Source organism: Canis aureus, chromosome X (assembly GCF_053574225.1).
Source record: "Canis aureus isolate CA01 chromosome X, VMU_Caureus_v.1.0, whole genome shotgun sequence".
NCBI lineage: Eukaryota > Metazoa > Chordata > Mammalia > Carnivora > Canidae > Canis > Canis aureus.
In genome coordinates, this window is record NC_135649.1 from 83364826 (window position 1) to 83509004 (window position 144179).

The window sequence follows — 144179 nt, forward strand, 5'->3', positions numbered from 1 at the left end:
AAACACTAATGGAAATCAATCAAAACCTGGATCTCTGGAACTTTAGCCTTAATGCTTTTAGAAGGAAACCAGGAAGGCGGACTACTGGATTTTTTAAAAATTGGGTGAAGTGCCCCTCCACTGACATCACAGGCCCCCCAACGAGTCGCTCCACAGATACTTGGTCCCTGGCGCTAAATCACCTCAGCGCCCCGCGCCCCGAGTGGTTAAACTCTCGCTGCGGGCGACTTCCGCTTCCTGGCCTAAATCTGACACGTACTATTTCCCCCCCCCCGCCCCCCCCGCCCCGCGGCAACCACCCAGGGCCAGTGACAGTCGAGGAGCCCGGCGATGCCCTCGGCAGACACGGGGACAGAGGCGCCGGCAGGTGGGCACGTCGCGGCGCCCCGAGCCCCGCCGCCGCCGCGAGCCACCCGCGCCTGTCAGAAGCCGTTCCCTTTCCCCTAGAAGGAGGCCGGGGAGGGAGCGGGGCGGGCCGGTCTCCGGGCCCGCCGCTTGCAGGAGGCTTCCCAGCGGGGACCGGAGCGGCGGGACTCGGAGGGGGAGCCTAGCGGCGCGCGAGAAAGCCGCGGCCCCCTGGGGATGCGGCCCGAGGGCGGGGCCCCTGAGCGCCGGGAAGGGCGGGCGCCGCGGAGAATGAGCCCCGCGCGGGAGAAGTGCCGGCGGCACAGCCCGCGCTCCTGCCGGCTCGGCTCCCGGGAAATGCCGCAGGGGCAGCGTGCGCGGGTCCCGGCCGAAATGCCCACCCTTCCAAGATGGCGGCTCCCGTAGAGACACTCCCGAGGGGACAGCCATGTTAGTTGCCTGACAAAGTCACCAAAGAACATTTGAAAGCCCGCCTCTCCTCCGCCACGCACACGCGCCAACCCCGCGCGAATGCACCCTGTGGGACTGCGGGCGGCCGGCAGACACTGAGCATGTGCGCGGTGAGGTCCAGACACGGAAGAGTCCCTCCCACGTAGTTTCAACACTTAGGGTTCCTGGACTGAGTTTAACAGGCGGCATAGTTGGGCCAGTAAAGCACTGATATGATTCTAGGGGTGTGATGACATGGATTTCGCACTCAATGATGGTACCTTGTAGGGTGAGTGATGAGGCTTCTCAGAGATCCCCAAGTAGGAGGAGCGTGCAGTGAGTGGCAGAGTTGTGGGGTGAGTGATGGGGCGGGGGGGGAATAAAATGGGTAGTCTGTGCGATGAGTGAGGTTCTAGGGGTTCTCTAGGGTGAGCAATGAAGAGTCTATGGGGAGAGCGGTGAGGATTCTCAGAGGTCGTTGATGGGGTCTGCGCGGTAAGTGATTGGACCTGTGGGATAAATGATGACGGTCTGTGAGCTGAATCATAGAGGGTTAGTGGGGTAAGTGATAGGGGGCCTGCAAGATAAATGATTGGAGTTCAGCGAGTGAACTGGTGAGGGTGTTTAGGGAGTAATGGGTGGGCTGTGGAGTGAATGGTGGAGAGTTTGTGGGGTGAGTATTGAAGAATCAATGAACGAACCGTGGGGTGAGTATTGCACGGTCTATGACGCGTGTCATGGGGTTTATTGAGTGGATAGTCAAGATTTCTGTGGTGTCAGTTTTGCATTTATTGGAGACTAGCGATGGAGGGGCCAGTGGAATCAGACAGGCGGCCTCACAGAGTCAGTGATGGGTGGTCTTAAACTGAGATGGGATTGTTTCAAAACCCTACTTTGACTTTGTTGGGCTTCCCGTATCTTTGTTTTCTGCGTCATTCATTTCTCCCCTTGATTTCATTATTTCTCTTCTTTGGGTTATTCTTATTTTAAAATTGCTAAGTTGAATACTTTTCTCATTAATATTCAATCATTTTTCTTTTATAAGCATTAAGTTTCTGAATGTTTCTCTGAGAACACTTTAGCTCCATGTAACAAATTTTGATGTGTAACATGTTTTCTAATTTCTGCTGTGGCTTTCTCTCTGACTCCATAGTTGTTTAGATATGAGATTCTGATTTCCCAAAAAGTTGACATTTTTATTACTGATTGCTAAACTACACTCAGAGACTGTCATCTGAGTGATTATTAGGTGCAGAAATGGATGTTCCTTGAAGTGGATGGTATGTATTTGAACTTTAAATTATTTTCCAAAACTTTTGTGAAATTGGTATTCCCCACCAGCACCATATAAAGGGGCTCACTCTGGGGTGCCTGGGTGGCTCAGTGGGTTCAGCATTTGACTTGGGCTGGGGTGGTGATCTCCGGGTCCTGGGGTCAAATCCCCCACTTGGGCTCCACACTGGTGGGGGAATCTGCTTCTCCCGCTTTCTCCCTCTGCTCCTCTCCCCCGCTTGTGCTCTCACTCTATCTCAAACAAATAAATACAATCTTTAAAGAATAGAAAAAAATGAAAGACTTTAATATCCCCTCCCACACTGAATATTGCTGCTTTTTAAATTTTCGCCATTCTGAGGAACAAACAGAATGATATCTGTTTTTACTTTGGTATATAGTATCTTGTTTTACTTTGATGTGCATTTTCCTGGCAACTAGTGGTTGAATATCTTCTCATATGTTTTAAAAATTTTTCATATCCTTTGCTCTTTTTTTCCTTTAGGTGGTTTGTGTTTCTAATTTGTGAATATTAACCTTCTGTCATTTATTGTGATTTTTTCCCTTTATCTCTCTTTATAACTTAAGTTTTGAAAGATGTCTTCACATATAATTAGAGAAAATAATCATCTGATTAGAGATATCTGTCTTTTTCCTTTTAAGGTTCTGAGTATCTTATCTTGCCTAGTGAGTTCTCCCCACTTAGTGCTTAAAGCAATATATACCTTAAATTTAACATTTTTAATGTTTTAATTTTTAAGATTAAATTTCAGTCCACCTGGAATTTACTCTGGTGTGTGGTGTGAGATGAGACTGAAGTGTGTATTTTCCATTTGAATAGAAAATTTGCAAGCATCAATCATTAAATGAACCCACTTTTCTAACTCAACCTAATGCCACTTTTATCATATAGATTTCCAAATGTAAGTTGCTCTATTTCTGAGCTCTATTTTTCCTTCTAATATATGTATATATTGCGTTTCAAAAAAGTGTATTGACTTTTAGAAATACTTTTAATATCAAATAGTGCTAGCCCCTTCACTGTTCTTTTTCTATCTTTCTTTTTTGGTTGTTTTCTTTAGTATTCTTTAGCATTAATTATTTCATATGAATGTTAAAACCATCTTGTTTCAAAACAACCATTAAAATAATATATTTTATAGTTTTCTCCTTTTTAAAAAGATTTATTTATTTGAGAGAGAGTGTGTGTGTGTGCAAGTCGGGGGTGGAGCAGAGGGAGAGAATGTCAAGCAGATTCCCCCCTATTGAACATGGAGCCTGACACAGGGCTCCATCTCACGACTCATGGGATCATGACTTGAGCTGAAACCAAGAGTCAGAGGCTTAATGGACTGAGCCACCCAGGTGCCCCTATAGTTTTCTTTTTATAGACCCAGCACCTTCTTTTTATAAATTTTTTTAAATTTTTATTTATTTATGATAGAGAGAGAGAGAGAAAGAGAGAGAGAGAGAGGCAGAGACATAGGCAGAGGGAGAAGCAGGCTCCATGCACTGGGAGCCTGATGTGGGATTCGATCCCGGGTCTCCAGAATCACGCCCTGGGCCAAAGGCAGGCGCCAAACCACTGTGCCACCCAGGGATCCCCAGCACCTTCTTTTTTTTAAAAAAAATGCATACTTCAATATTTTACATTTGTTTTTGTCACCATGGTGAAAAGCATATTTTTTCTATTTTCAAAGGAAAAAAAAATCTGTCAATTTTTGTATTTTATTTCTTATCCAATGCAATGATTAGATTCTCATGTGAGTTCTAGTTGCTTTTTATGGTCTCTTCATTTTCCTAGATAGAATATCATATTGCAGCCAGTTAACAATGATACTCTCTCTTCCTTCCAAATATTTATTCTGATTACCTCATCTCCTCTTGCATTAACTAGCACTTTTGGAACAATGTTGAATGATACTTGATACAGGGTATCCCTATTTTGTTGCTAATTTGAAAGTGAAAGATATTCATTCATTCATTCATTCATTCATTCATTCAACAAACATCTACTGAATACCTTCCTCTTGCCAAGATACTGGGTTTGAAATGCTGCATGGCCACTTACTAGCTACATGATCTTTTTTTAAAAAAAATAGATTTATTGATATAATTCATCTACCATAAACTACACATTTTTAAAAAAGATTTTATTTATTCATTCATGAGAGGCAAACACACACACACACACAGAGAGAGAGAGAGAGAGAGGCAGAGACACAGGCAGAGGGTGAAGCAGGCTCCATGCAGGGAGCCTGATGCAGGACTCGATCCTGGGACTCCAGGACCACACCCTGGGCTGAAGGCAGGCACTAAACCCCTGAGCCACCCTCAGGTATCCCCAAACTACACATTTAAAGCTTGCAATTCAATGGTTTTTAGTATATTCATAGAGTTGTGCAGTTACCACCACAGTCTAATTTTAGAACATTCAGAAAGAAATATGGTACTCATTCTTCATTCCCATTCTGTATCCTGCTGCTGCAGGCAACCACTTTGTGTCTCTGTAGATTTAACTATTCTGAGCTTTTCAGATAAATGGAATCATACTATATGTGGTCTTTTGTAACTCTCTTCTCTCACTTACCATAATTTTTTCGAGATTCATCCATGCTATGGCATGTATCAGTACTTCCTTCCTTTTTTATTACTGAATAATATTCCTTTGTAAGGATATACCACATTTTGTTTTCCCATTCATCAGTTGATGGACATTCGGATTGTTTCCACTTTTAAATACTATGAATAATGCTATGAACATTTGTGTCCACATTTTTGTGTGGACATAAATTTTCATTTCTCTTGGGAGTGGAATTGCTAGATCATATGGTACCCCTATGTTTAACACTTTGAAGAACTGCCACACTGTTTTTCGAAATGGCTGTGCCATTTTATATCCCACCAGGAATGTATGAATGTTCCAATTAGTCACATCCCCACCAACACTTGTTGTCTTTTTTTTTTATTCTAGTCATCCTAGTGGGTATGAAGTGGTATCTCATTGTAGTTTTGATTTCTGTTTCTCTAATGATTACTGATATTGAATATCTTTTAATGTGTGCAATGGACTGAATGTAGTCTTTTCCAAATTCATATGTTTACATAACTCCCAATGTGATGGTATTAGGGGTGAGGTCTTTGGGAGATGATTAGGTCACAAGGGTGGAGGTCTCATGCAGGGGGTTAGTACCCTTATAAAAGAGACCTTAGAGAGCCCCCTTCCCCTTTATGCCATGTGAGAACACAGTAAGAAGATGGCTGTCTATGAAACAAGAAGAAGGTTGTCACCAGACACCAAATCTGCTGGTGCTTTGATCTTGGACTTCCCAGCCTCAAGCACTGTGAGAAAAAAAATGTTTGTTATTTAAGCCACCCAGTATGTGGTTGTTTGTTGTTATAGCAGCCTGAGGTCACTGACAATGTCCTTATTAGCCATTTGTGTATCTTCTTTGGAGGAATATCAATTCAAATCCTTTGCTTATTGTTCATTGAGTGATTTGATTTTTTTATTATTGAGTTGTAAGTGCTCTTTATATGTTCTGGATACAAGTCCCTTTTCAGATATGTGATTTGCATTTATTTTCTCCCATTTTGTGGTTATCTTTTCACTTTCTTGGTGGTTGACTTTGTGGCACAAAAGTTTTTAATTTTGATGAGGTTGAATTTATCCATTTTTTTCTTTTTTGCTTGTGCTTTTGATATCATTGACTTTTTTCCCCCCAAGGAATTATATTGGAATGCTTATCTAAAACCAATTGACTGTAGGGCTGCCTGGGTGGCTCAGTCAGTTAAGCATCAGACTCTTCATCTCAGCACTCAGCTGGGAGTCTGCTTCTTTCCCTCTCCCTTGGCCCCTCCCCTGCTTGTGCTCTCTTTCATATATATAAAATAAATCTTTAAAAAATAATAAAATAAAATAAATTTACTGTAAATGTACAAGTTTATTTCTGAACTCTCAATTCTATTTTATTCATCTGTATGTGTACCCTTCTGCCAGTACCACACTGTATTGATTTGTGTAGCTTTGTAGTAAGTTTTGAAATAGGGAAATGTGTCCTCCAACATGTTCTTACTCAATGTTTTGGAAATTCAGAGTCCTTTGCATTTCCATATATTTTTAAGATCAGCTTGTTACCCTCTGTAAAAATGCCAGCTTAGATTTTGATAGGGGTTGTGTTGTGTCTGAACATCATTTTGGGGATTATTACTACCCTAATGGTATTAAGTTTTCTGATCTGGACATGTTTTTAGCATAATGTTCTCTGGTAGGTTTTTTGGTAGTCATTGTAATATTTTTATATTGCTCTTTTAATTTGTGTTTTTATTAGGAATGGCTCCTGAATTGTGTCAGATGCTTTTTGATATTAATGGTCTTATGGTGTTGTACTCTTTAATTGGTTGCTGTAATGAATTATATATAATGTGGCCCCAACTTTGCTTTCCTTGGATAATTTAGTTTGGTCAAGGGGAATTTTTCTTATGAGACATGGTTCAATTTGAGTTAGTAATATTTTATTTAAAAGTTTTGCCAGGGGGCATCTGTGTGTCTCAGTTGATTAAGTGTCTGACTCATGATCTCAGCTCATGTCTTGATCTCAGGGTTGTGAGTTCAAGCCCCACATTGAGCTCCATGCTGGGTGTGGAGCCTACTTAAAAAAATTAGAAGTTTTACCATTATAAGAAAACTGTTTAGGGGCGCCTGGGTGGCTCAGTCAGTTAAGCATCAGTCTTCGGCTCAGGATATGATCTTGGGGTCCTGGAATCGAGCCCCACATTGGGTTCCCCACTTGGTGGGGAGTCTACTTCTCCCTCTGCCCCTCCCCTCCCTGCTCATGCTCTCTCTCAAATAAATAAATAAAATCTTTTTTAAAAAGTACTTGTAGTTTTCTTGTTTTTATACTATATTTAACATGTTGCTATTAAAACTATGCCAGTTTTTAACAGGAATTCAGGCGATTTCTATCTTTTTATATGTTAAAATGGCATGGAGATTATTTTCTTTAAAGTTCAGCCATTTTATTTGTCCATTCATGCATGTGTGAACACTTGGGTTGCTTCCATCTCTTGGCTAGTATAAATAATGCTGTAGTAAACATAGGGGTGCATATATCTTTTCTAATTAGTGTTTTCATTTTATCTGGGTCAACAACTAGTAATGGAATTACCAGATCATATGGTATTTCTATTTTTTCATTTTTGGAGTAATATCCATACTGTTTCCACAGTGGCTATACCAATTTACATTCAGAACTGGTCTTTTAAAATAGTAAATTGCAGGGGTGCCTGAGTGGCTCAGTGGGATGAGCATCTGACTTCAGTTTTCAGGTCATGATCTCAGGGTCCTGGGATCAAGCCCCACATTGGGCTTCCTGCTCAGCAGGGAGTCTGCTTCTCTCTACCCCTCTACCCCCCACCCACTTATGTGCTTACTCTCTCACTCTCTCTCTCAAATAAATAAATAAATAAATAAATAAATAAATAAATAAATAAATAAAATCTTTAAAATGGTAAATTGTAATTACTTTCTTTGATTACTGGTCTTAACAGATATCTACTTTGGGAGATTAATTTTGGTTTATGTTTTCTGGGGATTTTATATTCTGCATGTAATGCTTAGTTAAATTATTTTGTTTACTCCCACTTTACTCTTCTTTGTTAAGACTGCTTTAGTTATTCTACGGGCTGTGCATTTCCATGTAAATTCTAAAATATGCTTGTCTGTGGGTGTTGAACATATTCTTATGTACTTTTTTGCCCTCTGTATATCCTCTTTGATGAAATGTCTCTTCATGTCCTTTGCCCATTTTCTAATTGGATTGTTTGTTTCTTGGATGTTGATTTTTGAGAGTTCTTTATATGTTATCATTATGAGCCTTTGTCAGATACTTTCTCACAGCCTGTAGCTTTTCATTTCATTCTCCTAACAGCATCTTTTGCAGAGCTACAGTTTTTACTCTGTTGAAGTCAAATATCTGTATATTTTTCCTTTATTGCTCATGTTTTTGGTGTCCTATCTCAGAACTTTTACTAAGCCCTAGGTCCTGATGATTTTCTCCTGTTGTAGTCTTCTAACAGTTTTATAGTTTTACATTTGAATCTGTGATCCATTTTGGTTAATTTTTTAAAGATTTTATTTATTTATTAGAGAAAGCACAAGCAGAGGGAGCAGCAGAGGGAGAGGGAGAAGCAGGCTTCCTGTTGAGTGGGGAGCCCAATGTGGGGCTCGATCCCAGGACCCTGGGATCATGACCTGAGCTGAAGGCAGACCCTTAACTGACTGAGCCACCCAGGCGCCCCTCCGGTTAATTTTTTGTGAAGTGTGACATTTAGATTGAAATTTATTTTGTTTTTTTCCTTATGAATGATCCAATTACTCTAGCACCATTTGTTGAAAAGACTCCTTCATCCATTAAATTGTTTTTGCACCTTTGTAAAAAAATTAGTTGGCTGTATTTGTGTGGGGCTATTTCTCGGCCCTCTCTTCTGTTTCATTGATCTATGTTTCTGTCCTTTCATTGGTACCACATTGTCTTGATTCCTGTAATTAAATAAAAAGCCTTGAAGTCAGGTAAATTGATTTCTCCCACTTTATTCTTTGTCAGAATTGTTTTAGCTATTGTAGATCCTTTGTCCTTCCATATAAATTTAATTTTGCCTGTATTTACAAAAAAATTCTCACTGAGATTTTAATAGGAATTTATTAAGCCTATATATTGACTTGTGAAGAATTGATATTTTTACTGCAGTGAGGCTACCCAACCATAAATACAGTATTTCCATTTATTTAGATATTTAGATGTTTTTTACTTCTTTTATCAACATTCTCTAGTTTTCCACATGTAACCCCTATACATGTTCTGTTACATTTACACCTAAATATTTTACTTTCTGAGTGATGTAAAGTATTGTGCATTTGTTTCATCATGTTCATTTGTAGTAAATAAAAATACTGATTTTTACATGTTGTTCTTGTGTCCCATAACCTTGCTGAAGTCACTTATTACTTCTAGAGGTTTTTGTGTAGGGTCCTAGGGATTTTCTATCTGGGCCATCATGTTATCTGCAAATAGGATCCGTTTTTATTTCTTCCTTTTCAATCAATCTCTATGCCTTTTGTTCTTTTTTCTTGCCTTATTGCACTGGCTAAAATTTTCATTACTATATTGAATAAGAGTAGTGGTAGTTGACATTCTTGTATAGTTCCTGATATTAAGAGGCAAACATTCAGTCTCTCATTATTAAGTATGATGTTAGTTATAGTTTTGTAGGTTTTTTAGATTTTATTTATTTATTTATTTGAGAGAAAGAGAGAAAGAGATAGCGAGGGAGAGCACAAGCAGGGGGAAGAAGGAAAAGCAGGCTCCCCACTGAGCAGGGAGCCGACATGGGGCTCAACTCCAGGACCCTGGGACCTTGACCTACTTAGCCACCCAGGCACCCCAATGCTAGTTATAGGTTTTTTTTTTTTTGTAGATCTTATTTTTATCAAGTTGACAAATTTAACCTTTATTTCAGGTTTTCTAAGAGTTTTTTTTTTAAATCATGAATGGCTGTTGGATTTTGTGAAAACATGTTTCTGCCTCAATTAATATGATCATGTGATTTTTTTTTTCTTCTGTGGCTTGTTAATATGGTAGATTGCATTGACTGATTTTCAAATATTGAACTAGTCTTGCATTCCTGGAATAAGCCCCACTTGGTTATGGTATATAATTCCCTTTGTGGACCACCTGGGTGGCTCAGTGGTTGAGTGTCTGCCTTTGGCTCAGGTGGTGATCCTGGGGTCCTGGGATCAAGTGTCGCATTGGGCTCCCTGCGGGGAGCCTGCTTCTCCCCCTGCCTATGTCTCTGCCTCTCTCTCTGTGTCTGTCATGAATAAATAAATAAAACCTTTTTAAAAAATTTCCTTTGTATATTGCTAAATTATATTTGTAATAATTTGTTAAGAATTTTTGCATCTATGCTCATGAAGAATATTGGTCTGTAGGGTTTTTTATACTTTTTTGGTTAAGAAATGGAATAGTTCATCAAGAAACATCCTTTTTAAAAATATTTTATTTATTCTGAGAGACAGAGAGAGGGAGGCAGAGGGAGAAGCAGGCTCCCAGGGAGAAGCAGGCTCCTTGCTCTGCAGGGAGCCTGATGCAGGACTCACAGGACCCTTGGCATCATGATCTGAGCCAAAGGCAGACAACCAACTGAGCCACTTAGGCATCCCCAACAAGAAACACCCTATTTTCAAATGCAGGTGATGACAAAATGTGCAAAATTTACTATGCAAACCATGTATAATTCAGTGGGAAAACATTAGCACATCAAGAATGTGACTTTTGTACTCTACTTTTGGTATCAGGCTTTAGGAAATGAGTTAGCACGAATTCCCTCTTCTATTTTCTGGAAGAGATAGTGCGGGATTGGTGTTAATTCTTCTTGAAAATTTGGTGGAAGTCTCCAGTGAAACCATTTGGCTTAGAGATTTATATTTCAAGAGTTGTTCTTTAGGGGCACCTGGGTGGCTCAGGTGGTTAAGCATCTGCCTTTGGGTTGGGTCATGATCTTGGGGTCCGGGGATCGAGCCCCACATTGAGTTCCCTGCTCAACAAGGAGTCTGCTTCTCCATCTCCCTCTGCCCTCCCCCTCTGCTCGTGCTCTCTCTGGCTCTCTCTCTCAAATAAATAAAATCTTTTTTTAAAAAAAGAGTTATTTTTCAAATTGCAAATTTGATTTCCATAATAGTTGTGAGGCCATTCAGATGAACTATTTGATATTAGAAGAGTTGTGATAGTTTGTACTTTTTGAGGAATTGGTCCATTTCATCAAAGTTGTCAAATTTATTATTGTATTCCATTATTATTCTTTTGATATCTGCAGAGTCTGTAGTGATAGCCCCTGTTTCATTCCCAATATTAATCATTTGTATCTCTAATTTTTTTCTTTGTCAATATTACTAGAGGCTTGTTTATTTATTTATTTATTTATTTTTTTGGAAAACCAGCCCTTTGGTTTATTGTATTTTTCTGTTGTTTTCAATTCCATTGATTTTTGCTCCTACTCTTCTTATGTCCTTTTTTCCACAGGTTTTGGGTTTATTATATTCTTCTAATTTCTTTTTTTTAAGATTTTATTTTATTTTTTTTTAAGATTTTATTTATTTATGAGAGAGAGAGAGAGAGAGAGAGAGAGAGAGAGGCAGAGGGAGAAGCAAGCTCCACACAGGGAGCCCAACATGGGACTTGATCCCGGGTCTCCAGGATCAGGCCTTGGACTGAAGGCAGCGCTAAACCACTGAGCACCCGGGCTGCCCAAAATTTTATTTTTAAGTAATCTCTACACCCAACATGGGGCTCAAACTTAAAACCCCAAGATCAAGAATTGCATGCTCCATCAATTGAGCCAGCCAGACCCCCCCACCTTCTTTTCTAATTTCTTGAGAGTTTAGATTATTGACTTAAGGCTTTTTCTCTTTTCACATGTAAACATTTAGTGCCATAAATTTTCCTTATAGGACTGCTTTAGTTTATGGAGCAGAGTATTGTGCACTGGTTATCAAATTCCAGGGGAGGACTCCAAACACTTCTGCCCACTGCATCTTGGTATCAAAGTCACCAAGGAAAACACAACACAGTGAAACACTGAATGGAACAATGCTTTACTTGAATAGAGAAGAGACAGAGCAAGATCAGCATCCATAGTGCATCCTTTCCTTATAGCTAGCCAAATGGCAAGTAAGCATAGGAAAAGATCCTTCACTCCATTAGTTAGCAAGGAAATATAAATTAAACTGAACTAAGATACTAATCACAACCCTCTCATTGCAGTGGAAGGACTCCCCCACCCCCCACTATGGAGACTGAAATACTGAAAGCTAGGGGCATGCCTAAGGGCCATTGATGTACAAACTTTGGCAGAAAAAAAAATGGCACACATTGAGTCTGCAGTAAGGAAAAAATATTCCCACACAAGGCAATAGCCCAACATAGGCTGTGTGGGTTCTTGGTCTCTTGGTAAGTAAGTGTTCCAGGCCCAAAGACCATTCTTATATGGTCAAGGGGTGAGGGTATATATACCCCTTATTCAGTTTAGTGTATTTTTTAAATTTCCCTTGAGACTTCTTTGACCCATGGGTTTTTTAGAAGTATATTGTTTAGTTTCTAAGTGTTTGGGGATTTTCCTGTTACCTTTTTATTTTGATTACTAGTTTCATCCATTGTGGTCAGAGAACATACTGTGTCTGATTTCAATTCTTTTACATTTGTTGAGGTTTGTTATATGGTCTAGGATATGGCCAAATGATGTATTTTCTGTGGGCACTTTATTTTTTTTCCTGTGGGCACTTTAAAAGAATGTGTATTCTACTACTGTTGGGTGGAATGTTCTGTAAATGTCACTTAGATCCTATTGGTGGAAGGTGTTCATGAATTCTTTTACAACTTTGCTGATTTTCTGTCTAGTTGTTTTATCAGTTGTTGAAGGAAGGGTATTGAAGTCTCCAACTGTAATTGTGATTTTGCCTATTTCTCCTTTCAGTTTTATCAAAATTTTCTTCATATATTTTGCAATTCTATTGCATGATGCATACACATTTAAGATTGCTATGTCTTTTTGGTGGACTGACCCTTTTATCATTATGTTATGTCCCTGTCAGTACCAGAGTAATTTTCTTTACTCTGAAGTCTACTCTATCCAATATTAATAAATCCACTCCTGCTTCCTTTTAATCAACATTTGCATGATATATTTTTTTCATCCTTTTACTTTTGACCTGCATATATCATTATATTTGAAGCATGTTTCCTGTAGACAGTGTATAATTGGGTCATGATTTTTGAGATCAAATCTGCTAATTTCTGTCTACAAGTGGTACATTTATACCATTTATACTTTATGTAATTATTTGTATGTTAATATCTAGATCTGTCATATTTTGTGTTTTCTATTTGTTCTCTCTGTTTTTGTTTCTCTCTCTTTTTTTGCCCTTCTTTGGGGTATTTGGACATTTTAAAGAATTCCATTTTGATTATCTAGTGTTTTCAGGGGAATCTTACTTTATATAGCTTTTTTTTGGATATTCTGTGTATCATGTAATATATACACAACTTATCAGAGTTCACTGGTATCATTTTACCACTTCCAAGGAAGTGTGGAAACCTTACCTCATGTCCCTTTATCCTCCCCTATTTATAAATAATTGTCTTAAATACTTCCTTTACATACACTGAGCACCACATTAGGTGGTGTTATAATTTTCACTTCAATGGTCAAACATAATTTAGAAAACTTAGGAGAAGGAGAGCATATTATATTTACCTATATTTTCCCTCTTTCCATGTTCTTCCTTCCTTACTGATATTTTAAGATTTCTTCTTTTATCATTTCCTTTCTGGTTAGAGAACTTCCTATAGCCATTCTTTTATGGTACGTCTGCTGGTAACAAATTCTTAGTTTTCTTTCATCTGAAAATATCTTGACAGCTCTATCCTTCCTAAAGGATATTTTCTATGGGTATAGGATTCTAGGCTAACAGTTTTCTTCTCGCCACCCACCCCCCAACTCCCCCTAACAATTCTTTTCTTTCTGCACTTGAAAAATGTGCCATTTCCTTCTGGTCCTAGATGGCATCTTCTCCCAATAGAAGGCTGTTTCATTTATGTTGAAAATCTGTGGTTTAGTGTAGCCACATTCATTAATTATCTTAACTAGATCTTCTAGATAATTTACTGCAGCTTCCATACCAGCATTTGCGATTTCACCTTATGTTATGGAAACAGCTTCTTTCCTTAAAATTCATGAACCAACCTCCGCTAGCTTCAAACTTTTCTTTTGCAACTTCCTCACCTCTCTCAGCCTTCAGAGGACTGAAGAGAATTAGGGCCTTGATCTGGATTAGGCTTTGGCTTAAGGGAATGTTGTGTCTGGTTATATAGATATGGTTTATGGTGCCAAAACAATTATAATAGTAACATCAAAGATCGCTGACCACAGGTCACCATAATAAGTATAATAATAATGAAAAGGTTTGGAATATTACAAGAATTACCAAATTGTGGCACAGAGACATGAAGTGAGCAGATGTTATTGGAAAAATGGTGCTGGTAGACTTACTTGACAGTTGCCATAAACCTTCAATTTGTAAGAACTTCAATATCTGGCAAGCACAATAAAATTAGGTATGCCTGTATTTCTTTGCTGAGATTTTCTATTGTCTCATTTGTGTTAAAAATTTTTCATAATTGGCCAATGAAGCATGTTTATGATGGCTGCTTTAAAATCCTTGTCAGATGGGGTGCCTGAGTGACTCAGTCAGTTGGGTGTCAGACTCTTGATTTTGGCTGGGATCATGATCTCAGGGTCATGTGACTGAGTGCTGCATCAGGCTCTTCGCTTGATGGGGAGTCTGCTTGGGATTGCCTTTCCCTCTCCCTCTACCCCTCCCCCCTCAAATAAATAAATCTTTTAAAAAGTAATAAAATTATATTTAAAAAGCTAAAATCCTTGTCAGATAATTCCAACATCTGTGTTATTTCAGTGTTGGGATCTCCTTCGTGTCTTTTCCCGTTCAAGTTGAGATTTTCCTGGTTCTTGGTATGGCATCTAATTTTTCATTATGTTCAGGACATTTGAGTATTACATTAAGAGGCTCTGTAATTTATTTAACTCTTGTGTTTTAATAGGCCTCCCTTGACAGAGCTCCATTTGGTAAAGGGAGATGTCACCTCATTCATTACTGCTAGGTGGAGATGGAAGTCCAAGTTCTTCTGTTTGGGGGGGTGTCTTTTTTTTTAATGGTGAGGGGAGGACCTGAGGGAGAAGGAGAGGGAATCTTAAGCAAGCGCCAAACCCATCTTGGAACCTGTCACGGGGCTTGATCTCACAATCCTGAGATCATGACTTGAGCCGAAATCAAGAGTCAGACGCTTAACCAACTGAGCTACCCAGGTGCCCCAGGATGGGCTCCTTTTTATTGCCTAGTGGGAGTAGGAGTTCATGCTTCCCACTAAGCCTCTATTGATATCACCCTGACTGGGAGGGAGAGGGGTACCTTGTCACTGCTTCCCATTTGATGTCCATTGACACTATTGGCAGAAGTGCCCTTGTTACTGCTGTGCCCTGGTGAATGCTCCCATAGGCCTCCCCTGACATCAGTCAGTGGGGAGGGGGAAAGACACTGTCATTTCTGGGTGAGGGTGGAAGCCCACACTCCCCACATCATCTCCACTGTCCCCAAAGGGTGAGGGGAAGGAGGCAGCAAGGAAGAAAGCTCCAGCACCCTAATGGGCTTTCTCCGATACCACCTGGGCAGGGGGTAGAGGGGCTGGGGATACCTTCTTATAGTTTGTCAAGGGTGGAAGTCTAAGCTCTCCACTTGGCCTTTGCTATTAGTAATGGTGGTGGGCCTCCAGTGGTTTTTGTGGTATTTGGCCTGAGTAGAGCCATCATTGTCTAAAAGTTTTCTGTCTTGGTAGGCTGCCTCTTTCCTGGTCCTTTGACTAGAGAGAGCAGGCTTTTCTTGGGGCAGTTTTTGTCTGTACCCTTTGGCCTTTCTAGGTTGCTGGCTTCTCCAGCACCAAGTCTAGGATATATGAGGCTAAAAGAAAACCCAGAGAACTCACTGCCACATCATTTTGGAGGTCTCAGGATCACCAGCCAATCTGTCCTCTTCACTCCACCTTTCAGAATCTTCCTATGTTTTATATATAATGTCTACATTTTTAGTTGTATTTAGCAGAAAGAATAGGTTAACTAATACCTACTCCCATCTCCAGAAGAGGGAGTCCCTATAATTATGATTTTTAAAAATATCTTATTTATTTATAAGAGACACAGAGAGAGAGAGGCAGAGACACAGGCAGAGGGAGAAGCAGGCTCCCTGTGGGGAAACTGATGCAGAACTTGATCCCAGGACCCCGGGATCACACCACTGAACCACCCAGGCATCCCTGATTTTTAAGACCTTATGCGGTTTTGTACATTTGTGCTGGTTTTATTTGTATATATTGAATGGCCCTATGGATTTATGCAGAGGCTTCTGTAATTCTTTGTTATATATTTTATTATTAAAAAAGGACCCCTTGGGGCAGCCCGGGTGGCTCAGCGGTTTACCACCGCCTTCAGCCCAGGGCCTGATCCCGGAGACCCGGGATCAAATCCCACGTCAGGCTCCCTGCATGGAGCCTGCTTCTTCCTCTGCCTGTGTCTCTGCCTCTCTTTCTCTCTGTGTCTCTCATGAATAAATAAACAAAATCTTTAAAAAATAAAAATAAATAAAAAATAAAATAAAAAGGATCCCTTTGATAATCTATTGAGTGCTTTGGACTTAATTTCCACCTCAATAATTATATTTCTAGATGTGCTGTCATTTTCTTACATTTGTCCAGTGTATTGTATAAAGTCTTTATTTAATTATGACATAATACAGAAAACTGCACAGATTATGCATTTAGCTTGATGTCTTTTTTTAACTGACTGAGCGAACATGCATAACCACCACCTAGATTTAGAAATAGGACATCACTAGCACCCAAGAAACACCCCCTTGTGTTCCTTTCCAATCACTAACTTCCTCCCAAGGGGTACCAACAGTCTGACTTCTAACAGCGTAGATTAGTTTTACATGTCTTTTATATTTTTTAATTTTTACATAATTTTATATAGTTTTAATATAAATTATATAAAATCATATAAATTAGGGATCCCTGGGTGGCGCAGCGGTTTGGCGCCTGCCTTTGGCCTAGGGCGCGATCCTGGAGACCCAGGATCGAATCCCACATCGGGCTCCCGGTGCATGGAGCCTGCTTCTCCCTCTGCCTATGTCTCTGCCTCTCTCTCTCTCTCTCTCTCTGACTATCATAAATAAAAAAAAAATTTTAAATCATATAAATTATATAAAAATAAGTTTATATAAACATAATCATATTGTATTGATTCATTGCTCTTTGGGTCTGGCTTCTTTGGGCAACATAATATTCATGAGATGAAATTCATGCCTGTCGTGTGTGGCAATTTGCTCATTCTTGTTACTGTATGGTACTTCCTTGTATGAATATAGGACAACTTGTTTATCCATTCTGATGTTGATGATCATTTGCATAATTTTCAGTTTTGAATAAAGCCACTCTCAACATCATCATACTTGTCTTTCAGTCAGTATATGTTCGTATTTCTCCTGAGTATATTCTTAGGAGTGGAAGGGCTAGCTCACAGGCTATTGCATGTGTTCAGCTTTTGTGGATAACATCAAACAGTTTTATAAAGTTTTGTACTGTTTGATGCTCCTCAAAAACAATATATTGAGTTTCTATTGCTCATATCCTCACTAGCTCTCTTGGTTATTTTCCATCATTTTCATTTGAACCATTTCTGGTAGATAAGAAAGATGATCTGATTGTAGTTTATACTTCCTTGCTAACTAATGAAGTTGAGCATCTTTTCCTATGCTTATTTGCTGCTTGCATATCTTTGGGAAATGTCTCTTTCCTAATAAGAAGTTTACTCTTCTTATTGTTTCTATTGATTTCTAGGAATTCTTGATGTATTTGAGATATGAATTGTTTGTCAGATACTAGTATTACAGTCATCTCCCACTGTGGGATTTGCCTTTTCACTCTTAATTTTGTCTTCTGGTGAACCAAAGTCTTTAATTTTAGTGTAGTCTAATTTAATAACCTTTTATTCTACTAGATATCAAAACTTTAAGATTTTATTTATTTATTCATAAGAAACACAGAGAGAGAGACAGAGACATAGGCAGGGGGGGAAGCAGTCTCCCTGCAAGGAGACCAATGTGGGACTCGATCCCAGGACCCCAGGATCACAACCTGAGCTGAAGGCAGACAATCAACTACTGAGCCAGTCAGGCTCAAGATATCAAACCTTGATATGAAGCACATTAATTAAGACACTGTAGTATTGGTCCAAGAATAGACAAACAGACCAATGGAAACAGAGTCCAGGAATGAACCTCCACATAATCACAAACCAACACTGCAGAGTAGTGGAGAAAAGATACTCTTTTCAATAAGCTATGCTGGATCACCTTGATATACATATGGAAGAAATGAATCTTGACCGTAACACATACATATACCAAAATCCTTCCCAAGAAGGCTATAAATAAATGTGAAAGATAGAACAATACAAATTTGGAAGAAAACATTAAACATCTTTATGACCCTGAGGTAGGCAAGGTTTTCATAACTAAGACATAATGAGTGCCAGCCATAACACAAAGAATGGTAAATGGCATGGCATGTTTCTTTCCAGTGCTTCATTTCACATCTTTGTCTTTGTGTTTTAAATGTGTGGCACCTGTATTTTTTTGTTGTTGTTAACCAATCCCAAAGCCGTTATCTTTTATGGCAGGATTCAGCTCATTCAATTTAGTTGAATTGTAGCATAGTAAATTTTGTGCCTTCTATTATTTTATGTTTACTATTTATTTTACTTGATTTATATTTCCACTCTTTCCTTTTCCTATTTTTGCTGGTGTGGTCACATTTCTTTTAATTCCCCTCTAGGTTCTCATTATCTTGGAATTCTGATAGTTTGGAATTTTGATTATTTTTATCAATTTCTGCTAGTGGTTGCCTTCACCTTCCTTACAAATATAATTATCTATATTTCTCTATTCTTAGGTCCAATAATGTTGTAATAGTCTTTGGATCTAGTAATAGAGGTAGGTGATTTGCCTTCACTACTCTATCACTCAGTAGATTTTTCCAGGGTGTTTTAAAATTTCCACTTAGTAATAATTTTATTTATTCCATATGCCCAAATACATTATTTTTCTGTTTTCATATGTAACTATATATTACAAGAATCATTTCTCAAGACTGCTATCCTCTGATTTTGAGGTTTCTGTAACTATTCAATTTATAATTGCTTATACTAGTCTCTTGAGTATTCTTTTGAGATAGGAATTGTGGCACTTAATGTTTAGACTTAATATAATGTCTAAAGTTGTCTTTTACTCTGACAGAAGATTAGTATTTAGCTAGGATGAGTTTAAAATTCTCAGCCCTAAGCCCCTTTCTCTCAGTAATTTGTAGGTATTTTCTTCTAATATGATTCCTATCACTGCAAACAAAAAGTCCAGTGCCATTGTGAGCCCTTTCCATGTTGTTTTCCTGGAAGTGTTTCAGGTTTTCCTTTATTCTTTAAAGTCAGTGCTAAATCAGATTTGGGGTTGATTTGGTTCCTCTGGAGTCAAGGATTGGGGGATTTCTGTAGGGAAGGATCAATGAGGTAGGGTCCAATAGGATTAGATAATCTAAAGCCTATTGATGTGATTCATACTGGGGCAGTGAGTGACAGTCTTGGGAAATTCTTGAGGCTTTCTGAGAGTTGGAGATGCAAGTATTAGCATTGAAGTCATTGATTTAGCCTATGAGAGTTATTGATTGGAACACTGAGGTAGCGAATGATTGCTTGCAAGCCTGGGATTACAAGTTTTGGGGAGTCAATTTTGGTGGCCCTATCCAAATCATTGACTGGGACCTGTGAATATCGGTAAATGCAGGACTATGTGAGTTAGTATGTGACAGACTACTATGGGAGGTTTTACGGGAGTCACTAATTCTATATATAGGCTGTGAGTTATGGGATCCCCAAAGGGCACTGAATAGATCATTGGTTGGTTTTCTATTGAGGGTGTATTGCCTGTGTTGGTGATTATTTGAGGAGCCTATGGAAACCAGTTGCTGGTACCATCTGGGACACAGTTTTGTCAAGCAGTGTGGGTTACTGATTTAGGAGCCCATACAGACATGCTGGTTTTCAGGACCCAGATGGGAGTTGAGCAAGGGAGGCATTTAGTTTATGTTTTCGTCTATGGCAGAAGAGGGTGGGCTCTCTAAATTGCCCAGAACATACACTGAATTATACGAAAGTTCAGTTTATGCACATATGACATGATCACTCCTAGCTAGAGCACTTTAAGGGCAGCAGGAAATAGAAATCATGTTTTCTGTGACTCTGCCATGCACAGAGTACCATATGGCATAGTAGTTAAGAAAATGTAGCTTGGAACCAGGCATTCCTGCATTGGAGTCCCTGTCTTTTCCCCTAATCTGAGTGATCTTGGGGAAAATTTCTTAATATGTCTGAACATCTCTACTGATAGTAAATGGAAATAATAATAATAGAATATCTAGTTCACAGGATGAGTTTGAAAGTTAAATGAGGTACCTGCCTTGCACCTTGTAATAATAACAGCATTTAATATCAATGGAGTATGTTCCAGGTACCAAGTAGGAGTGAGTACTTTAAGAGGCATCGTATCATTTAATTCTAACAACCCTATGAGACAGGTGTTTTCATCCTCAGTTTTAAGATGAAGAAACTCAGACTAAAGTGACTTCCCCAGATGCTAGCTAGAACGTAGTAGATCTGGAATTCAAACCCTCATTCATTTTCTACCAAGCCTTATGAGTATCTGTTTAATATTATACACTAATACTTGGTGTTGGTTTTACCGAACTTCTCTCTTTCACAGTATCCAGCACAGAGAGCTGCCCCCTTGATGCCCCCAGGAAGGATTTGTGGGGGTGAGTGCTGAATGACTGACCACATGGACACTGGCTTTCCAGGGTTTCTTGGAGTCTCTGCGGAGTGCCTGGGCCAGACCCCATAGTAGAGGCTATAGGACCTACCTTGCAGCCCCAGCAGCTGATTTGAGTCCACAGGTGCACCCTTGACTTCAGGCTCCCAGAGAGAGCAGAGTCATCATCAAGAGAGCCTGGGAGTTGAGGCCCAGCAGGAACATGTCAGCTAACCGGAGTGCTCCCCAGTGGTCCTCGGTCCTGGCTGCAGAGGGACATGGCAGCTCGTGTGAGGTGAGGAGGGAGAGGACTCCAGGGACAGGAATTCATTCTGAGGAGACAACCCTGACCTGTCACCAGGGCCTCAGGGAAGGGGAAGATGGGTCACAGAAGTGGCAGATTCCAGGCTACCAGGTCACCATCTTTCTGCTGTGTGAGTACCACATCCAGAGCCCTGTGTGTTTCAATGGACATGTGATGTGGCTGATGGAGGACATGTGGGATGGGAGTGTCACCCCACATCTGGAGTCGTACCCAAGGAGATGCTACCCCTGACCCCCAGCACAGCCCCTGCACTTTCCATTGGCTCTTTGCAGATGCTCAGCTGATCCCATCCCCCACTCCAGCCTCCTTTCCCCCTTCTCTCTGGGGATTTGCTGATTTCTCCTCTATCCTGATCTAGGGCAGAAAAATCCCTTTCCTCTGGAACTGAGAGAATGGCAGGATAATAGGACAATAGTCTCAAGGTCCTTCTAGTTCTTCCTCCTCCTTTCAAAGGTGATAAAATGGCCTGAGAAGGGGCATGACTTGCCCAGGCCTCTTAGATTGTGAATAACAGCATTGGACTGGAACCAGGCCTCCTGAATATGTATTCCATCCTTACCATACCACTGCCAAGACCAAGTTGCCCACCAAAAGTTCCTCTCAAGTGGGGCGCCTGGATGGTTCAGTCTGTTGGGTGTCTGCCTTCGGCTCAAGTCATGATCCTGGGATCAAGTCCTAGAATTGAGGCGCCCCCCCCCATGTCTGGCTCCCTTTTCAACAGGGAGTCTCCTCCTCCCTCTGCTTATCCTTCTTCCTCTGTCCCTTCCTGCCCCACTTGTGCTTTCTCCCTCTCTCTCAAATAAATAAATAAAATGTTTTAAAATATAAAAATAAGTAAAAGTTCCCCCTGAGAATCTGTAAACAAGGGAAGACAATGAGAGAGCCAGATCTTGCCTGACAGCTCCCTTCTTCAGACCTTCCTATGGATACTGTCACCTCTGGGATGGGCTCCTTGTCACAGGGACTCAGGGTCATGTGGTCATTAGGATAATATTAAACTTTAAAAATTATTTTGATTTTTCTTATTTCATCCTTTCATTAAAAAGTTAGAAAATGCAGGTAAACAAGTAGAAGAGAATAAAACATTATTTGTAATACCAGCATTACCCCAAATTAACCATTGTTAATTTAGTTATTTTTTCCTTTCAGTTGATTTTTCCTTTGTATGTGCATGCGTGCACGTATGTGGGCATAAGTGTGGGGCTGTGGGTGTGCATACGTACCATATACATAAACATTCTATAGGTCAAGTTTATTTTTTTAATCTTTTTTTAAAGATTTTTTGAATTTATTTATTCATGAGAGAGAGAGAGAGAGAGGCAGAAACATGGGCAGAGGGAGAACAGGCTCCATGCAGGGAGCCCGGCATGGGACTCGATCCCGGGTCTCCAGGATCACACCCTAGGCTGAAGGCAGTGCTAAACCGCTGAGCCACCCGGGCTGCCCTATAAGTCAAGCTTAAAAATGGAATTCACAGTATTTGGTTGCCTCCTTTTTAATTTGACAGTTTATAACGATTTTCTAGGCATTAAATATTTTTTTCTTCATATACACATAGCACACACCATTACATCCTTTGGATAAACTTTAATTAATTTAACCAATCCACTGTATGTGCATTTAGGGTGTTTCTGTTGTGATTAACACTGCTTTGGTAAAATTCCTGCGCTGAAATCTTTTTGCCTAAGTCACTGAGATTATATTTGTGTCAAAGGTATAAGGGGATTGAATGGTAAACGAATGGCTGCCTAGCCACTTCCATAGTGCACTTCCACCTATGGAAGTGTTGAGGCTCTGCTGCATCATATCAATCACAGACCCACAGTTTGGGGCCACAACAACGTGGTTCTCCCCATTCTTTCTGCAGGTGGCCTCCTGCCCAGCCAGTGTGTGGGAAATTCTAGATTCTGGCCTCTACAAGGCATATTTCTCCATTCATCTTTTCCTTCCCAGCCACAGACCTCTACACCTTTGCAAGAAGAAATGGAAATGGTCCTGTTGAATGTTATTTATTCGCTTATTTGTTTGTTAGGTTTTTGGTTTTTTCATTAGATGTCAGGGAGCAAGGAATGGACAGAGATACCAAGGAACAAATAAAAATGTCCCGAGGGGTAGGGAATAGCCAGCAGGACCAGGAAATAGTAGCTGAAGCTGGAAAATAGGCAGAAGGGTCAGTAAGAGAAAGAGGGCTGAGGAACAGCTGAAGGGACCATGGTGCACTTACTGGAGATGGAGGATAGCCAAGGGGCCCAGGGGACAGATGAGAGTGCAATGGAACTGATGTAACGGGAGACAGAAGCCCAGAAGCCAAGGGCATCAGAGAGACCAGGAAATAGTCATCAGGGGCTGGGGAAGTGGAAAATAGGGAAAAGCCAGCAGATCCAAGAACAACAGAGGGATCTCAAAATAGAAGGAGGGACCAGAAGGCAGAGGGACCAGGTAATATCCAGAGAGATGAGAAAACAGAAGATTTGGCTAAAATGGGAACAGCAGATAGGTTTGGTGTTCTGGGCAGGAGCCTTGGGACAAGCAACTTCACAAGGCACCAGGATTTAGGGAAGAATCTGAGGGGATAGGGAAAGGTAGAGGTAATGGGGGACCAAAAAATAGGAACGAATGGGAAGGGGATGGATAGCAGCCAGAGGAAGCAAGGACCAGCTGCTGAGGCTGTAGAACAGGTGGAGGGGTGAGGAGGAGACAGACCCATGGGACAGTTGGAAAGACAGAGAAAGGCCTCTCAGGTTGAGGAGTAGCTGAGGACATCAGGAGCCATATGGAACAAGGAATAGTCTCTGAGGTCAGAGAACAGCCAGAGGGAACTGCAAAGTTGTACTTGGCACTGAGCGTCTACTAGACATCCCAGGAGCTAACCAAAGGGCTAGGGGAAAATAAAAAGAGCATTAAAAGTTTTTCTGGTGTTGGAGAGCAGCCTGACTGACCAGAGAACAGCTAGAGGGACCAGAGAACAGCTGGAAGGCATAATATCCATTCCTGAAGCTAGTTAGCAGCCAGAGGCCCCATGTAACAGGCACTGGGGGTAAGTTGCAGAAGCTGAGGAGAGGTTGAGGAACAACTGGAGTGCCCTGGACTGGGGTGACAGGGGTTTCTTGGGATGTGGGACTTCAGTGCAAAAATAGGAAATGTCCTGGGCAAACGAGATAATTGGTCACCCTACCCAGGAAACAACCAGAGGATCCAGCAAATAGACATGATGTAAGTGATGGAGAAGGTGAGAGTGCATAATCAAGCACAGTGGAGTGTACAGAACTAGCAGACTGGTGGTCAAGAGCGTAGGCTAGGAGCCAGGTCGGCCGGGTTGACCAGCTCTCTGCAAAGCATGGATTTCCCTGAAACCAAATGCAGGAGTATTAAGTGAGGGTGTCTTAGAAATGCACAGGGAAGAATTGGGATGGGACAGCAGTCAGGGGACTCAAAGGACAGTCAGTCTGTGTCAACTGGAAGGAATAAGGAAAGCTTGTCAGGACCAGGGAACAGCCAGATGGACTAGAGCACAATCAGAACGGTGCCACAGATTAAGGATCAGCTAGAGGGAAAACTGTCAAAGGAAACACAGGACACTCAGAGACACCAGAGAGCAGTCAAAGGGAAGGAGAAATAGGTGTGGAACAGTTAGAGGAACCCAGGGACACTCAGGAAAGAGACCAGGGGGCACTCAGAAGGAGCAAGCAACATTTAGATGGAACAGTAAACAGACCAAGGAAGAGTACTATGGGGACTATACACAAGAAATAAGGACCAGCAGAGGGAGCAACAAGGAGAAGTAAGGGACAGGAGTGGCCTGGGTAAACAGAGGAAAGCAAGAAGGAGGAGCATAGGGGTACGGAGAACAGTCAGAGGGAGCAGGAAAGATCAGGGCAACCAGCCAAGGGCAAACATACAAAGAAGCTGGGTATCTGACCTCTGGCGGGGGGTTGGGAGGGCACAGTGAGCCAAGAACTCATTGCACACTTTCAGCCATCCTAGTAAGCACCATGGAAGCCCTTCAAGGCTAGGACAGGGTGTAAAAGGGCAGGATCATATCACAGGGGGTGATGTAGAAGTGTTCCTGGGCAGGAGTAAGGGCAGCCCAGAAGTGGGAATACTGAGCCCTAAGCCGACTGCAGGATGGGACAGAGCAGATGGCCAGGGACACAATGGATAGTGTGTGGTCAATCCTAGTATCCCAGCACACCTCGGGGACAAAAGCACATAGTGTGCTGGCTCAGATGACCCTGAAGGGAGACAGTGCTGTGTGAGTCACTGGAGAGCCGTGAGGAGCTAGAATGGGGATCCTCACCTAGAATGAGGCAGTCCTTGTAAGGATCCTGGTGGTGGTAGGCACACATGCCATCTTCCAATGGTAGAAATGGGCCAGAAAATCCAACCTTCTCATATGTGGCAGGTGAGGCTGGAATCTGGGTGAGTGTGTATTAGCAACTTTCTACCCAGATTTCTAGTGCCAAAATCCCCCTCCCAAAGCTTCTATTTTTTTTTTTTTTTGTGGGAAAAGGGATCAAAGAGGGGCATCTGTGGGCAGTAACCTTGTATATATTCATCTTGTATCTGTTAATGCTGATAATGCCTGTCACGGTCTTTGTGTACTTTCCCTGAGAACATGGCTTTAGTGACTCCTAGGGAGAGAGAGACAGATGAGAATGGTCTTTTGTCCACCAGCTTGGGCCACTGGAGGTGATAAAATGTTTAATGATGTCAAATGATGGAATATTTTCATTCTTTCATCCTGGATGGTAAATAGCCACTCCGGTCCTGCCCCCCACCCCCTGTGGTTCGTCCCCACTGGGTGACCCACACACCTGCTGGTCTATCCTGGGGTAACTGGCAAGCTGGTCAGGAGGACAGACAGTCAGAATGAGAGCTTCCCTCAAGCCTGACCTCCTGGTTGACTGGGTGATGAAGGGGGCATAGGTCAGGTGTGTTGCTAGGGGCTCAAGTGGAGGTGCTCCTCTCAGCAGCCCTCAGGGCTATGCTCAGGAGAGCTGGTGGTTGGAGATGTGCTGGGCATGGGCCAGTGCTTGTGGAGCTGCCTCCAGGAGTTGCTGGTGGTGGAGAAGGTACTATGAGTTCCCTTCATGCTTGGTGCCCCTGAACATTCACTAACAAGGGGAAGGAGGCCTCATTTCCTCGAAGTCAAATCATTAGATCTTTTCTTTGATACTCAGTACCTTTTCCCACTCGTTTTCCCACTTGTTTAGGAAATCCTCACCCACCCCAAGGCCTAATAAACAAATATTCACCTAAATGTTCTACCAAGAATTCCAACGCTTTTTTTTTTTACTTTTGATTGTTTTGAAATAATTTTAAAATTAGAGAGAAGTTACAAAAACATCACAAAGAACTATGTATGCCCTTCATCCAAAAATCACCTGTTGAGCAGCCCCGGTGGCTCAGCAGTTTAGCACCGCCTTCGGCCCAGGGCGTGATCCTAGAGACCCGGAATCGGGTCCCACATCGGGTTCCTGCATGGAGCCTGCTTCTCTCTCTGCCAGTGTCAGTGTCTCTGCCTCTCTCTCTCTCTCTCTCTCTCTCTGTTTTTCATGAATGGATAAATAAAATCTTTTTTAAAAAAAATCACCTGTTAACATTTTGCCACATTTGCTTTCATTCTGTTCTTGATTTATGCATGTGTTTGTATGTGTATATGTGTATAAACACAGCTACATTTAAAACTATTTTCTGAACCATTTGAGAGCAATTTGCAGACACTGTTCCCGTTTACTCCTAAATACTTCAATGTGTCTCTCTTAAGAACGAGGACATGCTCTTCTGTTACCACAGTACAGTTTTCAGAATCCAGAAACTTCACATTGTTATAATACTAACATACCACGTGTTATGTAATTATCTAATATACAATGTGTAATATACAGTTTCCCTAATTGTCACAAGAAGGTCATTTATAGCATTTTCCCCTGATCCAGGATGCAATCCAGGTTCATGTATTGCATTTACTTATCATTTCCCTTTAGTCTTTAATCTGGAACAGTGCCTCAGCCTTCTCTTGACTTTCATTACATGGACCCTTTGGAAGAATGTCCCTCAAATTGGATTTGTCTCTTGCTTCCTCATAATTCAACTTAGGTTATTCCTTTTTTTCTCAGGAATATCACAGAAACAATGCTGTGTTGTTCTCACTGCTTCATGTCAGTAGTCACTCAGTATCAATTTATCCTTTATTGATATTAACTTTGATCACCATGACTAAGATGGCATCTGTCAACTACTGCAACATGACTGTCTTTCCCTATGTAATTAATAACTATTTTGTGGGGAGATACTTTGAGGCTATGTAAATATCCTATTTCTCATGCTTTTGTTCACTGCTTTTAGCATCCAGTGATGATTCTTGCCTGTAACAATTAATTACAGCACTGTCTCCCTAATGACATTTTTCTAATCCCATCATTTCTTCCACATTGATTAGCTGGGCATTCTATGGTAAGGAAAAACATCCCTCGCTCTGACTGCTGAAAGTACAATTACATGCCAGGCACAATGAGTGCACCTTGATTTGTCATTAGTCACTAATAGGAACTAGAGCTTCTTGGGGAAATGACCAACTCCAGGGGTAGAGCAGAGAGTACAAAATGATCCTGGAAGAATTCATTGTGCTGGAAAGTAAAAAAGTGCTCAAAAGATGGGGGCATGAGGAAAGAACACAGGAGCCACCTTGAAGGAACTCTCTCTGGCCAAATTTGGGACAATTTGGGAAAATAAATAATGATAGCCATAGAGGATAACCCATTGAATAAAGCAGTGAGTCCCCAGTACATGTGATAGGTTGATAGGTTTGTAGGTAGGCAGGCTGATAGGGAAGAAATGAATGCCTCTTTTTGATACCACTCTGATCATTTCTGGTGTGCCCATTACTCCAGTCCTTCTGAGGATAAAACTGGTAGCTTGCTAAAACTTTTTATTTTGGGGGGCGCCTGGGTGGTTAAGCATCTGCCTTCAGCTGGGGTCGTGATCCCGGGGTTCTGGAATTTTAGATTTACTGGAAGTTGCAAAGATGGTATAGAGAGGTCTCATGTTAACCCTTTACCCAGTTTCTGCCAGTGGTTACATACTGCATGGCTAGAGTACATTATCACAAACAGGAAACTGACATTGCTACAGTGTGTGTACAGTGTGTGTGTACTTCTCTGCCATTCATGTATCGATTTCCTTTGCATTTCTCCTTTCTTAATAACAGCTTTACTGAGATATAATTTACATATCATACAATTTACCCATTTAAAGTGTACAGTTCAGTGTTTTTTATATTTATGGATATGAGCAACCACCACCACAATCAATTTGACAACATTTTCATCACCTCAAAAAGAAGCCCCATTTCCTTTAGCCATCACTCCTCCCCACCCTCCGCCTGTTCCCTGCCTCCTCCTAACCCTAAGCAACCACTAATATACTTTCTGTCTCTATAGATTTCACTATTCTGGATGGAATCATATAACCTGTGATCTTTGTGTCTGGCTTCTTTCACTCAGCATCATGTTTCAAGCAACTCCCTCTGGCCAAATCTGGGACAATCTGAGTAGCAAAATAAATAATGATAGTAATAGATTATAACCTGATGAATAAGTATGGAGTTGCCAGTCCATATGCCTGGGTATATTTGTATGTAGATACAGACAGGGAAGAGGTGTATCATGTTGTATGTATACATGTTATACCATGTGTAACACGGGGATGAGCCACACAGGCATCCCTACTTCATTACTTTTTATGGCTCAGTAATATTCCATTGTATAGATGTGTCACATTTTATTTACCCATTTGTCAGCTGATGTACACTGGGGTGGTTTCCACCTTTTAGCTATTATGAGTAATGCTGCTGTCAACATATGTGTACATGTTTTTATATAGCCATATGTTTCCATTTCTCTTGAGGAGATCTATATATATATATTTTTTTTTTTTTTTTGTCTTTTGTTTTCTTAAGTTTGATTATAACATGTCTTGGTGTAGATTTCTTTGATTTATCCTTTTGGGGTTTGCTCAGCTTCTTAAAACTCTATGTTGATATTTTTGCCAAATTCGAGAAAATTTCAGTCAGTGTCTCCAAATACTTTTTCAGCCCATACTCTTTCTCCTCTCCTTCTGGGACTCTGATGACACAAATGCCAGATCTTCTGTTATAGTCTCATAGGTCCCTGAGGCTCGGCTCTTTTTTTTCCCCAGCCAGTTTTCTTTCTGTTCATATTGGATCATTTCCATTGTTCCATTGTCAAGTTCTCGGATTCTTTCCTCTGTTCTCTCTATTCTGCTCTTGAGCCCACAGTGGACTTTTAAATGTTCAGTCATTGTATTCTTCAGTTCTAAAGTTTCCATTCAATTCACCTTCATATCTTTTCTCTCTTTGCTAAAACTTTCTACTTTCAAATTTCTTTGGAGTATGGGGCACCTGGATGGGTCAGTGGTTGAGTGTCTGCCTTTGGCTCAGGTCATGATCCCAGGGTCCTAGGATAGAATTCTGCATCAGAATCCCCACAGGGAGCCTGCTTCTCCCTCCGCCTATGTCTCTGCCTCTCTCGGTGTGTCTCTAATGTATAAATAAATAAAATATTTAAAACATTTGAGTAGATTGAAATATTTTTATGATAGTTGCTTTAAAATTCTTTAAAATTCTTGTCAGATAACTCTAACATCTGTGTTATCTCAATGTTGGTGTCTCTTGATTGTCTTTTCTCATTCCAGTTGAGATTTTTCTGCTTCTTCACATGATGCCTGATTCTCAGTTATGTCCTGGATATTTTGGGAACTCTAAGACTCTGAATATTGTTTCAATCTTGTGTTTAACAGGCCTCCTCTGACACTGTTCTGCTAGAAATGGAGAATCCCCACACAGGCTAAACTGACACTGTGGGAGAGAGGTCTCATTACTCCCAGACTGGTATGAAAATCTAGGCTCCCCATTCAGCCATTGCTGATGGGAATGGGAGTAAGAGCACAGTTTTTTTCTATGATGCTTGGCTGGAACAGGGCAGTATCATCTAAGTTTTTCTCTCTTGCTATGTTGCCTTCTTCCTGGTACTTAAACTAATGAAAGTAGGCTTTCTGGGGCTGTTTCTGTCTGTGCCAGTTGGCATTTTAGGTTGCCAATTTCTTGAGCACCTAGTTCAAGATATGTGTGGCAAAAAAGAAAACTCCAGGAAGGGCAGTCCGGGTGGCTCAGCGGTTTAGCGCCGCCTTCAGCCCAGGGCTTGATCCTGGAGACCTGGGATCAAGTCCCACGTCGGGCTCCCTGCATGGAGCCTGCTTCTCCCTCTGCCTGTGTCTCTGCCTCTCTCTCTCTCTCTCTCTCTCTTTCTCTTTGTGTGTGTGTGTGTGTGTGTGTGTCATGAATAAATAAATAAAATCTTTAAAAAATTACCAGCTGAGGTGCCTGGGTGGCTCAGTCAGTTAAGCATCTGCCTTCAGCTCAGGTCATGATCCCAGGGTCCTGGAATTGAGCCCTGCATTCAGGTCTCTGCTCATGGGGAGTCTACTTCTCCCTCCCCTGCTCTTGTGTTCTTTCTCTTTCTCTCTCTTCCTCTCAAATAAATAAATACAATTTAAAAAAAAGAAAAAAGAAACTCCGGGAAATCACCACTGTGTCATTCCTCAGGTTCTGAGGATCATGGGTTTACCTCCCTCTCTCCAGCTGACAGAATGTTCTTAGCTTTGTTTCATATATAATGTGCAGGGGTTTTAGCTGTACGTAGCAGCAGAAATAGAGAGAATCATGTCTTTTCTACTTGGTCTCCTTTCTTCTCATTGATTTGTAAGAGTTCTTTACAACCTTTAGATATGAACCCTTCAACAGTAATATCTGTTACAAATGTCTTCTATCCTGTGGCTTTCATTTTCTTCTCTTATAATGCTGTCTTTTTTAAGGTTGTATTTATTTATTAGAGAGAGAGAGAGAGAGAGAGAGAGAAGCAGGCTCTATGCAGGGAGCCTGACGTGGTACTCGATCCTGGGTCTCCAGGATCACGCCCTGGGCTGAAGGCGGCGCTAAACCTCTGGGCCACCTGGGCTGCCCATATAATGCTGTCTTTTAAATAAATAGAATTTTTAAAATTTACTGTAGCCAGACATCAATCTTTTTCTTTATGGTTAATGTTTTTTGCATCTTGTTTGAGAATTATTTTCCTAATCTGAGATCATGAAGGTGTTTGTCTATATTATCTTTGGTCTGTGTTTTTTGGGGGTGCCAAAGCCCAGGAACGAATTTTCTGTATTGTTTTTAAAGGCTCTATTGTTTTGCCATTTCCCTATATGTTTCTTTTTATTCAATTCTATTTTATTCAATACTATATTGCCATAGCCTGGCACATAATCAACCAGTTAATATATGTAGTTCCTACATTAACTAGAGAACTTAAAGAGAGACTATTTTAATCCTCATTTTTGCAAAAGAATGATTGAACAAATAAGTGATTGAATGTATTACAAACACAATGAATGTCAAGATACTTCAATAAGTTTTTTTCTCTCACAAGATGAAATACAAAACCAGGTACTGAGTGAAAACCCTATGTACTACATTATGGCAAACGTCAAAAACAGCTTCCTATTTATCTTTCTTCCAACCCCCCAGTGCTGACCATGTCACCTTGAACAGGATTGTGTTGTTACAGATCTCCATGTCATTCGAGGATGTGACCGTGGACTTCAGCAGGGAGGAGTGGCAGCACCTGGACTCTGCTCAGAGACGACTGTACCGGGATGTGACACTGGAGAATTACAGCCATTTGTGCTCAGTGGGTAAGCACAGCTGCCCTGTGTGTCTGCCAGAGGCCTCAGTGTGGCTATTTCCATTCTCAGCTGCTGGGTGTCCTGGAACATCTTAAGTGTGTGATGGTGTCATCCTTTATTTGTCCAAGATTCTTCAGTCCCTTTTCAGCACAATTATTATTACTCTGTTCCCAGTGAAATGTGATTACTTTTCTGAAGAGCAAATGGAAATGCCATTGAAAGTCCCCTGAAGGGCAGCCCGGGTGGCTCAGTGGTTTAGCGCCACCTTCGGCCCAGGGCGTGATCCTGGAGACTGGGGATCGAGTTCCGCATCGGGCTCCCTGCATGGAGCCTGCTTCTCCCTCTGTCTGTGTCTGCCTCTCTCTCTCTGTGTCTCTCATGAATAAATGAATAAAATCTTTAAAAAAAAAAAAAAAAGAAAAAGAAAAGAAAGTCCCCTGAAATCCAAGTAGCTCAACCCAATCCTGTATCATCTCCTGTTAACAGGGTACCAGGTTCCCAAACCAGAGGTCATCTTCAAGTTGGAACAAGGAGAGGAGCCATGGATTTTGGAGACAAAAACCCCACATCAGAGCTGTTTGGGTGAGTGAGTGTGACTCAGGCAGATGGGGGACATGGAAGTAAATCTCACTTTTTCTAGAAGAGGCTGATACCTTTGAAAGGCTATGAAGATAACCTGCCCTTGAAAGTTCTAAACTTCTGTAGTTTATTGGAGATAGTTGACAGAAGCTCCTTTGATACCTAAATGATCTCTCCGAGTATGACTTTTTTTTAAAGATTTTATTTATTTATTCATGAGAGACACAGAGAGAGAGAGAGGCAGAGACACAGGCAGAGGGAGAAGCAGGCTCCATGCAGGGAGCCTGATATGGGACTCGATCCTGGGTCTCTAGGATCATGCCCTGGGCTGAAGGCTGGCACTAAACCGCTGAGCCACCCAGGCTGCCCCCGAGTATGACTTTTGCAATTGTCTTCATTGTTTGGCTTTTTGACAGAAGAGCTGCCTCTAGTCTCTGTACTCTGGATCACATATATACCACCCTATCTTATCTAAGACCTTTTTATTCTTCCTACTCCACTCTCACCCCCTTTATCTTAGATTCTTTCCTTGTACATTCAGTTATTTTAAAATTTCTTCCCTTTCATTCCTTATACCTCCTCCCAGGGGCAGCTGAGCTACTGTGTTTGATCTGTGAATTTGTGTAGTATTCCTTTAAAGCCTGAAGTATTGGTTTATGAGTAGGTATCTTTATTATATATAAGTTATACGGTGCCACATGTCTAATTCTATTCCTTTTTTCCCTCATTCGTAAGGTCTGTCTGAATTACAGCGTGTACATCTGGCTTCATTCCTTCAAATTGCTGCATACTATTCCACAGTGTGTCAGCACCACATCTTACTTAACCATTCACCCAGGGGTGGAACCTAAGGTTGTTGCTAATACAAAATCCCAGCTAATACGAACAATTCTATGATAGATTTCTACAGAAATGTTCCCTTTGGGAACATTTGGGAGGGTGAGAATTTCTTAGGAATGTTTATAGAAGAGGGGATTTGCCTAACCATTGCATATTTTTATCCTGAATTTGAGCACCACCATATTATTCTCAGATTTGCATGAATCTATACTAACCATAATGCACAAAGGTTCTTGCTTTCCTAGAGTTTCTGCCAACAATTAATAGAACCAAAGTTTCTCATTTTTTTTTCTCATTTTTTAGCCAATAATCAGTATGAAGTGGTATGATATTTTTTCTTCTTTTTTGCATTTCTCCTATACCTAGTTTCAGCCTTTCATTACGGACCTGTTGTGGTCTCTTTGAGTTTTCTTCTATGAGTGACTTTGTTCGTGTTCCCCTTGTTTCACTTGAGTTTCCTGTCTGTTTCGTACTGCTTTGTATACAATTTATTACTTGTCCTTCTTTCCAGCCTTCTCCTCCTCCTTGTCCCCCTACAATGAGTCTGCCCTAGGGACCCTGTCTACTGTTCACCAATCTTTTCTTTGTATACATGCAAAGATTCATCCATACTGAATTCTTTTTTTTTTAAGATTTTATTTATTCATTCATGAGAGACACACAGAGAGAGAGAGAGAGAAAGAGAGGCAGAGACACAGGCAGAGGGAGAAGCAGGCTTCATGCAGGGAGCCCGATGTGGGACTCGATCCTGGGTCTCCAGGATCAGGCCCTGGACCAAAGGTGTCGCTAAACCACTGAGCCACCCAGCTGCCCCATCCATACTGAATTCTGATGACTCTGCTGTTGACATCTCCAGTCTGGTTTTCACTTTAGTGCTAGATTTAACTACCCAGAAAGTTCCCATGAGATGTTTCTCTTGACCCTCAGTACGTTGGAAATTGGAATCATCATCTCACACTTAGCCTTCCCACCTTCCAAATTCTGTCACAATCTGTCAGTGCTTCTTAAATCTTTCAGCCTTTTTTTAAAATTAGTCACCCTCTAGTTCCTAGTGCTTTTCCATTTTTGTAAATATCGTTTTCAGTTCTCAGTTCATCTTCTTAGTTCCCAGTAATATCACCTAAAACCAGCTCCATATTTTCTTATGCCTGGACTATGATGATTTTATTCCTGATTGAACTTGCTGATTCCATTTTTTTTTCATTCTTTTTATTAGTTCACTTTCAGTAACCATTTGCATGTATTCTTTGGAAAACTATTTATCCAATTCCTCTACCCACTTTTTAATTGGTTTGCTTATTTTGTGCTATTGAGTTGTATGGGTTCTTTAGATAATTTGGATTTTAACTCCTTATCAGATACATGGTGTGCAAATATCTTCTCCCCTTACGTAGATTGCTTTTTCATTTTGTTGATTGTTGCTTTGGCTGTGCATTTTTAACATTTTCTTGATGTCTACCACATTTAGTAGTGTTCACCATGAATCTGACTCTTTAATATTCTGTGCTCTGTCTATTCAGATGATACATTTTCACCTGGTAATCAGATTTTGGTGTTCCATGAAATGGCTCACTTACTCCAGCATATGTGGTTCTTTCCTTTTTCTTGCCTTTCTTTCCACAGGAACTCAGAAAAAAAAACCCACAGATTTTAGACTATGTGGTAACTGAGGCTTTTACCTCATTCTCTTTAGAAGGTTCCCAGAATTCAGAGCCCATTTCTTGTTATAGAAATCAGGGACTGAGGGATCCCTGGGTGGCGCAGCGGTTTGGCGCCTGCCTTCGACCCAGGGCGCGATCCTGGAGACCCGGGATCGAATCCCACGTCGGGCTCCCGGTGCATGGAGCTTGCTTCTCCCTCTGCCTATGTCTCTGCCTCTCTCTCTCTCTCTCTCTCTCTCTCTCTCTGTCTGTCTCTGACTATCATAAATAAATAAAAATTTAAAAAAAAAGAAATCAGGGGCTGATCAAGAGAGAGAAACTACATACAAATTTGAACAGGGAAAGCATAACATAAAACATTATTAGCTATGATGAGATTGAAGTGACAAGAGATTAGCTAGTAAAAATAAAGAGAAATCTAAAGAATAAAGGAATAGCGGATAAAAGAAACAGTCAGTACCTCTAGGACTTTGATGGAGCACCCAAGGAAAAGCCTCCCCTGTTCCCAGGGATGAATCCAGATCTTATTGAAGGACCCAGCCACAGCTCAGAGCATGGAAGAAGAGTTACTGTGGTCCTCTGCTGGCAGAACCTGCTGGAAATCTGCCCTCTGGGGTTCCAGAGAAAGCTGATCATGGTGAAGCTTCTCACTAGAGGTAGTCTACACATCATCTGAGAGGGGTGCCAGGGTAAGCTGCTGAGTGCTGCTGGCTGCAATACAGTGCAGAAGCCTGGAGCTGGAGAAGCTACTAGGACTGTAGGAGCTGGGTGCTTGGAAAGCTGTATGAGCTGCAGGAGTTGGGTGCTAGAAAAGTCATCCACACTGTAGGAGCTGAGGTCTAGAGAAGTCATCCACACTGCAAGACCTGGGTGCCTGGGAAGCTGCGTGTACATCAGAAGCCCAGTGTTGGCGAAGCCACCTGCACTGCAGGAGCCTGGTACCAGACAAGCTGCCCTTGCTGGAGGAACCTGCTAAGTGAGTCCACCAGAACCAAGAAGCAAAACCCCGTCCTCCTGCAGTTTCTCCATCACCTGTGCTGAAAAGCCTCAACATCATGACAGATGGCAAAGGGAAAAAAAACATATTTAAAGAGACTCAGATCCATTTTTGTAGAGCAGACAAAGAGGAGTGAATTTAGAGTTGAGAGGCAATATGTTGATACCTGGCACATTTATTCTTCAGTTTTCTGAAGCAAAGCATGGAAAATATTTGGTAGACTTAAATTTCTTGAATTTGAGGAGTTAGGCAGAGAGGATATTTTGAGGCAGAGAGGATATTTTGCTCTCTTTCAGAAGTATTTTTCAAATGTCTGCTCAGGGGAATTCAAAGGACCATAGATTATATTTGGAAAGGGAAGACAGCTGCATGAAACGTTAACAATTTCAGCCTTTGTGTTACAAAAGAAAACTGTGCCAAATTAAGTATCGATATGAGTAGTACCATCTCTGCTTTATAAATTCATAGCAGGTATAACCTCCCTAGAAGTATACTGAAGTTAGAGCTAATATCAAGGATAATACATTCCAAATATGCAGAGGATCAAAATAACAGGCCTAGTATAAATGTATATTCTCTCTTATATCAGAATTCTGAGGTAAATGGATTCATTCAACAAGTCAACTCTGATCACGATGGGTCATTCAGGGACCATGTTCCAAGTCATTGTTTTGCCATCTCCTAGGGCATTGCTCTTAGCTGCATGGTTAATGTTGGGTCATTGTTGAGTCCAGTGGGAAAGAGAGAGGGGAAGAATTTTGCCCACTGTCTTAAGGGCCAACCTGGCAGCTGCACATATCACTTCTACTCATAGTTCACTGGCGAAAACAAAGTGAGGCTGGTAAATGTAAGCCCAGCTACATTCTAGTAGTATAAAAGAAGAGGCAAATGCAAATAGTTTTCAGTGGATGGCTTGCAGTTTCTGCATAGATGGCTTTCCCTCTCCTATTTGACACTTGTTGAAAACATATATCCCTGGGACCAGGGAAAACTTGCAGCTGGCTATAGAGTTGGAGCACAGATACCTATTTACTATTTGGATGGCTAATGTTGCCACGGTGCTTCCCATAGCTATAGAGGAATGGGTCTTTGGGCCACATAAATTTAATGTTGGTGCTCATATGGTTCAGATGGAAAAGCAAGAGAAAGCAAAGAGATTAGAAAGGTTTAGAGCTAATAAGTGACAAAGACATATAACCTGAAATATTTCTTCCATGCTAGGATTCCCTTTAACAGACTTCAGTTTCTCCTTCTGGTTAGACTCACTCTCCAGACCTCCTACATAGTGGATATGAGTCCCCAGGATTCAAATTCTGTCTCCCTCACTTATTTAGCAATTTGGGTTTTTTTTTTTAAGATTTTATTTATTTATTCATGAGAAACACACAGGGAGAGAGAGAGGCAAAGTACACAGGCAGAGGGAGAAGCAGGCTCCATGCAGGGAGCCCGACAATGGACTCGATCCCGGGTCTCCAGGATCACACCCTGGGCCGAAGGTGGCGCTAAACTGCTGAGCCACCCGGGCTGCCCTTATTTAGCAATTTGATCTTCAGCAAGTTACATAACCTCTGTGCTTCCATTTTCTCATCTGTGAAATGTGATTGGTAATGATGGCTACCTCTTAGGGTTCAGTGGGGATTAAATGAGCTGTAAAGCACTTGGAATGGTACCTGGTGCATCATAAATGGTATGTAATTATTTTGTATATAGTAAGTGCTTTAGATGAATTTTGTATTACTACATTATTACTATTTTCATTATTGTCATATGAACTCTTCCACTTCTATGTTCTTATCTGAACTACATGTACCCCCTACCCTCTGCTAATTGTCCTTTGCATCATTTTCACTTAGTTCTTTTTCTTTGTAGATGAGGATGTTGGGGAAATGCAACAACAGAGAATTCCTGGAAAAGTTTTGTTCCACTGTGAGAAATTTGGTCAATCCATAGGAAAAAATCCATTATGTTCCATTTTAGAAGAATTGTGGCAAAATAATAACCAGCTAGAGAGATCTCAAGAAAGCCAAAACAACCCTTTAAGTCATGTGAGAGTACTGATTAAGGAGAGGGGCTATGAATATAAAAATATTGAAAAAATAATTCATGTGAGTACCAAGGTTGTTCCTTCAATTAAAAGACTCCATAACTATGACACATTTGGAAAGAGTCTGAAGCATACTTTAAACTTACATAATCACAATAAAAGCAGTGTAACAAAGAAGCTTGATAAGATTTTTGGAAATGATAATCTTGCCCATAGCTCTTCCTCTACTGAGAATGCTAATATAGGAGCAAATTCCTGTGAAATTAATCAATGTGAAAAACATCTTGGCAACAAACAAGTTCTCATCCACCATCAGAAAATTCAGACTGGGGAGCAACTGTATGTATGTACTGAGTGTGTAAAAAGCTTCCCCCAGAAGTCACATCTCTTTGAGCATCAGAGAATTCATGCTGAGGAAAAATCCCATGATTGCCATAAAAGTGACAAAGTCCTCATTCAAAAGCCACAGATTAATGTACCTCAAAGTGTTTATACAGGAGATAAACCCTATATATGTACTCAGTGTGGGAAGGCCTTTACTCTCAAGTCAAACCTCATTACACATCAGAAAATTCATACAGGGCAGAAACCCTATAAATGCAGTGAATGTGGAAAAGCCTTTTTCCACAGATCATATCTCTTTAGACATATGAGAATTCATACAGGAGAAAAACCGTATGAATGCAGAGAATGTGGAAGAGGCTTCTCCCAGAATTCAGACCTTAATATACATCAGAAAACTCATACCGGAGAGAAACACTATGCATGCAGTGAATGTGGGAAAGCCTTCACAAGAAAATCAGCACTTAGAATGCATCAGAGAATTCACACAGGAGAGAAACCCTATGTATGTACCGAATGTGGGAAGGCCTTCATCCAGAAATCACATTTCAATACACATCAGAGAATCCATACCGGTGAAAAACCTTATGAATGCAGTGAGTGTGGAAAATCGTTCACTAAGAAGTCACAACTCCATGTGCATCAAAGAATTCACACAGGAGAAAAACCCTATATATGTACAGAATGCGGAAAGGTCTTTACTCATAGGACAAACCTCACTACACATCAGAAAACTCATACTGGAGAGAAACCCTATATGTGTGCTGAATGTGGAAAGGCTTTCAGTGACCAGTCAAATCTCATTAAACACCAGAAAACTCATACTGGAGAGAAACCCTATAAATGCAATGGCTGTGGAAAAGCCTTCATATGGAAGTCACGCCTCAAAATACATCAGAAATCTCATATTGGAGAGAGACACTATGAATGCAATGAATGTGGGAAAGCCTTTATCCAAAAATCAACACTAAGTGTACATCAGAGAATCCATACAGGAGAGAAACCCTACGTTTGTCCTGAATGTGGGAAGGCCTTCATCCAGAAATCACACTTCATTGCACATCATAGAATTCATACTGGAGAGAAGCCTTATGAATGCAGTGACTGTGGGAAATGTTTTACTAAGAAGTCACAACTCCGTGTACATCAGAAGATTCACACAGGAGAGAAACCCAATATATGTGCTGAATGTGGAAAGGCCTTCACTGACAGGTCAAATCTTATAACACACCAGAAAATCCATACTAGAGAGAAACCCTATAAATGCAGTGACTGTGGAAAAACCTTTACCTGGAAGTCCCGCCTCACCATCCATCAGAAATCTCATACTGGAGAAAGACACTATGAATGCAATAAATGTGGAAAAGCCTTCATCCAGAAAGCAACATTAAGTATGCATCAGATTATTCATACAGGAAAGAAACCCTATGCTTGTACAGAATGTCAGAAGGCCTTCACTGACAGATCAAATCTCATTAAACACCAGAAAACTCATAGTGGAGAAAAATTATAAAGCCATTAGCTGAAAAAGCCTTCAGCTGGAACTCACAACTGGGTATGCATCAGATGTCTCGTAGTGGGGAAGGGGGTGCCGGATGCTGCAATCACTGTGCAGGGGGAAATAGGTATGTTATGGCAAACTACAGCTTAAGTGAACAGAAGGCAAACAAAGCCAAGTAGCATCCTTCAGTCAATTGGAAAAAAAAGTACCTGCATCACCACAGTTGACATGCAATTATATGCATAGGGAGACACTGATAAGGCATTTGAGCAATAGTCCTGTTTGGTTGCATGATTCACACAGAGACCCTCAAGCTCTTACAAATGGTAGAGATAGAGACCCCAGAGGATGACTTGTAATCTCTGTTTCACTTTTTAGATAAAGGACTCTATAAATTCAGCACTGATTTGTTCTTCATACCCTGGGATGTCAAAGTCCTCAATATTTTGGCCACCTTTTTTTTCCTTCAAATTTCTAGGGTGGGGAGAAGAGTTTTCATTGTCCAAACACCTGCAGAGCAACAAAGTCAAGGCAAAAACCTATTCAGGAATGCAGATCTGTGAGTAGAAGCCAGAAGTTTTTGTGATCATTGACATTTAAGATACAGAAAAGATTGCCATGAGGAACTATTCTTTCTTTTCCCTTCACCACAATATATTTTTAAAAAATGAAATTGAATTTTTAAACTTGAAGTATCACTTTAAGTTTAAAATGACTTTATGCATTGGCAAATCAGACATAACTGATAGCCATAGCCGATGTTACAGGAATAATACAGTTATTAAACCTTACAGACATCTAAGGGTGGCAGTTGTTCCCTCATTAATTACAAGCTGTGGCAGCAGGTGATTCACATTCAAAAAAGGTTTGCAGGGATCCCTGGGTGGCGCAGCGGTTTGGCGCCTGCCTTTGGCCCAGGGCACGATCCTGGAGACCCGGGATCGAATCCCACGTCGGGCTCCCAGTGCATGGAGCCTGCTTCTCCCTCTGCCTATGTCTCTGCCTCTGTGTGTGTGTGTGTGTGTGTGACTATCATAAATAAATAAAAATTTAAAAAAAGGTTTGCATACCTTCTAACCTGTACCCCAAAGCTATTATTTATGTAAGCTGAACACCATAGACTTATTATCCCCTTTGTAACTAACCCTAAAACAATGGAACTGAGCCACAACACACTGGACTTCTGGTCTCATCCACTGAAGCTTCTGCTTTCCTTGGGATTCCTTTTTGAAAAGGAGTGGTTGATAAATTGGATTTCAATACATAACATTTTGATTTTGGTTTTCTTTCAATTTGGTGAAATACGTTCATTTTCTACATGCACATTAGAGTAGTATTGTGTAGATTGCTATGGGATAAAATCATGTTGCACTGTATTTGGTTAGTTTAAGATATGATTATAGTTGAATAACTGGAAGACTTCTCTAGAAAGAGCACTGCTTTATTTTAAAGCACTGATATATAGATACTTTCTCATTTTCCCTTAAATGTTTTTCATGATACTCATAAGAAAAGGGGTTTTCTAGCATACAGTTTTATTTTTAAACCTTTTTATTAACATATACTGCATACAAAAAAATGCAGATATAAGCAAACAGCTCAATGAACTCTCACAAATTGAACATACTCAGATCAAGAAACAAAACACCCAACACTCCAGAAGCATTCCCTGTGCTCCTTTCCAGGCCTTGCCCCTCAACCTCCAAGATAAACACTATCCTGACTTCTAACAGCATAGATTAGTTTTGTCTGTTTGGTAATTTAAATAAATTAAGTCAAACAATTATATTTCATATTTTAGTAATATAATCTTTAGTTCTTTCATTCACATTGTAAATGTGAGGTTCATCCATTTTATTGAATGCAGTTGTAGACAATTCATTCTTATTGTCATGTTATGTTCCATTGTGCGAATATGCTACAATATGTTTATTCCACTGTTGATGGACATTTGGGTTGTCTGCAGCTTCTGGCTATTAGGAATAGTGGTGCTATAAATATTTTAGTACCTATATATTAATGAATATACTTATGAATTTCTGTTTGGCATATATCTAGGATTTGATTTGCCAAGTCATACAGTATCGATATGCTCAGCTTCAGTTTATAAAACTAGTTTTCCAAAGTGTCTATACCAATATACACTCCCAGCAGCATAGTATATGAGTTCTGGTTGCTCCACATTCTTGCCAACACTTGGTATTTTTCCATCTTTTTTACTTTAGCCCATATATATATTTGTGTGTGTGTGTGTATATATATATGTGTGTGTGTGTGTGTATGTGCATGTATATATACACACACGAAAAGATACATTTAAATCTTGCATATATATGTATATGAATGTATATCTATGTATGTATGTGTGTATATGTATGTGTGTGTGTGTGTGTGTATATATCTATCTATATATATATATATATATATATCTGTTATGGTTACTATATAGTGATTGCAGTGTGATTTTAGTTATTATTTCTTATCTTCCAATCCCACCATAGTAGCTCCCCAAGACAGTTAACTGATATCTGAGATCTGACACCCAGGCATGGTCCTCACATGCCTGCACCATTTATATTACAGTAGTAAGCAATTAGTAAATTTAAATCTTCCCATACAAAAAAGACTAAAGCCAGGTGGCTTAACTGGTTAATTGCATTAAACATTTATAGGAGAAATAATATCAAAATTCAATAAAATCTTTCAAAAAATAGAGGAAGAAGGAGCACGCTCCCAAGTCTGTGAGGCCAGTATTACCCTGATACTTAAGCCATACTAATACATAACAACAACCAAAAAACTACAGACCAATATTCTTCATGAATTTAAGATGTGAAAAAACCTTCAACAAAATATTAGCAAATTGAATCTAGCAACATATAAAAGAATTCTACATCATGACCAAGGGAGGTTTATTCCGTGATGCAAGGCTGCTTCAACATTCAAAAATCAGTCAATGTGGGCAGCCTGAGTGGCTCAGCGGTTTAGCGCCACCTTCAGCCCAGGGCGTGATTCTGGAGACCCGGAATCAAGTCCCATGTCGGGCTCCCTGCATGGAGCCTGCTTCTCCCTCTGCCAGTGTCTCTGCCTCTCTCTCTCTGTGTCTCTCATGAATAAATAAATAAAATCTTTTTAAAAAATCAGTCAATGTAATCATATTAACAAACTGAAGAAGAAAAATCACATGCCCTACAGATTCAATACAATTTTATCAAACATTCAGCAGTCTTCCTTCCCCCAAAACTGATCAACTAATCCTCAAAATATAGAGAGAGGTAGAAAGGATCAAGAATAGCAAAAAGGAATTTGCCAAAGTAGAAGGACATTTACCTACCAATTTCAAAATTATTACAAAACTACAGTAATTGCGACAGTATGCTACTGGCATGGGGATTGATACATAGATCAACAGAATAGAATAGAGTCCAGTAATAAACCCTCATACTTATGGTAAACATTTTTTTTCACAAAAGTGTGAAGGCAATTCAATGAGGAAAGAAAAGCCCTTCAACATTTGGTGCAGGGATAATTGGATATTCACATGCAAAAAAAGATAAATTTAAATCTTCACACCATTCTAACAACTCAAAATGGATCATAGACATAAATGTAAAAGCTAAAACTATAAAAATTTTAGCAGAAAACACAAGAAACTCTGTGACCTTGTTTTAGGCAAGAAATTCTTAGGACACCAAGAGCATGATCCATTAGGAGAAAAAATAATAAACAACTTAAACCAAAACTCAAAAAGACTTGTGCTTCAAAAGACACCAGTAAGAAAATTAAAAGACAAAACACAGACTAGGAGAAAACATTTGTAAATCCTATGTCTGATAAAGGACTTGTATATGGTATACATAAAGAACTCTTACAACTCAATAAAAAGAGACAACTCATTTTAAAAATGGGCAAAAGGGCAACCCAGGTGGCTCAGTGGTTTAGCGCTGCTTTCAGCCCAGGGTGTGATCCTGGAGATCTGGGATCGAGTCCCATGTCAGGCTCCCTGCATGGAGCCTGCTTCTCCCTCTGCCTGTGTCTGTGCTTCTCTCTCTCTCTCTATCTCTCTGCGTCTCTCATGAATAAATAAATAAAATCTTTAAAAAAAAGATTGACTTTAAAAAAAATTAAAATTAAATAAAAATGGGCAAAAGACTTGAAGAGACATTTCACCAAAGACATAGTGCAAGTAAGCAAATAAAGAGATGCCCAACATCATTGGTCATTAGGGAAATTCTAATGAAAACCACAATGAAATACCACTTTACATGCAGTAAAATGGCTATAATAAAAAAGACAACCACAACAAATGTTGGCAAAGATATGGAAATTAGGAACTTGCATACATTTCTGGTGTAAATGCTTCAAAGTGGTATAGCCACTTTTCCAAAGTGGCAGTTTCCTTAAAAGTTGATCATAAATTTACCATAAGACCCAGAGATGTCACCCCTACTATCTACCCAAAAGATATGTAACATGTGTTCACACAAACACTTGCACTTATTTGTAACAGCATTATTTACACAAGGCAAAAAGTAGAGACAATCCAAATGTCCATTAACTAGCAAATGGATACACAAAATGTAGTGCACTCAGCAATAAAAAGTAGTAAATACTAATAAATAATACAACATTGATGAACCTCAAAAATGTGCTAAGTGAAAGAAGCAAGACAAAAGAGATCAAGTATTATATTCGTATATTGTATTTATATGGAATTTCCAGAAAAATCTATAAAGATCTGTAGATTATTGGTTAACTGGGGGCTGAAAATAGGAATGATCATTACTGTAAATTAGTACAGAAATCTTATTGGGGTGATATAAATGTTCTAGAACTTGATTGTGGTGATGGTTTCACAACTAGGTAAATTTAATAAAGGTCATTGAGGTGATCCTTAATTCCATTCCTTTTTAAACATCTGGATTCCCTGCCATAACATCTATTGCCACTTATAGCTAGAATGAACTGTTGTACATTTAAGAATAAACTTTTTTGTTTAAAAAAAGTCATTGAACTGTAAAATTTAAATATAGAATGTAAATTATACCTCAATAAAGCTGTTTCTTTTTCAGAGTTTGTTTTGCCTATTCTAGGTCCTTTACATTTCTATATGAATTGTAGAATAAGTTTGTCCATTTCAACAACAACAAAAATGCCATGGTTTTTATTGGGATTAGTTTGAATCTATAGATCAATTTGAGGATAATTGAAATCTTAACAATATTGTTTTCTGACTCATAAATAAGATATATCTCTCCATTTCTCTAAGTATTCTTTAATATTGTTACATTTTATTACATTTGTAGTTTTCAATATACAGGTCTTTCACATCTGACAAATGATTCCCTAAGTCTTTCATATTTTTGATGCTTTTTTAACTTGTTGTTGTCTTGTTTACACTTTATTGTGTAATATTGGTTTTTCTTTTTAATTTCTTTTTTTTAAGTAATCTCTACACCCAATGTAGGACTTGAACCCACATCCCTGAGATCAAGAGTCACATGCTCCACAGACTGAGCCGGCCAGGTGCCCCTTTGATTTAAACTTCTTATTGTTAATTACTAGTATATAGAAAGTCAGTTGATGTTTATATGTTTATCTTGTGCAGAAGTTCGTGGAAACAGCCCTCACACAAGACTGTCCTCACTTAGGACAGCAATAGCAAGTTCAAGGGTCACCAAGACCACCCTCAGTTTTAATAATTCGCTGGTTAGACTCTCAGAACTCACTGAATGCTGTTAATACTCATGGTTACATTTTATTACAGCTAGAGGATAGAAATTAAAATCAGTCAAGGGAAGAAGTGAATATAAGAGTCCTAGAAGGTAAGCTTCCAGTTGGAAGGAAGAGATTCCAGTTGTCCTCTCCCCACAGAATCAAGATATTACTCTCATCGCATTGCTATGTGACAATGGCATGGAATATTGCCAACAAGGGAAACCCACTCAAGCCTTGGTGTCCAGAGTCTTCAAGGGGTTCCATCATATAGGCATGGTTGACTGTTCACATGGCTGATTTCAGTTTCCAACCCCCAAGAAGCCAAGCTTCATGAACCAAAGACCCCACACTTCATTATGTTGTTCATATGGCTCTGAGCCCTCACCCTAAATCACATAGTTACTACCTGGAAGGCATAAGGCCCCCAGATAAATAAAGACATTCCTATCAGGTATGACATTCCAAGGGCCTAGAAATCTGAGGGCAAAGACCAGACTTCTCTTTGAGTAAGGTTAAGTTTTAAAAGTTTTATTTATTCATAAGAGACACAGAGAGAGAGAGAGAGAGAGAGAGAGAGGCAGAGACATAGGCAAAGGGAGAAGCAGGCTCCATGCGGGAAGTCTGATGTGGGACTCCATCCCGGAGTCCCAGGATCATGACCTGAGTCAAAGGCAGATGCTCAATCGCTGAACCATTCAGGCCTCCCAGAGTAAGGTTAAGTTATTTAAAATATGAGCCAACCCCTGAAATTTGGCAAAGGCTCTTTCACAGCAAAATATATTTGCCTAGGCACTACCTTTAGTATAACATTTATATAATGTCAGCAAGAGTAAAAAGCAAATCCATCCTATAAGGCCATTGTATACATTTTCATGTTTTTATGTTTATCTGATTACACTTCCCCTTTGATCTCCCTGTATCTATACCTTATTATGTACTTGTGATGAACTCTTTAGGATGGAAATTAGCTTATGGTTAATTAAATCCAGTTCTTAGGGGCACCTGGGTGGCTCGGTGATTGAGTGTCTGCCTTCAGCTCAGGTTGCGGTCTGGGGGTCCTGGGATCGAGTCCCACATCGGGCCCCCCTGTGAGGAGCCTGCTTCTCCCTCTGCCTATGTCTCTGCCTCTCTGTTCTCTGTGTCTCTCATGAATAAATAAAATCTTAAAAAAACAAATCCAGTTCTTCAAGCCATTTCCCATCAGAATTATATCCTGAAAAGTCTTTAGCTCACTTAATCAATATATTTGATCATCAATATAAATATAATCTTAGCAACAATGCCAGTGTTACACCATATCTCAGTATGGTAGTAAATATAACTTGATACAAAACTATACCTAGAGTCAACAATAAGGTACTGCACATTTAGAATTTTGTGTATCTCCTGTTAAGTGTTCTTTCCAAAATAAAATGCCTAAAAGGTACTGGCACATTACTAGAGTCTTATTCAGTCATCAACAATTGGTCCAGCTCATCTCCCAAAGGAATGCCAGAATTTGTAGGCTCCCTTCCACCTTGTCAGGTTCCAAAGGTAGTGCCAGTCTTGGTAACATATGGCTTCATTCTTTCAGGCATCTGATATAATTGAGTTAAGAGACAATATTATCTCTTTCTCTGAGCCTTTCATGTACCAATTTAATGGATTTTCCTTGTTGCATACCTATCCATTCGTTTTTTTCTGAAATATTAGTATCTTTTTTAAAAAAGATTTTATTTATTCATGAGACACACAGAGAGAGGCAGAGACATAGGCAGAGGGAGAAGCAGGCTCTCTGCGAGGAGTCCAATGCAGGACTCAATCCCAGGACCCCAGGATCATGACCTGAGCCAAAGGCAGGTGTTCAACCACTGAGCCACCCAGGTTTCCCTCCATTCATTCTTTTACTCTTAGCTACCATTCCTCCTCTCCGTTTATCATTGAATTTGATCAAAATTTTTCACCCTTAGGAGAGACAATAGGTTTGGCCACTGTCCTATTCCAGATTGCCAACAGCAATGCCAGTCTAGCAAATGCTTGCCCTTCAGTCTACTCCCATTCATATAGGGAATCATTACACAGGTTCAGAACTAGCAGGGTATTTCAACCACTAAGTAAATCAGCTGCATTCATTGTGAACCCCAATTTTTCCAGATGGGGTGAAGGCAGAATCTATCACATTAGGCCCTTAAGAATTCTCACATAACCAGGACACCCAGGTGCCTCAGCGGTTGAGCATCTGCCTTCAACCTAGGGTGTGATCCTGGGGTCCTGGGATCAAGTCCTGCATCAGGCTCCCTATAGGGGGCCTGTTTCTCCCTCTGCCTATGTATCTGCCTCTCTGTGTGTGTCTCTCATGAATAAATAAAAACTTAAAAAAAAAAAGGTAGAGCCCTAATCCAATAGGACTAGTGTCCCTATGGAAAGAATAAGAGAGGGACATCTGGCTGACTCAGTCAGTAGAGCATGGGACTCTTAATGTCAGGATCATGAGTTCAAGCTCCACATTGGGCATGGAATCTACTTAAAAATAGTTTTTTTTAATGAAAAGGAAATGTTAAAAAAAAAAAAAGAGGAAGATACTCCAGTGCTGTGTGTACATAGACAAAATGCCATGTGAGGACACAATGAGAAGATGGTCACCAATAAGCTGGAAAGAGAGGTCTTACCAGAAACCAACCCTGCTGTCAGCTTGATCTTGAACTTCCAGCCTTCAGAACTGTGAGAAAATAATTTTCTGTTATTTAAGTCACCCAATCTGTGGTATTTGATTATGGTAGTCCAAGTAAACTAATACAGTTGTAAAGCTTATTCCAAGGTCTGAAGAAATGTAAATTGATGGCCCAAATTGGTACAATCTCTTCCATTCTGGTCCTTTTATAGTACTCTGAACATTTGCATCTACCATCAGGTATGTATGACTTAGTTCAGAGTGTCTCTGCCTGTCAGGACCCATTTGTAGCCTCTCCAAATTTGCTGAAAGATGTTACACATCCAAGAAGCACAACAAACTTAAAGTAGGATGAATTCAAAGAGACCCACACCCAGACACATCCAAGCAAAATGCTAAAGGGCAAATACAAAATCAGAATCTTGAAGCAAGGGGAAAATGGTTGGGCATATAGAAGAAAACCCCAATAACCTTCACAACTGAATCTCTACAGAAACAATAGAGGCCAGAAGGCAATGGAATGACATCTGAAGTACTGAAAGAAAAAAAACGTCAAAAAAGAATTTTATATCCAGCAAAACTATCTTTTAAAAATGAAGGAAGGGGGGATCCCTGGGTGGCTCAGCAGTTTGGCGCCTGCCTTTGGCCCAGGGCATGATCCTGGAGTCCTGGGATCAAGTCCCACGTCGAGCTCCCTGCATGGAGCCTGCTTCTCACTCCTCCTGTGTCTCTGCCTCTCTCTGCCTCTCTCTCTCTCTCTATGTCTATCATAAATAAATAAATAAATAAATAAATAAATAAATAAATAAATCTTTTAAAAAATAAAAAAATAAAAAAATAAAAAATAAAAATGAAGGAAGGAAAAAAGATGAAGGAAGAGGGGGGCACCTGAGTGGTTCAGTCAGTTAACTCTTGATTTTGGCTTAGGCCATGACCTCAGGGTTGTGAGATCCAGCCCCATGTTGGGCTCCACGCTGGGCATGGAGCCTGCTTAAGATTCTCTCTCTCCCGTTCCCTCTGCACCTCCCCCCACTGTAACTCTCTCCCTCTCTAAATAAAATAATAAAACATAAAAATAAATTTTTAAAAAATGAAGGAAGAAGGGTGCCTAGCTGGCTTAGTCAGTAAAACATGCAACTCTTGGTCTTGGGGTTGTAAGTTTGAGCCCCTTGTTGGGTGTAGAGATTATTTAAAACTAAAAAAATCTTTTTAAAAAGATTTTATTTATTTATTTATTAGAGAGAGAGCATGAGCAGTGTGGGAGAGGCAGAAGGAAAGGGAGAAGCAGGCTCCCCACTGAGCAGGGAACCTGACACAGGACCCCAATCCCAGGTCCCCAGGTCCCCAGGTCACCCAAGAGCCCCCAAAAGTAAAAATAATCTTTAAAAAACATAAATAATTTTTTAAATGAAGGAAGAATAAATGTATTCCCAGATTAACACCCAGATGCTTGAATCTGTAAATCCACTATTTACCAAATTTAGGAATTTTTTGGTAATTTTTGAATTCTTTAGTCATGTCCTAGTTCTCCTTTCCTCCAGGACTCTGATGACATGAAATACTGTGTTAAAGGGGTGCCTGGGTGGCTCAGTGGTTGAGCATCTGCCTTAGACTCAGCATGATCCCAGGTCCAGGGATTGAGTCCCACATCAGGCTCCCTGTGGGGAGCCTGCTTCTCCCTCTGCCTGTGTCTCTGCCTCTCTCTCTCTCTCTCTGTGTGTCTCTCATGAACAAATAAATAAAATCTTTTAAAAATGAATGAAGTAAATAAATAAATAAATACTATGTTATAGTCTCATTAGTCCCTGAAGATCTGTTCATTTTTTAAATTATATTTCCTCTCTCTTGTTCAGATGGGATAATTTCCATCCTTACTTCCAACTCACCAATTCCTTCATTTGTTCCTCCACTGAGCTCTTTTGAGGTTTTTATTTTGGTTATCGTATTTTTCAGTTCTAAATTCCCATGTGGTTTTTATATATACTTCTATATCTTTGATGAGACTTTCTATTTTTTTTTTTTTTTTTGCTGAGTCTATTTTGTCATTTGTTTCAAGTGTTCTTAACTGCTCATTGAAGCGTTTTTTAATGGTTTCATTAACACAAATACAATATGCACATACGCTGTCTGCTCATTTTCTTCACTGTGCAGCCTGGCATTGATTGGGTTTGTTGACACTGATGGCCAGCTGGGCTGCTCTTTCCACAAGAAAAAGCTTTGCAGTTCTTGGAGGAGATCTTTATGAGCATTCAATCTCTGCATAGTAAGATTTGTTGCACATCAGCAACACTTGACATAGACTAGGAACTCCCAGAAGCCACTAGGCAGCATGTGCTTTGTTTTCTTGTTACTCCCATAACCAATGTTGGGCACCGAGATCTGACTCTATTGCTTCTTCTGGGCACCCTATTGTCAATGCCTATGGGTTTCTGCCAGTTGTGCTTAATTTTGACATATCAGTCTAACTGGTTCCTGATGGACTTCTTGGTCCTCTTTTTAATGATCTTGGACTTCCCCAGAGGTCTGAGGGCAGCCATGATACCAAGTAGGAGATGGCTGCCACCTCCACAGGCAGAGCCGAGGAAGAGGAAGCATTTGTATTACGGCTGCTTTTTTTTAAAGATTTTATTTATTTATTCATGGGAGACACAGAAAGAGAGAGGCAGAGACACAGGCAGAGGGAGAAGCAGATTCCATGCAGGGAGCCTGACGTGGGTCTCGATCCCGGGATTCCAGGATCATGCCCTGGGCCGAAGGCAGGTGCCAAACCACTGAGCAACCCAGGGATCCCGTTATGGCTGCTTTAAAAGTATTGTCAGGGATGCCTGGATGGCTCAGTGGTTGAGTGTCTGCCTTCAGCTCAGGATGTCCTCCATTGGGTTTCCCATGGGGAGCCTGCTTCTCCCTCTGCCTGTGTCTCTGCCTCTCTCTTTGTGTTTCTCATGAATAAATAAATAAAATCTTTTAAAAAATCATTGTCAGATAATGTCAGATAATTTGTCATCTTGGTGTTCACACACATGGATTGTCTTTTTTTCATTCAGTTTGATATCTTCCTGGTTCTTGGTATGACAAGTGATTTCCAATCTAAAGCTGAACATTTTAGGTATGTTATGAAACTCTGGTTCTTATTTAAGCCTTCTTTTTAAACTGGCTTTTTCTGATACCATCCCAGCAAGGAAAATGAGTGGAGGATACCAGTTTGCTAATGCCAGGCAGGGGGAGAAGTCTAGTTTCCCCACTTGGCCTCAGTTGATAACAGAGAGGGGGGGCTCATTGTTACTATTGGGTAGGGCTTGGAATTCCACTCACAAGTAGGGCTCCAGTTGTATTTCTCTCAATGGAAGAGGTAGCAGTGCCTCCTTTCTGCTCTCTACATGCCCTCCAATGATACCACCCTCGGGGGAAAGGGAGGGGTTTCTTGATACTGCCAAGTGAGAGAACAAGTCAAGGCTCCCCACATGGTCTCCACTGACACCACACAGGGGAAGGCTTGTTACAACCTGGTCAAGACAAAAGTCCTAGCTCTATAATCAGTCTTTCCTGAGACCACCTTGGCAGGGGTTGGGCATGAATTTTACAGCCTGTAGAGGATGAAAATATAAGCTCTTTACTTGGCATCTGTTGGTGTGGATGGAAATCAGGCCACATTTTTTTCTACACTGTTTTGATTCAGTAAAGTAACTATTTTCTAAAAGTTTACTATCTCATTAGACTACCCATTTCCTGGTTCTTTGACAAGATAAAGCAAGCTTTGGTAAGGTCATTTTTCTTGTTTGGGACCACTGGCAGTCCCACGTTGCCAGGTTCCCCAGCACAGTCTCAAATACATGAATAAAAAAAAAAATCCATGGAACTCACCAGTGTGCTCTTTTTTGGGTTCTGAGATCCCTAGCCAGTCTGCATTTTTTATTCCACCTTTCAGAGTCATCTTACATTTGATTTTCTAGACATCATTTCCAGGGGGTTTTTATGTACTCTGTGGGAAAGATAGGGAAAAGGGCATCTATTCCATTTTTTCAGAAGTGGAAATCCTATATCGGGTCTTTATATATATTTCTTCCAAGTCTCTACTAACTTTCTGAGGATATGCAATGCATTTGTTCATTCATTCACTCATTCATTCATTCATTCATTTATTAATTAAACCAGAACATTTACTGTGTGACTAATCTTTGAAATCCTTAAGGTGAACTGGATGCTCTACAGCTGCCCTCTTGGATTTCAGTGTTTGTTGTTCCTTCATGGAATCCATGCCTGAATCTGTGGCATACAATTTTTAGGTGCCTCATTCGACTGACTGGTCCCAATGGTATTTCATCCTTCAACCTTGGAGCACCAGTTGTACGTTCTCTTCTGCTTGGCACAATAGCCACATTTGCCACAGGTCAACTTCTGAAGGTGGTAGATGTTAGAGCCACAATGTGTGCATCTTATTGGAACGCTTTCCAAACGATGGAGACTTCCCCATCATCATCTCATTTAGGTGGCCAAGACCAAAGAGGTGGGAAGAGAAGCCACTGTGCAAGAAATTGATAGTAACTTTTTAAATACCCTTATTTGCTCATTCTAACGTGTGTCAGTTCTGGGTTAGTTGATTGCTTGATTATTCTCATTATATGTGCTGTTCTCTCACCTCTTTGCATGTCTGTTAATATTTGATTTAATGACATTGTGGATTTTACTTTGTTGGATACTGGGTATATATGCATTTTTATGAATTATTTTCAGTTTTGTTCTGGGACATGAGTTTGTTCCTTGGAAATAGTTTTACCCTCACAGGTCAGGTCTTCCTTATATAATTTTTAGGTGTATCTGGAGGAGTGCTCAACCTAGGGCTAACTATTCTCCACTATTGGGGCAATAGCTTCTGGGATTTTTTATGTGATACCTATTTTTCCAGCCTGGTTGGTGATCACAGACACTATTCCCAGTGATGTGTGAGCATCAGACACCATTTCCTCTTATTCTTTCAGATGCTTCTCTCACTGGCCTCAGTTTCCTCACACATGTGTGCCTGAGTGGTACTCTATTGAACACTCAAGGAGGACCCTAGAGAGATCACTTGGATCTTTTCTCTGTGCAGTTTTCTCCATTCTGGTAGTGTGTCCTATGAATTCTAGCTGCCTTCTTCTCCTTAGACTCTCCATTCCTTCTCAAGTCAGGGAATTTATCAGCCTTTTCCTGAGTTCCCCTACTCTGTGCAGTGCCCTGGGTAGTCTCTCAGTGAGGTAAGCCAGACCAATCATAGGGCTCATTTCCTGTTTCCCTTTCCTCATGGATCACCATTGTTCATTGCCTGATATCCAGCACCATGAAAACTGGGGGGGGGGGGGGGGGGTTAATGTATTTTCTCTGGTTTTGTTTGTTTGTTTGTTTCTTTTCTTTGTTTATTCCAGGCCTGAGGGAAATCCAGTCCCTGTGACTCCATCTTGGCTGGAATAAGTCACAGAAGGGAATTTATAAATGGGGAGATTCGTCAGTGGAGGTCACCAATATGAGATATATTTGAGTTAGTGTGATTTTTTATGAATAGGTAACATTGCACCCTGAGTTTGAGACAAGTGTGTCAACGAACCTGTATCAATGAATGGGGAACTTATAGCGATTGAGTGCTCATTGCTGTGGGATATATTGAGAAGTATTAAAGAAAGGGGAGATATGTGAATGTAGGCTGTCAATAAGAAATATTCTCAAGGGTGGCTCAGTGGTTGAGAGTCTGCCTTTGGCTCAGGGTGTGATCCCGGTGTCCTGGATCGAGTCCCACATCAGGCTCCCTGCATGGAGCCTGCTTCTCCCTCTGCCTGTGTCTCTGCCTGTGTCTCTCATGAATAAATAAATAAAATCTTTTTTAAAAATATATTTTCAGGGTGCCTGGATGGCTCAGTCAGTTAAATGTCTGCCATTGACTCAGGTCATGATCCCGGAGTACTGGGATCGAGCCCCACATCAGGCTCCCTGCTCAGCAGAAGGTAGCTGAGCAGGGAGCCTGATTCTCCCTCTCCCCACTGCCTGTGGTCTTTCTCTCTCAGATAAATAAATAAAATCTTGAAAACAAAAGAGGGGAGCCTGAGTGGCTCAGTCAGTGGAGCCTTAGGCTTAGGTCATGATCCCAGAGTCCTGAGATCAAGCCCTCTTGGGACTTCCCGCTCAGTGGGGAGCCTGCTCTCCCTCTTCCACTGCCTGCCACTCTCCCTGCTTGTGTTCTCTCTCTCAAATAAATATAAAATCTTAAAAAAAGAAAGAAAAATATTCTCCAATAGGTGAAAATCTATGAGTATGTTCAACAGATTTTCAAGTAAAAAAAATTCCAATGGGCAGGCATTTACAAATCAGATCTGTGAATTGTGTTGTCAATGATATGCTTGGTGAGTATTTAAGAAAAAAGAGATTTTTCACCAGTGATCATCAATGGAGTTATACAAGTGGAGGGGGCAGTATTTAGGAATATAGATCCTGATAAATGTGGAGCAACCAATCAGGGATACATTGATAGGTGTACATGAATGGTGAGATATACAATAGGTATTGTATAGACCAATGTAGTATACGTCAATAGGGGTATTAGGATGGGTATCTATGTAAAATAAGCTGAGCAATAGAGCATATGTCAGTAGGCAAGTGTTTATAAAATAAGGCAACTTGTCATTAAAGATAACAAGTTATACAATCAGGTGGATATTTAAGAATATAGGTTTTTTTTTTCAAAGGCAAGCAACAATGGAGTATGTATTATATAGGTTATCAATAAACAGATTTTTGAGAGAGAGAAAGTGCTCATGCACATGTGCATGCAAGGGGAGGGGAGGGGCAGTGGGAGAGGGAGAGAGAGAATCTTAAGCAGGCTCTATGCCCAGCAAGGAGCTCAAATTGGAACTCAATTTCATGACCATGAGATCATGACCTGAACTGAAGTCAAGAGTCAGATACTTAACCAACTGAGCCACCCAGGTACCCCAATAAAGAGAGATTTTTAAACAGCAGTTATAAATTAAGAAATATGCCAATGGGGCAGCCCTGGTGGTGCAGCGGTTTAGCACTGCCTGCAGCCCAGGGTGTAATCTTGGAGACCAGGGATCCGGTCCCACATCAGGCTCCTTGCATGGAGCATGCTTCTCCCTCTGCCTGTGTCTCTGTCTCTGTCTCTGTGTGTGTGTGTGTTTCTCATGAATAAATAAATAAATAAATAAATAAATCTTAAAAAAATAAGAAAAAAGAAATATGCCAATGGAGGTGGTGGGCTGGCTCAGTGGGAAGAGTATGGGACTCTTGATCTTAGGGTCATAAGTTTGAGTTCCATGTAGGGTGTAGAGATTACCCAAATAAAAATAAAACTTAAAAAAAAGAAGGGGTACCTGGATGGCTCAATTGGTTAAGCATCTGACTTGATTTCAGCTCAGTTCATGATCTTAGAGTTGAGAGATTGACCCCCCTTGCTGGGCTCCATGCTGGACGTGGAGCCTGCTTAAGATTCTCTTGCTCCTTCTCCCTCTCCTTCTGCCCCTCCCCTCCTCTCTTTCTCCCTCCTAAAAAAGAAATATGCCAACAGGTGTTTATGAATAAGATTTCTCAATGGCAGACATCTATGGGTGATATGTCAATGGTTTTTATTTCTCAGTGGGGAGATTTGTCAAGAGGGGTCATGAATAGATATGTTTTAATGGGTATTTTTGAATGGAGTGATTTTTTTTCCCAAGAGGTTAATGGATGAAAGATTTGCTGATGGGTAGGTATTTATGAAAGGAGAGATTTACCAATGGGAATCATAAATAGAGATATGCCAGTAGAATATTCATTAATAAGTAGGTAGCACAAAAGTGGCTATGGTAGGCAGAATTCTGAGAATGAAACCTAATATCTCTATCACCCTTACATAAGCTCCTCCCTTGAATGTAAGTGGAACCTGTGAATATGATGACATATAACTCCATGACTGTATTACATTAACAAGCAAAAGGGATCTTGCAAATGAAATTAAGGTTAATCGGTTGACCATAAAATAGAGAGATTATCCAAGTGAGCCTAATCTAATTAAGCGCAGGAGCCCTTCAAAAATGCTATTTTCTCCTTTTGGTGGCATAAAAGGACATCAGAGAAACTGAAAGCATGAGAAGCATTTGGCACATCCTTCTTGGCTTCGAAGACAAAGAGGCCCATGTGGTGAGGCATGAGATTGGCTTCTAAATGCAGGGAACAAGCCCTGGCTGAGTAAAGAATTGGGAACCTTTTACTACAACTGCAAGAAACTGAATTCTGCAAATAAACTGAACAAGATTGGAAATGGACTCATTCTTCCTGCGAGCTTCAGATGAGTTCACTGTGGTCAACTTTCATTTGGTGAGACCATTAAGGAGTGAATTCAGCCAAACTCACTTGGACTTTGGACCTACAGAAATGTGAGATAATAGATGAATGTTGCTTTGCTTCTAAGTCTGTGGTAATTTCTTACACAGCAATAGGAAACTGATAAACTATTTTCCAGTTGGGTATTTATGAAAGAGGGGATATGCCATAAAGAGAGGACGTTTCAAGGCAACTATTTACCAACAGCTTGGGGATTTGTCATCTGCAATCTTGGCAATAGTTGAGATTTATAAACACTGGGATTTGTCTATAATGGGGACTGCATAAAGGGGAACTAATTTTATGGGTTGAATTGTGTCCTCCAAAAAGGTACATTGAAGCCCTAATCCCAGTACCTTAGAATGTGACCTTACTTGGAAATAGTAACAGAACATTATCAATGGGGGGATGGTTGTCTTCAGAAGTCTTTGGAAAAAAAAAAGAAGTCTTTGAAAACGTTGGTATTTGTCAGTGCAGATATTTACACACTAGAAATTAGTGTATGAGCATCACCATCAGAAAAAAAACCATTACAAATGAGCATCTTAATATTTGTAATGTTTTGAGGAAAGACCATCAAAATTAAAGGTGCCAGGGGACACCTGGGTGGCCCAGTGGTTGAGCATCTGCCTTTGGCTCAGGGCATTATTCTGGGGTCCTGGATGGAGTCCTACATCGGGTTCCCCCAAGGGAGCCTGCTTCTCCCTCTGCCAAGTCTCTGCCTCTCTCTCTGTGTCTCTCATGAATAAATAAAATCTTTTAAAAAAAAAGGTGCCAGCATGCATGAAATTATTACTCCTAGCATTACACATTATCTCTAATATAAATTATCATTCTGTTTTATAAGTTATCATTCTTAATAAAACATTTGCAATATTATATATTATAAATAATTTACTAGGTCTTATCACTACTAAATTATAAATTATATTTACTGTTACTACTCATAATAACTAACACTTACAGAGAGCTGACTAGGTGCCTGGCATGGTTTTAAACACTTTATATATATGACTTCATTTAATATTCATACTGTTCCTATGAATTAGGCATATTTAATCCCCATTTTACAGATGTAAAAATTGAGGCATAGAGAGATAATATAATTTCCCTAGGGACACACAGCTAGAACAAGGAAAAGATAAGATTTTCTTAGTCAAAATTATAAGCAGACACTAATTAAATTTTTTTCCTTTAAAAAAATTACAAGGACTCAAATTTTAAAATACTGACCTAGTTAAAATCTTTTTTATTTTTATAATATTTTTCTTTTTAAAACATTATTGAGGTGTAATTCACATACAATAAAATTTACCCATTTAACATGACAATTAAATCTTGTATATTCACAAAGTTGCACAACCATCACAATAGAATTTTAGAATATTTTCATCATCCCAAAAAAAGACCCTGTACCCATTAGCAGTCTACTCTCCATTGCTCCCACCTCCTCCCACTCCAGCCATAGACAACCACTAATCTACTTTCTGCCTCCATTGTTTTGCCTGTTCTGAACATTTCTTATAAATGGAGTCATACAACTACATGGTCTTTTGTGACTGGCTTCTTTCAAATATTTTCAAATTTTGTCCATGATGTAACAATATCAGGACATCATTCCTTTTGATTACTGAAGACTGTTTCATTGTATGGATATACCATATTTTGATTATTTATTCATCAGTCAATGGACATTTGTGTTGTTTCCACTTTGGGGCTATTATGAATAATGTTGCTGAGAACATTTGTATATAAGTGCTTATACAGACATGTTTTCATTTCTCGTAGGTGAATACCCAGGATTAAAATTCCTGAATCAGGGGCACCTGGGTGGCTCAGTAGTTGAGCATCTGCCTTTGGCTCAGGTCATGTTCCTGGGGACCTGAAATTGAGTCCCACATCAGATTCCCCACAAGGAGCCTGCTTCTACCTCTGCCTATGTCTCTCTCTCTCTCTCTCTCTCTCTCTCTCTCTCTCTGTGTGTGTGTCTCACAAATAAATAAATAAAATCTTTTTTTAAAAAAAAAGATATTCCTGAATCATATGATAACTCTGCTTAACATTTTGAGAAACTTTCAAACTGTTTTCCAAAATGGCTGTACCACTTTGTTTCACCAGCAGTGTAAGATGGGTTCAATTTTTCCAAATCCTTGCCAACAATTGTTGTTGTCTATACTTTCTTTTCTAGCCATACTAGTAGGTGTGAAGTGTTTTCTCATTGTGTTTTTTTTTTTCATTGTGGTTTTGATTCTTATTTTCCTAATGCTTAATGATGTTGAGGCCATTCGTATATCTCATTTAGAGAGATAAATGTGTTAAGTTTTTCATGTGTTAAGGCCATTCGTATATCTCATTTAGAGAAATGTCTGTTCAGATCCTTTGCCCATTTTTAAGTTGGGTTATTTATGTTTTTATTATTGAGACATAAGAGTTCTACATAAATTCTAGATAGAAATCTATTATCAGATATGTGATTTGTAAATACTTTCTCCCATTCTGTGGGTTAACTTCTTACTTTCTTGACAGTATTGTTTGCAGAACAAAAGTTGTTAATTTTGATGAAATCCAATTTGTCTGTTTTATTTTTTTAAAGATTATTTATTTATTTGAGAGAGTGAGCAAGAGCAAGAGCATGAAAGAGAGAGACAGAGACAGAGAGAGAGAGAGAGAGAGATTCCCCACCGAGCAGGAAGCCCAACACAGGGCTCAATCCCAGGTGGGAATAATTCACTTTACTCACTATAGTGGATTTTCTAGAAGGGTAATGGGAGGAAATGCAGCAACCCCAGGACTACACATAGCCTGCCAAGAACCATACAAAGACCCTGAAGTAGGAAGCCTCTCTGTAAAGTATGCTTCTCCATGGCAGCCACAACTAAAGGGAACTACCTGGAAGGAAGGTGCTCCCATCAGCACCCTGAAACTCCTTGCTGTTTAATACCCCCAGCTACATCCAGTGTATTATATAAGAGTAACTTAGTGTTGAGAAACAGTTGGATAAACCAGAAAATAAGCAGGTGTGAACATACCTAGGATTGAGATAACAACTGGGAGAGTAAGGTCAATTATTCCAGGCATTGGGGAATAACCAGAAGCAGCAAGGACAGTTTGTGGTTCCAGACAATAAGCTAGGGTCGAAGAAATATTCCAAGACACTAGAAAACAGCTATAGGGACAGGTAACAGTCACTGCAGCGATGTGAAACAGTCAAACAGGCTACCAAACAGCCAGAGGGACAGAGAACAGTCCTTATAGTTAGAGGACAGCCATAGAGACTCTAGCCAAATGGAAGAGGAAGTCATACCTAAACGTCATGCAACAGCCAGAAATACCAAGGAGACAGCCAAAGAGATAAGGGAAGAATCTCAGGCTGAGAAACAAGGAAACAGCTGGAGGGACAAGGGGACAGTGTCTGGACCTGAGGAATAGCAAGATCATTTAGCATCTGGAGAGATCACAAAATAGTCCTTGTATTTAGAAGATAATCAGAGGGACTGCAAAACAGCCAAAGCAACAGGGGATAGACCCTAAGGATAAGCCCATGGCCATAAAAACAAAAACAAAAACAAACACAAACAAACAAACAAGCAAACAAAAAACACCAAGAAGTGGGCTCTCAAGTGCAAGGAACAGAAAAATAAAATAGTCGGAGGGACTGGGGAACCACCAGAGTCCAAGGAACAACTGCAAGGATTGAAACAATAGCCAACAAATCAGCATACAAAGATCAGGGGAAAATGGCTGGTCCTAACATAGGGTCACCAGAAACTGTGGGGAGTAATCACAGAGATCAAAGACACTATACTTATGACTAGTGGGAATTCAATAGATAGTCATGGGAGCTAATATAGTGCCAGCAGGCACATAGGGGGGACTACTGGGAGTCAAGGACACTGTACTGATGGCTAATAAAGGATCATCTGAACCATGAAGGGCTCTAATGTGGGGTAGGTTCTAATGAGTCCTGGGCATTAGGATGAGGTTCATGAGGCCAATACACCATACTAGGGAATAATGAGGGACCAGCATTCACAAAGATGGGGGTAGTAAATGAGTTGATGCTGAGATAGAGACAAAATCACTTTAGTGGTGGCTAATGGCTAATCAGTAGAGTGACCAAGGGCTAAGGGTTGATTTTTTAGGATGAAAACCACTGCATTTGTGACCAATATTAGTAGTTATAGTGATAACACTAATACAGGGTGAGCGGCAGTGCCAGGACTGACAAGCATGAGGCAACGATTAAACTAGTGAGCAATCACAGTGTTGAAGCTAATATGGTGTTAGCATACACAGTGATAAACGCTAATGTATGGTCAGCATGCACTTTGCTGGCCCATCAATGCATTCTGACACTATATTACTGGCTAATGAGGGATCAGCTGACACAGTGATGAGGGTTAATGCAGTCACAAACACCATGATTGGAACTTGGGAAGGTCAAAGACACTGTACTTATAGCTAAAGGGTGATCAGCAACGTAGGGCTAATGTGGAATCAACAGATACTGTACTGGAAGCTCATGGAAGTTAGTCTCAGCTCTTCTGGCTAATTGGGGATCAACAGACAGAGGGATGGTAGCTAAGAAGGATCTGCAAATACACTGCTGGTGTCTCATGGGCGTCAAAGAAACTAGTATTGGTTAATGGAGGATCAAAAGACACCATAACAGGGGCTAATGTAGAGTCAGCAGACTACTGTGGCTTCAACTGGTCAGACACAATATTAGTGGTTAAGGAAGAGATTTAGCAGACACAATGATTTGACTACTGTAAAGGCAAAAAACATAGTGATGCATCCTCAAGGAATTCATATTCTGCTTGTGCCTAATAAATCAAAAGACACTTTCGGGAGCATGGGCAGCATAGTAGGTTAAGCTTCCAACTTGGCTTTGGTTCAGGTCATGAGATTGAGTCCCATGTCAGGCTCCACACTCAACACAGAATCTGCATAAGATTCTCTCTCCCTCTCCCTCTTCCCCTCCACACTGTGCTCATGCACTCTCCCTCTCTAATAAATAAATCTTTAAAAATCAATCAGTCAAAAGACACTAGTGTATGGTCAGCAGATACACTGACAGGCTGTAGTGTAGGGTCAGAAGACACAGTGATGGGGGCTATTTTCAGTGGACACCACTCAGTTTCAACATTAAAAAACTTGAACCTTGGTAAAGGGGATCAGAAGACAGAGTGACAAGGTCATCTGAGTTCTGCAGATATTGCATTGGGGCTCAGAAGGATCAAACTCTCCACACTGGTGGATAATTGGGGAACAGCAGATAGATACTGGTGCAACTGTGCTATGCTGTTTGTTCATGGTGGGGAGGTGGCCAGACAGTGACTACTGGTGGATAATAAACATCACCATAACGATACCATCCAACATAGGATGAGCAGACACCGTAATTAGAACACATTGGATTGAATATATTGTAATGGTAGCCAAATGAGGGAGCAACAGACACTACATTAGGTCTAAAGGAAGGTGACAAGACACACTACTTTGAGTTAATGGGCAGCAGTCACCATGGTGAATCTAAAGGAAGGCAAAAAAATTCCATGATACTGAGTTAATAGAGGATCATCAGTCACAAACCTGGAGGCTAAAGGGGTGAAAAGACACTCTGGTGAGCAAATGGGTCAGCAAAAATTGTAATGGCAGCTAAAAGGGGTGGTGAGAAATGATGCTACGAGCTAATAGGGAGTCAGCAGAAAATTGTGATAAGACAAGATATTGTGGGCACCTGGGTGGCTCAGTGGTTGAGCATCTGCCTTTGGCTCAGGTCGTGATCTCAGGGTCCTGGGATCGAATCCTGCATTGGGCTCCCCACAGGGAGTCTGTTTCTCCCTCTGCCTATGTCTCTGCCTCAATCTCTTTATCTCGCATGAATAAATAAAATCTTAAAAAAGAAAAAAAGATTTTAAAAAAAGACAAGATATGGTGACCTGCTGGTAGGTCATTGTACAGACACTGTGCTCCAGGCTAACAGAAGTAAAAAGAAGAGCTGCAAGTTAATGGTGTATTAGTAGACACCATGCTGACATATCCTGGGGGTAAACTACTGTGGTGGTGGCTAATGGAGGATCAAGAGGGATTGTGCTTACACAGGAGTTGGGACGCCTGGGTGGCTCAGCAGTTGCGTGTCTGCCTTAGGCTCAGGGCATGATCCTGGAATCTGGGATTGAGTCCCATATGGGGCTCCTTGAGGGAAGCCCGCTTCTCCCTCTGCCTGTGTCTCTGCCTCTCTTTCTCTCTCTCCCTCTCTGTCTCTCTGTCTCTCATGAATAAATACAATCTTTAAAAAAAAAAAGAGTCAAATACACATAGGAGGATTGGCACTGAGGGATCACCACGTAGGTGATAGCTGCTGGTGGAGGGCGACTACCATCCATCATGGGGCCTCAGTGAAGGTCATTTTCATGGAGCAAGGCCATTTCTAAAGCCTTGGGAGGACTAAGTGTCCCATTGCTAGTGTCTTTTATCTGATCTAGCAGTCAAGATTCCTGGTTTTCTCCCTGGCAGCCCACATCTGGCTCCTGGTACAGGAACAGTTAACTTTTTTATTGTTTTTAAATTTTAGTTGAGATATAATTTACAACAATAAAGTGCACAAATCCTAAATTTACTCATTTCATAACTATTAGTACACATTCCAATCAAGATACAGAATAGTTCTATCACTCGAGGAAGTTCCATCCAATCCCTTAGGAATTAATCCCCATCCCAGGGGCAACCACTGATCTGCTTTCTGTCACTACAGGTTACTTTATTTATGGTTGACACTTTCCATAATAATAACAATAATAATAATTTTAAAACAGAAAGTTGAAATTCTGTATTTTTTAAAAGATTTTATTTGACAAAGAGAGCACAAGCAGGAGGAGTGGCAGGCAGAGGGAGAGGGAGAAGCAGGCTCCCCACTGAACAAGGAACCCAATGTGTAGCTGGATCCCAGGAGCCCAAGATCATGACCTGAGCCAAAACAGACACTTAACCAACTGAGCCACCCCTAAAATTGAAATGTTTAAAATGGATGAGCTGAAGATTAAAAGAATCAATGAGAAAACATCTTGATAAATGTAATTAATAATAAATGAGGGCGAGGACACACTGTTTACAAAATGCAGAAAGTGTAATATATACATTCAAGTGTATGCTATATTTGGGAGCATCTGATGATTAATTCAAATGTCCTGGGTCTTCATATTTATTACAGAATATACAGGAAACTAAACAAAAAACAAGTATTTAATTTAGCATCAATTTACTATAGCAGAGTGCTACCAAATACTAATGGTAAAGGATTGACTTCTGCTGATCAGAAATGGTGCATTAGAAACATTCTTGGGGGGGCCTGGCTGGCTCAGTCGGTAGAGCATGTGACTCTTACCTTTGGGTTATGAGTTCGAGCCCCATGTCGAACTAGAGCTTACTTAAAAAAAATTTTTATATAAGATATGCTTCAAAAAAAAAAAACATTCTCAAAGTTCAGTGGGTTGTCACTAATAGATCTCCACTAAACAATATTTTTCAGGCAAAGAAGAAATTGATCCTGGATGGAATACAGAAAGGAATGAAGAGCAACCAGGGTGGTAAACATGTGGGTAAAATGAAATGAACATATAAAACAAAAATGTTTTCAAGGGATTTATGAGTGTGTATTTGCCTGTGTGCGTATGTGTGTGTATATGTATATACACACATATATTACATATAATTATTTATATAAACCCCATAATACATCATTATATTTGAAAATATATATGTACATACATCTATATGAGCAAAGTTTCTGTTAAAAATTAGCTTTAATCACTAAACTCTACCCCTGAAACTAATATACTATATGTTAATTAATTGAATTTAAATTTTAAAAAAATTTAAATTAGCTTTAAAAGACAATTTCTTGGAGAAAACCATAAGATACAATTAAAGGTTAAAAAGGTGAGTTAACCAAAAGACTCCACCCCAAGATTGCTAGAACTCATACAGCAACTTGGCAGCGTGGCAGGGTACAAAATCAATGCCCATAAATCAGTGGCATTTCTATACACTAACAATGAAACTGAAGAAAGAAAAATTAAGGAGTCAATCCCATTTACAATTGCACCCAAAAGCATAAGATACCTAGGAATAAACCTAACCAAAGGGGTAAAGGATCTATACCCTAATAACCACAGAACACTTCTGAAAGAAATGGAGGAAGACACAAAGAGATGGAAAAATATTCCATGCTCATGGATTGGAAGAATTAATATTGTGAAAATGTCAACAGTACCCAGGGCAATTTACACGTTTAATGCAATCCCTATCAAAATACCATGGACTTTCTTCAGAGAGTTAGAACAAATTATTTTAAGATTTGTGTAGAATCAGAAAAGACCCCGAATAGACAGGGGAATACTGAAAAAGAAAACCAGAGCCGGGGGCATCACAATGCCAGATTTCAGGTTGTACTACAAAGCTGTGGTCATCAAGACAGTGTGGTACTGGCACAAAAACAGACACAGAGATCAATGGAACAGAATAGAGAATCCAGAAATGAGCCCTCAACTCTATGGTCAACTAATATTCGACAAAGCAGGAAAGACTATCCACTGGCAAAAAGTCTCTTCAATAAATGGTGCTGGGAAGATTGGAGAGCCACATGAAGAAGAATGAAACTAGACCATTCTCTTGCACCATACACAAAGATAAACTCAAAATGGATGAAAGATCTAAATGTGAGACAAGAATCCATCAAAATCCTAGAGGAAAACACAGACAACACCCTTTTTGAACTTGGCCACAGCAACTTCTTGCAAGATACATCTATGAATCAAGGGAAACAAAAGCAAAAATGAACTATTGGGACTTCATCAAGATAAAAAGCTTCTGCACAGCAAAAGAAACAGTCAACAAAACTAAAAGACAACCTACAGAATGGGAGAAGATATTTGCAAGTGACTTATCAGATAAAGGGCTAGTATTCAAAATCTATAAAGAACTTATTAAACTCAACACCCAAGAAACAAACAATCCAATCATGAAATGGGCAAAAGACATGAACAGAAATTTCACCAAGGAAGACATAGACATGGCCAACAAGCACATGGGAAAATGCTCCACATCAGTGGCCATCAGGGAAATACAAATCAAAACCACAATGAGATACCACCTCACACCAGTGAGAATGGGGAAAATTAACAAGACGGGAAACCACAAATGTTGGAGAGGATGCGGAGAAAAGGGAACCCTCTTGCACTGTTGGTGGGAATGTGAACTGGTGCAGCCACTCTGGAAAACTGTGTGGAGGTTCCTCAAAGAGTTAAAAACAGAACTGCCCTATGACCCAGGAATTGCACTGCTGGGGATTTACCCCAAAGATACAGATGCAGTGAAATGCCAGAACATCTGCACCCCAATGTTTCTAGCAGCAATGTCCACAATAGCCAAACTGTGGAAGGAGCCTTGGTGCCTATCGAAAGATGAATGGATAAAGAAGCTGTGGTCTATATATACAATGGAATATTCCTCAGCCATTAGAAATGACAAATATCCACCATTTGCTTCGACGTGGATAGAACTGGAGGGTATTATGCTGAGTGAAATAAATCAATCAGAGAAGGACAAACGTTATATGGTCTCATTCATTTGGGGAATATAAAAAGTAGTGAAAGGGAATAAAGAGGAAAGGAGAGAAAATGAGTGGGGAAATATCAGAGAGGGTGACAGAACATGAGAGACACCTAACTCTGGGAAACGAACAAGGGGTAGTGGAAAGGGAGGTGGGCAGGGGGTTGGGGTGACTGGGTCATGGGCACTGAGGGGGACACTTGACAGGATGAGCACTGGGTGATATGCTGTATGTTGGCAAACTGAACTCCAATAAAAAATAAATAAATAAAATAAAATAATAAAAAATAAAAAGGTGAGTTAAAAAATAAAAAGATAAACCATTTTCATGGATAGAATGGCTTAAAGCCATTTTGCACCTTTCAGACTGGTAGCAATTTGAAAGACTGATAATAAGTCCTGGTGAATATGTGGGAAAATATAAACTTCATCTCAACTGCTCATAACAGTATAAATTAGTACAACCTAGAAGGAAAAATCCAATTATTTAATAAAGTTGAAAAACTTTTTGTATCAATCAGAAGAACCCAGCTAGGGGACAGAAACAATACCAGCTATTTTAATGAAAAGAATGTCTTAGAAAGAATGTTTAACTACTCACAAATTATTAACCATGTAACTGAAAAGACAGAAAGAGACTGTTAAAATTTTCATGGAGGTAGCAATTGCAGAAAGCAGCTGAGCTAAGATAACAAGGGAAGAAACTGGAATTAATAAACATTGAAAGGTTGGAGGAGTAGTGTCATGTGGGTGGGACTCATACCTCTAAGGAGATGGCACCAAGCAGTTGCTGCTAGTGTCTCTGAGGAGGTGAGTAGGCTGTTCTGTGAGTGCTGGTAATCTACAACCTGAATTAAACTATTGCCGTCGTGAGGAACTTCTGCTGCTCAAAGGAAGACACAATCCTGAGCTGACATTCATATAAACAGGGAGCTAAAAGGAAGGGGGGGGGGAGGAGCAGGTCCCTTTTTCCTTCCTCACACTCAAAGTGTGTATTTAGTATCTCTTACTGGTAAGGCCCAACAGGAAGCAGATAGCAAGAAAGAAATATGTTTTGTAGAGTCATAGCCCCAGCATCACAGAGAACGGTGTTGAAGGGGAGTGTCAGAGTGAGGGCACAAGAGCTTAATCACTTAAACACTCCCTATACTCTAACTCTATGACCCATCAGTTCCACTTTTAGATTTAGATGCTAAACATAGAAAAATACAAATGTCTTGCACTAGGGGAATGAAGAGAGAAATGAACGAACCAGACCTAGATTTATCAACATAGATGGACCTTGGAAAGGTAAAATTTCATGAAAAAAGCAAGCTACAGAGTTTCAACACTGTATGATATCCTTTAGGTAAAGTTTTTAAGAGCAATAGAGAATTATATATTGTACAATTCACACTATACACATACACAAAAACTCTTAGGGTAGATGAAAAATTCTAAATGTTGAAAGGAAAACCTTAACCTCAGAGGAAAGGACAGGAGAATATTATCAACTTGAAACTGGTAATATTCAAACATAAAGCCTCAGCAGAAGAGTTAACAAAATTAAGTAACCAGGCACAGTCCATGAGCAGATTATCTGCAACACATATGACTGGAAAAAAAGATTTTTATATGCTCATATATTAAAAAACAAAAACAACAACATTTAAACCAAGAAGCAAATATAAGATAAGCAGCCCATTATAAACAATGAGCAAAGGATATAGAACTGTCAGTGCACAGAAGAAAAATCCTAATGGCCAATCAACAGGTAAGAAAATATTCCACCTCATCATTAATTAGGGAAATCCAAAAGAAATGAAATCAATGAGTTGTCCCATAAAGAGAATCAGGACGTATTTTCACACCAGTGTAGGAGCCAATTATAACAGGTATACTCTGTGTGTGTGGTGACTAGATGACCCAAAGGGATTGATCAAATGGTAATAGGAGTTTTCACAAAGAAGCTTTCTCCATAGTACAAGGCAAGGGCCGGCCTATGTGAGTTCTCTGATGTTCTGTGAGGTGTGCTTTCCGGCAGAAGGCTTTCCCACATTCCTGACATTCAAAGGGTCTCTCTCCTGTGTGAATTCGCTGATGTTCAATGAGGCGTACTTTCACATAGAAGGCATTTCCGCATTCACTACATTCATAGGGTTTCTCTCCTGTGTGAGTTCTCTGGTGTTGACAAAGGGATTTCTTCATACTGAAGATTTTTCCACATTCACTACATTCATAGGGTTTCTCTCCTGAATGCATTCTCTGATGTTCAATGAGGCGTGCTTTCACATAGAAGGCATTACCACACTTATTACATTCATAAGGTTTCTCTCCTGTGTGAATTCGCTGATGTATCCCAAGAGATGAGTGCACCCTAAAAGATTTCCCACATTCATTACATTGATAGGGTTTTTCACCTGTGTGAGTTCTCTGATGATTATTGAGAGTCATTTTCATTCTGAAGAATTTCCCACATTCACCACATTTATATGGTTTCTCACCTGTGTGAATTCTTTGATGTTGATTTAGGGATTTCTTTGCACGGAAGTTTTTCCCACAGTCACTACATTCATATGGTTTCTCCCCGGTGTGAGTTCTCTGGTGTTGTGTAAGGGATATCTTAACTCGAAATGTTTTTCCACATTCACTACATTCATAGGGCTTCTCCCCAGTGTGAGTTCTCTGATGAATCATGAGGGTTGCCTTCTCAGAAAAGGTTTTTCCACATTCAGTACATTCATAGGGTCTCTCTCCCGTGTGCGTTCTCTGATGTAGAATGAGTTGTGACTTCCTGCCAAAAGACTTCCTACATTCATTACATTCAAAGGGTTTCTCCCCTGTGTGAGTTTTCTGGTGAGCAATGAGGTATGATCTTGCACTAAAGGTCTTTGCACATTCACCACATTTATAGGGTCTCTCCCCTGTGTGTATTCTCAGATGTTCAATAAGATTTGATTTCCTGCAGTAAGTTTTCCCACATTCATGACATCCAAAGTTTTTTACTCCTGTGTGTGTTCTTTTGTGTCCAACAAAGCCTGTTTTCTTGTAGAAGACTTTCCCATATTCGTTATATTCAACAGTTTGATCCAAAGTTTGAATTTTCTGATGCTGAAGGTCATTATCATGCCTGAGGGCATTACCCCCAACAGAACTGTTGCCACACAGCAGTGAGAGAGATCCTTTAAAAACAAATCAGAAAAAATAAAATAAAATAAAAACTAAAAACAAATCAGATCATTCTTTCACTTAAATCTCAAAAATGGCATCAAATTAAAGTGCTTAACAAAGTCTATAAAGCATATCCTATAAAAAGTGCTTAACATATCCTAAAAAACTACATAATTTGGCCCCCAGCTAATTCTCTGATATTGCCTCTTACCACCCTCACCACCCACCATCAGGATACCCAGCCTCAAAAAAAAAAAAAAAAAAAAAAAAAGGATACCTGGCCTCTTTGCTATTTTTAGGATATATCACTCAGACCAGGCCTGATACATACTGTTCTCTCTACCCAGAATTTGAAAATCTACATGGTTCTGTCTGTCTCCTATCACCGATGTTGGCACGCTAATGTCAACCTCACAAAAAGTCTTCCCTGAGCACATTCTCCACAAGCACACAACCATCATTGTCTATCTTTTTTATCTTGAACTGATTTTCTTTTCACCACCAAACATTTGTTTTTGGTCTCTTTCCCTCATAAGACTGCAAGTTCCCAGAGAACAGAGATATCAACTTATTCACTGCTGGACCCCCACACCTAGAACATGACCAGATTAGAGTTGATACTCATTTAAGATTTGGTTGAACACTAAATGAATGTATGAGTGAATGCCTGACAACAGTAGCCATCCAAGACAATGGAGGGAAGGAAGATAATTTAGAATACTAAAGAGAGACAGTCTAGCTAAGAATGTCTAAGATTAGGCAGGCAGGGATGGATAAGAGTGGTAGATAACTACAAAAATCAAAATAAAATAAGACCGAAAACTTAAGTGTGAGCATAATAATGGCATGTGTGATTTAGGTATCTGAAGTGTGTAGACCTTCCAGTCATTTTCAAAGAGCAAGGGCCTCTAAAAAGAGATTACTGAAAAACACTGCCCAAAGTGTTTTGCCCTGAATTTCTGGGCTATTATTTCCCTGTTTCCATATGTCTGATTATTGCACACTCACCTGGGTAACAATGGCCTGAGGAGTCCTCCTCTAATATCCACAGCTCCTCGCCTCGCTCCAACTTGAAGATCATCTCTGGTTTGGCCACGCAGAGGCCTGTTAATGGGAAATGGCACAGGACATGGGCCAAGCTGTCTGAGCTTTAGGGCCTCTGATGAAGGAGGAAGGTGCATCCTCATGAGCTGCACAAGGAAGGGGGCCCATTTAAACCTTTCATTGGGGGAAGTGACAACACACACACTCTTCCTGATGCCCCAAACTGATGAATCATCTGTAACCCTTGAATCTAGCACTAGAGTATCATTAAAGTCTACAACAGTTGCATACATTACAGTAACCAAGAAAGGAAACACATGCTACTAGGAGTTACATGGACAATAATCCTCACCCACAGATGCCAGGTTGCTATAGTTCTCCAACATCACATCCTTGTGCATGGTCCTCTGAGCAGGGTCCAGTCTGTGCCATTCCTGTCGGGTAAAATCCACAGCTACGTCCTCAAATGACACAGATACCTGTAACAACAATCTACAATGATCAGAATGGGACACACAAAAGATGTATGGGAACTAATTCTCACCATAGAGCACCATTAAGAGTTAACTAGAAGCTACACTGGACATCTGACTTTCTGTCTTGCTTGATATACATTGTTGGGGGGAAACTCCAGAACAGCCATGCTATTATGTTAATTTACCAATCCATGAAGAAAAGACTACTAACTACTTAGTGAACACTTTGTACCCGGACTTGTCTCAGTTGCTGGTTAAAAGAAAAGACAGAAGATGGAGTGCCTGTTGTCAAAGAGTTCATACCCCAAAATAAAGAGACTTGTATATAAAAACATTCTTGCAATGAGGTATTATGGGAGCTGTGCTAGACATGTGTAACAGGGTGCAATGGGCTTTCATGAGGGAGGAATAGGATTCCACTTGGTGTTAGCAGATTTCACTTAATTTGAGGAGACAGAGCTATGAATCCTTAAATAAGAATATAATTTCCCGGGCAGCCCTGGTGGCGCAGTGGTTTGGCACAGCTTGCAGCCTGGGGTGTGATCCTGGAGACCCGGGATCGAGTCCCACATCGGGCTCCCTGCATGGAGCCTGCTTCTCCCCCTGTCTGTGTCTCTGCCTCTCTCTGTGTGTCTATGAATAGATAAATAAAATATTTAAAAAAAAAGAATATAATTTCCCTAAAAAATATGGGGCAATAGCATAAGAAAAGGCAGGTAAACATGAAATACACAGAGTGAGTTATAGAACTACACATAGAGCAGCATGACAGAAAAACAGCACTTCAGGCTCTGATGAAATAAAGTGCTGTAGAAGACATTTAGGGGCCAGAGAATGGGAGGATTTTCAACTCTTTTTTCCTACAGATCCTCAGTCTCTAGGACTCTTGACTCCTTACACCATCAGAATATTTTCTGACCTTCCCACAATATATTTGTATCTATAAACTAAACAGAAGTACCTTCAAGTGGAAGAGAGGCACAGACTACTACTCCCAGGATAATGGCATGAGCAGATGGGTTGAGGCTAGCAAGATTAAAACAAGAGAGATACTGGGTTGGCAGAAGGGAAATTAAAATAGATCTTGGACCTCAGCTGGAGTGTTTATGACACATACTGATGGACATCCAGCTGGCAGGTGGATATATGGTTCTGAAGCTCAGAAGAAAAGGCTAGGACAGGCCAAGGATGGGGAGGCAATAGCATTTCAGTATGAGGCGAAGCCACCAGAATAAGAATAAACTGGATGGCAAAGAAAAAAGAAAGAGCTTGAGAGAAGTACCAAGTACTGATTCAGCAAGGACACCTAAGTTACATGAAAATTGAAGGAAGAGGGTCTCTGTGGGACAGAGAAAATGAGAGAACTGTTGTTTTTTGAATGCAGTCCTTCCCCAGACCCAAAGCTCCAACCTTCTAGCAGAAGAAACCTCATACTGTAAGGAAGAGAAATTACTTTCCTTGGCAAGGAGAATAGTGGTCTGAAGAGTGTAGAAAGGATCCTATTGCCTTTTTTGTAACTGCTCACCACTTGGCCCCAAGGGCAAGCCTAGTTACAGAAAGTGAGTGCCAAAGCAGAGAGACTAAAGCCCTAACTGTCCAGCCAAAAGACCATGGAGGGAATCGTGGGGGAGCAGGATTGTGGGGAAGACTGTCCGAATAAAATGGTCTGAATAACATGAAGCAAAAATGACAGACCTGAAAGAATTGGGCAAATCCACACTGAGGGCTGCTGACTTTCAACACTTTTCTTAGTATTAAAGGTAACTAGTAAACAGAAAATCAATAGGGATTAAAAAAAAAAAAAAACCATCACCCATCAACCAATTGACTGTGCACACTGTTCCTCTCAAAAATATAGAAATTAAGTTTCTCCAAGTACACATGGAATACTCCTCAAGCTAGAACATACTCAGCATCCTAAAACAAACCTCACCACAAAGACCTACAGAGTACCAAGGAACATTGATCTGGAACAACCCACTCTGAGCTATATCTTAATCAGACAATTAGAATTTAAAGACAAAGAAAATTTTCCTCAGGGTCTCAAAGCCAAAAAGATGAAATAATGCCAAGACAAGAGAATTAAACTGGCATTAATTTATCAAAAACAAAGTAATAGTAATACAGTATTGTCAAGAAAGTTAAGGGGGAAGAGTACAAATGAAGGAAATTATATCCAGCCAAGATACTCTTCAAGTACCAAGGCTATTAGAAGAACAGCTGAGTATGCCAAAGCGCTTGTGACCTTCCTAAGGAATTTAATAGAGGTGCACCATTTAATTTGGCAGCCACTAGCCACATGTGGCTATTTATTTTTAAGTTTTGATTAATTAAAATGGAACAACACAGAAAATCCTGTCTTTCAGTCACACCAGGCATATTTCCAGGGTTCAACAGCCACACAGAGCTGGTTACAATCCTAGACAGCATAGATACAGAACATGCTCATCACTGCAGGAAATTCTGTTGACCAACATTACACCAAATAATGAGTTTCATCCAAACAAAACCAATGAATGGGAAAATGCTGGAAAAAGCCAAACAGCAAGCATTTCATATACTTAAAGCTGTAAAGCTGTAAAGCTAAGGCTGAAACAAGGCTGGGGTCATGGGTTGAAGGATAATGCATAAACATTAAGTTGTTCTGACAAAATAAAAAAACAACCAAAAATAGAAGGAGAATAGAAAGAGAAAGAGAAAAGATGAATATGATCATTGACTGCTAAGGAGGAGGGAGGCAAGATGGCGGAAGAGTCGAGTCCTCAACTCATCTGGTCCCACTAACAAACCTCGATAACTTTCAAAACATCCTGCACACCTACGAATTTGACCTGAGATGTAAAGACAGAACAGGTAGAACGCTACAGAGAGAAAAGTTTTCACTTCTGACATGGTAGGAAGGTGGAAAAAATTAAGTGGGGGAGAGAAGCCATGACAAGCCGGACAAAAGCAGAGCCACAAACGCCGCCAGGGCACAGCAGCCCAGCCCTGGACGAGTGGGAACTATAAAAATCCGCCCCTGAGTTTTCCCTGACTGAAAAGTGCTCAGCAGGGAAATAGGGCAGAAACGCAGGAGGGGCAGAGAAGCATCAAGATTCCAGGAGATACTGTAAGAGGAGGGGCGCCCAGGAGAAAGCTCACCGCAAACCATGGTCCACAACCTTCCAGGGCGTTTGGGAGAAGCTGGCGGGTTATGCAGGGTGGCTCTGGAGCCCCCTTTACCCTAGAGCCCGGCAATGGACAGAAGCGGCTGGCCTCAGTTCTCTCTGGGAGAGGCGATCCCTGGGAGTGCGGGTCCCGTGGCACAGGGTCCACGATCAGAGGGCGCCGAAGCAGACAAAGCCATCGTCCGTTCCCCCTGGGACAGGCGGAAGCAGGGAGGTCACAGGAAAGCGAGAACTCTGCCGCTGGGTGCCTGGCAAGCTGTGCAGATCAGTGCATCCATGACTGACCCCAGGAGCATCTAGGCAGTGTGGACGGGGAGGCTGCGGTTAGGTACTGACAGGGAGCCCTTGGCTCCGGAGCTGGAAATCTGGCCACCACTTTTTTTCACTGGGAGAGGCGGGGCCTTTAAGGAACAAAGGCCTCACCGGATAAACAGCTTATACTGAGTCTGGCACCTGGTAAGGGGCCGGGCATCTCTTCCCAGGCACAGACACCTGGGAGTCAGCACAGCAGACCCCTCCCCCAGAAGAACTCCCGGAAGAACAACAGAAAAGCAAGTTTACTGAACAAGCAGCACTGTAAAGATCTAGGACTGAAGGAAAATAATATATAGAACTAGAGGGTTTTTTTTTTTTTTTTTTCATTACAACCCATTTTTATATCAGGTTAAAATTTTCCAATATTTTTTCTCTTTTCCCACCTTAACTATAATATTTTATCAACTCTTCGTTTTTAAGCGTCTTCCTTTTTGAATTTCATATTTCTACAATTATATGTCCTGGATATATTTTTTATTTCTGGATTCCCTTCAACATGCTCAATTTAATTTTGGTAGATATATGAGATAGGGATTTTTGGTTTGCTGTTTTTCCACTTTGTTTTGTTTCACAATGGTGTAAGTTAATACTTCCTAACACAAAGACCAAAATACATCCGGAACCAAGTGGAACACCATTTTGGTTCATTATGTGAGACTATATTCTCTCTTCCTTCCCATTCTGACCCCCTTTTATATTGTTTATGCTTGGGGAGTCGATGTTGGGTCTTTATATAAGTTTTGCTGGTTTATATGAATTTGGAATTGAGCATCTTCTAACATACATAACAAAATACACTCAGAACCAAGAGGATCACCCTCTAGGTCCCCTCGGGGAGATATTCTCTCTCTACCACCACTTCCTCACCACCATCACCCACTCCTCCTCCTCCTCCTCCTCCTCCTCCTTCTTCTTCTTCGTTTTTGGTTTCTTATTTTTACTATTTTGTTTTAAAATCTCTTTTTCATTTTAGTGGCCTTTTTCTTTTATTTTGTTCTGCTCTTCTTTTTCTTTTATTTTCTGGTCTCTGACCTTTTTGGAATTGTCTAGGGTGTATTTTTACATAGGTCATGGTTGATATTTTTGACTCAGCTCACTCATATAGCAACTCTGCACTAGACAAAATGACTAGAAGAAAGAAATCACAAAAGAAAGAACCTGAAGCAATATGTTCTGCCACAGAATTACTGAACGCGGATTTAAATACCATGTCAGAAATCCAACTCAGAAGCAAAATTATAAACTTACTGGTGGCTCTGGAAAAAAGCATAAAGACTCTAGAGACTGTGTTACTACAGAATTGAGATCTAATCAGGCTGAAATTAAAAATACTTTAACCGAGATGCAATCGAAACTGGATGTTCTAACTCTTAGGGTAATGAGATGGAAGAGAGAGTGAGTGACATACAAGACAAGTTGATGGAAAGGAAGGAAGCTGAGGAAAAAAGAGAAAAACAATTAAGAACCAATGAGAAAAGGCTTAGGGAAATAAATGATAGCTACAGAAGGAAGAATATATGTCTAACTGGAATTCCAGAAGTGGCTGAGAGAGAGGACCACAAGGTATATTTGAACAAATCATAGCTGAGAACTTCCCTAATCTGGGGAGGGAAACAGGAGATCCAAGAGATAGAGGACCCCTCCTCATAAAAACAATAAAATCCGTTCAACATCTTGACATTTAAGAATGAAACTTGCAAATTTCAAAGATAAAGAAAAAGTTCTTAAAGCAACTCGAGACAAAAGATTCTTAACTCATATGGGGAGAAATATCAGATTATCAACAGACCTCTCCACAGAGACCTGGCAAGCCAAAAAGGGCTGGCAGGATATATACATGGTACTAAGTGAGAAAAACATGTAGCCAAGAATACTTTATCCAGCGAGGCTCTCATTCAGAATAGAAGGAAAGATAAAGAGCTTCCAGGATAGAAAGAAACTGAAAGAATATGTGACCACCAAACCAGCTCTGCAAGAAATATTAAGGGGGATCCTGTAAAAGAAAGAGGAAGCCCAAAGAAATATGCCACAAGAACAGGGACTGAATAGGTAATATGCTGACATTAAACTCATATCGTTCAATAGTTACTCTGAACATGAATGGGCTAAATGATCCCATCAAAAGACTCAGGGTATCAGACAGGATAAAAAAGCAAGACCCATCTAAATGCTGTCTATAACAGACTCATTTTAGAACTAAGGACACCTCCAGCCTGAAAATGAAGGGTGGAGAACCATTTACCATTCAAATGGTCCTCAAAAGTAAGCTGGGATGGCAATCCTCACGTCAGATAAATTAGAGTTTATACCAGACTCTAATAAGAGATGCAGAACACTATGTCATAATTAAAGGGTCTATCCAACAAGAGGACCTAACAATCATGAATATTTATGCCCCTAATATGGGAGCTACCAAGCATATCAATCAATTAATAACCAAAGTATAGACATGTTTAGGTAATAATACACTAATAGTAGGAGACTTCAACATGGCAGTTTCTGCAAATGACAGATTTTCTTTTTTTTTTTTTATATTTTTATTTATTTATTCATGATCGACAGAGAGGGAGGGAGAGAGAGAGAGGCAGAGACACAGGCAGAGGGAGAAGCAGGCTCCATGCACCGGAGCCCGACGTGGGATTCGATCCCGGGTCTCCAGGATCGCGCCCTGGGCCAAAGGCAGGCGCTAAACTGCAAATGACAGATTTTCTAAGCAGAACATCACCAAAGAAACAAGGGCCTTAAATGATGCACTAGACCAAAGAGATTTCCCAGATATAAACAGAACATTCCATCCTATTGCAACAGAATGCACATTCTTCTCAAGTGCACATGGTACTTTCTCCAGAATAGACCACATACTGGGTCACAACCAATACCAAAAGATTGGGATTTTCCACTGCACATTTTCAGACCACAATGCTTTGAAACTAGAACTCAATCACAAGAAGAAATTTGGGAGAAATGCAAACACGTGGAGGTTAAAAAGAATCCTACTAAATGATGAATGGGTCAACCAGGAAATTAGAGAAAAATTAAAAAGATTCATGGAAACTAATGAAAATGAAAAAACAACCATTCAAAATCTTTGGGACATAGCAAAAGCAGTCCTAAGAGGGAAATATATCACAAATACAAGCATCCCTCAAAAAATTGGAAAAAAACCCAAATACACAAGCTAAACTCGCACCTAAAGAAATTGGGGAAACAACCACAAATAAAGCCTACACCAAGCAGAAGAAAAGAGATAACAAAGATTCGAGCAGAACTCAATGAAATAGAGACCAGAAGAACTGTGGAACAGATCAACAAAACCAGGAGTTGGTTCTTTGAAAGAATTAATAAGATAGATAAACCCCTAGCCAGTCTTATTATAAAGAATAAAGACTCAAATTAATAAAATCATAAACGAAAGAGGAGAGATCAAAACCAATACCAAGGAAATACAAATGATTTTAAAAATATGTGGAGCATGGGATCCCTGGGTGGCGCAGCGGTTTGGCGCCTGCCTTTGGCCTAGGGCGCAATCCTGGAGACCCGGGATCGAATCCCACGTCGGGCTCCCGGTGCATGGAGCCTGCTTCTCCCTCTGCCTGTGTCTCTGCCTCTGTCTCTCTCTGTGTGTGTGACTATCATAAATAAATAAAAATTTTTAAAAAATGTGGAGCAGCTATATACCAACAAATTAGGCCATCTGGAAGAAATGGATGTATTTCTAGAAACCCACAAATTACCAAAACTGGAACAGGAAGAATTAGAAAACCTGAACAGGCCAATAACCAGGGAGGAAATTGAAGCAGTAGTCATCAAAAACCTCCCAAGACACAAAAGTCCAGGGCCAGATGGCTTCCCAGGAGAATTCTATCAAACGTTTAAAGAAGAAATAATACCTATTCTACTAAAGCTGTTCCAAAGGATAGAAAGGGATGGAATACTTCCAAACTCGTTTTATGAGGTCAGCCTTACATTCCTTCCAAAACCAGACGAAGATCCCACCAAAAAAGAGAATTATAGACCAATATCCCTGATAAAAATGGATGCAAAAATTCTCAACAAGATACTAGCCAATAGGATGGAACAATACATTAAGAGGATTATTCACCATGACCAAGTGGGATTTATCCCCAGGATACAAGGGTGGTTCAACATTCGTAGAACAATCAATGAGATAGATCACGTCAATAAGAGAAAAAACAAGAACCATATGATCCTCTCAATAGATGCAGAGAAAACATTTGACAAAATACAGCATCCATTCCTAATGAAAACTTTTCAATGTGTAGGGATAGAGGGAACATTCCTCAATACCATAAAAGCCATTTATGGAAAACCCACAGGGATTATCATTCTCAATGGGGAAAAACTTAGAGCCTTTCCCCCAAAATCAGGAACACAACAGGGATCTCCACTCTCATCACTGCTATTCAACATAGTACTAGAAGTCCTAGCCTCAGCAATCAGGCAACAAAAAGACATAAAAGGCATTCAAATTGGCAAAGAAGAAGTCAAACTCTCCCTCTTTGTAGATAACATGATACTGTACATAGAAAACCCAAAAGACTCCACTGCAAGATTGCTAGAACTCATACAGCAATTCGGCAGTTTGGCAGGATACAAAATCAATGCCCAGAAATCAGTGGCATTTCTATACACTAACAATGAGACTGAAGAAAGAGAAATTAAGGAATCAATCCCATTTACAATTGCACCCAAAAGCATAAGATACCTAGGAATAAATCTCACCAAAGAGGGAAAGGATCTATACCCTAAAAACCACAGAACACTTATGAAAGAAACTGAGGAAGACAAAGAGATGGAAAGACATTCCATGCTCATGGGTTGGAAGAATTAATATTGTGAAAATGTCTATGCTACCCTAGGGCAATTTACACATTCAGTTCAATCCCTATCAAAATACCATGGACTTTCTTCAGAGAGTTGGAACAAATCATCTTAAGATTTGTGTGGAATCAGAAAAGACCCCAAATAGCCAGAGGAAGAGTGAAAAAGAAAACCAATGCTGGGGGCATCACAATGCCTGATTTCAAGCTGTATTACAAAGTCGTGATCAGCAAGAAAGTGTGGTACTGGCACAGAAACAGACAGATATATCAATGGAACAGAATAGAGAACCCAGAAATGGGCCTCAATTCTATGGTCAACTAATATTCGACAAAGCAGGAAAGAATATCCACTGAAAAAAGGACAATCTCTTCAATAAATGGTGCTGGGAAAATTGGACAGCCACGTGCAGAAGAACGAAACTGGACCATTCTCTTACACCATACACAAAGATAAACTCAAAATGGATGAAAGATCTAAATGTGAGACAAGAATCCATCAAAATCCTAGAGGAAAACACAGACAACACCCTTTTTGAACTTGGCCACACCAACTTCTTGCAAGATACATCTATGAATCAAGGGAAACAAAAGCAAAAATGAACTATTGGGACTTCATCAAGATAAAAAGCTTCTGCACAGCAAAAGAAACAGTCAACAAAACTAAAAGACAACCTACACAATGGTAGAAGATATTTGCAAGTATCAGATAAAGGGCTAGTATCCAAGGTCTATAAAGAAGTTCTCAAACTCAACATGCAAGAAACAAACAATCCAGTCATGAAATGGGCAGAAGACATAAACAGACATTTCTCTAAAGAATACACGTAGCCAAGAAGCACATGAGAAAATGCTCCACACCAGTTGCCATCAGGGAAATACAAATCAAAACCACAATGAGGGGCAGCCCTGGTGGCACAGCGGTTTGGCACCACCTGCAGCCTGGGGTGTGATCCTGGGGACCCGGGATCGAGTCCCACATCAGGCTCCCTGCATGGAGCTTGCTTCTCCCTCTGCCTGTTTCTCTGCCTCTCTCTCTGTGTGTCTATGAATGAATAAATAAAATCGTAAAAAAAAACACACACACACAATGAGATACCACCTCAAACCAATGAGAATGGTGAAAATTAACAAGACAGGAAATAAATGTTGGAGAGGATGTGGAGAAAGGGGAACCCTCTTGCACTGTTGGTGGGAATGCAAACTGGTTCAGCCACTCTGGAAAACAGTGTGGAGACTCCTCATGAAATTAAAAATAGAGCTAGCCTACGACCCAACAATTGCACTACTGGGGATTTACCCCAAGGATACTGATGTAGTGAAATGCCAGGACACTTGCACCCCAATGTTCATAGCAGCAATGTCCACAATAGCCAAACTGTGGAAGGAGCCACGATGTCCTTTTACAGATGAATGGATAAAGATGCGATTGATATATATATATACACACACAATTGAATATTATTCAGCTATCAGAAAAGACAAACACCCACCATTTGCTTCAACATGGATGGAACTAGAGGGTATTATGCTGAGTGAAGTAAGTCAATTGGAGAACAATCATCATATGGTTTCACTCATATGTGGAATATAAGAAATAGTGAAAGGGATTATAAGGGAAATGAGGGGAACTGAATGAGAAAAATTAGAGAGGGAGACAAATCATGAGAGACTTCTAATTCTGGGAAAGAAAAGAAGGGTTGGGATCCCTGGGTGGCGCACCACTTTGGCGCCTGCCTTTGGCCCAGGGTGCAATCCTGGAGACCCGGGATCAAATCCCACGTCGGGCTCCCGGTGCATGGAGCCTGCTTCTCCCTCTGTCTATGTCTCTGCCTCTCTCTCTCTCTCTGTGTGTGTGTGACTATCATAAATAAATAAAAATTTTTAAAAAATAAAAAAAAAGAAAAGAAGGGTTGCAGAAGGGGAGGTAGGTGGGGGAATGGGGTAGCTGGGTGATGGGCACTGAGGAAGGCACCTGATGGGATGAGCACTGGGTGTTCTACTATATGTTGGCAAATTGAATTTAAATGTAAATAAATAAATAAATAAATAAATAAATAAATAAATAAATATTTTAAAAATAAAAATAAAAAATAGTGAACAAATTTTACATCTTAAAAAAAAGATCATGGACTACTATAAAGGGAAAGGTGAGGGATCCCTGGGTGGCGCAGCGGTTTGGCGCCTGCCTTTGGCTCAGGGCGCGATCCTGGAGACCCGGGATCGAATCCCACGTCGGGCTCCCGGTGCATGGAGCCTGCTTCTCTCTCTGCCTGTGTCTCTGCCTCTCTCTCTCTCTCTCTGTGTGACTATCGTAAATAAATAAATAAATAAAACTTAAAAAAAAAAAAAAGGGAAAGGTGAGAGACAAATTAGATGGATTTGCTAAGGTCGAGCCCCACATTCCATGTAGAGATTACTTAAAAATAATCTTTAAAAAAGGTAAATTGCTACACCCATTATGGAAAAACAGTATGGAGGCTGTTCAAAAAATTAAAAATAGGCACATCTGGGTGGCTCAGCGGTTGAGCATCTGCCTTTGGCTCAGGTCATGATCCCAGGTCCTGGGATCAAGTCCCACATTGGGGTCCCCCCAGGAAGCCTGATTTTCCCTCTGTCTTTGTCTCTCATGAATAAATAAATAAAATATTTTTTTATAAAAATAAAAATAGCGCAGCCCAGGTGGCTCAGTGGTTTAGCGTCACCTTTGGCCCAGGGCATGATCCTGGAGCCCCGGGATCAAGTCCCACATCATGCTCCCTGCATGGAGCCTGCTTCTCTCTCTGCCTGTGTCTCTGTGCCTCTCTTTCTCTCTCTGTGTCTCTCATGAATGAATAAATAAATAAATTAATAAAATATTTTTTAAAAATTAAAAATAGAACTACTATATGATCCAGCAGTCCCACTTCTGGGTATATATCTGAAGGAAATGAAATCAGTATCCCAAAGATATATCTGTACTCCCATGTTCACTGCAGCATTAATCAGAATAACCAAGATATGGAAAACAACCTAAGTGCCCACTGATGGATGAATGGATAAAGATGGATATTTCCGAGTATTATTCAATCATGAGAAAGAAGCAAATTCAACCATTTGGAAGAACATGGATGAAACTGAAGGACATTATGCTAAGTGAAATGAATCAGACAGAGAAAGACAGATATTGTATGTTCTCATTTATATGGGAAAGCTTTTTAAAAAACGTTAAACTCATAGAAGCAGAGTAGAATGTTACCAGAGTTATGGGGGAAATGAGATGTTGGTCAAAGAATACAAAGTCAATTATGTAGAATGAATGTCTAGAGATCTATGGGGCACCTGGCTGGTTCAGTCAGTGAAGCATGAAACTCTTGATCTCAAGGTTGTGAGTTCAAGCCCCACAATGGGTATGGAGATATACTTAAAATCTTAAAAAAAAAAAAATTCTAGAGATCTAATATACAGGCATGAAGGCTATCTATACTTAATAATACTATATTGAACAATGGAAATATGTTTAAAAAAACTAAATTATAGGTGTACTCATCACACACACACAAAATGGTAACTTTGGGGGTGCCTGGCTGGCCCATTTGGAGGAGTATGTGACTCTTGATCTCATGATCAAGCCCCATATGTGGTGTAGAGATTACTTAAATACAAGTTTTAAAAAATGGTAACCATATGAGGAGATGTTAATTAGCTTGACTATAGTAATCATTTCGATACGTATATGTGTATCAAATCATGTTGTATACCTTGAATATATATACAAATTTTGTGAATAATAAGTAAATAGAAGGATAGAAGGATTGACTAAGGGTACTATAAGAAGTATTAACACAAAGGAAGCTTGAGTGGTTCAGTCAGTTAAGCTTCTGGCTCTTTTTTTTTTAAAGTCTTTTTTTTAAATTTTTATTTATTTATGATAGTCACAGAGAGAGAGAGAGAGAGGCAGAGACACAGGCAGAGGGAGAAGCAGGCTCCATGCACCGGGAGCCCGATGTGGGATTTGATCCCAGGTCTCCAGGATCGCGCCCTGGGCCAAAGGCAGGCGCCAAACCGCTGCGCCACCCAGGGATCCCAGCTTCTGGCTCTTGATTTTGGCTCAGGTCATGGTCTCAAAGCCATGAAATCCAGCCTATTATGGCCTCCATGTGAGTATGGAGCCTACCGAAGATTCCTTTTCTCCTATGGGGTACCTGGGTGGCTCAGTCAGTTAAAGGGCTGACTCTTTGTTTCAGCTTAGGTAATGATCTCAGGGTTTTGAGATCAAGCCCTGCCTTGGGCTTCATGCTCATCACACAGAGTCTGCTTGAGATTCTTTCCCGTTCCATCTTGCTCCCCCCTCCACTCTTCTCCCCACTTCTATGCTCTCTAAAACAAATAAATAAAATCTTTAAAAAAAATTCTCTCTCCCCCAGCCCCTCCCCTGTCCCACTCTCTCTCTAAAAAGAAAAAAAGTATTAACACAAAGGAGATTAACAACATAAAAATACAACCTTCCTTTTTTTTAAATATAACCTTCCTAATTACAAAAAAAAAAAAAATTAGAAGAAACGCTCAACAGAGAACAAAATACAGTGAATATAACACATATGCCCAGTAATTACATCAGAAGATGAAAGAATTGAGATGAAACACATTTGAATTGTTTATATCATCAAACAGTAACACAAACAAGTGTTAAATAGGCTTATCTCACCTATTAAGCAAGAAAGGTTTCCACACTGCCTCATAAAGCAGAACCCAGAAATGCTGTGCACAAGAGATATGTTTACAACACAGTCATTCAAACAGGCTAAAATTAAAGAGATGGACAAACATTTACCAAATGAAAACAATATAAAAGAAGGAACTGGAATCCTGATGTCAAAGTAGCATTCCAAAAGCAGTTATATGAGCCAAAGGAGAATACTTTGTAATGTTAAAAGCCCTGTCCAAAATGAAGATTTAGGGATGCCTGGGCAGCTCAGTGATTGAGCATCTGCCTTTGGCTCAGGGCATGATCCCAGGGTCCTGGGATTGAGTTCCACATTGGGCTCCATGCAGGGAGCCTGCTTCCTGCTCTGCCTGTCTTTGCCTCTGTGTGTGTGTGTGTCTCTCATGAATAAGTAAATAAAATCTTTTTAAGAAATGAAGATTTAACAACAAAATATGTGAAGATACCTATGCACAAACTTACACAGCAAAAGCCTATATAAACCAAAAATGTTAGGAATGCAAAAAAAACAAGCATTCCCTAAGGGGAGACTTGCAACATACCACTTACAAAATGAGACAGATTAAGTAGACAAAAAAATAAGTGAAGATACAAAAGACCCAAGCAATATAATCAATAAGGTGAAACTTTTGGATCTATATATATTGAACACTATACCCAGATCATACAAAATATAGTTTCTCTTGAGCACACATGCAGCAGTCACAAAAACTGATCATACAGTACAACACAAAAAAAGATAATCTCAGTACGTTCCTTAAAATATTTATTACAAACACAAATTACAATCAGTAAAGAAATTTAAGAGTTACAAGTTAATAAGCTGATTCTAAAATTCATATATTAGGGATGCCTGGGTGGCTCAGCAGTTGAGCGTCTGCCTTCAGCTCAGGGCCTGATCCCGGAGTCCCGGGATTGAGTCCCAGGTCGGGCTCCCTGCATGAAGCCTGCTTCTCCCTCTGCCTGTGTCTCTGCCCCTCTCTCTCTCTCTCTCTCTCTCTCTGTGTGTCTCTCAGGAATAAGTAAATAAATAAAATCTTTTAAAAAAAAATAAAATTCATATATTAAAAAAAAAAAAAAAAAACGGGAAAAAAGAGCCTAGATAGCCAAAGCAATTTTGAAAAAGAAGAAAAGGGGCACCTGGGCAGCTCAGTGGTTGAGCATCTGCCTTTGGCTCATGGCGTGATCCCAGGGTCCTGGGATTGAGTCCCACATCAGGCTCCCTGCAGGGAGCTTGCTTCTCCCTCTGTTTATGTCTCTGCCTCTCTCTGTGTCTCTTATGAATAAATAAAATCTTTAAAAAAATGTTAAAGAGCTTATATTACCTCATTTTAAGACTTATAAAGTTATCGTTCTCAAGACAGTGTGGTAGTTTTGTAAAGATATACACAAGACAAAGTAAGGTTTAGAAATAAACCCACATATACATGGTCAATTGATGTCTGACGAAGGTGTCAAGGATATTCAGGGAAGAAAGAATACTCTTCTCAACAAATCTCTCTGGACAACTGGTTAGTCATATCCAAAAAACTTCAGAGTTCCTGAAGGATCTTACTCAACTGTTAAGACTGATTATCTCCAGAAGGTGAGACTATGAGGAATGTTCAAATTAAAATTTTTATATTTCTGGTCATTTAGTGAAGGTGGTAACTAACAGGTTTCTCCATTATAAAGTTACCAATTGTCCCTATGTAACCAATGACTAATCTGTGGGGATGTAACTTGAGACAATGTAAATATTTTGTTCCTCATTCAACTTTCACCCAATAACTTTGGCGTCCATCAGTGATTCTTGCTTGACTCAATTATTACTTTAATAGTTTCAAAATGGTTATTTTTCTAACTCTCAATCTTCCCACATTATTAATTGGTACTACACAAAACTGTAATTCCAAAATCTGCTGGCGAAGTCCTAACAGGGGCCATAGTCAGATCAGAAGGATAGAGGGATACAACAGTTGATGGAATTAAGGTGGAAGTTTGGATGAAAATAGGAATGTCTGAATGGACTTTACATGTAGATGCATCTCCTTCATCTAAATGTATTCCTAGGGGCACCTAGGTGGCTCAGTGGTTGAGCATCTGCCTTTATTTAGCTCAGGTCATGATCCTGCAGTTCTAGGATTGAGTCCCGCTTCAGGCTTCTCGTGGGGAGCCTGCTTTTCCCTCTGCCTATGTCTCTGCCTCTCTGTTTATCATGAATAAGTAAATAAAATCTTTTAAAAATTAAATAAATGTATTCCTAAGGTGGATATTATGTCTGACTAGGGAATATTTCTCCTGTCTAGTATGGTAAAACAAAAAGAATGTAAGTTCACCCTTTGGGCAGTATTAATTGTACATGATAAATGAGAATCTTTAGAATTGCCCAAACCCATACAAGTTGTTATTCTGAAGCAGTACAGAATACGTGGTGAGGGGGCACCTGGGTGGTTCAGTCGGTCCTTGCCTTTGGTTCAGGTCACCCTGGGGTCCTGGGATAGAGCCCTACATCAGGCTCCCTGCTCAGCGGGGAATCTGCTTCTCCCTCTACCTCTGCCCCAGACTCTCCCCCCTCCCTGCTCGTGCTCTCTCACTATCTCTTTCTCTCCCTCTCAAATAAATAAATAAAATCTTAAAAAAAAATACGTGGTGGACAAAAAGAGATGACGACTTTAGTGGCATGTTAGAGGCTGAATTACTGGTCCAAAAAATTCTCCTAGAATAGCCCTGTGTGCCCTGTGAAAGAGGTGGTTGACACAGACAACACCCTGTCACGGCTTAAATAAATTAGTAACACCTGACAGCGTTAGTAGTTCCTGATATGGTTTCCACAATGGAAAAACAAAGAAAGCTAAGGAGACTGGTTCTCAGTGACTGATCCTGCAAAGGCTTTGTCCTCCATCTATTGAGATAGGAAAACAGTAAGCAGCCCTCTGCTTTCATATGGGAAGGATCCTAATTTACATTTACAGTACTACCACAGTGTTCTCTGAATTCACCAGATGTCATAATCCAACTGTCAAAACTTGGTTAGAAGAGATTTGGATTTGATACAGGTCCCAAGGATAATAATACACTACGTTGATGACATCATAATACGAGAGACACTGAAAATCAAGCCAGGACTTACAGGCAGTGAGTGACACACGGGGACAGAGGTGAGTTGATAAATCCAGCGAAAATCCAAGGGCCCACTCAAATGGTGAAATTCATCAGAATCCCCAGGGCAGGAGCTCTTCATGACATTCCACAGGCAACAAAAAATGAACTACTGTTGGACTGTGAGCATGGGCGAGAGCCAGAAACTGGCTGTCATTCTTGGAACATAAGCAGGCCTCAGGCCCTGTATAAAGCATCTGTGATGAAATTTACATTCCTTCCTGAAAGGAGGATTCTGCAGTCACTTTGTCAACCAGCACAGATGTTTCTCTTCCTACGATAAAGATCAGGGATCTAAACTTACCCAGAAAGGTAGAGAGGTACCATGTGTTCCCATTGGAATGGTGGGTTTTGCAGCATTTTGTGTGTATTATTTAAATTGAAGAGCAAGGCAAATGCTAAAAGGTTGTCTGTTCACCTGATCCACATGTGCCTGGCAGCCAAAGGCTTTGCTGTGGGAGCAAGGACTCTTGGTATGGGCTAATCCTGCATAAGGAATTCTGAGCAAAGCCTAAACTTTAGAAGAAGAGATGCTTGGTGGTAGTTGCTTTAGCTAGACATCTCATTTTGAGGTTATATGTTCATGTTGAAAATAAATCATTAGAGTGGGTCAGACAAGAACATGGTGATTTGAATATTGACTTCCTTTCTTGCAGGCTTGATCTCCCTGGTGACCAAATTACTAGTGACTAGTTCACTAACCAGGTCATTCAGGGGAGTCACATTAGTACCAAAAAAAGTTACTTTTAAATGCACTTCATAGGGACGCCTGGGTGGCTCAGTGGTTGAGCGTCTGCCTTCAACTCAGAGAGTGATCCTAGAGTCCTGAGATCGAGTCCCACATCGGGCTCCTTGCATGGAGCCTGCTTCTCCCTCTGCCTCTCTCTCTGCCTCTGTGTCTCTCATGAATAAATAAAATATTTAAAATAAATAAATACATAAATGCACTTGATAGTGGCAAAATGGTTACCTTCTTAACCTCTTCTGATGAAATTAGTTTTAAAGAGGACAACATGCCAGTCCTAATGTATTTCCAGTTGCTGCAGAATATCATATGCATTTCATGTTATGTAGGAATCCTACTTATTGCAGTTAATTTAACTTTTTTCTGCCTGCTCTGTGGACTGAGTACTTCAGTTTTTAGGGCTGGTAAGCTATTGACGATCCCTTTTAGAACAATGCATTAATATAACATTATAAGCCTCCCCATAATTGAAAATGTGTGTGTTTAAACCAAACCTTAAAAAGCTGATAAAATGGCTGCTTAGAAGTAGTGCTTATTTCAAGAAGGATCAACGGGATCCCTGGGTGGCGCAGCGGTTTGGCACCTGCCTTTGGCCCAGGGCGCGATCCTGGAGACCCGGGATCGAATCCCACGTCGGGCTCCTGGTGCATGGAGCCTGCTTCTCCCTCTGTCTCTCTCTCTCTCTCTCTCTGTGACTATCATAAATAAATAAAATTTTAAAAAAAAAGAAGGATCATAGTTGCAAACATGAGAATAAGTTAATTATGGATCCCAGTTTAGCTCTTTTGCAACTGCAGAATTATATTTATGCTGCTGTTATATTAGAATAATTTTTAAATGTCCTTTTGAAATAGAAACATCTTTTAAGTGCCAATGCAAAGGTAAATGAAAAAAAATTTTTAAACGTATGAAGTATGTTTATTTCTCCTATAAGACTCATAAATGTTAACAAATTACCTACAGTGGAAGTGATTAATGACTTATGAGCAAGCTTGTTTGGTCAAACATTACACACAAACCTTGGTATACTCCAGAATATGTATTGCAACTTGTGAAATTCTCTTGTCTAACCTGAATTTACATTCCATGGTGATAACATGGTAAATGTAACTAAAATAAGTGAACACATTAAAATATATATATATATATATATATATATATAGTTGCCTACCGCTGGTATTAAGCAAAATAACATAGCACCTAATCAGGTTACTTGGATTTTGCAAGACACATGTTCCATGTCTGTGGATATTACTAACTCCTATCTATAAAATTACCCAAATACGGTCATATTCGAATAAGATCCTGGAAAAAAAGTAAGCTGTCTCAATTGCAAAAAGCAGGAGCTCTTTTTTTTATGGTGAAAAAACTTATATTTAGATTTAGCCAGCTGGACTCAGTTTAAATGATCCCATTTTTATTGGCAACATCCAAAGCATCATAGTCAGAAGCCAATCAAACATATGACTTCTCTCCAATGGGCCTGATCAAGATGTTGATGTTGGTTACAACAATGTCCTAGAGCTTCTTCACAGCCCGTGTGATCTGGTGCTTGTTGGCCCTGACATCCACGATGACTACGAGTATGTTGTCTTCATTTTCTTCATGGCTGTCTCGGTAGTCAGGGGGGAACCTGATGATGGCATAGTGATCAAACTTGCAGCTTTGGGAGGGACAGGGGCTTCCTTATTTGCCTTCAGTGCCATCTTCACGAAAGGGAACAGTAGCTCTCTTGATGCCTTTGGCCATTATGATCCACACTTAGATATGATTTTAGAACTGTCTCCAATTTTACTAATGAAGACAGGAGGCCAGGAGGCTCATGAGCAAAATGACCATGGTGACAGGGATGGAGGTTATGTACAGACCCAGCAACATGGACTTTCACTCACCAAGGTTGACTTGGCTACAACCACAGCAGAGTGCCCAAGGTGCCAGCAGCAGAGACCAACACTGAGTCTCTGATATGGCACCATTCTCTGGGGTAATCAGCCAGTTACCTGGTAGCAGGTTGATTACACTGACCACTTCCATCATGGAAAGGGGAGCACATTCTTGTTACTGGAATAGACAATTACTCTGGATATGGATTTGCCTTTCCTGTACAGCATGCCAAAACTACCATCTGTAGACTTATGTGATGCCTTATCCACTATGACGGTATTCAACACATTGTTAATGATGAAGGAATTTACTTCACAACAAATGAAGTGCAGCAATGAGTCTGTGCTCATAGAATTCACTTGTCTTACCAGGTTTCCCACCATCCCCAAGCAGCTGGCTTTGACAGAATGGTGGAATAGCCTTTAGAAGACTCAGCTGCAGTGCCAACTAGGTGGTAACACCTTGCTAAGCTGAGGCAATGTCCTCCAATAGGCTGTACACCCTCTGAATCAGCATCTGATATATGGTACTGTTTCTCCCATAGACAGGAGTCAAGGATCCAGAACACAAGGGGTGGAATTGGAAAATGGCACTACCCACTATTACCCATAATGAAAAACTAGCAAAAATTTCCCTTTTCATCCATATGACCTTATGCTCTGCTAGTATAGAAATCTTATTTCCAAAGGGATGAATGCTTCTACCAGGAAACACAATGATTCCATTTCACTGGAACCTAAGATTGCCACCCAGCAGAAAATTGGGCTACTGCTACACAACTGAGGTAAGGAATTATATGCCTGAAATACAGAAGACCCCTTGGGCACCTGGGTGATGGCTCAGTCAGTTAAGCATCGAACTCTTGATCTCAGCTCAGGTCTTGATCTCAGGGATGTGATTTCAAGCCTTATGTTGGGCTCCACACTGGGCTTGGGGCCTACTTTAAAAAAAAAAAGGCCCCTTAAGGCATACTCTGTGTCATGTTCTGTGATGAAAGTCGATGGAAAACTATACAACACAATTCAGGCAAGACTATTAATAGCTGGACCCTGCAGGAATGAAAGTTTGGGTCACTGCACTAAATAAAGAACCAACCGAGGTACTTGCTGAGAGCAAAGGGAATATGTAATGGGTAGTAGGATTTACTTATAAATACCAGTTATGACTACCTGACCAGTTATAAAAATAAGTGCTATAATCTTTTAGTATTTCTTCCTTGTTTTGTTATAAACATTGTGTATAACACAATTATTTTTGCTTTGTGCCCTCTCTTATCCTCTATCACCCAACATAAAATCTATTAATAAGGCTTAGCTTTGGGGCACCTGGGTGATGCAGTCAGTTGAGCATCTGACTTTTGATTTCGGCTCAGGTCGTGATACTGAGCCCCATGTAGGGCTCTACACTCAGTGCACTGTCTGTTTAAGAGTCTCACTTCCTCTGTCCTTCCTGCTCATGCTCTCTAAAATAAATAAGTCTTTAAAAAAAATAATAATGGTTAGCTTTACGTCACTTATGTAAGTGCATGGAATATCAAAGAGAAGAGTAAACATCACTCAATGACTTTGCATCCTCTTCTGAGGAAAGAATTAGCCTGTTTTCGGTTATACACAAGATGGCTGTATCATGTTAGGCAGAAGGATGACTTTGTTGTCTTTATTTGGGGACTGAGTATGGTTCAGGATGATGCATGTGGGCACCAAGTTGACAAGGGGTGGACTGTGACGGGTCAGTTTTATGTGTCAAGTGGGCCAGCTATCATCCTGAGTTACTCAATCAAACACTAATCTAGGTGTTGCTGTGAAGTTCTTCTGTAGATGTGTTTAACATGTACCATTAGCTAACGTTAGTAGAAAAGATCATCCTTGATTATCTGGATCCAGTTTTATACAATCAGTTGAAAGGCCTTAAGAGCAAAACTGAAGGGATGCCTGGGTGGCTCAGTGGTTGAGTGCCTACGTTTGGCCCAGGGCATGATCCTAGAGTCCCAGGATCGAGTCCCACATCATCAGGCTCCCGGCCAGGAGACTGCTTCTCTCTCTGCCTCTGTGTGTGTGTGTCTCTCATGAATAAATAAATAAAATCTTGGGATCCCTGGGTGGCGCAGCGGTTTAGCGCCTGCCTTTGGCCCGGGGCACAATCCTGGAGACCCAGGATTGAATCCCACGTCGGGCTCCCGGTGCATGGAGCCTGCTTCTCCCTCTGCCTGTGTCTCTGCCTCTCTCTCTCTCACTGTGTGCCTATCATAAATAAATAAAAAATTTAAAAAATTTAAAAAAAAAAAAATAAATAAATAAATAAAATCTTTTTTTTTTTTTAATGATAGTCACACACACAGAGAGAGAGAGGCAGAGACATAGGCAGAGGGAGAAGCAGGCTCCATGCACCGGGAGCCCGACGTGGGATTCGATCCCGGGTCTCCAGGATCGCGCCCTGGGCCAAAGGCAGGTGCCAAACCGCTGCGCCACCCAGGGATCCCAATAAATAAAATCTTTAAAAAGATAACCACAAAACTGAAGTTTCCCTCAGGATTAAATTCTACCTGTGGATGGCAATGTCAGCTCCCACCACTTTCCTGCTGGCCTGCCTATGGATTTTGGACTCGCCTTGCCAACTCACACAATCATGTAATCCAATTCCTTGCAATAAATCTCTTAAAGCACTACACGTGTATATCCCCTACTGGCTCTATTTCTCTGGTAGAACTCTGACTGATACAGAGTACCCAGTTGGGCCCTTAATCCTTGTAAGACACAGAAGAGGAGAAGGCAGACACAAAGGAGAGGGTCTTGTAATAAAAGCAGAGATTACAGTGATACAGCCACAAACCAAGGAATATGTATACCCATAAGAAGGTGGAAGATGCAAGGATGGATTCTCCCTTACAGCCTTCAGAGGGAGCATGGCTCTGCCAACACCTTGATTTCAGATTCCTGGCCTCCAGACTGTGAGAGAAAAAACTTTTGTTGTTTAAGCCACCAAGTTTATGGTCATTAGTTATGGCACAACAAGGAAAGTAACACAAATTTTTCTTACTGGGAAGTCAGGTACTGCTATAATAAATACCTAAAAACGTGCAAGTGGCTATGGCTTGGGCTACTATGTAGCAGCTAGAAGAATTTTCAAGCAAGTGACAGAAAAAAACCAGACTGCCCCGAAGAGACTGTTGGGAAGAAATATGGACGTTAAAGGCACTGCTGGAGAGGGTTCAGAAGGAAGTGAAAAAGACAGTAGGATAAGTTTCTATCATTTTATTTTTTTAGGATTTTATTTATTCATGGGGGGGGGAGCATGAGAGCACAAGCAGGGGGAGGGGCAGAGGGAAAAGAAGAAGCAGACCCCCAGCTGAGCAGGGAGCCTGATGTGGGCCTTGATCCTAGAACCCTAAGATCATGACATGAACTGAAGGCAGACATTTAACTGACTGAGCCACCCAGGCACTCCAGTTTCTATCATTTTAAAGAATACATATATCACCAACAGAATGCTAACAAACATATGAACATTAAAGGTGCTTCTGGTGAGGTTTCAGATAAAATGAGGAACATGTTACTGGAAACTGAAAGAAAAACTATCCTTGTTATATAATGGCAGAAAACTTGGGAGAATTGTGTTCTACAGTTATGTAGGAACTAAAACTTGTAAGGAATGAACTTGGATATTTAGCTGAGAGATTTTCAAGCAAAGTATTGAAGGCACAGCCTGGGTTCGTCTTGCTGCTTATAGTAAAAAAGTAGGACAAAAGGAATACATTGAGTAAGGAACTATTTAACAGAAAAGAAACGACACTCGATGATTTGGTATATTCTCAACCTACCCATATTGTAATGAAGGCTAAAGTTAGACAAATGAATTGTCTGTGGAAATTTTCTGCGGAAAGCCAAGGGTGTAGCTAGATAATCTTTTCCTGGAAAGATTAGGTATATGGCTAATGGATCCACTGAACCATCTCACCAAGATCCAGGAATAGAGGGTGCCTGGGTGGCTCACTAGGTTAAGCGTCCAGCTCTTGATATTAGCTCACGTCATGATCCAAGTCCAGAACACCATCATGATCCCATCAAGTCCAGAACATCAGGCTCCTTGCCCCGTGGGGAGCCTGCTTCTTCCTCTCCCTGCCACTCCCCCTGCTTGTGTGCACGCGCTCTCTCTCTCTCTCTGTCAAATGCATAAAATCTTTTTAAAAATCTAGGAACAGGGATCCCTGGGTGGCGCAGCAGTTTGGCGCCTGCCTTTGGCCTAGGGCGTGATCCTGGAGACCCAGGATCGAGTCCCACGTCGGGCTCCCGGTGCATGGAGCCTGCTTCTCCCTCTGCCTGTGTCTCTGCCTCTCTCTCTCTCTCTCTGTGTGTGACTATCATAAATAAATAAAAAATTTTTTTAAATGTTTAAAAAAATCTTAAAAAAAAAAATCTAGGAACAGAGATGGGATTATCCAGTACAGATCACTGGGGTCCCTTTTGTCTAATGCAGACATACATAAGAGAGTCACAAGGCTTTTGAGAACATTATATGCATAGAAACACTGCCAGCTTGAACCGAAAGAGAAAGATACAGGACAAAATGAGAAAATGCTGAAAGCTTCCAGGTTGGTGAACATGTGGAGGTGGGGAGACTGGTGTGCCTAGAGAGCATGGAAGCTTTGCACCCTATCCCCATACCTTGCTTTATGCATATCTTCATCTGGCTGTTGGTTTGCTTACTTTATCCTATCCTTTAATAAACTGGCAAACATCAAAAAAAATGAGACAAGGCTGCCAGCCTTCCAAAATTTTATAGGCAGAAAACCAGCTGATGGAACTACCTAGCTGTAAATGTGTGCCACTGTGCCAGAAAAAGGGAAGAATGACTTAAAAGGCAGAGAGCCTCAGGTGCATCAGAGTGGGACCAGAAGCAGAGGAGCCACTGCAGGCATTGCAGAGGCTAGAAGCCAATGGAGCCACTGCAGGCATTGCAGAGGCTAGAAGTGTTGCAATAGGTGCACAAGATCAAGGAAGAATCTTATAAGCTCAAGAATTATGCAAGAGAAAGAAATACTATAGTGATAACTCAATTCTGTCTTCCTGATGGTTCTTCCTTTATAAATCAGTTTCATCTGGACTCTAATCAGGGAAAAAGCACGCAGTTTGCTGCACAGGCAGAAAGTCAAACTACATCTATGGTTCACTCTTCCAATGGGACATTTGTACACTGTTGGGGACAGTATTTTATCCATGACTTGTCATCTGAATATCGATTAGCAACTGGATACTGATTACCTGCACAGACCGGACAACATCATCAGAACACCATCACAGCTCTCAATTTGTGCATCATACAGAAACTCACAAAAAAAACTAAAAAAAAACTAAAAAAAAAAAAAAAAAAAACAGCCAGGGATGCCTGGGTGGCTCAGCGGCTTGCCTGCCTTCAGCCCAGGGCGTGATCCTGGAGTCCTGAGATCGAGTCCCAAATCAGGCTCCCTGCATGGAGCCTGCTTCTACCTCTGCCTGTCTCTGCCTCTCTCTCATGAATGAGTAAATAAAATCTTAAAAAAAAAAAGAAAGAAAAGAAACAGCCAGAACAGAGTGTCAGAAAAGCACAGGAAAGACTTAAAAAAGGAAAGGTAATAGATTAAGGACTCAAGATGATGGTGAAGATGATAACACTTGGAATTCAAATTCTACTCAACAGATGTAATGAGATTAGTACAATATGTACACTAATAATTGTTTCATTTATAATTTAATGCAACTAGGGCAGCCCGGGTGGCTCAGTGGTTTAGCGCCGCCTTCAGCCAGGGTGTGATCCTGGAGACCGAGGATCGAGTCCCACATCGAGCTCCCTGTGTGGAGCCTGCTTCTCTCTCTGCCTGTGTCTGTGCTTCTTTCTCTCTCTCTCTGTCTCTCATGAATAAATAAAATCTGTTTAAAAATAAATAAATAATTTAATGCAACTAAAATTCTACTGGGAGAATTAATGAAGTGCACTTGTGATGAGCACTGGGTATTATATGTAAGTCTTGAATTGCTAAATTGTACACCCCAAACTAGTATTATACTGTAATATACTATTACAAAACACTATTATTTTTTTAAGTTTCTTTTTTTTAAGATTTTATTTATTTATTTATTCAGAGAGGGAGAGAGAGAGAGAGAGAGAGAGAAAGGCAGAGACACAGGCAGAGGGAGAAGCAGGCTCCATGCAGGGAGCCCGACACAGGACTCGATCCCAGGTCTCCAGGATCACACCCCGGGCTGCAGGCGGTGCTAAACTGCTACACCATCGGGGCTGCCCAATTAACTGGAATTTAAATAAAACTTTAAAAAATTCTACTGGGGAAGTAGAACTGCTTTTCCTTTTTCAAGGAATCTATATTTTGAAATGTATCCTTAATCTCCTTAGTGGGTGTGGGTAAAAACACATGATCAATAGAAGAGGATAGAATGTCCAAAAATAAACCCACACATACATGTCAATTAATATTCAACAAAGAAGGAAGAATATACAATGGGAAAAAGACAGTCTTTACAACAAATAGTGTTGGGAAAAATGGACAGCTACATGCAAAAGAATGAAACTGGACCATTTTTTACACCATACAAAAAAAAATAAAATGGATTAAAGACTGAAATGTGAGACCTAAAATAATACAACTCCTCAAATACAACATAGGCAACTATGTTGGACATAACTTCATGGACATCACCCTTAGCAACATATTTATGGATATATCTCCTCAGGCAAGGGAAAGAAAACAAAATATTGGGACTACATCAAAATAAAAAGCTTCCACACAGCAAAGAAAACCATCAACAAAATGAACAGGTAACCTGTTGAATGGGAGAAGATATCTGCAAATGATGTATCTGATAAGGGGTTAATATACAAAATACACAAAGAACTTGGGATCCCTGGGTGGCGCAGCGGTTTGGCGCCTGCCTTTGGCCCAGGGCGCGATCCTGGAGACCCAGGATCGAATCCCATGTCAGGCTCCCGGTGCATGGAGCCTGCTTCTCCCTCTGCCTGTGTCTCTGCCTCTCTCTCTCTCTCTGTGACTATCATAAATAAATAATTAAAAAAAAAAAGAACTTATACAACACAACACTAAAAAAACTGATTAAAAAATGGGCAGAGGGATCCCTGGGTGGCACAGCGGTTTAGCGCCTGCCTTTGGCCCAGGGCGTGATCCTGGAGACCCGGGATCGAATCCCACGTCAGGCTCCCGGTGCATGGAGCCTGCTTCTCCCTCTGCCTATGTCTCTGCCTCTCTCTCTCTCTCTCGGACTCATAAATAAATAAAAATTTTTTAAAAAATAATTTAAAAAAAAATGGGCAGAAAGGGGCACCTGGGTGGCTCAGTGGTTGAGGATCTGCCTTTGGCTTAGATAGTGATCCCGGGGTCCTGGGATGGAGTCCTACATCGGGCTCCCTGCAAGGAGTCTGTTTCTCCCTCTACCTATGGCTCTGCCTCTGTGTCTCTCATGAATAAATAAATAAAATTTCTTAAAATAAATTAATTAAGGGATCCCTGGGTGGCGCAGCGGTTTAGCGCCTGCCTTTGGCCCAGGGCGCGATCCTGGAGACCCGGGATCGAATCCCATATCGGGCTCCTGGTGCATGGAGCCTGCTTCTCCCTCTGCCTATGTCTCCGCCTCTCTCTCTCTCTCTCTCTCTGTGTGTGACTATCATAAATAAATAAAAATTAAAAAAAATTAATTAAAAATGGGCAGAGAACTTAAAAGACATTTTTCAAGAGAAGACAGGTGGATAGCCGACAGACACACAAAAAGATGTTCAAAATCACTCATCATCAGGGAAATATAAATCAAAACCACAATGAGATAACACCTCACACAGTCAGAATGGCTAGTATCAAAAAGAAAAGAAACAGGGATGCCTGGGTGGCTCAGCGGTTGAGCATCTGCTCCTTCAGCTTAAAGCGTGATCCCAGGTCCTGGAATCGAGTCCCACATCAGGCTCCCTGCATGGAGCCTGCTTCTCCCTCTGCCTGTGTCTCTCTGCCTCTCTCTCTCTCTCTGTGCCTCTCATGAATAAATAAAATCTTAAAAAAAAAAGAAAGAAAGAAAGAAAAGAAAGAAAAGAAAAAGAAAAGAAAAGAAAAGAAAAGAAAAGAAAAGAAAAGAAAAAAGAAAAGAAAAGAAAAGAAAAGAAACAAGTGTTGGCAAAGATGTGGAAAAAAAGAAATCCTAGTGATCCTTAATAGGAATGTAAGTTGGTGCAACCACTGTGGAAAACAGTATGGAAGTACTTTTTTAAAAAAATTAGAAATAGAGGTGCCTGGGTGGCTCAATCATTTAAGTGTCTGCCTTCTGCTCAGGTCAGGATCCCAAGATCCTGGGATCAAGCCACACAATGGGCTCCCTGCCTGAGAATTCAACTTCCCCTCTCCCTCTGTCTGCCCCTCCTCCTGCTCAGGCTCATGCATGCTGTCTCTGACAAATAAATAAATAAAATATATTTTTTAAATTAGAAATAGAAATACCATTTGATCTAGTAACTCCACTAGTGGCATTTACCCAAAGAAAATTAAAACACTAATTTGAAAAGATGTTTACTGCAGCATTATTTACACTAGCCAAGATATGGAAACAACCCAAGTGTCCATCCACAGATGAATGGATAAAAAAAATACGGTATGTATATATACACACACACAATGGAATATTGCTCAGCCGTAAAAAAACAATGAGGGATGCCTGGATGGCTCAGTGGTTGAGCATCTGCCTTTGGCTCAGGGTGTGATCCCGGGGTCCTGGGATTGAGTCTCACATCTGGCTCCCTGCAGGGAACCTGCTTCTCCTTCTCCCTGTTTCTCTGCCTCTCTCTGTGTGTCTCTCATGAATAAATAAAATCTTAAAAAAAAAAAATAGAATGAGATCTTGCCATCTGCGAAAACACAGATGGACCTAGAAGGTATTATGCTAAGTGAAATAAGTCAGGCAGAGAAAGACAAGTACAAGTACCATATGATTTTACTTATACATGGAATCTAAAAAATAAAACAGACTCAAAATACAGAGAACAAACTGATGGTTGCCAGAGTATAGGTGGATGGGGGAACAAGCAAAATAGATAAAGAGGATTAAGAGGCAGAAACTTCCAATTATAAAATAAATAAGTCACACAGATGAAAAGTACAGCACAGAGGGGGCACCTCGGTGGCTCAGATGGTTAAGTGTCCGACTCTCGATTTCAGTTCAGGTCATGATCTCAGGTTTGTGAGATTGGGCTCCACGCTCAATGAGGAGTCTACTTGAGATTCTTTCTCCCTCTGCTTGCATGCTCTCTCACTCTCTCTCTAAAATAATTAAGTAAATCTTTAAAAAAAAAAAAGAACAGCATAGGGAATATAGTTAAAAATAATGTAATAACATATAGAGACAGGTAGTGACTACACTTATGTGGTGAACAGAGTCATATATAAAATTGCTGAATCAGTTCTGAAAAATAGTTTTGCTGGATATTAGATTGCTGGTTAACTGTTATTTTCTTTCATTATATTGAATATGTTATCCCACTGCTTTCATTATTGAGATTCTATTATTTGCTGAGACATTGTCATAAAACCTTTGTTAAAGTATGATTTTCTTTTGTTGTTTGAATATATTTAAAATAAGTGCTTTGGGGGGCTCCCAGGTGGCTCAGTGGCTGAGCATCTATCTGCGTTTGGCTCAGGTCGTGATCCTGTGGTCCTGGGATTGAGTCCAGCATTGGGCTCCCCATAGGGAGCCTGCTTCTCCCTCTGCCTAGGTCTCTGCCTCTCTTTCTGGGTCTCTCATGAACAAATAAATAAAATCTTTTAAAAAATTAAAAATTTAAAAATAAAATCATTAAAAATAGATTATAATTGAAGATCTTATTTCCATCATCCATATGAAGATCAAAAGATTTTTTGACACTCAAGTATCATGAAATCTTTACTATAGAGGAAGTATTGATTTCCCTATGAAGGCATTGTAATACATGTGTCTGATTGCACTTCTTACTCTGTTATGTCTTCCCAAAATGTCAGAGATCAATCTAGACATCTTTGTCTTCTTCCAGATCTTAGAGAAAAGCTCAGTTAATCTTTACACACTGTTGGTGGGAACATAAATTGGTACAGCCACCGCAGAAAACACTATGGTGGCACCTCAAAAAATCTGAGGGGCACCTGGCAGGCTCAGTTGGTACAGCATGCAACTCTTGATCTCAGGGTCATGAGTTCAATCCCCACACTGAGAATGCAGTCTACTTAGAAAAAAATTTTTGAAACAGAAATACTATATGATCCAGTAACTCTACTACTTTTTTAAGATTTTGATTTCTTTTTTCTTCCCCAGCTGTATTGAAGTTAGAGGAAGCCAGCTACGAAAACTTAATAAGAACAAGATTCTCAGGGGATCCCTGGGTGGCTCAGCAGTTTCGCACTGTCTTTGGCCCAGGGCGTGATCCTGGAGTCCCGGGATTGAGTCCCACATCGGGCTTCCTGCATGGAGCCTACTTCTCCCTCTGCCTGCGTCTCTGCCTCTCTCTCTGTATCTCTCATGAATAAATACATAAAATATTTTTTAAAAAAAGAACAAGATTCTCATAACAATATAAAAAAGGTCTAGGTTTCAATGGATAATCACACCAAAAACCAGAAAAACCTCAAACTGAATGAAGAAAAATCAATTGGTATCAAGACTGAGATAACAGGGGCACCTAGGTGGCTCAGTGGTTGAGCATCTCCCATCAGCTCAGGTTGTGATCCCAGAATCCTGGGATCGAGTCCCAAATCAGGTTCCCCACAGGAAGCCTACTTCTCCCTCTGCCTGTGTCTCTGCCTCTGTCTGTGTTGTGTCTCTCATGAATAAATAAACAAAATCTTTAAAAAACAAAAAAAGACTGAGATGACAGAAAATTATCCAACCAAGACTTTCAATGAGCCATCATAAAAATGCTTCAATGAGCCTGTCTCAGGAAAAAACAAGATATAAGGCAGACCCAAATGGAAATTTTAGACCTGAAAAATACAATAACTAAAATAAAAAACCTCATTGGATGGCCTCAAAAACTGAACAGAGGGAACAGAAATTACCCAATCTGAACAGCACAGATAAAACTGAATAAGAAAAAAAGTGCCTTAAGGATCTATAACAAAAGAACCAAATCGTGTAATCAGAAAACAGGAAGGAAAAGAGAAAGAGAACAGGCCTTAAATTAACAATTCTGGAAACAACAGATGTTGACAAGGATGTGGAGAAAGAGGACCCCTCTTACATTGTTGGTGAGAATGCAAACTGGTGCAGTCACTATGGAAAATGGTATGGAGGTTCCTCAAAAAAGATAAAAATAGAGCTATCCTACGACCTAGCAACCACACTACTAGTTATTTATCCAAAGGATACAAAAATAGTGATTCCAAGGGGCACTGCACCCCAATGTTTATAGCAACAACGTCCACAATAGCCAAACTATGAAAAGAACATAGATGTCCACCAACAGATGAATGGATTTTATATATATATATAGAATAGTCTGTAGTATATATACTACAGACTATTACTCAGCCATCAAAAAGAATGAAATCCTGCCATTTGCAATGACGTGGATGGAACTAGACTATATAATGCTAAACAGTCAGTCAGTCAGAGAAAGACAAGTACCATATGATCTCACTCATATGCAGAATTTAAGAAACAAAACAGATGAACATAGGGGAAGGGAAGGAAAAATAAGATAAAAACAGAGAGGGACGCCTGGATGGCTCAGCAGTTAAGCTCTGCTTTCAGCTCAGGATGTGAGCCTGGAGTTGAGGGATGGAGTCCCACATCAGGCTCCCTGAGGGGAGTCTGCTTCTCCCTCTGCCTATGTCTCTGCCTCTCTCTCTCTCTGTGCCTCTCATGAATAAATAAATAAAACCTAAAATTAAAAAAATTTAAAAAAAAACAGAGAGAGAGGCAAACCACAAGAGACTCAACACAGGGAACAAATTGAGGGTCACTGGAGGGAAGGTGGGTGGGGAAATGGGGTAACTGGGCAATGGGCATCAAGAAGGGCATGTGATGAAATGGGCACCAGCTGTTATACACAACTGATTAATCACTAAATGCTACATTGAACCTAATAATACACTATCTGTTAACTAAGTTTAATTTAAGTTTAGAAAAAAAGGGGGGGGGAGTACATGAAGAAATAATGGCTATAAATGTCCCAATTTGGCAAAACATAAATTTACAGGGGCCTCTGGCTGGCTCAATCAGAAGAGCATGTGACTCTTGATCTTGGGGTTGTGAGTTCAAGTCCCACATTAGGTATAAAGATTACTTAAAAATAAAATCTTAAAAAATAATAATAAATTAATTAAAATAAATTTACAGACTCAAGAACCAGAAAAAAACCCCAAACAGGATAAAATCAAAGAAATCGTCACCAAGATGAATTGTTAAACTTTTGAAAACTAAAGATTAAAAAAATATATATATATGGGCACCTGAGTGGCTCATTCGATTAAGTATCTATCTTCAGCTCAGGTCACGATCCTGGGGTCCTGGGATCAAGGCCCTCCCACTCCTGCCCCAGTCAGGCTCCCTGTTCAGTAGGGAGCCTGCTTCTCCCTCTCCCTGTCCCCCATTCGTGTTCTCGCTCTCAAATAAATAAATAAAATCATTAAAAAAATATGTATTTGGAACGCCATGATTGAGAAATGATACTTTACCTACAGAAACAATTTGAGTGAAGAAGATTTCACATCAGAAACCATAGAGGCCATAGGAGGTGGGACATTTTTCAGCTGAAAGAAAAGAACTGTCAACATGAAAATATCCCTTCAAGAATGAAGGACGGAGGGACACCTGGGTGGCCATGCCTTCAGCCTAGGGCATGGTCCTGGAGTCCCAGGATCGAATCCCACATCGGGCTTCCTACATGGAGCCTGCTTCTCCCTCTGGCTATGTCTCTGCCACTCTCTCTGTGTCTCTCATGAATAAACAAAATCTTAAAAAAAAAAAAAATGAAGCAGACGGGCAGCTGGGTGGCTCAGTGGTTGGTTCAGTGTCCGTCTTTGGATCAGGTTATAATCCCCGGGTGCTGGGATTGAGTCCTGTTGCTTCTCCCTCTGCCTGTCTCTGCCTCTTTCTCTATATCTCTCATAAATAAATAAATAAAATCTTAAAAAAAAAAAGAATGGAGAAATAAAGACTTCTCAGATGAAAAAAAACTAATAGAATTGTCCCCAGCAGACCTACCTAAAAGAATGGCTAAAGTAAGTTCCCTAAACAGAAAAGTAAAGACAAAAGAAGGAATCCTGAAACACCGCAAAGGAAGAAAGAATACAGGAAATAAGACTATGGGTAGGGACACCTGAGTGGCTCAGCGGTTGAGCATCTGCCTTTGACTCAGGGCATGATCCTGGAGTCCTGGAATCGAGTCCCACATTGGGCTTCCTACATGGAGCTGGCTTCTCCCTCTGCTTATGTCTCTGCCTCTCTCTTTCTCTCTCTCTCTCTGTCTCTGTCTCTCATGAATAAATAAAATATTTAAAAACTAAAAATAAATAAAAAGAAAAAATTAAAAACATCATGCAAGTGTATGGTATCTAAAAAGAAAGTCACTTCAAATATAGCAATATAGGCACACTGAAGGTGAAAGTATGGAAAAAGATATATCATGCAAATGTTCATCAAAAGAAAGCAGAGATGCCTGGGTGGCTCAGGGTGTGATCCTGGGGTCCAGGATCAAGGCCTACATCAGGCTCCCTGTGAGGCTCCTTTCTTTAAAAAATAATAAAGAAATCAATGACAGAGAACAAGAGAATCTCCAAACACTTGGAAACTAAATAACACATTTCTAATAATCTATGGTTCGAAGAGGAAGTCTCAAAGGAAATTTTAAAAACTACAATGAACTGAATGAAAATGAAAATACAACCTTTAAAATTCATGGAACACATCTAAAGCAGTGCTGAGAAAAAAGCACATAGCACTAAATGCGTACGTTTAAAAGAGAAAAGTCTCAAAAAGTCTAAGGTCGCACCTCAAAAATCTAAGAAAAAAGACCATATTAAGGATATGTTGTTTAAAGGTACAAACTTGAAACTAGTAGATAAATAAGTACTAGAGAGCTAACGCACAGCAAGTTGATGATACAATACAATATTATAAACTTCAAAGTTGCTTTTTCTTAAGATTTTATTTATTTATTCATGAGAGACACAGAGAGAGAGAAAAAGGCAGAGACACAGGCAGAGGGAGAAACAGGCTCCTTGCAGGGAACCCAATGTGGGACTCGATCCCAGGACCCTGGGATCACGTCCTGAGCCCAAGGAAGACGTTCAACCACTGAGCCACCCAGGCATCCCTCAAAGTTGTTTTTTAAAGATTTATTCATTTATTCATTTATTTGAGAAAGAGAGGGTACAAGGTAGGGGGAGGGGGAGCAGGAGAGGGAGAAGCAGACTCCCAGCTGAGCAGGGAGCCCAACTCAGGGCTCCATCCCAGTACCCTGAGATCATGACCTGAGCCAAAGGCAGATGCTTAACCAACTGAGTCACCCAGGCACCCCAAACTTCAAAATCGTCAAGAAACTAGACCTAAATTGTTCCCACCACAAAAAAGAAATGATAATTATGCAATGAGATAGAGATGTTAGCAAACACAATAGTAATCATATTGCAATATATAAATGCATCAAATCAGTATGTGTATACCTCAGGGGATCCCTGGATGGCTCAGCGGTTGGGCATCTGCCTTCGGCCCAGGGCATAGTCCAGGAGACCCGGGATCGAGTCCCGTGTAAGGCTCCCTGCATGGAGCCTGCTTGTGTCTCTGCCTCTCTCTCTCTCTCTCTCTCTCTCTCTCTCATGAATAAATAAATAAAATCTTTAAAAAAAATAAAAATAAACCAATATGTGTACACCTCAAACTTATATGTTATATAACAATTATATTTTAGTTTTTTAAAAAGACCAAAATAAACCCAGAGCAAGCAGAAGGAAATAGAAAAGAGCAGAAATTAATAAAGTTGAAAACAGAAAAATAATAGATAAAAATCAATGAAACAAAGAGGTGGCTCTTTGAAAAGATCAATAAAATTGAGAAACTTCTGGCAAGACTGAAAAAAAGAGAAAAATCAAATTACCAATATCAGGAATGAAACAAAGGATATCACTAAAGACCATGCAGACACCAAAAGGATGAAGCAAATATAAACAACTCTTCATATATACATTTGATAATTTAGATGAAATGGACTGATTCTTTAAAAAAACAAAACAACAACAACAAAAAAAACCAACTACCACAAATTGACTGATATGAAATGGATAATTTGAATAGCCCTAAAACAACTAAGGAAATTTAATCCATAATTTAAAACTCACCAAAAAAGAAATCAGTCGATCAATGAATCTGTGGCCTAGATGGTTTTCCTGGAGAATTTTACCAAATTTTTTTTTTTTAAAGATTCTGTTTTATTCATGAGAGACAGAGAGAGAGGCAGAGACATAGGCAGAGAGAAAAGCAGGCTCCATGCAGGGAGCCTGATGGGCACTCCATCCTGGGGCCCCAGGATCATGCCAGAAGCTGAAGGCAGATGCTCAATCGCTGAGCCACTCAGGGGTCCCTTACCAAATTCTTTTAAAGAATTAACACTGGCGGCCCAGGTTTAGCGCCGCCTTCGGCCCAGGTTGTGATCCTGGAGACCCGGGCTCCCTGCATGGAGCCTGCTTCTCCCTCTGCCTATGTCTCTGCCTCTCTCTCTCTCTCTCATGAATAAATAAATAAAATCTTTAAAAAAATTAACACCAATTACAACACCTCTTACAGGAAAAAGAAGAGGAAGTGATTCTTCCAAACTCATTCTAGGATGCTAGCATTTGCCTGTGACAGGCTAAAAAGGGACCCCCCCACACACAAAGATATTCACATCCTAATCCTGGCAACCTGTGAATATCACCTTTATAGGGCAAGAACAAAAGAGTCTTTGCAGATGTGATTAAGGATCTTGAGATGAGTACCCTGAATTATCCAGGTGGGTCCTAAATGCAATCACATGTATCCCGATAAGAGAGAGGCAAAAGAACTTGACACACACAGACACAGAAGGCAGTGATGTGAAGACAGAGTCAAGAGATTTGAAGATGCTGGCCATTAAGAATAAAACGATGAAGCCAAGGAATAGCTGCAGCCAGCCAGAAGCTAGAAGAGAGGCAAGGAATAGATTCTCCCCTAAAGGCTCCGGAGGGAGTACAGACAGCCCTGCCAAAACCTTTATTTTGGCCCAAGGATACTTACTTTGGACTTAAGGCCTCCTTAAGAACTATGAGAGAATCAATTTCTGTTATTCTAAGCCACCAAGTTTGTGGTGATTTGTTGCAGAAAACACATGAAACTAATACATTCCCTGATTACAAAATCAGACAAATACAATATAAAAAAGAAAACTACACACCAATATCACTCATGAATATGTAGGAAAAAATTCTTGATAAAATATTAGCAAATATAATTCAACAATATATTAAAAGAATTATACACCATGACCAACTGGGGTTTACTCCAGGAATGCAAGGCAGGTTCCACATTCAAAAATCAATCCATGTGAGGGACGCCTGGGTGGCTCAGCAGTTGAGCATCTGCCTTTGGCTCAGGACGTGATCCCAGAGTCCTGGGATCGAGTCCCACATAGGGCTCTCTGCATGGAGCCTGCTTCTCCTTCCTCTTCCTATGTCTCTGCCTCTCTCTGTGTGTCTCTCATGAATAAATAAGTAAAATATTTTTAAAAAATCAATCCATGGGCAGCCCGGGTGGCTCAACAGTTCAGCGCCGCCTTCTGCCCAGGGTATGATCCTGGAGACCTGGGATCGAGTCCCACGTCGGGCTCCCTGCATGGAGCCTGCTTCTCCCTCTGTCTGTGTCTCTGCCTCTCTCTCTCTGTGTGTCTCTCATGAATGAATAAAAAAAGAAAAATAAACCCATGTAATTCACATTAACAGGATCTTAAAAATTACATGATAACCAATGTAAAAAAATTTTTGACAAAATTCAACACTCATTTCCGCCAAAAATATGAACAGAAACAGGAATAGACAGGAACTTCTTCAACTTGATAAAGAGCATCTAAACCAAAACTACAACTCATATTATATTTAATGGTGAAAGACAATATTAACAGCAGGCAAGAATATCCAAGGGGCATCCCGGGTGGCTCAGTGGTTTAACGCCACCTTCAGCCCAGGGCCTGATCCTGGAGACCCGGGATCGAGTCCCACATCAGGCTCCCTGCATGGAGCCTGCTTCTCCCTCTGCCTGTGTCTCTGTCTCTCTCTGTGTGTGTCTCTCATGAATAAATTTAAAAAATCTTAAAAAAAAAAAAAGAATATCCATTCTCACAATTCTTATTCAACATAGTGCTAGAAGTTCTAATAATGTAAAATTAGGCAAGAAATGGAAATGACAGGTATACAAAATAAAAAAGAAAAAAGCCCCTATTTATAAATGAAATGATTACCTATGAAGAAAAATCACCAAAAAATCTCTAAAAACATAAAAACCTCAGGACGCCTGGGTGGCTTGGCAGTTGAGCATCTATCTGCCTTCAGCTCAGGGCATGATCCCGGAGTCTGGGATCAAGTCCCACATCGGGCTCCTTGTGGGGAGCCTGCTTTTCTCTCTGCCTGTGTCTCTGCCTCTCTCTGTGCCTTTCATGAATAAATAAATAAATAAATCTTTAAAAATAATAATAATAAAATAAAATAAAAATAAAAACCTCCTGGAGCTAATAATTGAATTCAATGAAGTCACAGGAAACAGGATACAATACAAAAACCCACTGTATTTGTTTGCAATGAAAATGTGGACTTCAAAATTTAAAATATAAAATCATTTATAATCACTTAGAAATATGAAATACTCAAGTATAAATCTAACAAAACATGTAGAAAACTTATAAATCAATAACAACATGCTAGCAATCATAAAAAAAAAAGGACAGGACTGGAGGCATTGTGCTGATTTCAAACTATCATACAAAAGCTATATAGTAATCAAAACAATATGGTATTGGCATAAAAACAGACACATAAGTTAACAGAATAGAACAGAGAACTCAGAAATAAACCCATGCATATATGGCCAATTAATTTATGACAAAGGACCCAAGAACTTTCAATGAGGAAAGGACAGTCTCTTCAATAAATGGCATTGGAAAAATTAGACAGCCAGTGCAGAAAAATGAAACTGGGGACCACTAGCTTATATCATACACAAAAATCAACTCAGAATGGATTAAAGACTTGAACCTAAGACCTTAAGCCAAAAAATCCAAGAAAACATAGGCAGTAAGCTCCCTGACAGTCTTGGTGATGCTTTTTTGGATTTAATACCAAAAGCAAAGGCAACAGAAGCAGACAAACAAATGGGACGACATCCAACTAAAAAGCTTCTGCACAGCAAAGGAAACTACCAACTAAATGAAAAGGCAACCTACTGAAGGGTAGAATATATTTGTAAATCATATATCTGATAAGGGGCAATATCCAAAATATATAAGGAACCCATACAATTCAATAGCAAAAATAAATAAATACTTATTTAAAAACGGGCAGAGGGATGCCTGGGTGGCTCAGCAGTTGAGTGCATCTGCCTTCGGTTCAGGGCATGATCCCAGGGTCCTGGGATTGAATCCCACATCAGGTTCCCTGCATGGAGCCTGCTTCTCCCTCTGCCTATGTCTCTGCCTCTCTCTTTCTGTGTCTCTCATGAATAGATAAATGATCTTTCAAAGAAGACATGCAGATGGCCAACAAATACATGAAAATATCCCAACATCGGGAGTCGCCGTGCGGCAGCTCCCTCCTGGCCTATGTCTCCGCGCTCCCTGCCGCAATGAGCTTCCTCAAAAGTTTCCCGCTGCCCCGCTCGGCCGAGGGGCTTCGGCAGCAGCAGCCCAAGACCGAGGCTGTGCTGAAGAGCAAGGGCCTCGGCACCGGCACGCTCTACATCGCGGAGAGGTTTTGAGTCTCCGGCCCCTGAGTGAGAATCATCAATGTGCCTGTCTCTTCTGTGAAAAGGTGCGGGAGGTGTTGCTCTTGGCAAGATATCCACCTGTCTTGGTTAGATGGCTCTGGATTAGGATTCTCACTGGAATACCCCACCATTAGCTTGCATGCGATGTCCAGGGACCTAAATGCCTATCCACAGAGCATTTGTATGTTATGGTGAATGCTAAATTTGGAGAAGAATCAAAAGAATCTGTTGCTGAAGAAGAAGACAGTGATGATGATGTTGAACCTATTGCTGAATTTAGATTTGTGCCTAGTGATAAATCAGCATTGGAGGCAATGTTCACTGCAATGTGTGAATGCCAGGCTTTGCATCCTGATCCTGAGGATGAAGATTCAGATGATTACGATGGAGAAGAATATGATGTGGAAGCACATGAACAAGGGCAGGGGGACATCCCTACATTTTATACCTATGAAGAAGGATTATCCCATTTAACAGCAGAAGGCCAAGCCACCTTGGAGAGATTAGAAGGAATGCTTTCTCAGTCTGTGAGCAGCCAATATAACATGGTTGGAGTCCGGACAGAAGATTCAATCAGAGATTATGAAGATGGGATGGAGGTAGACACTACACCAACAGTTGCTGGACAGTTTGAGGATGCAGATGTTGATCACTGAAGATGATTTATGCTGCTGTGGGATTCTGCTCATAACTAGGAAAGAACTAAAGAACTTGGTGCCTCTTCTACTGTGGAGTGGGTGTTGATGAAAGTCTTTTTCCTTCTCCAAAATTTACCTGAACCAGTTCTTTTTTTGAGACAGACTATGTACTGAGACAAAAAGTTGTCACCAGCAGAAGAAACTATGACCTTTATTAACAAAGGTGAATTAACTTAACCAAGAGGGTATTTGTAGTTTATCATCTACCCAAAACTTTTGTGTATAGGTATCCTCTGAGTAGGCCTATAGTTCCTGCTTTCACTATATGCATCTTCTGTAACCTGGCAGGCCTATGTGGTGAGAATGCGCAGGTACTTGAAGACATAGGTAGACTGGATGGGAAGGAAGGAGGCTGAATCTAAGATATATCCTTTAGAGCCTAAGGATTCCCTTACCCCTTAAAAAGAAAGACAAAGAGATCTCAGAGAAATCCTGGCCACTGCTTGTTCTTCACAGGGATTAAGGTCTTTTTACTAATTTGGGATCCAGGTTAATTCATTTAGGCATCTTTAGAGAGCCTCTTGGGAAATATCCTAGCCACATGAAATACCACTAATATGGATGCTTCTGATTAGCTTTTACTTCTTTCACCATGTTTCACCAGTCTGTTTTGTTATAACCTCTTAGGTTATAGCCTTTAATTTCTAACCTCTTAGGTCAGTTTCCATAACAAATGAAATTGGGACGAAGTCCTCACAGTACTTCAATGATAATTGTTTTGTCTTTGTAATAGTTTAACAAATAAGTCTAGGTTTTCTATTAAAAAGAAAAAAGAAAAAAGAAAATATCCCAACATCACTAATTTAGGGGCACCTGGCTGGCTTAGTCTGTAGAGCATGTGATTCTCGATCTCAGGGTTGAGTTTAAGCCCCACACTGGGCATGGAGCCCACTGGAAAAAAAAAAAATCACTAATCTAATCATTGGAGAAATGCAAAATAAAACCAGAGTGAGACATCACCCCACACCTGTTAGAATGGCTAGTATCAAAAAGACAAGAAATAACAAGTGTTGGTGAGGATGTGAAGAAAAGGGAACACTTGTGCACTGTTGGTCGAACAGAAACTGGTACAGCTGCCGTGGAAAACAGTATGAAGTTTCCTAAAAAAATTAAATCTAGAACTATCATATCATCCAGCAATGCCACTTCTGAGTATTTATTCAAAGTGGAATAAAGCAGTAACAAAGAAAAAAAAAAACAGTAACAAAGAAATATATGCACCCCCATGTTAATTGCCACATTATTTGCAATAGCCAAAATATGGAAGCGATCTAAGTGTCTATTAACAGATGAATGGATAATGAAAATATGGGGTGTGTATGCGATATACACACAATAGAATATTATTCAGCCATAAAAGAAAAGGGAAATCTTGCTATCTGCAAGAATATGGATATACCTTGAAGGCATTCTGCTAAGTGAAATAAGGGAAATATAAAAAATAGTGAAAGGGAAAAAAGGGGAAAGGATAGAAAATGAGTGGGAAAGATCAGTGAGGGTGACAGAACATGAGAGACACCTAACTCTGGGAAATGAACAAGGGGTGGTGGAAGGGGAGATGGGTGGGGGCTTGGGGTGACTGGGTGATGGACACTGAGGGGGACACTTGACGGGATGAGCACTGGGTGATATGCTATATATTGGCAAATTGAACTCCAATAAAAAATATTTAAAAATATATTAAAATGCAAAAAAAGAAAGACAAACACTGTATGAGGTCACTTATATGTGGGTTCTAAAAACAAAACAAAACAACAAAAAACAAGTTCATAGTACAGAGAACAGATTGGTGGATGCCAGATATGGGGCAAAATGGGGGAAGGGAGTCAAAAGGTACAAACTTCATTATAAAATAAATTACGGGGATCCCTGGGTGGCGCAGCGGTTTGGCGCCTGCCTTTGGCCCAGGGCGCGATCCTGGAGACCCGGGATCGAATCCCACATCGGGCTCCCGGTGCATGGAGCCTGCTTCTCCGGTGCATGGAGCCTGCTTCTCCCTCTGCCTATGTCTCTGCCTCTCTCTCTTTCTCTCTCTGTGACTATCATAAATAAATAAAAAATTTTAAAAAAAAGTCTTAAAATAAATTACGTCATGGGGATGTAATGTACAGCATGGCAACTATAGTTAATTAAACTGTATTGCATATTTAAAAGTTGCTATGAGACTAAATCTTAAAAGCTCTCACCACAAGAAAAAAATTAATAACTATATATGGTGATGGATATTAACTAGCCTTATTGTGGTGATCATTTTGCAATACATACAAATATCGAATGATTATGTTGTATACCTGAAATTAATATAATGTTGAAGTCAAGAATACCTCAATTTAAAAAGAGCATGGTAGGGATGACTGGGTGGCCCTGCAGTTGAGCGTCAGCTTCAACTCAGGACGTGATCCCGGGATCTGGGATTGAGTCCTGAATCGGACTCCTGCATGGAGCCTGCTTCTCCTTCCCCTGCCTATGTCTCTGCCTTTCTCTATATCTCTCATGAATAAATAAATAAAATCTTTTTAAAAAAGAACAACACGGGATCCCTGGGTGGCGCAGTGGTTTAGCGCCTGCCTTTGGCCCTGGGCATGATCCTGGAGACCTGGGATCGAATCCCATGTTGGGCTCCCGGTGCATGGAGCCTGCTTCTCCCTCTGCCTATGTCTCTGCCTCTCTCTCTCTCTCTGTGTGACTATCATAAATAAATTAAAAAAAAATTTTTTTAAAAAAAGAACAACATATTGGAGAAAGAATAGACAATTTTATCAGTGGAACAAACAGAAAGAAAGTAGACCTGAGCGCCTAGGTGGATCAGTCGGTTAAGCATCTGACTCTTCGTTTCAGCTCAGGTCATGATCTCAAGGTCTTCAGATCAAGGTCTGCATCAGGCTCCACGCTCAGTATCAGTCTGCTATCCCTCTCCCTACACTGCCCCCCCACCGCATCGCTTGCACAATTGTGCACACTCTCTCTCTCTCAAATAAATAAAATATTTAAAAAGAAACAGGAGGGATCCCTGGGTGGCGCAGCGGTTTGGCGCCTGCCTTTGGCCCAGGGCGCGATCCTGGAGACCTGGGATCGAATCCCACGTCGGGCTCCCGGTGCATGGAGCCTGCTTCTCCCTCTGCCTGTGTCTCTGCCTCTCTCTCTCTCTGTGACTATCATAAATAAATAAATTTTAAAAAAAAATTTTTAAAAAATAAAAAAAAAGAAACAGGAAAAAAGAAAAAGAAAAAGGAAATAGACCCACACAAATATAATCAACTGATCTTGGACAAAGGAGAAAAAGCAATTCAATGGAGAAAATAAATAGTGCTGAAACGACTGGACATCCATATGCAAACAAAAAAACTAGACTCAGTCCTTTTATCTTTCACAAAAATTAACTCTAAATGGATCTTAGACCTATATGCAAAATGTAGAACTATAAAACTTCTACAAGATAATAAGAGAAAATCTAAGTGACTTGGGTTTGGAAATGTTTTAAAATACAACACCAAAATTACGATTCATGAAAGGAAAACTGACAAGTGGGACTTTATTAAAATTTTAAAATTCTGCTCTATGAAAGACACCATTAAGAAAATAGACAAGTCACAGAATGAAAGAAAATATTTACAGAACACACATCTGATAAAGGACTTGTATTTAAAACATACAAACAATTCTTAAAACTCAACAATAACAAAATAAACAACCCAATTTAAAAATGGATAAAAGAGGGACGCCTGGGTGGCTCAGTGGTTGAGGGTCTGCCTTTGGCTCAGGGCGAGATCCCAGAGTCCTGGAATCGAGTCCCACATTGGGCTCCGCACAGGAAGCCTGCTTCTCCCTCTGCCTATGTCTCTGCCTCTCTCTGTGTGTCTCTCATGAATAGATAAATAAAATATTTTTTAAAAATGGATAAAAAGGGGCAGCCCAGGTGGCTCAGCAGTTTAGCGCTGCCTTCAGCCCGGGGCCTGATCCTGGAGACCCAGGATGGAGTCCCACGTCAGGCTCCCTGCATGGAGCCTGCTTCTCCCTCTGCCTGTGTCTCTGCCCCTCTCTCTCTGTCTCTCATGAATAAATAAATAAAATCTTTTTAAAAAATGGATAAAAAGGGGGGCACCCGGGTGGCTCAGTCAGTTAAGTGTCCAACTCTTGATTTCAGCCTAGGTCATGATCTCAGAGTTGTGAGATAGAGCCCTATGTTGGGTTCCATGCCCAACAGGGAGCCTGCTTAAGATTCTCTCTCCCTCTCCCTTTGCCCCTCCCCTGCTCATGTTCTCTCTCTCTCAAATAAATACATAAATCTTTTTTAAAAGGACAAAAGATCTGAACAGACACTTGACCAAAGAAGATATACAGATGGCAAATGAGCACATACAACTAGATTCAACATCATTATGGAATTGTAAACTAAAACAATGAGATACCATTACACACCTATTGGAATGGTTAAAATCCAAAAATCCGACAATATCAAATGCTGACAAGGATGTAGAGCAACAGGAATGCTCTCATTCATTGCTGGTTTGAATGCAAAATGGTGAAGAACTTTGGAAGACAGTTTGGCAGTTTCTTATAAAGCCAATCTTACCATATGACCCACAATTGCACTCCTACTTATTTACCCAAGTGAATTAAAAACTTACATCCAGGGATGCCTGGGTGGCTCAGTGGTTGAATATCTGCCTTTGGCTCAGGGCATGATCTCGGGTCCAGGGATCGAGTCCCACATCGGGCTCCCTGTGAGAAGCCTGCTTTTCCCTGTCTCTGCCTCTCTCTGCCTCTCATGAATAAATAAACTAAAAAAATATATTAAAAATAAAAACTTATGTCCAGGGACGCCTGGGTGGCTCAGTGGTTGAGCGTCTGCCTTTGGCTCAGGGCATGATCCCAGAGTTCTGGGATCGAGTCCCACATTGGGCTTTCTGCAGAGCCTGCCTTCTCTTCCCTCTGCCTGTGTCTCTGCCTCTCTATGTGTGTCTCTCATGAATAAATAAATAAAATCCTAAAAAAAAACTTATGTCCACACAAAAACCTGTATACAAATGTTTATAGCAGCTTTATTCGTAATTGCCCAAAACCAGGAACACATAAATGTCCTTCAATAGATGAATGGATAACCAAATTGTGGTACATCCATACAATAGAATTATTATTCAATGATAAAAATGAGCTATAAAGCCATGAAAAGACATGGAGGAAGTTAAAATGCAAATTGCTAAGCAAAAGAAGCTAATCTGAAAAGGCTACAGACTGTATGATTACAACTATGACATTTTAAAAGAGGTAAAACTATAGAGACAATTAAAAAAAAAAAAACAGTGGTTGCCAGAAGAAGTCCAAGCATAGGAGAGAAAAGATGAGTAGCTGAAGCACAGATCAAACTGTTCTGTATTGAAACTATAATGTTGGATATGTGTCATTATGCTTCTATCAAAACCTACAGAATGTGCAACACAAAGAATGAACCTTACTACAAAACCGTAGACTATAATTAATAATAGGGTATCCGAATCCATTCATCATAACAAATGTACTAAACTAATGCAAGAGATTAATCATGTGGAAACTGGGGGAATACAGAGTGGTACATGGAAGTATATGTACTATTTTCTCTATTATTTTGTAAATCTAAAATTCTACTAAAAAAATTAAGTCAATTAATTGTTTGACATGCACTTAGCATACAATCCAGCAATTGCATTCAACACATACAAAATCCTTACACAAACAATCATAGCATCTTTTTTTAAAAAGAATTTATTTATTTGACAAAGAGGGAGGGAGGGAGAGCACAAGCAGGGGGAGTGGCAGACAGAGAGAGAGGGAGAAACAGACTCCTCGCTGAGCAAGGAGCCCAATGCAGAGCTCAATGCCAGGACCCTGGGATCCTGCCCAGAGCCAAAGGCAGATGCTTAACCAACTGAGTCATCCAAGCGTCCCCAATCATAGCACCTTTATTCGTAATAGTCAAAAACTGGAAACAACCAATAGGTCCTTCAACTAGAGGTTGGTTAAGCAAACTGTGGTACATTTATGCCATGGAATACTGTTCGGTAATAAAAAGGAACAAGCTATCCATATACACAACGATCTGCACGAATCTCCAGAGAATCATGCTGAGTAAAAAAAGCCAGTCCGAAAAGATTATATACCGTATTATTCCATTTATATGTCATTACTTGAAGTAACAAGACTATAGAATCAGAGCACAGATTAATGATGGCTACAGGTTAAGGATAGAGTGGGGGAGGAGAGAAGTGGTTGTGTCTAGTAAAAGGCAAGATGAGGGATCCTTGTAGTGATGGAAATGTTCCCTATGTCAATATCCTGGCTGTGACACTATACCAAGGTTTTGCAGGACGTTCCTACTGGAGGACACTGAGTAAATGGTACATTGCATTTGTATCTACAATTATCTCAAAACTAAATTTATCTTAAAAAAAAAACAAAAGAAAAAAATTTTTAAGTAGGCTCCTCCTCCTTACCTCAAATGATCTGCCAGACTGTCCTGGAACCAAGGCAGGGAACCTCTGGGGTGATTTCCCATTAGCTGGCATGTTCACCCTGGGTCTCAGACCACCTTCCAAAGCTGGAGGGGAGTCTGTATGTGGGCTGCGATCAGAATGAATGGAAGATCCCGCAGCCTCCAGTAAGGAGAAAGCTCAACAGCTCCACAGAGACACCAAGAAATCCTAAAAGGACAGTATCCATGTCATCAGTGTCATTCCATATCTACACCACAAAGTTCAGCAACCCCCACTCTGAGTGTTAGGGTGAATTATGGAAACAATCATGATATTTGAAGTCAAATTAATGATCTCAGAGTCCTTTATACTGGGGTGGCTCCACAGGGAGCTTCATACCTTATCTAGCCAGCCTATTCCTCAATTCCAGGTTCAAAGTAGATCTGGGTTTGCAGGAAGGGCAGAAATGGGGCAGCAAATGGTGCTAAAGCCCTAAGCCGTGGACAGAGGGAGGGCTTGTCCATGGGGACTTGGTGGGTGTCTGTGGAGGCAGGAAACCTGGAGACCTGGCAATCTGAATGAAAGGTATCTCTTTCTGCTCTCCTTAATTATCTTGCCATTTTAGGGTGAAAAATCCCTCCTGAATTCTACAGGAAGCTCTTAGCCTCTTCTTTCCAGAAGATGGTTCAACATCAATAATATTATTTATTAATCAACAAATGGGGGATGGCCATGCTGCTATGAACTTACACCAGAAAAGCATATGACACAATCCAGGAGACATTACCAATAAGACTCCCAACTAAAATTAGGGAAGATGTAAATCACTTAAATATCACAAAAATCATTTACTAAACATAGCCCTGAACTATGATGCTAAAAAATACAATGATGAAGCTACTGCCATTAAAATTATCAACAACATAGGGATGTCTAACACAGCTCAAAATTGTTTTGCTGGCTCTAGCTCACACTATGGAAGATGAAACAATCAGAATGAATGTTGTAAGGAAATGGAAATGTGGCTTTCTTTGCCAATGATATGATTTTATACATAGAAAAAGACAGTACTAGCATTCATAGAGCAATTTGATAAGGGGCTGGATACTGCATAAAATTATAAGAGCATATAGTTTTTCCTCTATAATAGCAATGGTCAAATGAAAACGGCGGGGGGTGGGGAGGGGAACCAATTAGTAACAGCAGGAAATACGCAAAATACATTGAAGGAGTTGAACTTCTATGATTAAAAAATTGACAAATATAAAGTAGTCACACAAATATACCATATCCTTGGATAAGAAGATGTTATAAAAATGTCAACCCTCCCAAAAGCATTATAGTAATGTAAATAATAAATTTAGGGTAGCCCTGGTGGCTCAGCGGTTTGGCGCCACTTTCAGCCCAGGGTGTGTGATCCTGGAGACCCGGGATCGAGTCCCACGTCGGGCTCCCTGCATGGAGCCTGCTTCTCCCTCTGCCTGTGTGTGTGTGTGTGTGTGTGTGTGTGTGTGTGTGTCATGAATAAATTAAATCTTTAAAAAAATAATAAATTAAAAAAACAACTCTCAATAATAAGATGGTGTATATAGAATGTTGTGGAATGCAGCTAAAGAGATCTTTAAAGAAAAATTCATGTTCTAAATGGCTTATAACAAAGAAGAAAGGCTGAACATTAGTGAATTAACATCCTATTTAAAAAGTTAAAATGGTACAGAAAAGAGCAGAAATTAAGGAAATATAAAACAAAGGTACAAAAAAAAATAATAAAAAAAATAAAACAAAGGTACATCAGAGAGGATCAACAAGGCCAAAAGTTGGTTCTTTGGAAAGACTAGTAAGATCAGCACACCTCCGGGGAGACTGATAAGGAAAAATCTAAACACACACTCTATTAAGACTTGACAAGACGCAGCGAGGAATCTGAAACCTGACTGCCCCAGAAGCCCCATCCCTGACATGCACAGATTCCCATTCACCAGAGTCTTTAACTTCCCACCAATGGACCTTCACGAACTGACAATTCATCATTCCCAAAGCCAACAAAGCCATCACCTCAAAATCACTGATGACTGTCACGCCATAAAACCTCGTGCACTCGCTTTAGCGCCGCGCGCCAACAAGACTTAAACGTCCTCTGAGGGCCACTTCCGTTTCCTGTCCACCCCGACAGTGCCCCTTCTGGGGTGCTGGTCTCGCACAGGATCCTAAGGGCTGTGGTGCTGCAGTCTACTCGCTCCGAGACGTGCGCTTACGGATCTACGGAGACTTTGCCCATGAGTGGTGGTGTCGGGAAAGGAACATGGCTGTGCGGAGGCGTTCCTCCGTGGGGGCCGCCATCTTTGCGCCCATTCCGTACAGTGGGCTGTTCCATGGGAGGCGGTGGCTGGGGGCGCAGTTCCGGGGTAGAAACCTGCGGGCAATCATTCCGGGAGGAGCTGGTCTTTGGAACTGGGTTCTCTGGGTCTGTACAAAGTTTAAAAAAGCGGAGGTGCCGACGCTCGGGGAGAGGTGTCCTGATCTTTAAGGGAGATATCACACGGCGTGGGAGGGGGGAGTCAGGATTAGTTTCCCCTGGGAAGATGTCACTCGAAGAAAAGGAGAAATTAGAATGGTACAGTCCCCCTCCTGGCAGATACCACTGGGCAAGAGAGGGAAGGCGTCGCTGTGGTTCAGCCCTCTTCCTGGAGGTACCGCTGGAGAAGAGTGGGGAGGAGTCATGGGGACACATTGTTTTGATGTGCTGGACAGTTGGTTAGAGGGTAATGGAAACCCCCTCAATCTCCATTACCTCCATTATCCCCACTAAAATAATAATGGCTAGGAATAATAATAATAGCTATTGATATGGACAACTAATATTTTTAAGCAAATTATCAATAGAAAAATATTTAGAAAACATCATAAATGTACTTTCTCTGAAAACACATCTCCGAGACACACTCCTAACTCCTCCTGTCAACCAGTTTACAGCCCCTTAACCTCTCTTACGTGGGAATTTAGGAGCTACTAGTACTCTTGGGAGAAAGGGAGAATTCTTCGGGCGCCCGGGTGGCTCAGCGATTGAGCGTCTGCCTTTGGCTCAGGGCCTGATCCTGGGGTCCTGGGATCCAGTCCCGCATTAGGCTCCCTGCGAGAGCCTGCTTCTCCCTCTGCCTATGTCTCTGCCTCCCTCTCTGTGTCTCTCATGAATAGATAAATAAAATCTTTAAAAAACGGAGCGGGGGGGATTCTTCACCTCTGAACTCCTAAACATTCTTCAAAGCCTACTCCTACATATACTCCTCAGTAGGCCTTCTCTGACAAGAGGTAGAGGGCTCTTTTGCCTGCTGAAGGCATTTCAAACAGAACAGGTAGGCCCTAGCTAAACTTAGCTAAACTTGGGTATGGATTGCTGGGTCCCCTAAGGACATTCATACCCTCTCTCTGGGTCTCAGCCCAACAACCTGGAAAGTTAGAGTGTAACCCTCTATTTGTGAATTGAGTGGAAGAAAGTAGCAAACGTGAGAACATTTTTGTAACACACACACTTCTACAGAAATTTCCAAAACATTCTTGTTGTGACTTCTGGGCAATATCTCAAATCCTGGTACAAGTGCATTCATGGTAGAAGACTGCTCACAAGCTGGGACTTAGAGCCAGTAAAACAAGATGGTAATTTCTGGCAAAACCATAAACATGTTTTTAGCTCAAACCAGGGAGACTGATGATGTTGAAAAGTTCATGTTTTCCTAAGGTATAGACATGGAATGGTTAATTGAGGCCCAGAGTTCAAAGGCAGAAGTGATGGTCTGTCACTTAAGAGAATAGATTATAAAAGACTGAGGCTTCCATCTTGTTCTCTCTCTCTCCTTCTATCCCTCATATCACACACTCTGGGAGAAGCCAGCTGCTATGTCATAATGACACCCAGGCAGGCAGCCTTTGGAGAGGCCCCAGTGCCAAGCACACCTGCCCATAGTCAGTGAGGACCATCTAGGCCTCTAGCCTCTAGCCATCTAAATGAGCCAACCTCCAGCCTCAGCTGACTACAGCCCCAGGCTACAATTTCAAGATAGCATCAGTTGAGACCCTGAGACAGAATCTCTAAGCCAAGCCACTCCCAAGTTCTTAAACCCACGGACATTGTGAGATAATAAATGTTTGTTAAATTTCTGTGTTTTAAGAGTAATTGGTTGTGCCACAATAGGTAACAATATGGGCATTTTAAGTTTTAGTATTTTGTTCATCGTGGATTTTTGTATTGATTCTGACTTTTGAAAACTCTGCACTAAAATGTTGTTTATCTTGATTACTGAGGGGTTTTTTGGTGCCCCCTTAAATTTTCCACTTTGAGGTGAGTGCCTCGCCCTAGTCCCAGCTCTGCCAAGAAAACTTGTTCTCTGTAATCAAAGACTATCAGAAACTTTGCTATTTTAAATTATACCAGTAAGAATAAAACATCCTACTCTGCCTGGAGGATCCAAGTCACTTTGACATAGAGGAGCAGCCTCAATTTCCAACCCAGGTTCAGAGGCTCCAATTAGGGGCATTTGAAGTGAACATGTCACATCTATTTTTACTGTAGTGTTTCTTTTTCTTAATTTTATTTATTTATTTTTAAGATTTTATTTATTTATTCATGAGGGACACAGAGAGAGAGGCAGAGACAGGCAGAGGGAGACTCAGGCTCCATTCAGGGAGCCTGACCGGGAACTCCATCCCGGGTCTCCAGGATCATACCCTGGGCTGAAGGCAACACTAAACCTCTGAACCACCCAGGCTGCCCTACTGTAGTGTTTCTAAATAAAAAGGCCCCTGAATCCATTTCACAGTCCAGACTTAACTTGACTCTTGTGATGCCTGGGTGGCTCAGCACTTGAGCAGATATCTGCCTTTGGCTCAGGGCGTGATCCCGGAATCCCAGGATAGATTCCCACATCAGGTTCGCTGCATGGAGCCTGCTTCTCCCTCTGCCTGTGTTCTCTGCTTCTCTCTTTCTGTGTCTCTTATGAATAAATAAATAAAATCTTTAAAAAAAACACATTGACTCTCTTATATACCAACTTGCTTTGCTTTGGCCTAATCCAAACTCTGCTTTCAATTTAAAAAATTTTTTTACATTTAAAATTTTAACTAAACTCAACTCTTCCCCAAAACCCTATAGTAATCTCATTTCCTCCTTTGTTTGCAAAGACTAAAGTGATTGACCGTCCCTGTTTGCCCAAGACCGAAGGATTAACTGAGACAAGGGACAATCATTGCTGAAACCAGGAAAGTCGCAAGTAAACTTGAACAAGTTGGCCACCCTAGGTGAGATTCTCCTCAGTTCTTATGATGTGTGGTCTCCATTGCTGCAGCAAGTTAATAAGCCCATTAATGTCAGACTATGTATGTGACCCCAGGGGTCTTTATCAGGTAGGCTTTATCAAGGTCGTTAATGTTGGAAGGGTTTACAGAGGTCATGTTTGAGATCAGTCCTACTATGCACTGATGGTGAAAATTTTCACAGACCTGGACTGAAGCTTCAGATCAAAGGGGCATTGATGGAGGAATGATTAATTGTAGGCTGAATGTTAAATCATGCCAGAAAAGCACTGAGTTATCTGAGCTCTAAAGTCAGAGACTAGAACAATATTCTATAAAGTTAGAAACGGGTCCAGAAGTGGTAGAAGTGTTAAAAGGGGCCTGGATTTTATATTTTGACGAGAGAGTTATTGATGGTGGATTAGATAACAAATGACCAAGTTCAAGGGCCAGCTGGATGAGAAGTGGTGGGGGAAGAGTTAACAGAAGCCGGCAATTTGAGCTCTCTTGTCTAGACCAAGTCTGTGGGTTGTAGATAGATGGTACAACTGGCCAATGGCTGTGTAAGAGAGGTGGGGTCTAGTCTCTGATGGCCAATGAGATGAAGCAGCAGCCTGTTACTAAGGCGAAGCCCCTTTTGCTACGTGCCAAGGAGAAGCAGGGTCTAACTTGAGTAGCTCCAGACAAATAGCCAATGACTGCTGGAGAAGATGGACTTTGGCCTCTTCAGCCCTTGGTGAACTGTTACTATGCCACAAGCGCCAAGACCATGGGAAATGAGGCAGCCAAAGTGGCACCTGAGAAACTGTAGACTGAAGGTGCACTTAAGGGAGTTGCTGAGCGTTAAGAATCTGGCTCTGGCTGCTAGGTCTGTAAACCAGCAAAGTCCCCATGCTCCAATGCAGGGAGGGGGCAGGGCATAGTCTTAGGGGCTGCGAGGCAGACTCTAGTTTCCTTGGCCAATGAAATGTGAACATCCCTGTTACTATGCAGCAATAACTTTGCCGTTCCAAATCATATCAGTAAGAATGAAGCCTCTCACTGTTGCCTGGAGAATCTAAATCACTTTGATGCAAAACGGCAGCCTCAGTGTCCAACCCAAGGGGAAGAAAAGGAGGAAACTTAGCATGAGGGGCTGCAGACAGGTGACCTGTTGAAAAGAAAAAGAAACAAATGAAACGTAATAATGTGTTTTATTTAAACTACATATCCAAAACATCATTTTGACCTGTCATCAATTCTTTAAATTATGAATGAGATTATTTGGTGGGTTTTTTGTTATTGCAAATAAGTCTACAAAATCAGATGTGTATTTTACACTTACAACATGTCTGTTGGAATACTGAATTTCCACCAGAAAGACTTGATCCTTCTTTAGATTTCATAAAATTTAAATTTGAAAACCTAGATTAATATTCACAGATTAGGGATCCCTGGGTGGTTTAGCAGTTTAGTGCCTGCCTTTGGCCCAGGGCGTTATCCTGGAGTCCCAGGATCAAGTCCTGCATAGGGCTTCCTGCATGGAGCCTGCTCCTCCCTCTGCCTGTGTCTCTGCCTCTCTCTGTGTCTCTCATGAATAAATAAAATCTTTAAAAAAAATTTTCACATTTTAGTTCAAACGTACTTGAAAAGTTTTCCATTCGCTGAATTGAATATCTATTTTAAATGCTTCATTAATTAAAAGAAATAAAATTTAAAATTTGATTCTCTGTCTCACTAGCTTCATTTCAAGTACTGCATAATCACATGTTATGCTAGTGTCTCCTATTTCAAATGGCATGATTCTAGACAAAATGCCACTGATGGTGGTCGAGTTAAAAAGGCATGGTTTTGAGTTGTGGACCAGGTAGGCATGGATGGTAAAAGTGTTCATAGAGGCCAGGGTTGAAGATCTATAAAAGATGGGAAATGGTGATGAGCTGTTGACAGAAACCCACGTTCAAGGATAGATCAAAGCAGCACTGGTGGTGGAAGAATTAACAGAAGCTTGGGTTTGAGGCCAGCCCCGAGAGGTGTTGATGGTTAAAAAAGAGGTTTCCAGTCTCCACAAGATAGACAAGGTAGCATAGGTCTGTTTCTCCCTGCTAAGCACAACTATCCACCCTAGAAATAAAACAAGAAAGCATCAACAGAAAACTAGGAAGGGTGGCAAAAAGAAGGTGAATTCGGGGATCCCTGGGTGGCTCAGCGGTTGAGCGCCTGCCTTTGGCCCAGGGCATGATCCTGGAGTCCCGGGATCAAGTCCCACATGGGGCTCCCTGCATGGAGCCTGCTTCTCCCTATGCCTGTGTCTCTGCCTCTCTCTCTGTGTGTCTCTCATGAATAAATAAATAAAATCTTTAAAAAAAAAAAAGGTGAATTCATTTAGGATAGGACTATTCCTGGACTAGAGGAACAGTACAACTGCAGGGCATCTTATATTCCCCGCCCCCCCCACCCAACAGAAGGCAATTCAGGCCCTGCCTAGCAACATGACACCCCACCTAGCAACATGAGGCAGCTTAAGTGGGTTCATTTCTCCCCTGGATCAAAAGAAAGTCCCTCTGACAACATGAGGCAAACCCAAGAACCACAACGTGATGGACTGAGAGTTTGCTTACAATAAGTGGCCATGAGAAGTTCCGTCTTTCTCCACTGCCCTCCCCCACCACACTGCAGCAGGCAGGGGAAGCTGTAAGAGGAATGTAGACACAGCAAGAGACCAGCCTGGAAAACTTCCTTTCCTTTGAAAGCCCCCAAGACCTGAGATTCCCTTCTCCCAACAGGAGGCACAAGGCTAGTGGGTGAAATCAGCAGGAAGAACTCAATCAGACAGCCAGACCTGGAAATCCTTTCACCTGATCAGAGGTCCTGGAATAGTAAGGTGGAACCAGCAAAAGGGGCTCAGCCACACAAGCATTATGCCTCAGGATGCCACTTTGAACTTGTAGGCCTAAGATTCCCATTCCCTGCACAGAGACCCCTGGGCAACCATGAGGCACTGGTCAGGGGAGCCCATCACATTCCTCTACCACTGAGGGACACCCAGAGGTCTGGCTTGTAGAAATTTCTTCTGCCCCTTCAGTCAGAACCAGCAGAGACAAATGGGAGCCCCAGAGACACCAGAATGAGCAGGCAGATGAAAATAACACCACAAAGTTTCTGAAAATTAAAATTCCATTGGAACTACAGCACAAAAACTAGGCCAAAATACTACATAATATACCTAAACAAGGCAACGGGCCACTGAAATAAAAGATTTTAATAGGACCCAGTCTCCTAACATCATAAACAAATGCCTGGGATACAATAGAAAATTATCGGGATCCCTGGGTGGCGCAGTGGTTTGGCGCCTGCCTTTGGCCCAGGGCGCGATCCTGGAGACCCGGGATCGAATCCCACGTCGGGCTCTCGGTGCATGGAGCCTGCTTCTCCCTCTGCCAGTGTCTCTGCCTCTCTCTCTCTCTCTCTCTGTGACTATCATAAATAAATTAAAAAAAAAAAAAGATTTTAAAAAAATAATAAAATAAATAAATAAATAAAACCTTTAAAAAAATAAATAAAATATTAAAAAAAAAGAAAAAGAAAATTATCCATCATTCGAAGAGCCAATAAAATCACAACTTGAATAAGAAAAGAAAACCTGATGCCAGGGCACCTGCGTGGCTCAGTCAGTTTAGCTTCTGTCTTTGGCTCAGGTCATGATCCCAGGGTCCTGAGATGGAGTCCCACATCAGGCTGCCTGCTCGTTGGGGAGTCTGCTTCTCTCTCTCCCTCTGCCTACAACTCCCCCTGCTTGTTCTCTCTCTGTATCAAACAAATAAATAAAATCTTAAAAGGGGGACCTGGGTGGTTCAGTGTTTGAGCATCTGCTTTTAGCTCAGATCATGATCCTGGGCTCCTGGGATCAAGTCCTACATCAGGCTCCTCACAGGGACCCTGCTTCTCCCTCTGCTTATGCCCCTGCCTCTCTTTCTGTGTCTCTCATGAATAAATAAATAAAATCTTTAAGTAAATAAAATCTTTAAAAAAAAAAGAAAAAGAAAACGTGATGCCAATGCAGAGATGACTCAGATGTTCAAATTATCTGACAAGGTCTTTAAAGCAGCCATCATGAAAATTATTCAGCAATCATAAACTCTGCAAATTTTCATGGAACAAATGAAAAACAAGATAAATCTCAGCAAAGAAATAGAAGCCATTTTTTAAAAACCCAATGAAAATTATAAATTGAAAAACACAACAAAGGAAATAAAAATCTCACTGTACTGGGCTTTAAAAAAAAAAACCTCAACTGAGCAAATTTAAAGCTCTAATTGGCTTTATTTAATCATTAACGAATCTAGAAGCATCCCATGTACCAAATACAAAGATGCTCCAAGGAGCTGTACAAAACAGAAGATTTTTATAGGTAGAAGGAGGCAGGCAGGACAAGGAAGTTTCTAGCAGAGTGAATTGTTTCAAGCAAGGTCACCTTCCTTTGAGGGGTCACAGAGGTCTACAGCTAATTACCTCATTAGTGCTGACCAGGAAATTCCAGACTGACTGGATTATATTACATTCCTGGGAGAGACTGAAATTGCAATTAGGTTAGGTATTAAGTCTCTAAATTGGTGATGTGAGTTTAGCACAAATGGCTTCATTTGGGGCCGTTGTCTTTTTTTCCCCATAGGCTCAATAGTAGAGTGGAGATGACAGAAGATAGAATCGGTAAATTTAATCAATAAATTTAATCAATCAATAAATTTAAAAACTGGGGGCATCTGAGTGGCTCAGTCAGTTAATCTGTCTTCAGCTCATGTCTTGATTCCAGGGTCCTGGAATTAAGCCCCAAATCGAGACCCACATGGGGTCCAGGAATTGAGCCCGGCTTCTCCCTCTCCTTCTGCCTCTCCCCACTGTTCGTGCTCTTTCTCTCTCTCAAATAAATAAATACAATATTTTTGTAAATTATAAATAAATAAATAAATAAATAAATAAATAAATAAATAAATAAATTTGAAAACTGGACAATAGAATTAACCCAATCTGAACAGAGAGAAAACTGATTGAAAATATGAGACAGTAACAAAAGACCTAGCATTCAAATCAGAGACATCCCAGAAGGGTAACAGAAAGACAGTGAGGCCAAGAGTGTTTAAATAAATAATGAAAACGGGATCCCGGGATCCCTGGGTGGCGCAGCGGTTTGGCGCCTGCCTTTGGCCCAGGGCGCGATCCTGGAGACCCGGGATCGAGTCCCACGTCGGGCTCCCGGTGCATGGAGCCTGCTTCTCCCTCTGCCTATGTCTCTGCCTCTCTCTCTCTCTCTCTCTGTGACTATCATAAATAAATAAGAATTAAAAAATAAAATCTTTAAAAAAAAAAAAAAAAAAAAAAAAAGAAAACGGGATCCCTGGGTGGCGCAGCGGTTTGGCGCCTGCCTTTGGCCCAGGGCGCGATCCTGGAGACCCGGGATCGAATCCCACGTCAGGCTCCCGGTGCATGGAGCCTGCTTCCCCCTCTACCTATGTCTCTGCCTCTCTCTCTCTCTCTCTGTGTGACTATCATAAATAAATAAAAATTTAAAAATAAATAAATAAATAAATAAATAAATAAATAATGAAATGAATAAATAATGAAATCTGGCAAAAGACACAAACCTACAGATCCAAGAAGCCAAGGCAATCTCAACAGGATAAAACCCCCAAAATTCACATCAAAATATGTCATAATTAAACCTTTGCGGGATCCCTGAGTGGCGCAGCGGTTTGGCGCCTGCCTTTGGCCCAGGGCGCGATCCCAGAGACCCGGGATCGAATCCCACGTCAGGCTCCCGGTGCATGGAGCCTGCTTCTCCCTCTGCCTGTGTCTCTGCCTCTCTCTCTCTCTCTCTCTCTCTGTGTGTGACTATCATAAATAAATAAAATTTAAAAAAAAATAAACCTTTGAAAACTGAAGACAATGAAAATACCTTTGAAAGCAACCAGAGAGAAACAAAGCATTACCTCTAGGGAAACACCAATCTAAGTGACAGCATACAGGATGAGGGAATTGGAGAGATGCTGTTTAAGGGTACAAACTTGCAAGTAGTAGATAAGTTCTGGAGATGTAATGTACAGCATGATGAATATAGTGAATGGTACCATACCATATCTGATGTGAAAATTTGGGAGTTAGGGAGTAAATGGTCAAGAAAGAATTCTTCAGATGTCTTCAGTGCAAAAAGGTGATTTTATTAAAGCATGGGGACAGGACCCATGATCAGAAAGGGCTGCACTGGGGTTGTGAGGAGTAGCTGATTATATACTTTGAAGTTGGGAGGGGTTTAAGGAAACCATAAGTCTAAGGAATTTGGAGGCAAAGTTACCAGGACCTTGAGGGGGCTAGCTGTTGTTGGGAAAGGTCATTTACTGTCTAGTAAAACCTGAGTCATGAGACCCTTGAGATGTATATCAATGGGCCAAATGCTTGGAGGATGATTGCTAAGATATATCTTAGTGGGTAGAGCTAAAGGAAGTTTCCAAAGGAATTTTTTTTCCCAAAGGAATTTTTATATTAAATGAGACTTACAGGATCCTGGAGGATGGGATAATTTAAGGTAATATTGATTGCCTTTTGTCCTTAGCAAAGTTATTAACATCGAGGCAGTTGAGTTCCTAGAGGTAGGTAGCTCTACCCATCTCAAGGACTTGTCGGTGGGTTGCAAATTGTAAGGAAACGTAATTTTTTTTCTTTTGTGTTTGTTCTCCATATCAATATCCTTGAAATACTGCTAAGAGAATAGATCTTAAATGTGCTCACCACAAAAGAGAAATGGTCTAGAGCCATACCACCCTGAATGCCACCCAATCTTGTCTGATCTCGGAAGCTAAGCAGGGTCAGGCCTGGTAGAGAAATGGTAACTGTGTGACAGGATTGAGGTATTAACTAATGCTATGGTGGCAACCATAATGCAATAAATAAATGTATCGGGGATCCCTGGGTGGCTCAGCGGTTTGGCGCCTGCCTTTGGCCCAGGGCACGATCCTGGAGTCCGGGGATTGTGTCCCGCGTCGGGCTCCCTGCATGGAGCCTGCTTCTCCCTCTGCCTGTGTCTCTGCCTCTCTCTCTCTCTCTCTCTCTATCATGAATAAATAAATAAATAAATCTTTAATTAATAAATAAATAAACAAATGTGTCAAATCAATGCATTATACACCTTAAACTTACACAACGTTATATGTCAATTATATCCCAATTTTTTAATGGAAAAAAAACTTTCAGTAAAGATGAAAGCATATTTCTCATCTGGAGGCCAGAAGGAAGAGGCATAACATTTTTCAAAGTGCTGAGACAAAACAATTGTCACCTGCAAATTCTGTATCTGGCGAAACTATCGATCAGGTAAGATGAGGAAATAACAAGCTTCCAGGTTGGTGAACATGTGGAGATTCTGGGAGAATGGTACACTGGAAAGGGCATGGAAGCTCCTTGCCCTATACACCTCTTCCATCTGGCTTTAATAAACCAAGGCTAAATAACAAGAATTCAGGGGTGCCTGGGTGGCTTAGTTGGTGAAGCTATTACCTTGGGTTCAGGTCATGATCCCCAGGGCCTGGGATTGAGCCCTAGGTGGGGCTCTCTGCTCAGCGAGAAGCCTGCTTCTCCCTCATCCTCTGCCCCTCTCCCAGCTCATTCTCTATAAATAAATAAATAAATAAATAAATAAATAAATAAATAAATAAATACATAAATAAATAAATAATAAAATCTTTTAAAAAAATAACAAAAGTTCAAAAAAACTTTCAACCGAGTACATTTTAAAGATCTAACTAGCTTTTTTTCTTTTTAAAGATTTATTTATTTATGATAGACCTAGAGAGAGAGAAGCAGAGACACAGGAGGAGGGAGAAGCAGGCTCCATGCTGGGAGCCCCACGAGGGACTCGATCCCAGGACTCCAGGATTGCGCCCTGGGCCAAAGGCAGGCGCTAAACCACTGAGCCACCCAGGGATCCCCCTAACTAGCTTTTATTAAATGATTCATGAGTTGGGCAGCATCCTGACTAGCAAGTAGAGGTGGAGCTCCAAGGGAGAAGTTTTTAAAGCTAGAGAGGGAGTAGGGGAAAAGGAAATTATTAGCAAAATCCACTGTTTTTTAGGCAAGGTCACCCTCCTTAGGGGAAAAGAAGGGTCCTATTAGTAAATTTCCTATTACTGACCAGGAAATTCCAATGTTGACTGATTAAATGTGACAGTACTAGGTGGTTGAAACTGCAGTTAGGTTAGGTATTACGTCTTGGTTTACTGACTTGGGGTCCTTAACTCTAAGGATACAATGTCCGGCCTGTGGTTTTCTTCTTAACACCAGTGATCTAGTAAGTAAATTGTTCCTCCGAGTTACATGACCTGCTCTAGCAAATTAATAGAGCCTAAGGAGGTGGGAACCTCTGGTTTATAGCCAGTTGGTCAGAAGTCCAGGTAACCTGAGCTTGTGACTGCCATCTGATATATGTATGTGTGTGTGGTGGGGGGGCAAGTCTTGTAGGACTGAATTCTTAATCTGTGGAATCCGGGGCTACTTCTGGGTAAGTAGAATCAGAATTGCTTGGTGTTGGAGCACCTGGATGGCTCCGTGGTTGAGTGTCTGCCTGAGGCTCAGGGCATCATCTAGGGTGCAGGGATCAAGTCCCGCATCCGGCTCCCAGCAGGGAGCCTGCTTCTCCCTCTGCCTATGTCTCTGCCTCTCTCTGTGTGTCTCTCATGAATAAATAAATAAAATCTTAAAAAAAAAAAAAAAAAAAAGAAAGAAAGAAAAGGGGGCAGCCCGGGTGGCTCTGCGGTTTAGTGCTGCCTTCAGCCCAGGGCCTGATCCTGGAGACCCCGGAATCGAGTCCCAATTCGGGCTCCCTGCGTGGAGCCTACTTCTCCCTCTGTCTGGCTGTCTGTCTCTCTCTCTCACACACAAATAAATAATAAATAAAATCTTTTTTAAAAAAAAGAAAAGAGGGATTCCCTGGGTGGCGCAGTGGTTTGGCACCTGCCTTTGGCCCAAGGCGGGATCCTGGAGACCCGGGATCGAATCCCACGTCGGGCTCCCGGTGCATGGAGCCTGCTTCTCCCTCTGCTTCTCCCTCTGCCTATGTCTCTGCCTCTCTCTCTCTCTCTGACTATCATAAATAAATAAAAATTAAAAATAAAAAATAAAAGAATTGCTTGGTGTAGTGTCAGATGCCGCCCCCCCCCCCCGCCCATACTCACACGTGCCCATGCATTGTAAGTGGGTCCAGGAACCCAACCTAGTGGTGTCGGATACATGAGATTTACTAAGAATGGCCCTGGCCCAGGGAAACAAGAGGTTTGGAAAGAGAAGTATAAAAGGGCGGGGGATGAGGAACGTTTGATTCCTGGGTGGCCATGTGGTCACCTAAGGTTTGGAGCAGCAGCTGCGCTGTGCTCAGTTGCTAAAGATAAAAATGACCAATGAAATTTAGAAATGCATCCAACTCCTGGGCAGTTGGTTCACTGAATGCATAAGGAAATAATGAGAAACTAAGGAGCAAGCAGAGAAGAAAAAGGGAAAATACTCAATCCCTTGGTTTATTGTAAATCTGTAAGAGCTAAACAAAAAGTAAAACAACGCCCGGGTCAGACTGATGCTAGTCCAAGCTCAGATTGCAGAGGCTGAGCTTCAGTCACTGGCCTCAAACCCGCCCCCAAGGTAGAAAAAAAAAAAATCAAGGTGGGGGAAGGGCAAAGCCAGGAAACCATTGAAACTGGGGGAGGAGGGAGGCAATAGTGTGAAGGGGCTTTTTCATTTTGATCTGGGTCTTCAGCTTCCTGAAAAGACTTTACCCAAATGGATTATGAGCATAATTTACTCAGGAGCTGTGTCAGTGGTTTTTGCTGCTGCAGGGTGGAAGAGCCTGTTTGAATTGCTACAGGACTCACAGCTCACTACCCAGGTCAAGGGAAATGCTGTGATTAAAGGGGCCACTTTCACCCGCACACCATACAAACTTATTGTTGCAAAACTGAAAAACAGCCCCGGAAGCCTTATTGAATTTGCAATCTCAGCTTGCCCTCCTGGGTCTTACAGATGCTAATGGAACGTTAGGTTAATTAACAAGTGAATGGGGGAGATTCAGAGGGGAAGAATCCCAGGAAGTTTCCTGACGAGGTGGAAATTTTTTTAACAGTTGTTTGGAAGTAAGGTGAATAAAGCATGATTTCCGAGCAAAACAGAGGAGACGGGGGAGAGGCACAGGACTCATTTTAGCAGGGTGGAAATCTTTAGATGGTTATTAAAAAATGGGGTGAATAAAAAAAAGAAATGGGGTGAATCAAACATTGATGAAGTTAAAACAAAGGTTTTATTTTTTTAAAGATTTTATTTATTTATTAAGGAGAGACACAGAGAGGCCGAGACACAGGCTGAGGGAGAAGCAGGCTCCCTGCAGGGAGCTCGATGTGGGACTCGATCCCGGGACCCCAGGATCACATGCCCTGGGCGGAAGGCAGACGCTTCACCGCTGAGCCACCCGGGCGTCCCAAAACAAAGGTTTTAATACTGCACTGCCAAAGGACCCACCCCCTGCAGATGCCCCAATATTAAAGGCCCCCAAACAATTCTGCTTTATTTTACCCCAGTTTAAAGCAATATTAAAAGTCAGAAGGTAGAAATTACTATGAGAAACCTGACCAGCAATCCCATGGATATATTACTTAAAAATAACGTCTTAAAAAAAAAAAAAAAGTCAACCAAAGGGCCAGAGTCCCTCTCTGAGGACCTCAGGGCCTTTTACACCAGAGTAGGTAAAATGGTTAGGGGATTGGAAAAGTTTCCAGGACTCTTTGAAACAGAAGCCCCAGGAACTCTATGTAGTACAAGAAAACCTGTTCCTGAAGTCTTCATGGAGGCTACAGTTAGAAATATAAGTGAAGGCTAGCACACTTTGCCACCCAAAAACATGCTTCTTTGGCATGGGGATTATTTTAAACTGCTTATTTTCAAGAAACAGCAGACACAGGTGAAGCTCTGAAAAGTGAGCAGAAATTACGTTTGCTAAGAGACATTTACATGTATAAGGGAAATCTCCATTTGTAAAAGTGTCTTCCTTGCTATAACCAGGAAGCAGGGGATGATTCAATTTCTAGAAAATCTGATCAGTGGAGAAGACAGTGACTTAAATCTGCATAAGAATCCTACCCTGAAAAAAAAAAAAGAACCCTACCCTGGTTTACTGTGATTTGTGTGCTCTTTTGTCTTTGGCTGAACGTGGTACGCAAGGTGATAGCTTTGATCTTTTGGGGAGAGTTACTCAGTTTTCCTGGGTCTTTCCCTTGTATCTCGGAGGTCTGTGTGTGAGTAAACTTGTCTTTCTCCTCTTGATTGTTCTTGATTAATGTAATTATTAGACCAGCCAAAGAAGCTAGAAGGGAAGAGGGGAAAACTCTTCCACCCCTACATAAGTGCTGATAAAATTAGGGTAAAATGTTTGTAGGGGAATTGGTATGTCTGAACAGGCTTTATGTGAAGTGGTTGCATCTTTTTTTTTTTAAAGATTTTATTTATTCATTTGAGAAAGAGGGGGGAGGAGGGTGGAGGGCAAGAGTAGAGGGAGAAGCGGACTCCCCACCAAGCCGGGAGCCCAGCGCTGGGCTCTATCTCAGGACCAGGGGACCATAACCTGAGCCCAAGGCTGACACTTAACCAACCGAGAGCCACCCAGGCACCCCGGTTGCATCTTTTTTATCTAATTGTATTATCGGGATGGGCATTGTATCTGACTGGGGAATGTTTCCCCTGCCCAACACCGTAACCCAGAAGGCATGTAAATCTGCCCTTCAAAGCAATGTTAATTGGACATGCTAAATGGGAATCAGTAAAATTGCCTAAGCCCGCAGTGCAGAACAGGAGCCGGAGCGTGTAAAAGATTTCAAAATGGATCAAGCAAGCAGAGATAAGAGACTTTTAAAAAGAGGGTCAGGAGGCCATCAAGGAGGAGGAATTTACGCACATACCCATTGAAGAAACAATGAACTTTTTTTGAACTTTCCAGCCAGCTGCAAGCCCTCCATCTGGACTTAACTGCTCCTCACCACATACACCCATATCATCCCCAACTGCACTTTGAAAGGAGCCAATGTGATCAAACAAGTTTCAATCCTTCCTTTGCATATTAAGCCAACCCATCCCAGTTAAGCTAGTTTAGATCCCTGTTTTTGCAAGGAGGACCTGAAAGAGAACTACACTATAGGCTGTTTTGAAAATCCACCCTCTCTTTGTGTTCCTTCAAACATGATTTAGGTGTCTATCTGAATCTGTGTATCCCGAATTGCAATTCTAATTGCCCAAATAAATGCCTGTTTGTTTAAATTTGCAGTGAATTCTTTCTTAGTCGACAAATGCTGATAAGGACAAATTATGCAATAGCCCACATGGAGCTTAGATTGGGCCTTATGGAAAAACCCTGTGAACACCTCCCAGTGACTACTACTTGGACCTTGACCTAGAGCATTTCCACTTGAAGGGCACTTAATACCTAGCTATTAGACGTTATTAATTGAAGCTACCTCTGTGACTGAAAGACATAAAGTGATCATAATGCCAGAAAGTCAGCCGAAAAAGACAAAGACCCAGTGAACAAATTTGAGCCAAAAAGAAGTGATCCAAAGACAAAATTCGGAACAAGCTCAATAATCTAATCTTGTTTCATAAAACAACATAAGACCAACTTTATAAGAAAGTTCCCAGGGAAGCTGGGTGGCTCAAGGGGTTCAGCAGCTGCCTTGGGCTTAGGTCATGATCCCCGGGCCCTGGGATCCAGCCCTATGGCTGGCTCCCTACTCAGCGGGGACCCTGCTTTTCCCTCTGCCCCTCCCCACCCCCTGCTCAAGTTCATGCATGCTCTCTCTTTCTCTCTCTCTCAAATAAATAAAATCTTTTTTTTTTTAATTTTTATTTATTTATGATAGTCACAGAGAGATTGAGAGAGAGGCAGAGACACAGGCAGAGGGAGAAGCAGGCTCCATGCACCGGGAGCCCGACGTGGGATTCGATCCCGGGTCTCCGGGATCGCGCCCTGGGCCGAAGGCAGGCGCCAAACCGCTGCGCCACCCAGGGATACCCCTAAATAAAATCTTAAAAAGAGAAAAAGTTGGGATACCCCTAAATAAAATCTTAAAAAGAGAAAAAGTTGGGATACCCCTAAATAAAATCTTAAAAAGAGAAAAAGTTGGGATACCCCTAAATAAAATCTTAAAAAGAGAAAAAGTTGGGATACCCCTAAATAAAATCTTAAAAAGAGAAAAAGTTGGGATACCCCTAAATAAAATCTTAAAAAGAGAAAAAGTTGGGATACCCCTAAATAAAATCTTAAAAAGAGAAAAAGTTGGGATACCCCTAAATAAAATCTTAAAAAGAGAAAAAGTTGGGATACCCCTAAATAAAATCTTAAAAAGAGAAAAAGTTGGGATACCCCTAAATAAAATCTTAAAAAGAGAAAAAGTTGGGATCCCTGGGTGGCGCAGCGGTTTGGCGCCTGCCTTCGGCCCAGGGCGCGATCCCGGAGACCCGGAATCGAATCCCACGTCGGGCTCCCGGTGCATGGAGCCTGCTTCTCCCTCTGCCTGTGTCTCTGCCTCTCTCTCAATCTCTCTGTGACTATCATAAATAAATAAAAATTTAAAAAATAATAATAATAATAAAAAGAAAAAGTTCCTAACTATAAGCTTATAACTCCAGCTGTTACTCTGAGAAGGTAGATACCACTGAATATCTGAGGTTCCCAGGCCAGAGCAGCTCTTCAGGGGCTCTTTAGTAAAGAACTTTTTTTTTTTTTTTAAGATTTTATTTATTTACTCATGAGAGACACACAGAGAGAGAGGCAGAGGGAGAAGCAGGCCCCATGCAAGGAGCCCGACATGGAACTCGATCCTGGGTCTCCAGGATCACACCCTGGGCTGAAGGCAGCACTAAATCACTGAGCCACCAGGGCAGCCCTATGCAGAGTGTTCTTTTTTTTTTTTTTTTTTAAAGATCTTATTTATTTATTCATGAGAGAGAGACAGAGACACAGGCAGAGAGAGAAGCAGGCTCCATGCAGGGAGCCTGAAGTGGGACTCGATCCCGGGACCCCCGGATCACGCCCTGGGCCAAAGGCAGGTGCTAAAGCACTGAGCCACCCACGGATCCCTGCAGAGTGTTCTATACACACCTAATGGTAACCACAAATCAAAAATCACTAATAGATATGGAAAGAATAAAGAGCAAGCACTAGAGACAAACAACCATGAAACAAGTAACAAAATGATAATAAACACATATCAATAATTACTTTGAGTGTAAACAGACTAAACATTCCAATCAAAAGACAAAGGTTCTGGGGCAGGTGGGTGGCTCAGTCATTTAAGCACCCAACTCTTGATCTCAGTTCAGGTTTTGATCTCAGGGTCCTGAATTCAAGCCCTGCCCTGCATCAGGCCCCACACTGGGCATGGAGCATATACTTAAAAAAAAAAAAAGAATGGATAAACAGAATGGATAAAAAAAAAAAAAAAAAGACCTATGTAGCTGCTGCCTACAAGAGACTCATATTAGATCTGAAGACACTTGCAGATTGAAAGTGAGAGGGCAGAGAAACATATATCATGCAAATGGATGTCAAAAGAAAGCCAGAGTAGCAATAATTATTTCAGACAAAATATACTTTAAAACAAAGACTAAGAGGCACCTGGGTGACTCAGTTGGTTAAGCACCCAACTCTAGTTTCAGCTCAGGTCATGATCTCAAGGTCATGAGAGCAAGCCCCTTGCCATGCTCTGATCTCTGCAGAGTCTGCTCAAGATTCTTTCCCCTCCCTCCCCTTCAGTTCCTCCCTCTGCTTATGCTCCTGCACTCAGTCTCTCCCTCTCTCTAAAATAAATAAACTCAAGCTTCCACCTGGGTGACTCAGTGGTTGAGCATCTGCCTTTGGCTCAGGTCATGATCCCAGGGTTGTGGGATCAAGGCCCTCGTTCCAAATCAGGCTCACCACAGGGAGACTGCTTCTCCCTCTGCCTATGTCTCTGCCTTTCTCTGTGTCTCTCACAAATAAACAAATAAAACCTTTAAATAAATAAATAAATAAATAAAACACCTTTTTAAAAAATAAAAAATAAAAGTGAATCAGGAGAAAGAATGTAAAAAAAAAAAAAAAAAAGACCATAACAAGAGACAAAGAAGTACCCTATAAAATAATAAATGGGAAAATCAAAGAAGATTTGACAATTGTAAATATTTATACACCCAATACGAGAGCACCCACATATATAAAATAGTTAAAAACAAACATAAAGAAATTAATCCATAGTAAAGGAGCTGGTTCTTTGAAAAGATCAACAAGAAATTGATAAACGTCTGAGTCTAGTCAGACTCATCAAAACTAAAAGACACAAATACACAAAATCACAAATGAAAAAGGAGAAATGAGAAATAACAACAAATACCACAGAAATACAATTTTAAAAGAATATTATAAAAAATTATATGCCGGGATGCCTGGGTGGCTCAGTGGTTGATGTCTGCCTTTGGCTCAGGTCATGATCCTGGGGTCCTGGGATTGAGCGCTGCATTAGGCTCCCTGCTCAGAGGGGAGTCAGTTTTTCCCTCCCCCGTTGCCCCTCCCCTTGCTCCTGCTGTCTCAAATAAATAAATAAACACTTAAAAAAAAAAAAGCTCCCAACAAAGAAAAACTTTAGGACCGGACAGCTCACAGGCAAATTCTACCAAACATTTTTTTAAAGATTTTATTCATTTATTAATGAGAGACACAGAGAGAGAGGCAGAGACATAGGCAAAGGGAGAAGCAGGCTCCCTACAGGGAGCCTGATGTAGGACTTGATCCCAGGGCCCAGGGATCACGCCCTGAGCTTAAGTCAGACGCTCAACCACTGAGCCAACCAGGAACAAATGTTTGTTCTTTTTTTTTCTTAATATTTTATTTGTTTATTCATGACAGACAGAGAGAGAGAGAGAGAGGCAGAGACACAGGCAGAGGGAGAGGGAAAGAAGCAGGCTCCATGCAGGAAGCCGGATGTGGGACTCAATCCAGGTACTCCAGGATCACGCCCTGAGCCAAAGGCAGATGCCCAACCTCTGAGCCACCCAGGCGTCCCTTCTACCAAACATTTAAAGAAAAGTTCAGGGAGGAGGGACAGGATGGCTGAAGAGTAGGTTCCCCAAATCACCTGTCCCCACCAAATTACCTAGATAACCCTCAAATCATCCTGAAAATCTACGAATTCGGCCTGAGATTTAAAGAGAGACCAGCTGGAATGCTACAGTGAGAAGAGTTTGTGCTTCTATCAAGGTAGGAAGACGGGGAAAAAGAAATAAAGAAACAAAAGGCCTCCAAGGGAGAGGGGCCCCACGAGGAGCCGGGCTGAGGCCGGGGCGAGTGTCCCCAGGACAGGAGAGCCCCGTCCTGGAGACGCAGGAGCTGCACCAACCTTCCTGGGCGGAAAGGGGCCCGCAGGGAGTTGGAGCAGGACCCAGGAGGGCGAGGATGCCCTCGGGCTCCCTGGGACACTAACAGACACCTGCGCCCCGGGAGAGTGCGCCGAGCTCCCTAAGGGCTGCAGCGCGCACGGCGGGACCCGGAGCAGCTCGGAGGGGCTCGGGCGGGGGCTCCGCGGAGGGGGCTGCGGGGCGGGAGCAGCTCGGAGGGGCTCGGGCGGCAGCTCCGCGGGGCTCGGGCGGCAGCTCCGTGGAGGGGGCTGCGCGGACGGGAGCATGAATCCAACTGCGCAGGCCCCGGGGCACTGGGCGCCGGGACACAGCCCAGGATCCGGCCTCCCCCCGGGACAGGCAGAGGCCGGGAGGGCCCAGGACAGCGAGGACGCTCCTGCCCCGAGCTGAGCAGATCAGCGGCCCCGCCCCGGAGCCTCCAGGCCCTGCAGACGGAGAGCTCCGGACCTACTGCCAGAGCTGAATCCAGGGCTCCAGAGCTGGCCCCGCCACTGGGGTTGTTCCTCCTGGGGCCTCACGGGGTAAACAACCCCCACTGAGCCCTGCACCAGGCAGGGGCACAGCAGCTCCCCCAAGTGCTAACACCTGAAAATCAGTACAACGGGCCCCTCCCCCAGAAGACCAGCTAGACGGACAAGTTCCAGGGGAAGTCAGGGGACTTAAAGTATACTGAATCAGAAGATACTTCCCCGTGTTTGTTTGTTTGTTTGTTTTTTGATTTCTGATTGCTTCCCCCACCCTTTTCCCCCTTTCTTTCTTTTTCTCTCTTTTTCTTCTCTTTTTTCCATTTTTTCTTCCTTTTTTCTTTTTCTCTTTTCTTTCCTTCTCTCTCTCTCTTTTTCTCCTTTTCCCAATACAACTTGTTTTTGGCCACTCTGCACTGAGCAAAATGACTAGAAGGAAAACCTCACCTCAAAAGAAAGAATCAGAAACAGTCCTCTCTCCCACAGAGTTACAAAATCTGGATTACAATTCAATGTCAGAAAGCCAATTCAGAAGCACTATTATACAGCTACCGGTGGCTCTAGAAAAAAGCATAAAGGACTCAAGAGACTTCATGACTGCAGAATTTAGATCCAATCAGGCAGAAATTAAAAATAAATTGAATGAGATGCAATCCAAACTAGAAGTCCTAATGACGAGGGTTAACGAGGTGGAAGAACGAGTGAGTGACATAGAAGACAAGTTGATGGCAAAGAGGGAAACTGAGGAAAAAAAGAGACAGACAATTAAAAGACCATGAACAGATTAAGGGAAATAAATGACAGCCTGAGAAAGAAAAACCTACGTTTTATTGGGGTTCCCGAGGGCGCCGAAAGGGACAGAGGGCCAGAATATGTATTTGAATAAATCCTAGCTGAAAACTTTCCTAATCTGGGAAGGGAAACAGGCATCCAGATCCAGGAAATACAGAGATCCCCCCCTAAAATCAATAAAAACTGTTCAACACCTCGACATTTAATAGTGAAACTTGCAAATTCCAAAGATAAAGAGAAGATCCTTAAAGCAGCAAGAGACAAGAAATCCCTGACTTTTATGGGGAGGAGTATTAGGGTAACAGCAGACCTCTCCACAGAGACCTGGCAGGCCAGAAAGGGCTGGCAAGATATATTCAGGGTCCTAAATGAGAAGAACATGCAACCAAGAATACTTTATCCAGCAAGGCTCTCATTCAAAATGGAAGGAGAGATAAAGAGCTTCCAAGACCGGCAGGAACTGAAAGAATATGTGACCTCCAAACCAGCTCTGCAAGAAATTTTAAGGGGGACTCTTAAAATTGCCCTTTAAGAAGAAGTTCAGTGGAAAAATCCACAAAAACAAGGACTGAATAGATATCATGATGACACTAAACTCATATCTCTCAATAGTAACTCTGAACGTGAACGGGCTTAATGACCCCATCAAAAGGCGCAAGGTTTCAGACTGGATAAAAAAGCAGGACCCATCTATTTGCTGTCTACAAGAGACTCATTTTAGACAGAAGGACACCTACAACCTGAAAATAAAAGGTTGGAGAACCACTTACCATTCAAATGGTCCTCAAAAGAAAGCAGGGGTAGCCATCCTTATATCAGATAAACTAAAATTTACCCAGAAGACTGTAGTGAGAGCTGAAGAGGGACACTATCTCATACTTAAAGGATCTATCCAACAAGAGGACTTAACAATCCTCAATATATATGCCCCGAATGTGGGAGCTGCCAAATATTTAAACCAATTAATAACCAAAGTGAAGAAATACTTAGATAATAATACACTTATACTTGGTGACTTCAATCTAGCTCTTTCTACCTTCGATAGGTCTTCTAAGCACAACATCTCCAAAGAAACGAGAGCTTTAAATGATACACTGGACCAGATGGATTTCACAGATATCTACAGAACTTTACATCCAAACTCAACTGAATACACATTCTTCTCAAGTACACATGGAACTTTCTCTGGAATAGATCACATACTGGGTCACAAATCAGGTCTGAACCAATACCAAAGGATTGGGATCGTCCCCTGCATATTCTCAGACCATAATGCCTTGAAATTAGAACTAAATCACAACAAGAAGTTTGGAAGGACCTCAAACACGTGGAGGTTAAGGACCATCCTGCTAAAAGATGAAAAGGTCAACCAGGAAATTAAGGAAGAAGTAAAAAGATTCATGGAAACTAGTGAGAATGAATATACAACTGTTCAAAATCTTTGGGATGCAGCAAAAGCAGTCCTAAGGGGGAAATACATTGCAATACAAGCATCCATTCAAAAACTGGAAAGAAAAATATTCCATGCTCATGGATTGGCAGAATTAATATTGTGAAAATGTCAATGTTACCCAGGGCAATTTACACGTTTAATGCAATCCCTATCAAAATACCATGGACTTTCTTCAGAGAGTTAGAACAAATTATTTTAAGATTTGTGTGGAATCAAAAAAAAAAAAAAAAAAAAGATTTGTGTGGAATCAGAAAAGACCCCGAATAGCCAGGGGAATTTTAAAAAAGCAAACCATATCTGGGGCATCACAATGCCAGATTTCAGATTGTACTACAAAGCTGTGGTCATCAAGACAGTGTGGTACTGGCACAAAAACAGACACATAGATCAATGGAACAGAATAGAGAACCCAGAAGTGGACCCTGAACTTTATGGTCAACTAATATTCGATAAAGGAGGAAAATAAAATAAAAATTTATATATATATATATATAATTTTAAAAGTTATTATCTGGCAGTCCCTGCTTTACTCTCCTGCCTGCCACTCGCTTATGGTATATTCAAGAAAATTCTATATCGTTTAAAAAAAGTGATTCACCACAATCAAATGGGACTTATTCCCAGGATGCAAGTACAGTTTAATATTTGCAAATCAATCAATGTGATACATCACATCAATAAGAGAAAGAATAAAAACCACAATATCATTTCATTTCTTTTTTTTTTTTTAAGATTTTATTTATCTGTTCATGAGAGACACAGAGAGAGAGAGAGGCAGAGACACAGGCAGAGGGAGAAGCAGGCTTCATGCAGGGAGCCTGACGTGGGACTTGATTCCAGGGCCCCAGGATCAGGTCCTGGGCTGAAGGCGGTGCTAAACAGCTGAGCCACCCAGGCTGCTCCACATTATCATTTCGATAGACGCAGAAAAAGTACCTGACAAACTACAACATCCATTCATGATAAAAGCCCTCAACAGGGACAACTGGGTGGCTCAGTGGGTTGAGTATCTGCCTTTGACTCTGGTCGTGATCCTACAGTCCCAGGATCAAGTGCTGTATCAGGCTCCCTGCAGGGAGCCTGCTTCTCCATCTACCTCTTTCTGTGTCTCTCATGAATAAGTAAATAAAATCTTAAAAAAAATAAAAGCCCTCTAAAGTATGTTTAGAAGGAATATGCCTCAACATAATAAAGGCCACATATGAAAAAAATCTACAACAAATATTAAGCTCAATGGGGAAAAAGTAAGAGGTTTCTCCTTAAGGTCAGGAACAAGACAAGGATATCTACTCTCACCACTTTTATTCAACATAGTACTAGAAGTCCTTGTCACAGCTATTAGACAAGAAAAAGAGGGGAGCCCGGGTGGCTCAACAGTTTGGCGCCTGCCTTTGGTCCAGGGCATGATCCTGGAGACCCGGGATCGAGTTCCACATCTGGCTCCCTGCATGGAGCCTGCTTCTCCCTCCGCCTGTGTCTCTGCCTCTCTCTCTCTATCTCTCTCTCTCTCTGTGTGTGTCTCATGAATAAATGAGTAAGATCTTTAAAAAAAAAAAAAGAAAGAAAGAAAAGGCATCCAAATTTGTAAGGAAGAAGTAAAACTTTCATAGAAAACCCAAAAGAGGGCAGCCCCGGTGGCCCAGCGGTTTAGCGCCGCCTGCAACCCAGGGCGTGATCCTGGAGACCCGGGAGCGAGTCCCACGTCTGGCTCTCTGCATGGGGCCTGCTTCTTCCTCTGCCTGTGTCTCTGCCTCTCTCTCTCTGTGTCTCTATGAATAAATAAATAAAAATCTTAAAAAAAAAAGAAAACCCAAAAGAATCCATCAAAAGACTACTAGAACTGATAAATGAATTCAGTAATGTCACAGGATACAAAATTAAGGTACAGAAGTCCATTGCATTTCTATACGCTAATAATGAAGCAGCAGAAAGAGAAATTAAGAAAAAATTTCCAATTTACAAATGCACCAAAAAGAATAAGATACCTAGGAATAAACTTAACCAAAAAGGTGAAAGATCTGTACTCTGAAAACTATAAAACATTGATGAAAGAAATTAAAGACAGCACAAAGAAATGGAAAGACATTCCATGCTCATGGATTGGAAGAACAAAATTTTAAGGGATCCCTGGGTGGCGCAGCGGTTTGGCGCCTGCCTTTGGCCCAGGGGTGATCCTGGAGACCCAGGATCGAATCCCACGTTGGGCTCCCGGTGCATGGAGCCTGCTTCTCCCTCTGCCTGTTCTCTGCCTCTCTCTCTCTCTCTCTCTCTGTGTGTGTGTGTGACTATCATAAATAAATAAAAATTAAAAAAAAAGAACAAAATTTTAAAATGTCTATACTACCCAAAGCAATCTATCAAAATACCAACACCATTGTTCACAGAGCTAGAACAAACAATCCTGAAGTTTGTATGGAACTACCAAAGACCCCAAATATCCAAAGCAATTTTGAAAAAGGACAGGAAAGCTGGAAGTATCACAATCCTGAACTTCAAGTTATATTACAAGGCTGAAGTAATCACAACAGTATGGTATTGGCACAAAAATAGATCAATGGAATGAAATAGAAAATCCACAAATGAACTCCCAATTATATAGTCAATTAATCTTCAACAAACCAGGAAAGAACATCCAATGGAAGAAAGATAGTCTCTTTAATAAACTCTGTTGGGAAAAGTAGTCAGCTACATGCAAAAGGATAAAACTGGACTACTTTTTCATACCATACAGAAAAATAAATTCAAGATGGATTAAAGACCTAAATGTGAAATCTGAAACCATAAAAAGAAGACAGTTCAGGCAGTAATGTCTATGATATTGGCTGTAGCAACATTTTTCTAGATAGGACTCCTGGGGCAAGGGAAATAAAAGCAAAAATAAACTATTGGGACTACATCAAAATAAAAAGCCTCTACACACACACACATACACACACACACACAGAAAGCCTCTACACAGCAAAGGAAACAATCAACAAAATAAAAGGCAACCTACAAAATAAGAGAAGATATTTACAAATGACATATCTGATAAAGTGTTAGTATCCAAAATATATAAAAACTTAAACAAATCAACACCCAAAAAATAAATAATTCAATTTAAAAGTGGGCAGAAGACATGAGCAGACATTTCTCCAAAGAAGATATCCAGATGGCTAACAGACGTGTGAAAAGATGCTCAACATTACTCATAATCAGGGAAATGGAGAGCAAAACTACTATGAGGGGACTCCTGGGTGGCTCAGTGGTTGAGCATCTGCCTTTGGCTCAGGGCATGATCCCGGGGTCCTGGGATCGAGTCCCACATTGAGCTCCCCACAGGGAGCCTGCTTCTCCCTCTGCCTATGTCTCTGCCTCTCTCTATCTCTCTCTCTCTGTGTCTCTCATGAATAAATGAATAAAACCTTAAAAAAAAAAAAACAGTGAATGTAGCTCTGTTGCCTGATGGTACCGATAGCCCATCAGGCAATGCGCCTAGGTAACCTTACTCCATATGGCAGGAGTCATTGAGGGGGGGACGCTTGCTACACTAGTATTGCTGCCTGCAATCTAGACCATCGTAGTGGTAGAACCTAAAAATAAAAAGCCTCTACACAGCAAAGGAAACAATCAACAAAACCAAAAGCATCCTACAAAATGCGAGAAGATTTCCCTTCCAAAAGGGAAAAAGTTTGGGTGTGATTGGAAAGAAGGAAAAACAGCCCCTGAGAGTAAGGGGATGAGTAAATGAGTTATGTTATATATGTAATGAGAGAAACTCAGTATCACATTAACACTTTGAAAGAGGCTCAGAGGAAGAGATGATACTCTCTAAGGTTGATTATATCAAATGCCTGAAAAGGTGAATCCATAACCTTGCTGACGCCACTCCTGCTTTTGGAAACTGACAAGATGAAATGGAAGCCTGTGTAAGAGAGGAAAACTTTTAGTCCTACCCTTCTAGTTTTTTTGGCTGGTTCTGTAATGAAATTGACATAAGACAGATTAACAGGAGAGAAACAAATTTAATTACATAAGTACAGGAGCCCCAAAGATATAAGACTCAAGGCAAGTTGGTCAGTTGAGGCTTATATGCCATCCTGAACTAAGAATAACATGGGGGGGGGGGGGCCTTCAGAGGGGATGGTGGAAATTCACAGGACAATTCTTA

General features: G+C 40.9%; 3 protein-coding genes and 1 pseudogene across 5 annotated transcripts; 3 read left to right on the forward strand and 1 right to left on the reverse strand.

Annotated features, from left to right (window-relative positions):
• Positions 1-642: 642 nt before the first annotated feature.
• ZNF41 (zinc finger protein 41) lies at positions 643-44725 on the forward strand. Its single transcript, XM_077888442.1, has 6 exons — positions 643-1151; positions 18702-18742; positions 20561-20900; positions 31571-31697; positions 32175-32270; positions 37635-44725. Exons 3-6 carry the CDS (start codon positions 20829-20831, stop codon positions 39662-39664), a joined length of 2325 nt encoding a protein of 774 aa, XP_077744568.1. The 5' UTR covers positions 643-1151; positions 18702-18742; positions 20561-20828; the 3' UTR covers positions 39665-44725.
• On the forward strand, positions 39709-44725 carry LOC144308186 (protein archease pseudogene; annotated as a pseudogene).
• A 12856-nt stretch (positions 44726-57581) lies between these two features.
• ZNF157 (zinc finger protein 157) lies at positions 57582-118183 on the reverse strand. 3 transcript variants are annotated; one of them, XM_077888511.1, is made up of 5 exons: positions 117641-118183; positions 115607-115813; positions 70525-70651; positions 70137-70232; positions 57582-69139 (listed from the first exon to the last, which is right to left on the reverse strand). In XM_077888511.1, the coding sequence occupies exons 2-5, from the start codon at positions 115676-115678 to the stop codon at positions 67917-67919; spliced, it is 1518 nt and encodes a 505-aa protein (XP_077744637.1). In that variant the 5' UTR covers positions 115679-115813; positions 117641-118183; the 3' UTR covers positions 57582-67916. The 3 variants fall into 3 exon arrangements, with proteins under 3 accessions (XP_077744637.1, XP_077744638.1, XP_077744639.1); XM_077888512.1 differs by lacking the exon at positions 115607-115813; XM_077888513.1 differs by lacking the exons at positions 115607-115813; positions 117641-118183 and having other exon boundaries at positions 70137-70318; positions 70525-70653.
• On the forward strand, positions 108253-109866 carry LOC144308193 (methylosome subunit pICln-like). Its single transcript, XM_077888544.1, is given in 3 exon segments — positions 108253-108422; positions 108513-108607; positions 108610-109866. Coding segments are annotated over 3 exon segments (705 nt in total). The 5' UTR covers positions 108253-108297; the 3' UTR covers positions 109095-109866.
• Positions 118184-144179: the final 25996 nt, after the last annotated feature.

What these genes read in the sequence shown, in the direction of transcription:
- ZNF157 (XM_077888511.1), bottom strand. Translation starts at nt 115,678, where the DNA reads ATGCCAGCTAATGGGAAATCACCCCAGAGGTTCCCTGCCTTGGTTCCA. An exon ending in TAGCAACCTGGCATCTGTGG is followed by an intron (nt 70,233 to 70,524) that starts GTGAGGATTATT and finishes TCCCATTAACAG; the next exon opens with GCCTCTGCGTGGCCAAACCA. An exon ending in CTCAGGCCATTGTTACCCAG is followed by an intron (nt 69,140 to 70,136) that starts GTGAGTGTGCAA and finishes TTGTTTTTAAAG; the next exon opens with GATCTCTCTCACTGCTGTGT.
- ZNF41 (XM_077888442.1), top strand. Translation starts at nt 20,829, where the DNA reads ATGTCAGCTAACCGGAGTGCTCCCCAGTGGTCCTCGGTCCTGGCTGCA. An exon ending in GACATGGCAGCTCGTGTGAG is followed by an intron (nt 20,901 to 31,570) that starts GTGAGGAGGGAG and finishes GTGTTGTTACAG; the next exon opens with ATCTCCATGTCATTCGAGGA. An exon ending in CAGCCATTTGTGCTCAGTGG is followed by an intron (nt 31,698 to 32,174) that starts GTAAGCACAGCT and finishes TCCTGTTAACAG; the next exon opens with GGTACCAGGTTCCCAAACCA.